This window comes from Gavia stellata, chromosome 21 (assembly GCF_030936135.1).
Source record: "Gavia stellata isolate bGavSte3 chromosome 21, bGavSte3.hap2, whole genome shotgun sequence".
Classification (NCBI taxonomy): domain Eukaryota; kingdom Metazoa; phylum Chordata; class Aves; order Gaviiformes; family Gaviidae; genus Gavia; species Gavia stellata.
In genome coordinates, this window is record NC_082614.1 from 15082657 (window position 1) to 15222328 (window position 139672).

The 139672-nt window shown below is 47.4% G+C and overlaps 7 protein-coding genes across 11 annotated transcripts in view; 4 read left to right on the forward strand and 3 right to left on the reverse strand.

The window, feature by feature from the left end:
- Positions 1-7549: 7549 nt before the first annotated feature.
- On the reverse strand, positions 7550-29873 carry SVOP (SV2 related protein). The gene is made up of 16 exons (XM_009816507.2): positions 29839-29873; positions 25547-25707; positions 23859-23944; positions 22680-22778; positions 20546-20617; positions 20196-20320; positions 17430-17493; positions 16034-16159; positions 14875-15003; positions 13432-13505; positions 13054-13130; positions 11827-11934; positions 10192-10303; positions 8847-8928; positions 8526-8615; positions 7550-7756 (listed from the first exon to the last, which is right to left on the reverse strand). Exons 1-16 carry the CDS (start codon positions 29871-29873, stop codon positions 7550-7552), a joined length of 1647 nt encoding a protein of 548 aa, XP_009814809.2.
- A 3812-nt stretch (positions 29874-33685) lies between these two features.
- Positions 33686-47294, forward strand: USP30 (ubiquitin specific peptidase 30). Of its 3 annotated transcripts, none has more exons than XM_059827507.1 (12): positions 33686-33895; positions 34809-34991; positions 36269-36375; positions 37243-37341; positions 38090-38132; positions 38393-38487; positions 39244-39303; positions 40410-40496; positions 41104-41184; positions 42232-42451; positions 43142-43250; positions 44336-47294. In XM_059827507.1, the coding sequence occupies exons 1-12, from the start codon at positions 33796-33798 to the stop codon at positions 44598-44600; spliced, it is 1449 nt and encodes a 482-aa protein (XP_059683490.1). In that variant the 5' UTR covers positions 33686-33795; the 3' UTR covers positions 44601-47294. The 3 variants fall into 3 exon arrangements, with proteins under 3 accessions (XP_059683490.1, XP_059683491.1, XP_059683489.1); XM_059827508.1 differs by having other exon boundaries at positions 42232-42438; positions 43153-43250; XM_059827506.1 differs by having other exon boundaries at positions 33765-33895; positions 38093-38132.
- A 1279-nt stretch (positions 47295-48573) lies between these two features.
- On the reverse strand, positions 48574-50212 carry ALKBH2 (alkB homolog 2, alpha-ketoglutarate dependent dioxygenase). The gene is made up of 3 exons (XM_059827852.1): positions 50002-50212; positions 49195-49393; positions 48574-49051 (listed from the first exon to the last, which is right to left on the reverse strand). The coding sequence occupies exons 1-3, from the start codon at positions 50210-50212 to the stop codon at positions 48742-48744; spliced, it is 720 nt and encodes a 239-aa protein (XP_059683835.1). The 3' UTR covers positions 48574-48741.
- Positions 50213-50536: 324 nt separating this feature from the next.
- On the forward strand, positions 50537-55696 carry UNG (uracil DNA glycosylase). Its single transcript, XM_059827751.1, has 7 exons — positions 50537-50626; positions 51187-51387; positions 51481-51576; positions 52850-52947; positions 53370-53458; positions 53706-53884; positions 54397-55696. Exons 1-7 carry the CDS (start codon positions 50537-50539, stop codon positions 54535-54537), a joined length of 894 nt encoding a protein of 297 aa, XP_059683734.1. The 3' UTR covers positions 54538-55696.
- Positions 55697-56717: 1021 nt separating this feature from the next.
- ACACB (acetyl-CoA carboxylase beta) lies at positions 56718-82591 on the forward strand. 3 transcript variants are annotated; one of them, XM_059827708.1, is made up of 52 exons: positions 56718-57136; positions 60499-60631; positions 61126-61264; positions 61547-61656; positions 61835-61916; positions 62380-62478; positions 62797-62906; positions 63167-63277; positions 63460-63669; positions 63916-64086; positions 64391-64552; positions 64799-64962; positions 65434-65584; positions 65663-65766; positions 66410-66491; positions 67007-67152; positions 67230-67380; positions 67533-67667; positions 68184-68330; positions 68448-68636; positions 68943-69043; positions 69120-69208; positions 69289-69413; positions 69830-69943; positions 70025-70138; positions 70538-70627; positions 70734-70852; positions 71108-71245; positions 71711-71810; positions 71902-72009; positions 72202-72258; positions 72670-72711; positions 72789-73004; positions 73105-73260; positions 73844-74047; positions 74563-74718; positions 75109-75231; positions 75452-75721; positions 76061-76158; positions 76327-76447; positions 76652-76762; positions 77321-77464; positions 77548-77668; positions 77834-77930; positions 78127-78223; positions 78469-78604; positions 78928-79105; positions 79574-79686; positions 80378-80532; positions 80791-80961; positions 81621-81757; positions 81887-82591. In XM_059827708.1, exons 1-52 carry the CDS (start codon positions 56718-56720, stop codon positions 82011-82013), a joined length of 7143 nt encoding a protein of 2380 aa, XP_059683691.1. In that variant the 3' UTR covers positions 82014-82591. The 3 variants fall into 3 exon arrangements, with proteins under 3 accessions (XP_059683691.1, XP_059683690.1, XP_059683692.1); XM_059827707.1 differs by having other exon boundaries at positions 70734-70851; positions 71086-71245; positions 79541-79686; XM_059827709.1 differs by lacking the exon at positions 56718-57136 and having other exon boundaries at positions 60488-60631; positions 79574-79697; positions 80389-80532.
- Positions 82592-85670: 3079 nt separating this feature from the next.
- On the reverse strand, positions 85671-100754 carry FOXN4 (forkhead box N4). Its single transcript, XM_009807144.2, has 9 exons — positions 100672-100754; positions 90165-90328; positions 89189-89304; positions 88978-89091; positions 88698-88825; positions 88206-88302; positions 87909-88116; positions 86535-86918; positions 85671-85921 (listed from the first exon to the last, which is right to left on the reverse strand). The coding sequence occupies exons 1-9, from the start codon at positions 100752-100754 to the stop codon at positions 85671-85673; spliced, it is 1545 nt and encodes a 514-aa protein (XP_009805446.1).
- Positions 100755-138619: 37865 nt separating this feature from the next.
- MYO1H (myosin IH) overlaps positions 138620-139672 on the forward strand; it is a 23220-nt gene continuing 22167 nt past the window's right edge. Inside the window, exon 1 of the mRNA XM_009818894.2 lies at positions 138620-138760. Coding sequence (XP_009817196.2) covers positions 138635-138760 — 126 coding nt within the window. The 5' untranslated portion in view covers positions 138620-138634. The remainder of the gene's footprint in view (positions 138761-139672) is intronic.

Below are 139672 nucleotides of genomic sequence, written 5' to 3' on the forward strand. Positions count from 1 at the left end.
TTACAATAGCTTTTCTTACGTTCATGCCAGGACAAAGCACGGGTCTACAGCACCTGGTTAGTGTATCTGGCAATAGACAGCAGCAGTTGCCTAAAATGGGCTTTCCAAATGATGTTTTTAGCAACAAAAGCAACATGTTCCATCCCTGTGTACTTGCCAGACTCTATATATAGCAAAGAGCATACACAAAATAGCTGTTCTCGTCCCTAAAACTCCCACGGGCCCTTCGGTTTCTCATTTCCTCCAGCCGTGAGACATGGCTGGAGCAGCAGCTCTGGGAGAGGAGCTGACTCGGGGTGGGTTGTGCCTCCCGAAGGAGTTGGGGACAGCTCCCGGGAGGGTATGGCTTTTTGGGGGTGTTCAGTGCAGCTGCTAGGGACCCAGTGCACTGTGCTTAAAATACAGTTTGGCCGATTCTTCTATGCCACTTGTCTTTCCTGCTCTAAAAAACCAGCACAGACAAGGTCCTGAATGGTCAAGAAGCATTAGCCTCAAATCCAAAGGCTAGCGGATGTCCCCAGCCCGGCACACAGTGCCTGGCTCGCTCTCCTCCGCAGATACGCCAACTGTTTCTTACTCATCCGTGATGCAGCTTCTCTCTCCCTCTGACTCCACGTGCCAGAAATAGCTCAGCAACCTGGTTTGTGATGTGCCAGGCGGCTGCACCTAGTGAACGAGAGATGCTGCAGTGCAGCGGGGCTCGTTTTACCTCCCGGGCACCTGGATTTAAAACAGTCCCATGGAAAGTGCTCATTTCCTGGCTGCAGCCTGGCACCAGAGCTGCTCCGTGTCGAAGGACCCATCTCCTGACACGCCGCTTCGGTTTCACCAAGGAAAAGAGAAATTTGTGAAGGCTTTGTAGGAAACGATGAGCGCTCAGTGCTGCCGGAGATGGTCCGTGCACGTGAGATCTGCTGCCCCGTGGGCATATATGAGACGGGTCTCATTTTCAGCAGTGCTATGGAGGTTACCGTGCCAGCACGGCTGTGGCCCTGGGAGACTTTCCAGCGACCTCATTTTCCACTGAACGCTATGTGACCGTTGTGTACTTCTCCAGCTTACACACCCTGAGCAGCCAGAAAGCTCTGACGAGCTTTGCGGAGTGCATCTGCTCATTTTACAAAAGCAGCAATGGTTACTCTCACCGCGAGGGCCAGAATTTCTCGGCCGCTGCTGCCACCCCCTTCCCTTCCTCTCTTCCTTTTGTAAAGGTGCGGGAGGGTTGTGTTTGCCTCTGCTGTGACACCTGCAGTGCTGGCAAAGTGACATTGCATGGGAATTCTCATGCCTGTGGCACTCGAGGCCAAGTCAAGGACTTGCTGTCGGAGGCACCAACGAGAGCAGGTGCTGAAGTTCCTCTGGCTGCGATTTTGGCCTAACACTGGTGCTCCTCACATCCTTGCAAAGTATAAAACACCTTCCGATAGCCGTGGTCATTTGTGCTTTCTGCTTGTCGCTCAACTGCAGAACACGGTGAGTTAGGCCAGCCCTGCCCGGCTGCCACCGCAGCAGAGGTGACAGGAAACGCTGTGGGCTGCTGCGGAGTTATGGCACAGGTCAGGGCAGCCCAGCGTCCGTCCTCAGAAGGCAGTGGGGTGTGGGCATGCGTTCAAGAGCCTGCTGTTGTCTGGTAGCCGAGGCACCTCTGCAGCGTGCTTGAAAAATAAAGGTAGACATAGGAAAATTAGGAGCCCCTGTCATGTCCAGTCTGTCTGTCAAAAGGGTTTCCCGCTTTATCTGGCAGCTCACCTGATATATTGCAGCCACATTCAAAGGGGTATGATCAAGAAAAGGATAGAAAGACGAAAACAATAGCTGGAGAAAATTTACCATTGATTAACGCTAAACCTAATGGTCTGTGCTACCACTTCAGTAGAAGCCATGCACTGAAATAGCATCCTCTCGATTTCACTTGTTCCAAATACGAGATACTAAGGACCATATTCTTCTCCCATTTGCACTCCTGTAAATCCAAACCCACTCATCCGATCTCAGAAGAGCTACGCTGGATTAGCAGGGGTGTAGCAAATCATTGTATAGGTTGCAATAAAGTTGATTCTTCTGATCTTAGAGCCTGTAGGAGCAGCTGTCCTGTGGTCTGACATGGCCTCTTAGAAAACAAAGAGAAATCATTAGAGGTGTAATTTTATTTGCAGTCTAATTTGGCTTATTTTCTGAAGGGTCACAATTTAATATGTGTGCAAAATAAAGGTAGTGTTCAAATATCTCGTGCCTGATGCTTTCTCTTCTTAATGATGGCATGGATAGGGCCTCCAATGCTAATTCCATAGAAACACCCCAGTAGATCTTCATTCCATGTCTCCCCACACATTTTTCCTGAACACTTCATGCCGCAGGAGGGAGAGCCGCCATTTCAGATTCTGAGTAGACAAATGAACCCGAAATACCACCGTGTGAAATTACGTGGTTGCCTGCGTGTCATCGCTAGTAGCCCCCGGCCCAGGAAGGACTCACGCTCCCGTACAGAAACGTTTGGGATACTCTCACGTAGCTCAGCTGATCACTCTGTTTTGAGACTAGAGCGACAGGAAAGGTATTTTACACCGCTGGCAGCCACAGGTGAAACACTGTGGGACAGGAGAGTCTTGAGACTGAAGTTCACTTTTGTGGCAAGGGTAAGGTAAGGGAGAGCTGTCTGGACAGCTACGGCACACGCTTCCCTGGGAAGCACGAAACGCCGTCTCCAGCGGCCGGCATCAGCACATTTTGTGAACTCGCAGTTCTCAACAACAATTGCCTGTGACACAAAACAAAGCTGGAAATACATCAAGTATCAGTAAAGTTATCCTCTGTAAGCAAACAGCAGCTCTGGCATTTTGGAAAACAGAATGAGCTTTAGAAATGGCTGAGGATGCCAAAATGTTCACAGAAAACACAGAAGAATGAATATTCTCCCTAAGTATTGCTTCCGCCATACAAACCCTTCCGTAGTTACCAACTGTTTCCTTTCCCAGAAATAAGTCTCTTCATCCCAGTGGACTGTCAACGGCTGCACAAGCTGTGAGAAGGAAGATTAATGCACGCTGAGATGAGAACACACTGTATCAGCATGCAAAGTATTTGCAGCTCGTTCGTCATTTTGACTCAGACATGAACAACCTTATGTTTGTAAATTACTGGACATCAAAATAAGAATATAATTTAAAGAGTAGAGTACAGTCCAGGTTATGCACTTAATTCTGTTTTATAAAAACAAGATAGGTAAAAGAAAAGTTGACATTAAAAAGTAAATAAAGAGCAGGAACCCTCCCTGCCCCCAAGTCCGGACAGACGCTAAGCCACCTCCTCCCGACACGCCCGTGTGATCTAAAATCACATATTGCAGCATTAAAGGCATTGCTAGAAATTACCCGTAGGCAAGAAGCAAAACTGACTGGGTTTTATTGTCCAAAAGGAACTAAATGCAAAAAGTAACTAAAAATCTTTTAAGATAATTTTTCAAATATTTAGCTGTAGTTATCTATGAGGTTACTGTGACTGCGAACATGGATCCTGTGACTTTTCTTTATGTCCAAACGCACAAAACACACACACGGAATGAGTCAGATCTGCAAAGCGCTGAGCCCTCGCATATCCAGCTGAGTCCACAGAGCAGCATGTATCTCAAATCTCTGAACATCAAGACAAAAAACCGGTAAAGTTACTGACCCTTCGTAAAAGTCCACAGAACAGCCAAAAGCATTTTTACTGAAAAAACTATTTATTTGTTTAACATAAAATATCTAGTGTGGAATTAAACTATCCAGTGTTGCATCAGTAACATAGGAACGAAAGGAGTATTTTACAACAAGCTCGGTATACACAAAGTTTTTAAACATTAAAATGTATCCAGCTTAGAAACTGTACATTCAAACACAGGAAAACATTCAATGTTCTTTCGGCAAGCATTTAGGAATAATAAATCATTCCACCAAAGCACACTTGGAGAATTATTTTTCCCACAACAGCTTTGCACATTCATGTATTGGACAGTTAGCAAACCTCTGAATGCCACAATTCTGTTTGCTCTCGATTTTAATTCAAAATTATCTCGCTTTATTGTTTTAAATGAACTAGCTATATTCATTCCTTCATCAGTGAAAAATACTCGACAGTGTGTAAAACAATCTTTGGAAGCTTATTATATACATCAATGGTGTTGCCATATTAACAAAATATGACTTGTGATTATTTATAGGCTATTGTGTATCAACCCAAATGTTCTTCAGTTTTTCAGTGAACAATCTAAAATGTCCTTCCGTTATTAACAATATGCAAGGACCTGCAAAACCCGAACTTCCATTCTGTTTCTTCAGTGCCCAACAGGCTCCTACTGATTTCAGTGAGGTGGGATCAGCTGTGGCGGGCTCCTACCTGTCTTCCTCTATTCGGCTGATCCGAAGCCCACAGGTATCTGTGGGAGATTCTCCCAGGCTTCGGTGAGCTTCGGATCATGCCTTAGGCATCGCTGTCTCTAAACTGAAGACCCAGGGTATGAAGATGTCTCAGCAGGAGCAGTCTTGGCATTTGTATCATTATATACATTTTCAATGCAGAAGTCATAAAAAGTGAAAAGCAAAAATGCCTTCAATTTTTTTTTTTTTACTACTGTAAATGTCACAGGTTCAAAGTGAACTACTCAACAGCATCAAAAGGTTTCGCATTACCTATAAAGCTTTACCTGGGAAATATTTTATCTGAAGTATCCATATGTGCAAATTTATGAGAGATACATACTTCACCTAGAACACTCTGAATGCACACTTTGAAGGCCATTGCAATGCAGTCCTTTAAAACTGCTGAATATTGGCTCAAAAAAAGTGAAGTGCTAGGTGAACATTAACACCGGAAAAGCGGAATTTTAACTAAAGGCGCTTAATAACAGACAAACAAACTTAGCAGCCAGGCTGTAAGATGGCATTCCTTCAGGCTGGGGATGTCATGCACTTTATATTCTTTCTCACCTCTAAGGCAGGCTTACACCCCGCTGAATTCTCCTAGAAGCCATCCAGTTTTGGGGTGTACACCCAACTGTAAACGCAGCTAACGGCAAGCCCACGTGTCTCTCGCCACGTAAGCATCTGGATGTGTCCCCGTCAGGTGTGGACTGGCATGCTCTCAAGTGCCTTCACCAGCAGGAGGAAGAAGATGGTAGTCAGAACTGTCATTAAAGGGTGAACAGTCCATACTATGCAAAGGCAAAGCAGGTTTTCTAGCTCGCTGGTCACACGTGCAGTCTAACATCTGATCTAAACCCGTCCGGGAACTGCTTCCTCACTGCCAGGGTCCTGCCCATCCCTCGCACATCGGAGGGACGGTCCAAGGGAAACAAGTCCATCTACCTCTACTTCGAAGCAGCACAGAGCTACCCCAGTTGCATAGTGCATTAGGGAGAATTATCCGACTACAGCCTGACAGAAGGAGGTGCAAACAAATTCTTTGCACTGGTTGTCAGCGCCGTGAGAGCCCTGTCCCTTAACTGGGGATCGACTGGAACTTGAGCTTGCTGGAGATTGAGCACACAGGACACAGAGACAGCAGAGACAGAGATAACCAAACCAGCACATGGCACCAGCCACTGGAACAGACAGTGTGTTTCTACATCATCAGCCACATCTGAAGTGGGATCCCCTGCGAGCTGAACTGCATTTTCATATTACTGTGAAAAGGAAAGTTTGCCTGTTTAGACCAACCTCTGCTGGAGTCTTTCATTGCAGTCACCATCGTCGAGTGGTAAATGAATGGACAGACATTTTGGTGCCTTGTCAAACCTTAACTTGTCTCAGCAGAAGATACCCACACACAGAATATCAATAACCTCTTTGGCCTTTTTTTATTAGTCTGAGTTTCCTCAGTTTCTTTAAGGAATTATCCACTTCTATTTTTCCTTCAGTGCTATAAATGAACAGCCTAACATGTCTTGGAGCACTATACTGCACTACAGTGCTGTAAAACCCTAAGCGAAAGCTGAACCCCAAATGTATTAATTTGTATTGCACCCACACATGGACTCAGTGACCTATTCTTGCCCCACAGAAAAGGGGCCTGGTTCCCAGAATACTTAAAATACTCTACTGTGCAAAAATTTGTTGCACACTTACCTACGTTTACGTGAGACAACTGACCACACATACTATAAAAATGTATTGCTTCCCACAGCCTAGTGATTAGCATTTAGTCCATCTCACTTACATTTGGTTGTGTGTTCCATAGTCTGGAATCCTGAAAATAAACTGAGACATGGATGAGACATGTCGCATCTTTCTTATGCATTTCCTCGCTGCACATCCACAGACCCTGAAATCTGACTTCCTGCATAGTGACAGATTTCTGACAAACAAGACAAACTTATCCTCACCTGAACCCTGTTACATTCTCTGACAAGAGCCCAATCATCGACCTCGAGGAGCGACATCTGAAGGAGTGGAGTTCCTCATCTAAGGATGATCGCAGGTCGGCTCTTCCCGTGATTTGTGTTCGTTTACAACACGATGCCAGCTGCATTCCTTTGTCACCAGCTTGACGTTACAGTCAATGTACAATCAGCAGCTACCGAAAAGTCCTGCCCGGCTGTCAGGAGGCCAGCTTCTGTTGGGAGACACTTGAAAGCAGCTCCATCCAAACCGCTACACGCAGCTGTTCAGACTGAGGCGTTTTTATCAAAGGTTTTGGCTACACCACTGCGAGAACATACTTAGGCAAACTGAGCAGAAACATACCTGGACCCATGCAGAAAACCACAGCGTGCATCTCCACACACAAAGAGACACCAGTACAGCTGAAGCAGTCTTCACCAAGCAACAGACAGAGTGCTCAGTGATTCCGGCAAGGTTAGAAAAGTCAAATTCTGCTCCAAACCATCAGGACTTACATTTCTCATATAAGGTTCCATCTCTGCGATAAATACCACTCCTCACTGACTCAAACTACCTGCCTTGGACGGGAGAAACATTCAGAAAATCGTTTCCAAGCAATCAGTGCCTGTTAATTCTCAAGGAACAGAACCCGTAAGCAAGGGAACTAGAAAGCATTGGTTGGTTTGCTGTTATCACATTTTGTTGTTGATGGCTAAAAAGTGCAAGGCAGGCATCTAGTTCATAAAACCTATTCTGTAGTGTATGGAATCCACCGTGTGCTATGCCAGGTACACAATAAATATTAATCTTTTTTTTTTTTAGGCATCAAGAGTACATTGTTTTAATTACAGCTTATACTGAGTTGCATTCAGTTAGCTATTTGCTTGACACGGGACATTTTAAGCTGAACAGCTGACCATGCAAGCACAACAGACTTAAGAAAAACCCTTCCTGCTAAACTTCAAATGATATCTGGATCAAATGCCTCTCAATACAGAAGTAAAGTTTTTATGAGTGTGAGCAAAGAGCAGCAGAGACACAATTTGCTTAGGTTCAACCCAAAAGTTCCTGCAGTTTGACACATGACATTGGCAGTGGCAGTATGGTCAGCTTTCTATGCTTCAGGGTTGGATTTTTTTGTGAAAGAGGTCTTGCTCGTATCATTCATTCTTTCAGCAGGTTTTCATGTCCCATCATTCCTGTGATCCGGAGTTTGACCTGGTGACTCCTGGGGAATGAGATCCTCTCCCAACCATCTCCTGTCCCCATTCTCTGTGGCTGGACTCCTGTAAGCCACGACCTTTTGTTTCGATGGGCAAGAAGCAGGAAGCCACAGCGGCCAGCAGGCAACATCCACTGTAAACCACCAGTGTTAAATAGACTGAAGATTCCAACATCACCTGCAGAAAAAAAGGCAGAAAACACAAAAGAGTACCCCTGAGCCTTATCACAGAAAGAAATACAAATACTAACATAGTAGTAGAAATTCTAATTAACTGGAAAAATATGTTTAACATGCACTGCTGCATACTTTCTTTCCTCCATGATTACACATAGCTATTAAACACCGATAAAACAGTCTGGCTTACAAGTGCCATGAGGTGCTGCTGCCCTTATGTATTAGACAGGACTTAAGCAAATCACAAGTTTTCTACCTATCCCTCTGCAGAGCCACTGCTACTGACACCGTCTTCTGAGTCCTGTCCCTGCAGAGCCTGGCTCCCCCAACCTCCCTGCCTAGCTCTTTCCACATACCCCGAAGGTTTGTATCCTCCAGGACCCCAGTCTGGGATCTCCAGAGAAAGGTGGCATTGCACCACACACAGACACTCCCTGCCTCTCACAAATCCCATCTCAGAGAAAGGTGGCATTGCACCACGCACAGACACTCCCTGCCTCTCACAAATCCCATCTCCAGGTGGTGGCTTCCAAGGTGTCCTTACTCCCATCCAGCAGCCTGCTTCTTGGTTATCTATCCCCCAACATACGGAGCTCTGCAGCAAGAGGTAAGTTCAGAGATGAGCCTGAACTCTCCTCAAGAAACAGGCAACAACAACCCTCCTTCAACACATCATGCACAAATCGCCCTTGGTTTGGCCCTCAGAGCAGCAAAGCGGGTTCTCCATCACCTTCCTGTGCCTTCAGTCTCAGAAGGAGAAGGGATTTTACCTGCGCAATGAATGGGGTTATGAGGGCTCCCACTCTGGCCATTCCACTGCATGTTCCCAGGCCCAAAGCACGCGTGGCTGTCGGATAAACCTGTGAACAAAGCATCAGCCCATTAACGCTAGTGGGAAGTTCTCTTCCCTCCAGTCTCCTAAATCGATGGAAATTAATAAGTGGTACTACAGCAAGTTCTGTTAGGCAATGACAATGAGATCATCAACTCATATCTGGGGTAAGGTCCATTGTGAAGAGGTCATAAAAATGACTTTCCCACCATGTTCTCACTCCCCTTAAATATTCTCATTACAAAAACAACCTCCTTACCTCAGGAGTGTAAACATAAGCAGCCTGAAATCCTCCTGAAATAAAAGCTCTTGCAATGAAGAGCAGCACAGTAAGAACATTTCTGTGAGAATAAAAAGGAGAGCAGTGTTTGGGATTGTTCTGTACAATCTGTTTGTTTAACTTGGAGGCAAGTGCAATAAAAATGCTCAATTTGCTAGAATGATTCCTTTTGTTTTTTAATGAACCCTTTGTATTTTTTCTGGACCTTTAATATAACAATGATGCCAAACAATCTGCATTCCCACAATCACATCAGTTTTCTAAGTGTATTCATTCCAACTGACAGCTGTGGCCTATTGAAATAAGCAGCGAATGCCTAAGCTTATCTAAATAAGAAAAAGATATTCCACGTTACAAATGGTGCTAACAAAAAAATGGCACACGTGAGAAGGAAATGAGAGTGCAGCTTTCCTGTTTAAAAGACATAAACCTATGTACCACCTGAATATTTGCAACTTCATAAGGTTTCTTATGACAAGGTTTCTGTACTGTAAGGTTTTGTACAGTGCCTGAAAAGATTTAAAATCAGGGAGCTCTCCTCTGGCTGTTAGGTCATTTCCTTGTTCGTCAGCCCCAAGGTACAGACATTGTCGCATGCATGTGGCATGAAGGCCAGATGCAGTCAGAGGCAGACTTTCAGAGCTCGGCTGGAAATTTCGTACCGTTAAGATTCAAGGGCAGAGCTGCCCAGTGACTTGTTCTTTGGAAAATCCGCATGAAGGACAGATACTGAACAATATGAAAACGTGAACCCAAGTTCTTTTGAAAGCCAGGCCCCGCTGCCAGCATCAAGCTCCACCAACCATACTGTACACAACTTCGAGGTTGTGCCAGTCTGTGTCTATTGCTTCTCACGTAATCGTGCCGTAGCGCTTAGACCGCTGAGAGCCTGTGAAGCAGTCAGAGCAGCTGAATGGGAGGCAGAGACTGGGCTTGGTTGTGAAGCGCTGCCCTGGTACACTCAGCCTGGGGAAACATGGGTAATGAATGGCAGAGAGCAGTACCTGAACCAGCTACCGAGGCTCATGACATCAGATCTGATTTAAAAATTGTCCAATGGTTACCTCCTACTCAGACATAAGCTCTTATTTTCCCCTTTGGATTGTTCTGTCCGCAAGATTCTAGTGAAGGATTTCTCCTCTCCTGCTCCTTTTAGTTTCCTTCCAAACTCTGGGGAGAAAACCTAACACCATCCTTATTTCTTTCTCCAGCTGAGCATGGCCATCTCATGGCTTTTCAAACCACCACTTCCAGTTCTCCTGCCATAATCAAGAGAGAGCATGGATGGATCAGATACACCAGTTGTTCATTGTGTTTTACTTACCTTCCAATGCAGAGAAACAGCAGAAGACTGCAAAACGAGAAGACAAAAAAGGACAGGGCCATGGTTTTCTTGCGGCCTATCCGATCAATAATCCATAGTGTTACTAACACACCTGTAGAAGAAGACACGTTGACTGTTGGGAATCGAGCAAAGGTGGAGGCTGCAGCAGCTGGCTTTTTACATAGGCTGGGTTATTTAGATCTGAAATTTTGTTGTCTCTTTCTTTAAAATACTTTGCTGGCAGAGGCATCAGGCAGGGGTGTAGAATGGACAGCTCCAGCCATTGGTGCCACATGAAAACAGAAGCTGTGTCCCAGCTGGTGAGTCTTGCTCCATGTACACAGCCCCATTGGTCCACACACCCACATGCCCACACACCCAGGGGCTACACGCTGACGTAGGAGTGAGCAATCAACTCCGACATCTGTTAACCACTGATTATTGCACTGGTTACCAACATGAATGCTCAAAATGCCTGCCTTATGTCTCATGGGAGGATCTTTTGTTCAACTTCTGACCATTGTTCCCTGCTAATCTTCCTACTGCTAGATTTAAGGGCTCTTTAGAACTTAGTATTTTCTTTCCATTGCATTATTTATGTGCTGCCATCAAACCATTTCTCACCTGCTCTTTGATAAAGGAAATAGATCAAGCTCTGTAAGTCTCACGGTGTGAAGCATTCTCTCTTGTGCAACTTTTCCAGATCCTTTTACAAGCGGACATACAGCATGTGTGGGGATTATTCTAGCATCAGAGTTGCTAGTGTCATATTCAGAGGTATCCCTGCTAGTATTTCTTACTCCTACCTTGGTATGTCTCAGGATCAAATCACTCCTTTCAGCTATAGCATCAGTCCAAGAGTCCATACTCTCTTTTCTGTCCACTGCATGCTGACATCCTTCCCAGAATGACTGTTATGCAGGACAGTCCTCCTATCAGGTAGCGACTACGCCTGTTTATCAGTCATAGACTTACAACTTTTCACCAGTTAAATGGCTTCTCTTTAAGCATTTGTCCCTGAAACTATAAACTAGAGCAGTGAAAATAACCTGACCGTTGCCTCACAGTATTATTTCAAAGAGAGAGATTAATACTGAGACAACACCTTCTACATCTGAAGAAACAATGGCTATTACATCCTAACTATCTTGCGTGTCCTCTGTCAGACTGTTCATTGAAAGTCATTGAAATCGACTGAAAACCATGACTGAGGCTGGGCACAGAGCTGAAGGGAGCAAGTTCTCCATTGATTCACCATAGCCACCACCCTCTTAAAACAGTTCTGGAAAGTCATTTACGGATCAAGTGATTCTGCCCCTTTGATTTAATTGTTACTCTTCCTCTGAATGCCTAATATGTTGGTTGGATAGAATCCATAGTCAGATGAGCCATTATAGCTTCGCAAAGCAATTACTAGTGATTTTATCTGTAGTGATCACATGGGCAGTGAAGAGAGCTACAGCTACTCTAGGCACTGCATATGTCAAGTAGTCCAAGCAAGGAGCTCCAGTGCTGTGGGAAATCCATTAGCATTAGGCCAGACAGACAAGCTCGTTTCATTGCATGTACCAGAGCCCATTCCAACCCCAGTGAGCCACTGGCAGTGAAGAACTGGTGCTGCTTATTGCCACTTACCAGGGAATTCTGACAGGGTTGTCCAGAGCAGATCTGTGTAGTCTTCCTCTGTCAGATACTCACAGGTCAGGCTGCACTTTGCTTTAACTTCTTTCCTTCTACTGGATACTGTGGGAGGAAAAAGAAAAAACCCAAACATTGAATATATTTCAAGTAATCTCTTCTCTGCTTACCTTCCTTTACTCCTGCAATGTCTTTATCACTCTTACCGCTGAAGCTGATAGAAGGGATGTACTGAAAAGACCCTGCTGCACAGCAGGTATGTTCTACCTGGAAGATACAGCTGAAACTGAACAGTTTGTAATCTTATTTGTAGCAGGATGTCTTACCTCTGCAACCATCACTATCAGGATGAAGACTTACACTTCCTTATCAGCTGTACAGGCTTAGTTAATTTTCAGTTCAGGGCTCATGACAGTGAGCAGAATTAACATCAATAATTCAGTTTCTCCCTACATAAATTGGGATACTAACACTTAATCTATACTTTGAGAAGACTGAATAATACCGTGTCTTTGTGAAAACAAGCATTTTTAAAGTATGCATGCTCCTTTGTGGAGGCTAACCAGAGTTAGACCTCTCAAATAGCTAATACACTGTTGCACAAGCTTGGGATCTGTGTCTTCTCCCAATACTACCCATCCTCTTTCTATAATTTTGCAACTATCTGACAGTTTTCACTAATTACAAGTGTTCTGAAGACAATCATGTCTCCCCTAGGGAATCAAACTCTTCAAGCTTCTTCTTAATGCAGCCAAAGCACTTTTTTTTTTTACACAAAAATCTGCAACAAAAAGGGCAACGGTTTCCCACCATTATCTTTTTTCTCAGCAGGTCTTCACAACTTGAGAACCTGGGAGCTCCACAGCAGCAGCAGTTATCTCTGTCTCAGAACTAATTAGGCCTGTCAAATCTGGAAACTTACATTTATTCAATCACTTTTTTCTCAAGAAGAACAGATACTTTTTCTAACAGGTCTCCCTTGAAGGCTGTCTTGCTGTTTTACATTTTGTGCTCAGAGACACCGCAGGACCTCTCTGCATTGTGCAGGAGACGAGGAACAGTCTGTCAAAAATGTTTAAAATAAGTAAGCCTTTAAGTGGATGCCTTAAAATTCAGGCTGGCAGCCACAGTCCTTTCCAAACTAACAGCAGAAGGTGATCTAATAAAAGATATTCCACCACTTAACAAGGTATATTTAAAAAGAAAAGATGGACTAGTACTCACTGCTGCAGACGTCTCCTGCTTGGAAGAACTCTGTAGTTAATAAAACTAACCCATAATATGAAAAAGCATTGGAAAACCTGCGAGGAAGAAAATGAGAGAGGAAGTCTCAGCTGGTCAAACCTATAGTAAACAACATGAATCAAAATTGAACCTACTGTGTGAGGACTTCCACTAAGTGCTACCTCAAAGCTATTTCCTATCAGCATTTAGAAAACGAAAGGGCAATTAGATTGAGAATGCTCGTGGTTGGGCAGTTTAATAAATTACAGATCAATACAGGTGTCGGGTTTTTTTGGTATTTTAGTGATATGGTAAAATACCTCCATTAAAAACCATTTAGAATTGTGCTGGCACTGAGCCATTTCTATTTCCTCTTACCATATAAACCAGAGTAACAATGTGGTCCATCTAAAATGGGGCGTAAAAAGGTCCCTCATTTTTCCTCGGTCTTCCTGTTGAAAACAAGCAGAAGTCAGACGATCAGGGCACTCACTGGTCCTGGACTGGAGGATGCAGAGTGGCAAGGGATAATACAATACACAGTACTATGTACTATATCTCAGGATGAGCGTTTGCTTTCAGCTGAGGGCTCTTCGGGTTGTAGGAGCCACACTGGAGTGAAGAATTCCTCTGCCAAGGGGAATTCTCTAGGAGCATAAGGATATCAAAAACAGTTCACACAGAGGGCACACTACTCCTCCACACGGAAGGTGAGGATCTGTCAGAACAAGGTGGGGCTGGAAAGAGGTAGAGCAGAACTTTGCCAATCCACAGGTGGCATATGACTCACGTGGCCCACAGCCAGCTCCCGTAAATGAGAGCAGCCCCTCAGGCTGATCTCGGGTAAGGTACTGAGGAACTACAAGCAGCCCTCCTGCAAACAGACCCCTTTTAAACCGCGTGGTTCTTAGAGAGAGAGAGTGGAAGGCTCAGCCCATAAACTGTGGTTAAGGAAAAGTACTTTCCCACCCCACCCTGAAAACAAAACCATCCAAAACTTGGAGAGCGTTCCTGCACAGCCCATCAAAATTACCATGACTGAACCAAGCATTTGTGAAACGCACAAGAGCTCAAATCCTCACTGATCCAGACCTTAGAAAATCAAACCTCCACCTCTGATCAGTAAGACAGTGTCGTTACCAACAGGCTCCTGCCTAGCTTTACGATTTTGCTCTTGTTCAAATCTGCAGGTCTCCCTCTGCTGTCCTTCCCTGCTGGCTAACTTTGCAACTTTCTTTCCTTAAAAAAGTTTGCTCTTTGTTCCGTACATGCAGAGCTGCTTTATATGTTGACAAGGGTGCTGAAAAGTTGGCCATGTAAAGCTAAAATGAAAAAGAATCCAATGCAATTCACACAGTAATATGCAGCTCAGAAGTAACAGCCTGAATTACTCCATGCATTAGGACTGAATAGGGGCTTGCAGCTTTCCCACTCCAGAAAATCAGGATTAGATTAAAAATGAGGTACAGCTAAAGAGTCAAATTCCATTTTGTCTCATGAGTTCAGATCTGGGAATTCTGATCTGAGCCCTTCGGTAGCCTCAAGGTTTGATTTTCTTTAATAATAGGGTCTTAGAGTGAGGTTAAATGACATTAATGCCCAGTTTAAAAGTCCTTTTCACTTTCAGGATTTTCATGTAAATAAAAATGAGAAACTAACTCTTCCTCACTGTGAAAGAGGCTTATATGATCATCTCTCATTTTTTTATTACTGGTTGAGACATTAAACTTAACATTGATTATTTGCTTATAAAAATGCATATGAATGTAGCACAGTTTCACTGTATCCCACGTTATTAATGTGCATGTTACCTGTACATACCTGTCTGGAAATAATTAATTTTCCCAAAGGCATTGGAGCTCCATTCTCCGTTGCTATCCGCTTTAAAGTGGCAATTGCTTTTTCTTGATTTCCAGATAATACATCATACCTGGCACTTTCTGGCAGCCACTAAGAGAGCAAAGCAGAGCACATGCACAGCTATGTCAAAAACACAGCAATAAACAAACTGGGGATTTTCTTTGTGGGCTTACAGTGGGAAAGCTCAGTGACTCCAGCAGACTACTGGCATAAGAAAGGATTACAGAATGAATCTTTACCCATTCAGAGAACCATCTTTTCGCCAAATGTCAAATTCCTCATTAGGCTTTAAGAAACTGCAAAACCCCACTTTCACCGGAAAGTCAGAACTCCAGTCTAAAATCTTTCCTTTCTGTTACCTTGGTTTTATTCTTGAGAAATGTTAGGCATTTTTGCAGGTTCTTTACATTATACTTCTCAGTAGGAAAGGCAAAGCATCCAGTGCAGATAACAAGATGCTCTAGGCATTCCAAAATATGCATTTTTAAGCTCCTTTTAAAAGCAAGTGTGTTAGCACCTGTATAACTGGAGGTATATCTGAAAAACAATGTCAGTGACTAAGGAATAATAAGAGCTGCTAAACAACCTGACAAGGACATATGTCTTTGAGATGACTGAGTGATCGGCAAATATATTACCTAATAGCACACTGAAGCTCGGGTTTAACTGATATACGTCTTATTTTAGAATCTGACCTGCGCTATGTAGCTTTTACCTCTGATTTGGGTGGATTTTTTAAGTGGACAGTAATTATAAAAGTTATGATTTTGACAAAATAATTTAAAAATCTAAAGAGCAATCGGGGAAATAGCAACAGCTTTTAATAAAATGCTGATTCCACTGAGCTTAATTGAAACAAAGTCATTAAATCGGAGGAGTTTCCAGGCCTGATTTGGTTTCACAAAATTCCAGCCCACCATTGTCCTCCAGCAATTAGATTCACATAAACACAGCTCTCACTGGAATGTTTTTACTAGCACCCTGCTGTATTTCAGATATTTCAAAGAAGACATCAACAGAGAGCTCAAAACTGTCACGATTTCCTATAATCAGGTTACAGAATTGGGTAGAGAAGTGGTAGATTGATGGAACATACATTTGTCTTTGAAAGAATACCTACAAAACATAGGACAGCGAAGAGCAAAAGTGGGAGGGCAGAAAGAATGAGAAGCCACCGCCAGCCAAGAGTGGGCATCACCAACACCGCTAGAAGAACTTCAAACACAGTCCCAATGGCCCAAAAGACCTGCCAAAGGGAAAAGAAACAGTCACAAATGAGAATAAGAGTGCTCTTAAGGCCGCCTCCTTTGTAACATTCCAAGGCGGGCTCCCTAGGGACAGCTGGAGAGAGAAATGCCAGAGACATTTCAAATATGCACCACTGTATGGAAACAGAGCCCAGACATTTCAAGGGGATTTGTTTAAATGCTGCAGAAGTAAAATGTTCAGTTCTGAAAACCTAGCATTGACTTCCTCTAGACACACATGTTTAACTGTAGGTAGCTTCTCATAAGGAATACACTCATCACATGGTGTTTCTTAAGCCAAATGACTTATTAACGTATCTGTCTATGAGTATGATTCCCAGCTACCACCGTGAGATTTACGGTATCTGTTTTCCTTACCAAAACCAAGCTACCAAAGCCACAGAGTTTGGCCTGTAGATGAAGGAAAGATTTGACACCTTCTTAGCAAATAATGGGGCTGGCATCCTCTTGCATATCCTACCCATGCAGGATTATTCTCCTTTAGATTATGAATCCACTTAGCTCATTATTTAACGCTCAGAATATATTTCTAACCCAGGGTTGCTCAGAGGCAGCCAAACTGTGGCAGAACAAAAGTGACACAGAAAGGAGTAATTCATCTACTGAACTCTATTTATGAAAGATTAATCAACTGAATGTAGGACTAGCCAGCAGATATCTTAGAAGACTGGTTTTGCATTGAGAAGCTGTTGCAGTTTGGTGAGGTTTTCCACAAGGATGCTCCCTCCAAACTGACTGATGCAGACGAGTAATAGTACTGTTCTCTGACCCTTCAACCATCCATTAAAGGGCTGCGCATTTTGCCTTCAAGTATTTATAGGGCAAAATTCTGCTCTCTGTGACTTTGATACATTTGGATTGAATATGGGGAGCTGAATTTAGCCCTGCATTTACTGAACAGATCTCCACTACCCATTACTGACTTGTAGATTAATTTCACCATGAAGTTAGGTGACACCCAAATGGCCCCTGTTGCACTAACAGCAGTAACTCACACAGCGCTGGATGCAAGTTAATTTGCAAAAAGGCAGATTCAACAAAAAGAGTGAGCGTTACACGAATGCTTTATGCTGCCTTTGGACCTGAGCTAGTACTAGTGTATGGGGGTAACCTCAGCTCCCCACTAACTTGGACAATCAAGATTTGACTGCAGCTATGTGTGAGATTTCTAGTCAGTAGGATTGAATGGATGTAACCAACACAGAATTTGTCCCTCTAGGGACCAGTATGCATAGCTACATTGCTCACCTCTATCAATAAAATGCATTTTGCTCTGGCTTTCATTGGAAGGAATTCAGCGTATAAGGTTACCCTGTAAAGAGTGAACATTGAGAAAAATGTCATGTTAGCGCATTGAGAAAAATGCCACGTTAACACAATAAGAGAGGTTCAAACATTGCGTTTGCCTTTTGTTAAAATTGCCAAACCCATAGTAGTAACGCAAACCCCTTCCTAGCCCTCAGAGTCAGCAAGACTGTGGACACTGGTTCAGACTCCCCTTTCTACATCAGAACAAAACCCCTTTAGTTCATCATTGCAATGGAGGACAGAATTTGTTCTGTTCGTGTGATTTTGTAAGCCTACAGTGGTTAGCTAAATGTAGCAGTTCTTGATGCATAAGTTTTCACAACCCTGCTCTGGTCTGGGACTGGCATTATGCCTGTTATTTTCAGTGTGGTCCATCAGCAGTCAACACAAACTCTTGCTGGGTAAAGTATTTCTTCAGGGCTTTACAACTGGCTCAGAGAATTTTACATCAGTCTACTCTGCCAGGTTTCAATTCTCCAAGAGGTGAATACTTTCAAGGTCTGATCCTGCTACAAAATAATTTGCATTCTTTTATTGTGGGAATTCAAAAAGAAATCATCTAACTCTGCAGAGTCTTTGTTTCGTGACTGTGCCAAAGAGTAATGGTACAGCTTCTCTGTGAGTATTTCCTGAGGATGAACACAAGGGCCAGCAGCCAGTCAAGGCTCTCTCGTCTTCTTCAAACTGTCTGGTAAGACTTGTTCTTTGCTCCTACTCTGTTTGCATTCCATTGACTCATCCTGTTTCTGCCTCTAAACTCCTTAGGCTTTCTTTGATGTTTGTGAAAAAACTCCTATTAACTTGACAAATGGTGGATTGATCTCTGAGTAGCTTCCCAGAACTCAGTTCATCGAAGTACAAAGTTGCGCACAATATTATATTAAATCAGTGATTAAGAGGAGAAGGAAGTAAAATCACATAATGAAATGTAGAGCAGTCCCCTATATATCGCAGCAGAAAACAGGAGCTGATTAATGCTGTACAGAACTGTTTTCTTAAGAGAATACTCCATATCTTTGCAGGTCTGGATGTTGGTACTGTGAATGAATAGTCATACTCAGTGTTAGATAATATCTCGCAGAGAATTCCCAGAGGAGGCCACAGCTTCTCAGGTGCAGCTCCTACATACGTATAGATAGAGGGATATCTGCTATAGTCAGTTAATTTATTATGGCTGGATGCTTTCTTTTTAATAGCTCCTTTCATAAAAAAGTCTCTCTCATACCCATTATAGAACATACAATTATAAAGATACCCATGTCATTCCACTGAAATCCAGCCACTCATATCCAAAGTTACATAGCCTACTTAAGGATATTAGAAAGGAGGTACTTTTCCGGCTTCATACATATTTACTCCTCTGTCAAGGGAATCACTATTATAGTTAGAACAAGAAACAGACTCAGCAGCAATGGAATCCACTCTGAGTTCTGTAACCAGCTCTTCATTGTCTCTCATTAAGTCATGTAGCCTTTGTGCATTATCCGCCCCTCTGTAAAACGGCACTAGCTGTGCCGTAGCTGTTCCGCGGGGGCTCTGTGGAACATCATTAATATCTGTTTTCAGTACAAGGCATTATTAAATCTGATGCTTTGTCTTTGTTGTTTTCCTGCCTCATTCCAGTTGTGCTCAGTTGGAACTGCATGGCAGAAACTGCCTCACCGTTGGTCAACACACAGCAGGCTAAGGACCTTCCTATTTTACATACACGTTACGCTTTTGTGCAGCTTCCAAAGGTGGGCAGGAGAGCAGGAAAAGAAAATTAATAATACTGTGATGTTCCATCTCAGCTCTGAATCTTTTATCTGGGAATGGCAATAGAAAAGACAGGATATTGACTTGCCTTGTGAAGAAGTCTATGAGCCATCAATCAAAGTTAGACTCTGACTACTCCGAAATAGCACCTCCATGGGGCAAAATATCAATTATTAATAAGGATAAAAGACTACACAGAGAGAGAATGGCTATACTCTTCCCTTTACATTTATAATTAAAAGCCTAGAGCAGAGTTATTTATTCCAGGCGGAAAATTTAGAGATCTTCCTCTCCAGTGAATGGAATGACACAGTAATAGAGAAATATCCTGATGCTACTTTCTTATTAGAAGCGTGTCTGAGCCATCAAGATCTCTTCAGTGTTCCAGGTTTGGGATGTGTGGTTTTGGAATTCCAACTCAGGTTCTGACACGAAAGGTCAGGCTCTGATTGAACAATAATCCGCAGTTTTACAAACGCCATGACTCAGGGCTCAGCTTTACCTCTAAATGCTAGTGTTTAGGTCATGACCTATCTTGCAGCCAGACCATATCATCCCTTATGGACTCCGCCAATACAATCTGGTAATGCAGTGTTTAGGCACAGCTACAAAATGCCGTCTGTTGTGTTTTACCCACTTTTGGTGGGCTCTTTGGGCCTCCCTTTTTCACCATGGTTTACCTGAAGGACTGAGAGAAGCTTGAAAGGGCTTAAGACATATAACATATTACATTTAGGAACCCAACTTGTTCACATAGAAGTCATTATAAATCTGATTCACCTTAGTGATGTATTAGGTATCTTCAAAGCCATCTCAGAGTTTAATATATTAGTTCCAAAATACTTAGGAAAAAATGGGTTTGGGACAACTGAACAGTCTTCAATTTGACATAAGCATTTTTGAAAAAATAAATAGAGAAGAGAAAGTTTGAACTTGTGAATATTTACTTACGACTGAGGCACTCCTCCAATCCCAAAGCCCACCAGGCCCCTCAGCACCAAGATCCAGCTATACACTGGTGCAAAACCACTGAGGATCCCATAATAGAGCGTCCACAACACGCTGATCTTTAGGCCCTGTATTCAACAAACAAGCACAAGGACAAGAAATTCTTTGCTGTAACACAAATTAACAAAATGTAAAGTAGAGCTTCAAACTCCTTTTATTTCATGGGAGGTCAATTCTGGCTCTGCTTAATTCTGCTTCATACATGTGGACTATGACATTCATGAACATCATGCACTGAAACATCCACACTGTAGAAATATTAGAATATATTCTAGGAGGAGCTGAAGACTTACTGTTTTTCTCCCATACTGGTCTGAAATGTTTCCCCAGAGGGTGGAGCTGGACATCATTCCCACAAACACCACCTGTGAAAGACCAGAAAAAAATCTTCCCCTTAACAACAAGACAAGGGAAAATTTCCATGTGACAGCAAAGAGAACACAACTTCACAGTGAAACTAGAAAATTTCAGCTCTAACAATACAGCAAAATGTCCAGATGTTCTAGGTATAGTTCTTTTGCAGCGGAGACTATTAAAGACAATTATTCATATGGTGGGATTTTTCGGAAGTCACTCAGCATTAGCCTAACTTCACTTCCATTGACTTGAAAGGGAATTTGCTATTGCCCAGGAACAGGGATGAGTGTCAGCAGACTGTTCAAGCCAAGGTCTCTCAGCTTCTTCCAGTGATGGGCCCATTTTCAGCAGTTGCCTTGCTTTTGTTGAGGTCAGGAATCTAAACACAACATGCATAAACCGAACCTCTGCCAGGCTACTTGTCATCACCTCACCCTTATCTTACCTGTTAATTTGTGAACTACTGAATTAGCCCAGTGCTGAATATTTTCGAGCTTTTGACAAATGGAAGAAAATTAATCATAAGAAATGACTGGAGCGCGCAATTTGGCACTAAACGGAAATCATCATCTTGTTTCTGGGTTGGGTTTTTTTTGCTGAAGAGTTTTCATAACCCACAAAAAATTTTTTCATCTCCTTCACAGCAAGGCCGCACTGAGAGTTCCGTGAGCATTACTGAGGGGACAGGCAAGTGGAGACGAGCAAGTGCCTGGGTTGGAGAGGGGAAGCAACTTAGGCACCCCTCAAGTCATCTTTGCAATTAAAAGATCCACCCAGTGACAAACCAGTCTGACACTAGAATGTGCACTCTGGTATTACACACATTGTGAGTCCAGCCCTGGAAGATGCTGAGCTCTCCAGTTCCAATGAACACATTAATGAATAAAAGCTGATCAGTGTTGCTTGAGGTCTGCAAGACAGAGCTGTTCTAGGAGCCCAGTGCTGATGCAGTACTTCTCAGCCAGCTCACCTCCAGTCTCCTATTGCCATTCTCAGCAGGTTGTCTCAGATTTGAATGGAGATAAAATTAGATCTTACAAGTTTAGAAAAGTCTGAAAAAAGACTGAGGTGTCAAAGAAAATATATTGTACCCTTTTCAGAGATGACACCAAAAAGTATAGTTTAGTCTGTAGATGGAGAGAGAAATTAAATCCTGCCCAATGAAGGTAATGGCAAAACCCGAGCATATTTTCCCCATCAGCACATTAAAACCATAGGAATTTTGTCTGAGAAAGAAGTGCATACTCAAGCAATAATGGGGGTAAGAAGCAGTTCTGTTTGTCAAAGCTTTTGTCTCATGTCCACTGACCCCGTCTCCTTCTGATTTTGCTCACCAAGAATAAAATTGTACTGAGCTGAAAGAAGGGACAAGACCCTCCTTCAGATGGGCTGGCTGCATTCAGGTGTGGGAAAGGACATGATCGTAACAGATTTAAATCTACTGAGCATTTTGACCAATTTACACACCACCACAAATGGCATCAAAAGCTAAAGGAAAAAGGAATGTAGGAGTTAAAGTGCATGCCATACAACAGTGGCATACGCTGAGAGAAGGGCCCCAAAACTAGTTTTCTTATTCCTAAAGGCATTGCATGTTTCCAACATCATAGCACTGTACTTAGAGGTGGTATTATAAGAGCTCTGCTTGCAGACATCACTGGATGATCCACCTTGAAAAGCGATTGCTTGCTCTCTCTCACGGCTCCCAATCTCTCTATGTAAGGTGAGCTTAACTGTGGTGAAAGATTTTAAAAACAGACAACCAAAATTTACCAACCTTTTTTTTTTAATTAATCAAATGGTTGGAATTTTAGGATGAGTCTGAGTCAATTAATATATTTTCCTGGAAATTACATGAAACTTTGAATGTGAAACTTGCAAAATTTCCTGAGTTCTGAGCTTCATTTCTTCAAGCTCTGGCTTTCAAAAAGATTCCTATATTCTTCCAAGCCAAAGGCAATCTGCAAAGGCCTTGAATAGATTTAACTCTGGGATATAAAGCATAACGTCTGAATAACAATGAGTGGAAAAACCTTACAGAACAGAGGAGCTGTCAGTTATTTTTCCTACCGATGTGAGCAATGCAACCTGCCAGCTTGGTAATCGCCACTCACAATGAAGCTGAGGAGCTAGGATACTTAAAATCATCATTTCCATAGCATCTGCCATCTAGAAGGGTAAAAAAGAAACAAAAATAAATAACTTCCTGAAGATTAGATTGACATAGCAGTCAATAATACACCTTCCTGAAATTAACCTTGTTTCTGCTCTGTGCCATTCCCACTCTGTAGGTGAAACAGAACAGTTATGTTTGCAAGGTAGAGTGGATGTACACAGTGGAGAGAAAAACAGAAAGAGGTGCACTTTTAAACTAATTTCTGATTGTCATAATGTTTAGCAACACTGGCAGAGAGGATTCAAAGAGCCAAATCAAGGATTTCGAGGAGGCTTGTCTGGTCGGTCAGTCATCCAGGTTCGTTCACTTCCATACTGCATATTACAGAGACGAGCTTTCAACTCCTTTACACACAGATTCAGTCAGAACTGTTTATTACCTTATAACTTACTTCCTTTCTCCCTTATACACTACTTCTGCATTTGTAATAAATATATTGATAGATCATCTGTAGACCAAATTCCACTACTGACTTAGGATCTAAACCATGGCAGATTGTAACCTTATACGTAGACGACAGCTAGTAAATACAGGCTCCAGATACCATTACCCTGAAGTATACCTCAGTAGATGTAACACATAGTGCTTCAGAAATAGTAGAAAAGTGAAAACACAGCCTGTCTTTCTGGTCTTGATATCCAGGTTAAAACTAGAAGTACTGGGTTGCTGTTCACCTGAAACTGAGATTACAATAATACTAATACAGAAAACAGAAATGGTAGCTAATGGGATGAACGTGGTAAAATCACTGCATGAAAACTGAGATCTGCTTCTGTAGAATAGCCTAGTACCCTTTCCATCTGAAACAAGCATTTGAAGTAGAGAATTAAAATGATTTTTCAAACCCTGATTTATAAGAACTTCAGAGACAGAGAAATCAACCAGTTATTCATTACCCCCACTCAACAAGTTTGAGTCCAGCTGTCATTTTAGAGTTTCAAGTAAAATTCCTTCTTTATTGTACAACTATCTGTTTGGAGACTTTTTGTTGACAGAGAATGGCTACGTTATCTGAAATCATCGAGATTCTCTAACTAATGATCATGCAATTGACCTTGACAACAATTACTTGCCCATGCTAATCCAGTAATAACAGAGAGCTTCCACTGGAACTTTCCAAATCCAATGGCTTCCACCGCATCTTCCACCATGAAAGTATCTAGAAAGAAAACAATTCTAGTGCAGAAGTGTATTCCTTTCCTAGTAAGAGCCATCCTTTGAGACAGCATTTTCTGTGAATGCAATTACTTATTAACTGGGTAATCTATTGAGATCTAAAATATATAACAGAGAGCTACTTAGCTTTTATACAGTTCCTACTCAGGAAAATTTCTGTGTTCTTCAGGAATTGTGCTAAAGCCAAAATAATTTTAAATAGTCCTAGAATATTTTATTCACAGAGAAGTAAATCAGCATAGCACCAATGACTCCAGCACATGTTCAGCCTATTACTCCTGGGAATGACTCCACCAGCCACTGAATTGCAGCTTCCTCTGTTGAGAAGTATATGAGCTCTTCAACAGCACAGAGGAATACTATGCAAGAGATGGAAAGTGCAGAAGAATATTTTATTGCATGGAGAGTCAAACTGTAATTATTTGAATCAAGAATTTGTCCAGGACACATACATCTTAAAACATACTTTTGTTTAAAATGCTGCTGGTTCTTGTTTCCCCCACATGGTCATGACCTCTTTATTTTGTTCTACCTGAAGAAGCTGAGATATCTCAAATTCCTTTGCTCAAGTGCAAAATGAAAAATACAGCAAAAATACATTTTGATATTCAAGTTGTTTAAATCAAGTCTCAAAGCTTTAACACTTCCAGCAGTTTAAAAAGTACATTCGCCACAGAAAAGCTTTATCTAGCTAAAAGTTGGCCATCCTCACAAAGCGAAAGACAAAAACACCAACCAAAAGGTAATCAAACAAAATCTAACTGATAAAATGAAGCAGAGGTGTTCATAAGACTTCAGTTTGTGACTTCAACCCAGGCATTTGATGTGATGGCAGTGAAGCTCAGCATATTGGGTTGTTCCATCACTTGCACTTTTTTGGGCGATGTGCCAACTGAAATTCTACATATATCCGCAGTCTTGCACTGATGCACTGAGTCCTTTGAGAAACTCACTGAGCTCACTCCGTGGTATTCTGGCTTCCTATTGCATCAGTATGTTCATAAATAAGTCCCTGGGAAAATAGTCATGCTACGAAATTTTAGTATGCCTTGTGCTAAGACAAAAACACCACTTCTCATATCTTCTGGATTGGTGTTGTCTTCAGAGCAGGCAGCGCTTCTCTGCTAGGCAGAAAGCAGAGGCTGGGATCTACCTTCATCCTGTCCCTCTTGTCCTCTAGGCAAGGAGGAGACAGGAACACTGCAGAGGCTTCATGCTCAGCCTTGAAGGTGAGCCACGTGTAACTGCTCCAGTAAACTTGGCAATGTTTTAGGAGCACTGATCAGTTCTAAAGGAAATTAAGTCAAACCTCCTGTATGAAATAGGTGGTGACAACTGGATACACAACTCCTTAAAAGGGTCTGTTACTGGTAATACAAAGACAAACACATAAAGCATCCCTCAGAGAACAAGGTAGCTAAATCATGATTTTCCGGTGGAACATAATTTGCCTGTGTTACTGTTTCCTTATTCTGTCTGGGGATCTTCAGCTTCTCTAAACCCACTGTATTCAGCCTGGTTGCAACATGACTGAAATGAAGAGGTCACACCTTTCTCCTTACGGGAAAACAAGAAACCTACTCACCATCAGTTGGGTTGGCAAATTCTTTTGGCACTGCAGCTCCATCCTCTAGCTCAATAGGCTCTAGCTCTGTCCGAACACCCTCAATCTGAATTTCGTGTTCTCCTGAAATGACATCCTCATCTGACCTTGAACTTTCCCCAGTGCGGCGAAACTTGACCACCCTAAGGACACAGAAACAAGGATTAATACTTTGGTGGGTCTTTTCCAGGTCAAAGTTGTGTTTGGTTAGTCTTGAAGCCCTGCGTGGTCAAACAGCAGCCAGGTTTCTCCCCACCCTCCTGTCTCTATTTCACATCCACAGAGAATGCGGTGACTTTTATTTGTATCTGCTTTTAGCTATGGTATCCTGTTGGTTGCCACTGGCTTTGGAAAAACTGCAGAGTACATTGCTACGTGATATAGTCATCATCGCATGTTATCGTGCTAACTATAAAGTTATAAAAACATACAGGTTATAAGAATATGAAGAAATGATACATATTTAATGATAACCATGTTTTGTGTGCCTAGACTTCTGTTGCGAATTAGACATAGCTGTGTCATTGAATTTCAGGGGCTTTGTCCTCGTAGGAAAACCCCAAATTCGATCTTCCACATTGTTTTTGTAAGAGTGATTTGCGTCTTAGGAGAGGCGGAAGTCCTGAAATTTGTCAGATTTTTAAACATTCCTTAGTGATGTAGGATTCATAAGATAATTCAGTGAATTGACTGATTTTTTCCATCATGGTGATGATTCTGTGACTATAGATATGCTTGCTTTCATCTCTTGTCTTAACCTGAAGTCTTTAATATTATGTAATTAATTAAACATATGTATTTTAAGAAACTATTTGATTTGCAATACTTGGTTCATCTGTGCATTTTTTGAATCTCTTAGGTAATGAGGTGGGACAGAATAAGAAAGTGAATCGAAGGATACTTCTTTTTTCATTAAGTTCAAGTCAAGACTGGAGAGTGTACCTGCCTGCCAGTTATAGCCCTGGCATAAGAGATGATGATTGTCACACGAGTGCCGTGCTCACAGCTGTCTGTATTTTATATCATTTCTGGCACTAGCCGAGAGATAATGGTCTAATCTCTGCAGCGGGGCCACAGAGAGAGTAAGACACGAAAACAGAACTTTGCTAAATTGACACTACTTTCACGCTTTGATGACAGTGATTTTGTGCAACCCTTCCTCTATATAGAGGAGGTCCGTCTTCCGTGAATTAAGCTTCCTGTGACCACACAAAGATTTTGCAACAGATCTACCATATGCAATGTAATGGATTCCTCAAGCTTCCTTCACTTTACCTGCAACATCAGCGTAACTTTTTCACCTTGGCAACTGACAATTTCTTGGACTTCAGTGAATTAGTTTTTTGGATATAGATTAAATTAGTCTTGCTACTACCTCTTCTGACTTCCAAAACCTGAACATTTTAATTCTACAATAAAGGTTAGCAGAGAGCCTCTCAAACTTCAGTGTAATCCTCTGGTTTAAGGGTCAGCAAAACTAAACTATCAGCATCCTTGCCAACCGCAGCTGCAGCAAACTGACATGCATGTATGACATTTCTAAAGGTGATCCGAAAGACTTTTCATATTTGGCAAGACCTCCACTCTTATTTTCTCTTACAAGTGCTGGTGACACAATCAATATTTAATATAAGGGCAAAGTGATGGGCAATCTACAAAACTCCTGTAAATGGGTTTTGGTCCAACGATGGACAAGAGGATGGAGGAATGGACGTCTCAGTCACCCAAAGGGTTTTTCACGAAGAGAGGAGTCCTGGCCACGACCAGCCATTCAGTCCAGCTTAGGATTTCACTGTGGTAGGAACATAAAGCAGAGGGATGCAAAACATAGGTTTTTTTCTCACTGTCCTGGCACATATATTATTTCCCTGACCACATCCCATCTGGGGAATTGCACGTATTCACCAACGATATTCTGGCAGTAACCTGGAGAGAGAGAGAAGTACAGTGAGCATTTTGTGAGGTTGTCACTCATCTTCAGGACAGTCTGCTTTGCAGGCTGTTGAGATGTTTTGGGATGATTTTTTCAGGTAAACAGGGCATTCCAAGATCTGTATGGGGCAAATATTCCTTGCACTGCTTTAGTAGTGCTCTCGTTTGCAGCAGAAAACGGAAAGCTTTTCTCTGGCCTTTATATCTTGGCAGACAAACAACAGAGTCACAAATTTTGTTTTCTAAGATAACATTTGAAGATGTTAAAGAACACAGAACAAAACCCCAGGCCTCTGCAATGAGCAAGAAAACTACATTGGTTGCAGTGAAACTAGGGTTTATCTCACATTCTGACTTGGGGTATGCAGAGGATCCTGCGTTCAGTTGTAAGACAAGACAAACAAAACAATGAAAAACTCGTCTGAATTCAGGTTCATATTTAGTTCCATTGAGAAACTCAATTTTAAATTCTCTTAATCTGATTGCTTTTTAACCTCAGTACAACTATCTTGGTTTTAATTTTCTTTTGCTGACCCTACAGGACAAACACAAGTAATTATTACTCTCACATTAAAATTGTCCCTGAAGATATAATCCTCACATGACTTACAAAATACATACTCTCAGCAAACAAACGCTGAAATTGTTATGCCCATGAGATGACTTCTTTATTACAAAGGGTAATTGATATTAAAGTACCATTCATCTCTTAATTGCAACAGCTTTACAAGCACCTGGTTTAACTACACAGGAAGTAAACTTTTATATTTGTATTTTTTTAAAGGAGGACTGTTACTATAGCTTCAGCAGTCCCAAAGCCTGGTGCAAAGTTCATTGAAGTATGTGGACACCTTTCCCCCAGATTTTAGGAGGTCTAAAGTGCCGTTACTGCATGGGATTGTGACTGAAAATCATTCATACAACCTATGCTGGTAACTGTTCAGTGTCCTAGTAAGCCACAGGCAAAATAAACACGCCAATAAAAACCTTCCTGGCTTTGAAGTGCCTGACCACAAAACCCCCGTATGACTGTTTCTTATTTTGTAATACTTGTTGAAGTAGACTTTCAGAACTGACCATTTTGGAGATGGTGGTTCCAGGTGCTACAGAAAGGCAGTGACTGATCTGAAAATTGTAAATACTTCAGTGGCAATCTGAGTAGAGAGCTATCTGGCCACATTCCTCATCATAGGAAGTAAAAAAATATGTTTATCACTTAGGAACCTATGAAACAAATTGACACAAATGAAGAAAGAAACCACGCAGTGATATTTAGTGTTCCATACTTGCAAAATTCTTCACAGCTGAGACATCTCAGAGAGCTGCATTTGTTTGCACGATCTCACAGCACCGAGTAAGTCTAATCACACTTACATTGAAAGGGACTTTAGAACATTTTTCTGTGTTTTGTTTTTGTTTTGATTTAAAAAAAAAAATAGGGAAAAATGGCCTAATGAAATCGTGTCTTATTCTTTTTACTGACAAGCTGAATGCATCCGAACTAAGTATTGGAAAATAACTGGAGTTCATATCCATTTTCCCAACTTATTAGAAATGTTATGGGACAGTTTGCTCTGTCATTGACATGAGCTCATTAATATTTAAAATCAACTTTAAGCATTTATTCCCTGCCTTGCGGAGTCAATGATTTATAAATAGGAATATGTTTCAAAGCACCTGATAATGGAGCATTAGCAGAAATGCACTTGGTTTTGAAGGAAACGTTTTGCATTCATGAAATGGAAAGGAAATACTGGTGTTAAAAGGCAGCAATGCTTTTATCACCTTTTTGCACAGATCCAGCAACCACATCCCCGCAGCAAGGAGCTCCTCACAAATAACAGCATTTTCCTTGTGCAGCAATGTTTGCTTCTCCAAAACATCCAGTTTGCAAATATCGGCGATACTCACTGCAAACACACCTTTGCAGAAAAGGTTCTGATCTGCAATCAGCTCGTGGCGTGAAGGAGGAAGCCGAGGAAGATGCCTTCCCCAGCACAACGTTATTTACAGATGCAATCCGCCTTGCAAATGCAATAGTAATGCTTCCTCTCAGAAAAATCTTTTGGCACTTCCACGGTTTTATTCCACCCCTCCTGATTTCTACCACCATCAAGTTCATGCAAAAAATCAAAATTGAGCCAATTTATATAACAAATGGATCCCTGCGTGCCCCCAGGATGCTGAACCCAGGCAGCTACACAAGGAAAACAGCCGGCTTCCCGGGGCCTAAGACACTTCCGAGGAATAATTCCCTTAAAAATCACCAGGATTCACAATATCCCTGCAGCCCGTTTAGAAGGAATCCTGCGCATCCCCGCTCCCCTACGGGTGCTACTCACGGCAGCTGTCTCAGCTGGAATAAATCATCCTCCATTGCCGGGCTGCGTCTGCAGGAGCTGCTCTCATCGCTCTCGCATGGCGGGGACGGCTGGAGCTGCGGGCAGGCGGGCGGCTGGACAGCTCCGGCGGCGGCAGGCAGCCCGCACCGAGCGGCTCGGCTTGGCTCGGCTCGGCTCGGCACGGCACGGCACGGCACGGCACGGCACGGCACGGCTCGGCTCGGCTCGGCACGGCACGGCACGGCACGGCTCAGCTCGGCTCGGCACGGCACGGCTCGGCTCGGCTCGGCTCGGCACGGCACGGCTCGGCTCGGCTCGGCTCGGCTCGGCACGGCACGGCACGGCTCGGCTCGGCCCGGCGGGGCGGGCAGAGGCGGTGGGGCGGCCGCGGCCCGGCGGCCAGCGGCTCCCTCCCCTTCCCGTCCCTGCTCTGGCCTGGCCAGGGCCGGGGCTCGGCTCCCGTGTCACCGCCGGTCCTCGTCCCCTCGGGGATCAGCATCTGACGAGCGGTTGGTCCATCGGCAGGGTGCAGGCTCGGGGAACGTCACGGGCTAGGAGAAAATGAAGCAGAGAGGATGGAGCCATCCCCCAGGAAAGCTGAGCCACATCGGTTTAGGTGCCTCCGCGCCCAGGAGGACAGCAAAGGGTCTGCTGGGGACACCAGCCCGCTGGGCGGCAGAACCGCTGCATTTTGGCGAGGGGCTTCGCAGCAAATTACACGATTACAGGGAACGCTTCAGCAACCCAAGGAGGGTTCCTGAACATGGTCTCCTGCAGCCGCCTGGTAGGGCTTCCCCACACGCGCTCCTCGGGCGCAGAATGAGATTAGTTTGTAAAAAATCTCGATCACTTACCTGAAAAGGTCCACTGTCACCCTGGCACGTTCGTCCCCGTAGGCCTTCTCCTTCAGTTGGAAGAGACAGCTTGTTTGTGCATATGCCTGCATTTACAGAAGAATCCTTTGCAGAGAAAGGCCACAGGAGAAAATGAAGAGGAAATACAGGCTAGGAAGATGACCAGGGGACATTGGACGTGATTAAAATTGAAAATACATTGGACAAGTTGGAGAAATGGCCTGAAATCAACAAAGTGTTGTCAAATGAAGACAGGTGAAAAGCACTACAGTGAGGAAGAAGAATTACGTTGTACAAATTCAGGTCAGGGAACGCCGGGTGATGCAAGGGGCTTGGGCTTAGCTATGACAAACCAAACGCGCTTCAGTTTGTGGACGGGAGTTGGTCAACTATCACACAGATTTAGCTTGTGACACTAAATATTGAAAATGTTAGCAGGTTCTAGTGTTTATAAGAAAGGACTTGCAGCTGACCTAGCTAGGGTTTCAGCTTCCTTAAAAATAAGGAGAATCATCGTTTAATGAAGCACTTGTGGCTAGGAGTGGAATCCAGATGCCTACAGGTAGGCGTCGGCTCCATTTTAGGTAACCGTGTACCTCCTGTGGCCTCCAGCTGTGGATCCTGCCCAGGACTGTGTGGTGGATCACGCAGGACCATGTGGGCATCTCAGCCACCTTAGGGCTCTCTCACCTGGATCAAGATGCCTGTGCTTCAGCAACTGAATACTGCCCTAAAAGCGTGATAAAAAACAGTTTTAATTGCATGAAATGCATGCGTGTTCTGTAATATATTCTCAAAAGCATTTTAAAAAAAGGCGTTTTCAGAGGACAAGTTTTGAGAACATGTTCAGCATGTGTTTGGCATCTCCCTCTGCTCTCCTTTGTCACCTCGCTTGCCATTTTCTGCTTATCCTTCACAGACACACGGATTTCCATAAACAACACGACTTGTCAGTCGTGCACCCTTTTACTTGTCTTTGAACTGGGTGGTGACGCCTTCGGGCAGAAGAATGGCACTGTTCCAGCTATTTGTTACCATAAAGGAGCTCAGTAGTTTATTGGGAATGAAAGGCAGCCTGGCCCATCGCAATTAAAAAATGAAAGGCCTCAGTAGATAAAACTGGTCTCCCAACACCTTCTTGATTTGCAAGATTTATGTTTCCTCTTCAGAAAATATGGGTTAAAGAAACCGTAGTTCAATGCTGTGTGTGATCCAAGAAGTCTGCTCTGTCTCACTGGGTAAGATACTGTAGATGAAGTCAGTACGACGGGAGGAGTTACTGAACTGAAACTTCCAGAGGAAAGCAGTCATTGCGGGCCTTCAGCAGAGCAGCCTGGCTGAGTTCCAGGATGAGATTTATCCACAAAACATGAGTTCACAGAGGCTCTGGGTTGCTTCTCCCCCAAAACCTGCTGAAAAATGGCATTTCTCAAGCAGAGTTTTAGCTTGTACGTTCATTGCATGAGAGACAACTTTATTTTTAGAATGCAGCAGCTGTATTACTTTTTTACTAACTAAGGTCCAATTTTCCAGTAGTTAAGGGTGTGAGGCTTGGCCTCTAAGCATGTGGGTTCCTTTGTCTCCCGTATTTAACGTGCACAAGACAGCAATGAGAACGGCATGTTGCACCCGTACGCTGCAGCTGTGAGGACGACTTTATTTCTTCCCATCCTTCGTCTCTTCTGTCTGTCGCTCCCCTGTTTCTCTCAGCCTCTTGCTGTCCAGTCCCTTACTCTCCGGACCGCTCTCCTCTTACCAACAGCCTTCTGGCACACGTGGAGCGATGGCAGGCGAACAAGGACTCGGCCAGAAAGACACGCGGGGTGTACCAGACACTTCGCTAAGGAAGAATTCATCTGGGGAGGTGCGAAGAGGGAGAGTGTTACCTGCCAGGCCCACAGACACGATCAGCAGCTGCCATCTCGAGGTGCTCTCAAAAGCTGCATGTGTCGGTCATTCTGCCTGCAAGCGCTCCGGATGCCTCCTCTCCTGGCACTGGCCTGAAACACTGCTTTTTCTAAGCAGTCCCCGGAACGGATCAGTGAAAAACTAACAGCACAAGGTGGAGAGCGGGCAGAGCGGGGCCCTCAAATGCCAGGGAGGGAGGGAGAGGGGTGCCAAGGAGTGCGGAGGAGCCTCGGGGCTGGTGTGTGCTGCGCGGTGATGGGGACTGGTCTCTCTCCGGAGGGGTTGGATGGTTTCATAGAATCACAGAATTGTTGAGGTCGGAAAAGACCTTTAAGACCATCGAGTCCAAGCGTAGGCCTAACCCTGCCAAGTCCAGCACTAAACCACCTCCCTAAGCGCCTCATCCACGCGGTTTTCGAACACCTCCGGGGACGGTGACTCCCCACCTCCCTGGGCAGCCTCTTCCAGCGCTTGACAACCCTTTCGGTGAAGAAATTTCTCCTCATTATCCAGCCTAAACCTCCCCCGGCGCGACTGGAGCTTCTGGGATTTAAGTGTCCCAGTTCCCCCCCGCAGCTTGGAGCCGACCCCCCCAAAGCCGCCGTCCCCTCAGGAGGGCCGGGGGGCTGCCAGGGGTTGGGCAGCGCCGGCCGTTACCCCCGCCTTCCCCCGGTTGCCGGGCCGGCCCGGAGCAGGCCGCCGCCCCCCTCCGCCTTAGCGACCAGCCGCCCGTTGCTAGGGGCGGTCCGCGCGCTAACCGGGCACCCCGCGCCACTTCCGGCGCTCCGCCGCCCCGTCCGCCGCGCCGCCTGCCCGCGGGCCCTGGTTCCGGCGGCGGCGGCGGCGGCGGGGGGATGCTGCCCGGCGGCGCCGCGGAGGCGGACGGGGCGGTGCGGCGGCTGCTGCGGGCCGGAGCGGCGGCCAGGTCAGCGGGGGCGGCCCGGGCGGGGGGCGCGGGCGGGGGCCACGGCGCGGCGGGGCCGGCGGCCGGGACCGGCCCTTCCCTTCCCTTCCCCGGGCCGGGCAGCGGGAGTGACAGCGGGAGGAGGACGTTAACGCAGGGGGAGCGGTGAGAGCCTCCCGGGCGTCCTGCCCCCGCGTGCCGGGTAACGCCTCTCTGCGGGCGGAGGTAGCGACTCCCCGGTTGTTCCTTTTTTTCTTGGTTTTGTTTTTTCCCCGTTTCAGGTGTAAAGTGATGAAGAACTGGGGCGTTATCGGGGGGGTCGCCGCCGCCGTGGCGGCGGGGATGTACGTGCTGTGGGGTCCCATCACCGAGAGGAAGAGGCGCAGGAGAGGTAGGCCGGGCCCGGGAGCCGCCCCCCGCTCGGGCACCCGCGACAGCGCCGGAGCCCCTTCCCGGCGCTTCTCGGGCTCCGCTGAGCGCCCCCCGCCTCGTCCTGTCTTTTCTTGTCCGCTTCTCCAAGTCATGTCCTCTCGCGAAAGAGGAATTTTTGGTCACTGTCCTGTTTAGAAACGTAACAAATTAGAAAACGTGTATTGAACAACGGACTTCTGTTACGTAACGTATTAATTGCATCCATCGGCATTTTTTCTAAAACCCTGACTCATTAGACGTCTTTTTGTGCCCTGTGATAAGTTCATCACTGAACTGCTGCAGATAACGCACATTTTGGAATGCAAAATAAATGCCTTCTCAGCGAGCGTTCGTCCGAGAGAAGCGAAAGTCTCTCGCTAAGCGGAGTCGTACAGAAATACCTCTTATTAATCCTTGGCAACCCAGGGGTTTTCGTAACAACGTACTAATCTGAGCAAAAGAGAAAGCTCACCAAACCAAGCTGAGGCGCGCAGCGGGGCGGCAGCGACCTCACGGGCTCCTGAAAGCTTGCGCGATACGGGGCTCCTACTCCGCGTACTGGAACCAAGAATTTTACCGCTTGTACGGTAATTTGCAGACAATCCTGAACCTTAGCGTTGTCGATAGATGCCTGTTCCCATCAGGAAAAAGAAAGAGTATTTTTCAAGAAAAATTTAAAAGATTTTACAGTGGTGTAAGTCCTAGAGACCACCACGTATATAAACACTTCACAGCACGCTGCTGTACATCCCAGCCTCTTCTAGTTTTCATCGGGTGCCAGAACCAAATAAACGGAAATAATTTAATTTTAATACCTAACACTACACTTGCTACTGAAAATAGTAAGGTTTTCCTAGACTTCATGGTGTAAACTCTTACACTTCTATTTGTAGGGCTTGTACCTGGGCTCCTTAACTTAGGAAACACTTGTTTCATGAATTCATTGCTGCAAGGCTTATCCTCCTGTCCGTCCTTCATCAAGTGGCTGGAGGAATTTACAGCACAATACAAGGCAGACCAGAACCGGTCCACTGAGCGTCAATACTTGTCAGTCACTTTGCTGCGTCTCCTAAAAGGTACTTTAACATTTTCACATTGCAATAAACTAAGAAGAAATTATTTAGCATAAACGTTGTCGTTTCGAGCCTCCTTTGCTAAAGAAAGGAAGATCGTGTGGTCTGGTATTCTTCTTTTTAATTTCCCTCTACTAACTTTGAACTCGTTGGCCAAGTTCAACCAAATTTCACAGAGGGGTAGAGGTCCAAAAGGTACCAAGTTACTGTACCGAGCCCGAACAACGCAAGGCCCAGCTGCACGCGTCCCCAAAGCTGTTTGTTTCTTGGCCAACAGCTGAAAGGTTTCAGGTTTTGTTTGACCCGCCTGGCAGTCGAGAAGCAGCGGGCAGCCAACCCAGCATCGGCGTTGCGCCGAAGAAGCCGTTTGCCAGCAGGTTGAACAAACCGAGGTAGAGGGCGACCGGGGTGCTCAAAATGTGGTTACGGAACCTGTTGCCACAGGCTTTAATGCATTTGCTGTTCACAGAGTATTAATGGGTAAAACAATACAAATATGGACTCAGTATAATTGAAGAAATAAGGAAAATATTATCACAATTAGACGGGCACTCGGAATTCTATATAAAAGAAAAAGAATGCATTATAAGATAATTGAAGCATTTTTCTCCAAGCTCACTATTTTACCCCAAATATGGACTATTAAAGGAGATACTTTGTATGATGTTGGACACAAATGTTAAAGCCTCTGAGCCCAGTTTGGTAACCCGTTTCAGACTTGCCCCTGTGCTACATTTGTGCATCAGTTACATCCTATTTAAGCACTGAAAATGTGTAAGCAATTTGTTGGCTCTCCCTGACTGCCCTCACAGGGCTTTGTTTTAAAGGAAATCCATGGGAAGTTTTCCTGTTTCAGGATAGTCTTCATGCTAAAATTGTGTCAGTTGAGCACGTGCATTTAACTGATGTAAGGATGATGGGGCATTAATACTGGGGCTTCTGTGGCACGTAAAGTACCAATTTTTACCCAATCCACTAATAAAGATTTGTATTTTCAGGCAGTGTTTATATTTATTCTCTCTGTACGAGTTAGTTGAGAAACCTTTACATTCGCATAGGTACTAGATGAGGAGAATGTATGCAGTCAGTTAGCCTGCGTCAGAGGAGAATGGTAATTAATACATACTAGTTTGATTGTCATTGTCTATCTGTCTTAATTAAGAATAGCTGCTGTAATTGGTTATATGACGCTTAAGTAACATAAAGTCTAAAATAAACAGATTTGTGTTCTAACTGTTCTTCGTGGCTCCTCCTAACGTTCTTAAATGCAATGTCTCTAGCTTTATCCTGTCAGGAGGTAACAGAAGATGATGATGTCCTGGATGCAAGCTGCCTGTTAGAAGTTTTAAGGATGTACAGGTGGCAGATCTCATCATTTGAAGAGCAGGTGATTACAGAGTTCAAGTTAGACTGCCTGATACGCACCTCACTGCTTTAGATATGGAATAACACAAAATCGAAGCTATGGTACTAACAGCCCCGACTGTCAAATCTGAATCTTTGCTGCAGCGAGAAGTTTGCTTTAAAAAGTGAAGGAAAACAACCATGTGATTGAGGAATGGTGTTTTCAGTTTGCTTAGATATTTGTCATGGAAACCCTGGCTGCTTCAAAACCTCATACTTAATTACCGTCAGATTTGGTACATGGAGCCAGTAACATTAAAATAGAATGGATACAGCCCTAAATTCGCTATAGATAACGGGTAACGTGCCACGCCGCTTCGAGGAATGGACTCTACTTGGCTAACATTTCCAAATTTAGTTACATGTAACATATAAGATTTCTAATTCTTGTTTTCAGTATTTTCAGCCCCTAAGTAAGTGCAGCTGGCTGACAAAGTCGACCAATTATCTCACTCATAAAACATGGTTCTATCTTTTATATTTCAGAGCCAAAGCAAACAGCATAGATTTCAATTACGCTTTTATTGAAATAAAGGAAAGCAGGCATTTGTGCATTCATTTTTCTTTTTTTTTTCTCCAAGTATTTTAGTCTCTTTTGAGTTTATATGGCCCAGAATATTTTTAATAATGTGTGCTGTTACAAAGTTCAGCTTTATAGAAAAAGGTTTTTGGGAAAACTGCAGCAGATGCACAAACGATTACTGTTAATACATAAGGTGGGCTCTAAGCAGTAATTTTTCATTTAATTTCCTACTGTAATGATGTAGTCATATGCGTATCAGTACTCCCGACGAATGTTTTGATGTCTTTTGTTTTCACTTCCTCTAAGTCTTCTGCCTCTGTTTAATAGGATGCTCATGAACTATTTCATGTCCTTACCTCTTCATTAGAAGATGAACGAGATCGTCAGCCACGTGTGACACATCTGTTCGATGTGCATTCGCTGGAGGTGACTTCCTTAGCAACATTATTTCATTATCAGGAGAAGTTTCCGTAGTCTGCCTAGATTCCTAAGTGTGTCAAGTATGAAGTGTCTGTTTAGAAACTGAATATATTTTCGTTATGGCTACAAAGCTGTTCTTTAGTGCTCTGATAGAAATGAATCAAGAGGTCAGGCAATCTAAAGAATGAAAAATGTTTTTCATGAGCAAATGTATTTGAATTTACAGCGATCCCACTTTCATGAGGGCTTTTGCATTCCTAAATCCATTGAATATAGGGATTGAAATACTAGCACAAAACAGGAGTCCATCTAAGCAGTTACTCTTACTTGTCAGAGCTGACATGTGAAAGAGGTTTGAAAACTGCAGAACGGACATTTATGGAATAGTCCATTTGGAGGTCAAATTTCTCTTATCCTCCAGTTTAGTGGCAAACTTCAGGCAAATGGAAAGTTTCTATCTCTTTTTGTCTAAAATATATACAAAAGGTTTATAAAATCTGTTATGTTTTTATTTTAGTCCTCTGAGGCAGAGAATTCTGCAGATTAATTATTCACTTTATTAGAAGTGTTCTTTTTGTCAATTATAAATTTGTTGTGTACCAGGTTTTTTGGCCTTCCTCAAATATAAAGAGACACTAAAACGCCCACAGTTGTTCTAGTGTCAGAAAAGCATATTAGGGCTGAAATAAGAACATATTTAATACTTAATGGCTTCTAAGGTAGGGTTAATGAAATCTTTTATCTTCCTCTGTAGCAGCCAGAAATAACCCAAAAGCAAATAAGCTGCAGAACGAGAGGTATGCTTTTTTCCATTCTGAAATATGAATATTCATAGTGTAGTTGCTTTATTCATTAAGGGGATAATACTAATTGATCTTTGTCCGTATTAGACAGAAATATGTCTCTTCAGCTGTAAAAAACCCATTAATTATTTGTCAGTGGGACAGAACATGCTTTAGAGCAGTTACTTTTGTTACTGTGGGCCAAAAATGTGGAATTGTAGTGATGAACACAGATGTATTGAAAATAAAAGGACAATTTCAACTTTGTGTTTCAGGGTCTCTTCCCCCTGTGTCAAATCACTGGAAATCTCAGCACCCTTTTCATGGAAGGCTGACCAGTAACATGGTTTGCAAACACTGTGAACACCAGGTATAAGAATGTGTGTCTGGTAGTATATATACGTGAAAAAGGATGTCCGACACTCAGAGCGCATTCTGAAACCATCATCCCTTGTTTCTGACGTAGCTGGTTTAAGCTGCAAAGGTTTGCAGGACTGACAGCTTAGACTGTTACTTTTTCAGGTACTTACTATGGCGTTGGTGGTGAACAAGAATGTATCACTAAATATACTGAAGAAAATCAAGCGTGATCCACTTTGTGGGGATAACAGCTGTCTTATCAGACAGAATAATAGCTGTCATTATATTTAGTATTCAATCCCACAGCTATCGTATACTGAAAATCCACTCACGTGGGTATCGTTTTAGGATGAGCTATTCATTCAGCACGCAGTATCGAGATTGCATGTGCAAAGTCAAATTAAGTTGCAGTCCAGTTACTCAGAGTAAGGAGATGAAGATAACCTGGATAAAGAAAAAATACAGGAAGTGAATCGCCTTTGTAGATCAAACCGTAACAGTATGTTTAGTACTTTTACTTTTCAAAACCTTGCAAACAAATTTAAGCGAGCAGGGGCAGCTTCAGCAGAAACAGGCTCAGTGGCACCTTGTGTACCTAGTGTTCCCTAGCACCGGGCTTGGGAAAGCGGGTGGTTTTGACCCTATTCCGCCAGATAATTGTGGGCAGTGGAGGGCACGTATTCATCTTTTGTGAGGTTGGGTGGTTGGTTTTTTTTGGACTGTCATAAATTTTAGCTCACTGGATATGTGAAATATTTTCTTGCAGAGTCCTGTGAGGTACGATACCTTTGACAGTCTCTCACTGAGTATTCCGGCAGCCGTGTGGGTACGTATCCCTCACTGACGCATGATCCAGTCTGCCTATTGCCTTGTCGTCACAGCTTTATCTTCCCTTGTGCCTTTTTAAGATGATACAGCCTAAGTAAATGAGTAGCTACAGTTTATTTTCTTGCCTTTTTATAAACGATCCTGTTGTGCCAATACAGTACCTTATCACTAATGTGTTGGTGCAAATTACCAATTAGTACAACAAGCATGACTTTGTTGACACCGATAGAGCTTTCTGTTTCTCCCGGTGGAGTATTTAGTCCTTTCTGTGTAATTTGAACAGACCAGATCGCATCCCGAGGGCTGTTTCTGGCAGTCTTGGAAGGTGACCTTCAGGTGCTCTGTCCCTGGGGTGATAGCACGCAAGTTACCCAATACAGGCTTTTGGATCGAGTGATTTCAGTTGGAAATTGTTTCCGTTTCTTTTTGACTCTCTGAAACACTTCGAGCGACACAATGTTGTAGATTTTGGGGGCAAAAGGTGCAGGACATTTCTGGACTGTAACGGTTTGTTACTTAATGTCTGCTAGCCATTTGTCTTTCCAGACAAGTGGCAACTACTGGCACTTACGGAAACTCGGACTCGTACCTACAGAATACAGTCCTGGACAGCTAGGATTGGGATTTGGACACATCTTCTGCTATTTGTGTTTTATTTTATATCATCATTGAAGATTATGCCCTTCATACTTGGCAGTATGTAGCACAGTCTACAAGGAAGGAGTGCCTAAATTCAATTAAATGCTGTATTTCTCCTATGTAGAGGGTCAGAGTGCATGAAGTGACCCATGAAGTGCTGGAACTTTAGAGAAAAATCGTAACAGGGCCAGGAATCTGTAGTTTAAAACCCTACTAAAGGAGTCACAGCTATTGTTCTTATCTGCAGGCTGCAACGTTTTCCATGTTTAATCCAGGCTAAGGAAGAATCCCCATAGTTAGTTACATTATCAGTGTTCGATACTCAAAGCCATTTAGTCAGTTTTCTCAAGAAATAAGTCTGCAATTCAGTAGTTTCTATAGAAGAAATAATGAAAAATCTTTTCACAAAACTAAGTGGTACACACTCTAAAATGACTGCAAATAACTTTGTCTTTTCATACTAAGGGTCGTCCTATGACGCTGGACCACTGCCTCCATCATTTCATCTCCTCTGAATCTGTAAAGGATGTTGTGTGTGACAACTGCACTAAAGTATGTCATTTTAATTTAGATAACCTTCTAGCTCAGTTTTAAGGCTGCTGACAGAATTGTGGCTTCAGTTTTCTACTCCTTTCTTCGTGAATTCAGGAAAGCCTCTAGCCTGCCTGTGATTTCTTATATTTAAAATGGAGTTCTTATCTCATGGAATATTTTGAAGCTTTATTTATTACTAATGTGACAAAACTTACAAGTATTTTATTCTGTGATTACCAGGTATTATTTAGGTAATATTTGGGATATTTTTTGTTCTGGTATTTTAAACAGTATTTTGCAGTTGCCTGTGATTTGATGATAGCACAGAGCCAAAGCGGCTTGTTTGAAAAGCAACAGAAATGGCATATGACTACACATAAACCTGGAGACTGGGCTTATTCTGTACACGCTCATTTTAGTTTGATTTTGGTTTAGAATTCTGATCCATTAGGATAGGCCAACAATTCCTAAGAAAGTTCCTAGAAAACTGCAGGTGCAATTAATGTACTGGGCATAGTTCTAGGTAGACAATTGCTTTTCCCTGCAGTGTGCACTACACACTATTATGTGTAATCTGATACAGCAGGTAATCAAATGGCTTTTTTTTTTCCCCCTTTGATTTCAGATTCGGGCAGAAGGGACTCTGAATGGCCAAAGCATAGAAAACCAGAGAACAACATTTGTTAAGCAATTAAAGTTAGGAAAGGTGAGGCAAGCTAACCCCTCCAAATCTATTTTTAAAACCTATTATACAGTAATTTCTTTCTTTGATCTCTTTGCTTGATGTCTGTTTCTTGGTATTAGACTACTTTAATGTTTTACTTAAAAAAAGCAAGCTCCTTTGTCAAATATTTGTAGGCATTGAGGCCTCAATTCAGCAAAATAGCTTAAAGAATGTGAGTATTCTCCTGTTATTCAGCAAACACTTAAACGTGAGTTTGGCTCAGTGGCAGTTCATATGCCTTGCATTAATTCTTGATTTCCTTGGTAAGTGAAGTGATTCATATAGACAATGTTTGTAGGATCTTTATCAATTGCAGGTTTCAAAGAAATTAAAATGTTCTAAATACAGCTGGTTTAAACAAGTGAATATGGTGCTAACATCAGGTGTAGTTTATATTAGCAGCTTTTATTATGTTTTGTTCTGTAATAATATAATGCAGAGGACAACAGGGCACTGGTCTGTAATTAAAAGCCTCAGGTGCCATTAATAATAACAAGTACTTATTGATAGCGGTTAACCCTGGTATGACTTTGAATGTCCGGTATTTATAACTACTTGACCTTTTGTTCCCCCTGGTACTCTCACTGTGCAAAGCCATTACTGATTGAGTATTAGCAAACGTCTTACAACTCGCTCCAACAAATCCCAATCCTCATTTCTACCTCACAGATCAACAAGCTAAATGAGATTGACAGGTGGGCTTTTTAGGAACGTGCATGTATTTTTATTGATTTTTCTTCCATTTGGAGAAAACGATTAACATTAGCTATCTATCCTACTGCCTAGTGAGTGAGCAGTAGTGGCATGAGCAGAAATCTCAACAGAGTTGTGAGTTAGTGTCATGTCTTAGGGATACTATTGCCAATAAGCTTACACGCAGATACAGGAGCACATAAGGGAACAGTTCTGTGATGTATTTCCTTATCCACTAGACTTACCAGTTCGGTTAGTATGCTTTTAACTTGAACAGCTGTTTCTCTTCATTTAAAATGTATTTTGACTCTCCTTTTCTACGGAATATTGCTGAAGCTCCCCCAGTGTTTGTGCATCCATCTGCAAAGACTGAGCTGGTCAAACCAAGGCACTCCTCTGAAACGTCATGAACATGTACAGTTCAATGAGTTCCTGATCATGGACATCTACAAATACCGCGTTCCTATTCATAAATCAAGCCAGAATGAGCTGAATCAGAAAAACTCTGAAGAGACAACACCTGGAACAAAGGATGGGATACCAGTAAAATCTTCAGGTACTTATTTTGAAAATAAAATCTATCAGGTATTTCTACATTTCAGTGATAAAACATTCTAATCTGCAGAGCGAACATAAGAGTGCTGTCTTTATTTGGATCTGTGCAAAGAGGACAGGTAGAAATCCCTTTCCCAGCAAGCATTAGGACACCCTGTTCCACGTTTACAGTTCAGTTTTGATAATTTAATTTGATCCTACTAAATACTAAAAAACCCCAAACTTACAAACAAAAAAAAAAAATCCCAGATAGCATAGAACTCGCATGTTTTGTGTCCAAAGGATGAAGGAATGTTGAACTTGGGAAGTCCTAGGGATTGTCTTGTTAGTGATCTCTTCTAAGGCGTCAGGACAAGCATAGAAAGAATGCTGGGAATGGTGACTTCTTGAAAACCAATTAGAAAATCTAGCTGCAGTAGGTCTGTCCTTTAGGCAGCTCAATATTCTGTTTACTTGGGATTTTGTAAACATGGTCATTTTCATATTTGTGTCATGTAAAAACAATTACCACTCTCTTTGGATATTATACTCCTTTGCATCTCTTAAGGGACTGTGGTCTGTAATGAATTAAAATAAATAAAATACCTTCATATGCTGTGATGAAAGGTAGTGCAGGAACAGAAGCACTGTTATTAGCACTACTAATAGTAGCATTTAAGTTAAATTACTGAATGTCTGCTTTCTCTTGCAGATGCAGAACAGCCATCCGGTACTAAACCGCTCTTTATGAATGGTGCCTGCTCCTCTTCATTTTTAATGTCCTCGGGAACTTTTCCACTTGCTGCATTCCCTGAACGCAGGTAAGTTAGAGATTTGTACCCTGTCTCGTAATTTCTGTCCCTTCAAATTATGTCTTCCTTTATCCTGTCTTTATTATGAGGCTGCATAGTCACAGAATTTAACATCTATCCTAGCTCCTGTGCAGAATTTTTTTGCTTTCCTCTAGGCTGATTTTTAGTGGTTGTCTTTGGCTCCATTTCTCTCCTGGAAAAGGGAGTAGAGCATATTACAAGCAAAACTCAAAGTCTCCTTTCTCTGGTTCATGGTGCACTAAATCAGCCTTCTGAATAGCCATAATCTTATTCTTGCTGTTTTCCTCTACCCCTTCCTTTCATTTTTTCCTCTTACTCTGATTTTAAACTATTGCAAGAAATCCATAGATCTCTTACAGTTTTTTTCCAAACATTGTATTTAACAAGCTTGATTCAGGTTGCAGCTGCCATGATTCTACTTAGTAAATCAGCCTTGATGCTTCTCCTTATAATCTGTTTTCTTTGCCTTTGAGAATGTTCACTTATTGTCATGCTGGTGACCAATGTATAGTATTTCTATACCACTTCTTCTATCTGCCGTTGTCCATTTTCCCCGTGGGGAAGACAATTCCCACAATCTCTGTGTGAAATGAGAAGCCTGGAAGCATTTTGTGCCAAATGTTTGTTATGAAGACAGTTGTAGAGCAAGTCCTTGAAAGTGTGTCCATTGTGACCTGTGGGTTACCTGCTGCAGTTTTACCTCTTTTCAGTTAAAAGCACACTCTTCCAGAGTAGCTTTTCTGTGCAATAACAGGGCTTTAAGAACTACATACTGGCACATTGGTAGGTTTGATGGAAAACGCTGTTGCAAAATTCAATCAGTTATGCTGTTCAAAATGTCGTAGCCCTCTGGAGCACAAACGGTTTGGTTTTCTCGATAATAGAATAAGGCAGCACTGCAGTGAAGACCTGGTATACAGAAGAGTAACTGCAAGGCAGCGTGTCTCTTATGGAGCCATCTATTTGCTCTAAAAAGAAATTGCAACTGAAGACAAAGCAAGCGGGGCTGCTTCTGGTATGTGTGTGATCCACAAGAGCTGCTGACCCTCTCCTTTTTCTCATTTGTCCTTCAGTTCCCCTGTATACCTTTACCGTCTGATGGCAGTTGTAGTTCATCATGGAGACATGCATTCTGGTCACTTTGTGACTTACCGCCGCTCTCCACCTTCTCCCAAGAACCCACTCTCTGTCAGCAGTCAGTGGCTATGGATTTCAGATGACACCGTTCGCAAAGCTAGTCTGCAGGAAGTCCTTTCTTCTAGTGCTTACTTGCTCTTTTATGAGCGTGTTCACTCGAGGGCACAGCACCAAAGCTTGGAGTTGAGGGCTGAAGAGTAATTAAGAGAGCAGAAGAAGGACAAAAACTGACAAAATTCCTCTAATGAGATCTACGTTGCACCTCCTGTCCTCTAATGAGATCTACGTTGCACCTCCTGTCCGTTATGCAAATAACCCACCGCAGGCCCTTTAACTTTCCCCTCCCTCTATGGCAATGGCTGGCTCCTGCTGGGAGTTGTGTTTTGCACCAAAATTACGCTACCCAAAGTTGGTCTGCTAACGTTGTGCAGCCCAAAGCATATCTGTATTAGAGAAGCATTTATTCTGTTAGGCAGTAATTTTGTCAACATCACAGCTCTGAAACAGACATTTCAAACAGACTTCCCAAGGCTGTATTCCATATTCTGACACATATGTAAATTTTCAGAGGGAGATGCTTAATCCTATAAATTTCACTGCAGATGTTTCTGAACAGGGGAGCCCCAGAAGCGGCTGATGGGAAGCTACTGTTATCAAAGGCAATGATTTAAGAAACAAAGTGCCTTGAGCTTTGAATAGCGACATTACCATTGTCTGAGTCCACTGCATGTCAGTTGCATTCTGATTAATGTCTCAAGATGATGGGATGAACTACTAACAGAATCAGATTTTGCTTGATATCCCAGCTAATCAATAAAGTAAGGCGTCTCTACAGAACACGCATGATCCAAAAAATGACTTCCCTGTTCACGTCATTTTCCTAATATTTCAGTTCTTTATACATCATAGAAGTACTTCTGCTGATTCAAACTGCAGTTTCCTTTTTCCAGAAGAGATAAATTTTTTATCTATTAAGAGACGAGACCCTGATTTATTGCTCTGTATCTTTGGACTATAGCTGAAATCAAGAGACAAAAGCGTTTGCTAGCAATCAGTATTGTAATTTCCTTCGTCACTATGAAACTGTTGAATACGGTTGCTTGTCATATCGACTACAACTTTTAATGCTGTGATTTCAAGGCTACTGTAATTGGTGTTCTAGACTGGCTCTTCCTATTTTAATGCTGAAAACTGCCATTTCTCATCAACCATTCAGACACATGTTGTCTGGCTCGCAGCTGAGCTTTAGAGCTCGTACCAGTTGTGATTGTGAGCTGAGATGTATAGCAACCCAAGCCTCCTTGTTAAGTTAGAGTATACACGACTGAATCGGGACTAGTGGGCGCTTATTTGTCTTGTGAAGCAGTACAGCAGTCTGAAAAGACTGGTGTCACTGCGTTAGATACACAGATTGCCATATAAGTAGAAGTAAGGCGTACTTCGCTGCTCTAGATTGTTTGATGTGTCAAAAAAATAAATCCCAAACAAAGCGCGGAGGGAGACGCAGCAAAAATTATCATTTTGACTGCTTTTAAATTACCAGGAATAAAGTATGTAGGCTATTCTTAGCTCTTTTCTACCCTTGTAAGCTTGGAGGAAAATAAAGACTAATTCATCAGACAAGCTTTTTCAGTGAAAACCAGCAATTAAGTTTTCAAATGGTAACAACTGTCTTAATAGTTTTTTAGAGCAACTTTGTACCTCATATATTCTTATTGCTGCCCAAAGCCCATAGGCATTAAGAGTTCCTTAACGGGAGGCTCAAAACCAGCCCAAACAGGAGTGGTAATGAATGGATATGAAAAACTATTTATACAACTCATCATTCCAGAGCATGGATCCCAATTCCTGCTCCAAGTAATGCTCATCGAACATAAAATAGTGTTTATAAATTCATGAACGTACTAGTTCCTGACAAGTCTCCCTGTCTGTACTAGGCTGGCAGTAGCATGGTTTTAACCTTCCTAAGTTACGGAAAAACAAGAAAAACAAAAACCCACCACCTTAAGGGATGCAAACTACCAAAAATGCCCTGGCCGTTGAACTAAGACCTAATGGACTTGCAGAAGGTAAGAGAAGAAAGCCCTCCGTTCTGGGCAGCACGGGTGTGCAGTAGGAGCTCTGTAAAGCAGTGCTGGGTGTCACCTAAGGCAAAACATCACGCAAAGCATCTAGCTCCAGCAGGTCTACCATTTGTACCTCAGAACTTCAAAACATTTCCACTGCCAGCAGTGTATATTCTGTAATACCTATTCCCAATGGAGTCTGTTTAGAGTTTTTAACTCTGAATTTTTGTGAAGTTCATCTGAACAGGTCACTTGGTTTAGAAAACAGAAATGCTGGAGGTGGGTCAGAAGATATGCGCACAATGGACTAAGTCTTAAACTCATCAGCTTGTAACAGGGACATAAAGCCACATATTACTGCAAGCTTGCATGCTCAATGTATTTTTCTTTTCCTTTTGCATAGAGCCACTTTTCAACAGGGGCCAGTTTGATGAGAATGAAAGCACAGTCGCTGTACGACACTGATAAACTGCTGAATTACACTCAGCTGCAGATTTACTCTGAGAGCTTCCTCAAGGCCTATAAAGATGAGGGTTGAGTAGTCAGCCTATGTTCTAGCTTTCACTGTTAGGAAGGAGTAGATGGTCTTGGCTTAGCCCTCAGTGTGAGGAAGGAAGCAAGCATCAGCACCTCGGTCCTGGTCCTCAGCTGTGCTAGATACTCCCAGCCTACTGCAGATGTTTGCCACCCAACCCTCACCTTTCGAAGTCATTGGGCTCTGTGCAGGCACACGAGGCTCATCAAATGCTGTGACCTGTTACTCACAAGCTTCCATGGTGGAGAAGGTGTTAATAAGATGTAAAAGGTTAAAATAAGACCTCCAAGATGACATCTCTGTGTTTGGATTATTCTTGTCTTATTTTGTGCATTATTTAAAAATGTATGATACTATAGTCAAACCACTGCACTGCTGTTTGAAGTTGCGTTTTCACTTCAGGGTATTTTTGTAACTGTACAGTAGCAATAAAAGAACAAACTTATTAGAAAAAGTAGCTGTTCACATGTGGTAATGTCTTGAAAGAAAGACCAAGCTATAAGCCAAACCGTGTTCAGTATGTGTGATAGAAGCAGCACTTCACATTCTCTGGAGAAGCATTCATGCAGGAGCTCTTCACACTACATACAGCATTTTCTGGTAGTGGCAGAGGGTGGGAAGTACCAACTCCAAATTGTCTAAAAAGACATGAATTCCATAGCCCTAACGGACCTACCGCTGAAGGATAGAGTCTGTCACGAATTCAGATGCTCGTAGCCTGATTATGCAGGGATCAGTTCACGTTCTCGTTCCGTACTTACCATTTGTTGACTCCGCAAGACCTGTTGGTGACTTTGGACGGTCCTTCCTCATTTCAGCAGGATTCTGTGTTGGCACGGAAGGTGATGGCTTTCAGGTGGTCTGAGTGGAATCCCTAGGGATAATTATTTAGAAAAACAGACACTCTCAGAAGTTACAGCCTTTCACACTGCATTGGCCACACAAATGGTCCAACCCAGTCTTTCTCCAAAGGGTCATCTTATGCTCCCCGGTTTCCGTACAGACGGAGGACCTAAGGAAGAGGAGACCCTCTCCCTGTGCAGCAGCACCTCGTGCTTCCTCCTGCCCTACCACGCTACTGACCGAAAGAACCCACTCTCCCACATCAGCAGAGGTAGAGCAGCAGAGGAATATAAGCAGACAAAAGTCATAAGTGACTGTAAAACATGCCGCCAGCCATGTTGCACTCAGTATATTAATATCTTGGCGCTCTTCTTTTTCATGTCAAGTCTCATTTGTATTTTATTTTAAAAAACCCAAGCAAGCTATAGCTCATTGACAGAGCATACAAGAGTGTATCACCTGTTGAACAGTATCAGCTTCCAGGTTCACTCTAAATGAGTGATCTTGTACTTTACATCTTGTACTTTATAGTATTTATAAACTATTTCACTGCTATCTGAGGGATATAGAGTATTTTGATCTTTTTGGAAAACTGGCTAGATTAAGATCAGTTGAGAAGAAACTTCCTCCTGAGCAAAACAAGGGTATTACTCATTAAAAATATCTATCAGCAGGACTACAGTAACATTTCATGGAGAGAAAGTATTCATTTAAGATCAGTAGTCACAGTCTTTATTAGCAAGTTACCGAGTACGCTATCTCTTCTCCCAGTTTAATTTGCTCATCCAGTACCTTGGATCATCAAAGACAGTGTTTGAATGAGAAACGGACAGTTATATTGGGGAAGAAAGCTTCTATTTTCAGAGTCAAAAGACCTGGTGCTTGATTGCCGAATATGTCACTTCTTGGCTACAGTCACCACTTTCCGAAATGTGAGATTGATTCTTGGGGCAAGTACTCTCTTGCGGGTGGGCAGGCTGTGGTACCAATACACGTTGGTGGGGTACTTCATCATCAGCAGGCTACCGTGGGCCAGCTGCAGTTTGATGGGCTTAATGTGGCGCGTTGCCTTTTTCCCTCTGGAATCACAGTGCCTGAAAACAAAGTCCCTGCAAGCTCCGAAGGACACAGATGCAATCGGACTGCGTGGAACCAGTTCTCTCTCATCATCTCGATGTTCGCCTATGTGGTCCCCACCATCTTTGTATCTGTACACAGAATAGATTAGTTAGTTCTTCTACCAATCCAATTCAATGAACGTCAAACAACTCGTCAATGATCTGTCAACAGTGTTGCACAAGCAATTTTTCGTTTGAACAAGTTACTTGATGCAATTGGAAATCAGACGCACCTGTTAATAAGAACGAAATTGAAAGTATGTCCTGTGTCCAAAGCGATGCGGTCTCTGATACGGTCGAGAACTGGGATCCACGGCTTAGGAGAGAAGGTAACGCCCGAGTAAGTGTATGTTAACTCAGGGTCTCCATAGGTTACCTGCTTCCTTGGAATGTCATGCCATTTGCCAAACACGTGCAATTTCGTCATTTCACCTGTTTAAACAAGAAGTGAGAAGGATCAAAACCAACTCTGTATTACCTCTGCACGTTTCAACATTCTCCTTGATTTAGAGCTTCTGTGAATCTCCAGTGGGACAAGAGAAACAAGGACGCTTAAGACAACCCAAAAGCTATCGTCTGTGTTCAAGTGTTTCTGTCCCACCGAGGTACTTAACACTCAAGTTTGGCGCTGCCTTACTATGCCCCTTGAGGGGGATGAACGGGACCAGCACCCCCATCATACTCTGTTGTTGAATTAACGTGACCGGGGAGATCTCATCTACTACATCCACCAACAAACTCCTGTCACCCCCTCCAGGACCACCCCGGTTCCTTGGAAACATGAAAACGTGAATGAAACTGCTTGGCACACGCTTCCAGCCGAGCAAACCTAACCCAGCAGGGTCAGCCCTGTGCTCGCGCTTCACATCGCAGGGCCTGACTTGGCGAACACCGGACGCCTGCGGCAAACACCGGGGCCACGGGAACCGGGCCGGGACTCGCCATGGGCGGCCCGGGCCGGGCACCGCTTCACCGGGCGGGGGCACGGGGAGCGTGCGTGGCACCCGCAGCTGGAAGCCGGGTGCCCCCACGGCCGTTACCTTCGAAGTACTCCACCTCCTCTTCCAGCTGCTGGAAGATCTCGTCAGCCTCGGCCTTGCCGAAGAGGAGCCGGTAGTCACAGCTCAGGCCCTCCGCGCGGATCTCCTGCCAGCGGGGCTGCCCCGAGGCGGGCTCCTCCGGCCGGGGCCTCTTCCCGCCGCCGCCCCCCGCCGCCTGCCCGGCGGGGCGTTTAACCACGTATCTGTCCATCGGCGCCCGCCCGGAGGCCCCGACAGCAGCGGAGGGGGGGGGGGGGGGCTGCGGGGACGGCTGTCTCGGCGCGGGCGCCTCCTCCCGGCGACGAGAGCGGGCGGTGGCGGCGGGAACCGCGGCCCCTCAGCGGCCGCTGAAGGAGGCGGAGGGCGAGGCGTGCGCGCATGCGCCAGGGCGGGCCGCGCCCCCTCCCTCCGGCTGGCACCGCCCCCCCCGCGCAGGCGCGCGCTCTTGGCGCCAAATCCCCGTCCCGCTCACCCGCCCGCCGACTCGTGCGGGTGCCGCTGCCGCTCCTCGCCGCTGCCCCGCGCCCGCGCCGCCATGATCGGGCAGAAGACGCTGCACTCCTTCTTCAGCGCCGCGCCGGCGAAGAAGCGCGGCCGCTCCCCAGAGCCGGGCGGCGACGCTGAGGTAGCGAGCGGGGGGCCGGGGGCGCCGGCGGCCCTGGAGGGGGGAGAGCGGGGCGAGGGGGCTGGCGGGGGCCGCGGCGGCGGTGGCCGCTGGGGCGCGCGGCGCTGGCGGCCGTTGGGGCGGTTGGGAGACCACGCGCCGTGCGGCCACTGCCAAAAACCCCGCGCTCCCGGCACGCCTGACTGACCTGCCAATCTCGGGGCCACGCTCCGCCGCTGCCCAATGGGCGCTGAGGGCCGGCTCCGCGTCACGGGTGCTAGGCTGAGCGGCTCGCCACCGGCCGTGGCAAGCCAATAGGGAGGAGCGTCTTCTTTCTCGCTGACCAATGGGAAGCCGGCGTTCGGCATCCCGCTTGTAGGCGGGACCCGCTTGGCGCGGCGGCCAATGGAGACGGGCCCGCCGCTGTTTTGCCGCGAAATAACCGCGTGCGGCGCGGCCGCCCCCGGAGGGCGGGGCGTGGCGGGGCCATGGCGGCCTTTCGGCTCCCGCTGCTCGGCCTGCGGCTGGGCCGCGGCTTCCCTCGCCCGCTCTGCAGCTGCCTCTTCGCTCGCTCTTTGCAGGTGGGTGCCGCGAAGAAGGCGAAGGCGGCGGGAGAGGGGGCGGGCCGGGCCTCGCTGCTGAGCCCGGAGCAGCTGGAGCGGATCCGCAAGAACAAGGAGGCGGCGCTGCGGTTGCTGGCCGAGCGGAACGTGCCCCCGGGCTTCGGGGAGAGCTGGCGGCGGCAGCTGGCCGCGGAGTTCTCGAAGCCCTACTTCATGCAGGTGAGCGAGGCGCCCTCCCCCCCCCCGCCCCGAGCGGCGGGGCTGCGCGGCCGCTCCCCGGGCTGAACCCGCTCCCTCTCCCTCCCCCCGCAGCTGATGGCGTTCGTCGCCGAAGAGAGGAAACGCCACACGGTCTATCCGCCCCCTGACCAGGTCTTCACCTGGACGCAGATGTGTGACATCAAGGATGTGAGTAGGGCTGGGGAGGGGGGGCTGCTCTGGCTGCCGGGGCCTCTGACCGGGGGGAGACGGGGGCTGGGACGCGTAGACGCCTTCACGTGCCGCTCGGGCTCTGGAGCCTCAGCCCTGCGTCGTGTGGATGCTGTTGTTTCTCTCGCCTGACTTGGAAATCCTGCCTTCCCTTCTGTCAACGGAAACGCCCTTTTATTGCCCTCACCGGCCACCGAATTTCCTTTAGAACGTTAGCTGGACTTTTGACCTTATTTGCACTGCTGCCAACTCAAGGAGGTCTTGATTTCTGGATCTCCTACATCTCTTGGGGTTTTTTTAATTGATCTGCAATGAACTCAGCACTGGTGAGGCCACACCTCAAATGCTGTGTTCAGTTTTGGGCCCCTCACTCCAAGGCCATTGAGGTGCTGGAGCGTGTCCAGAGAAGGGCGATGGAGCTGGTGAGGGGTCTGGAGCACAAGTCTGATGAGGAGCGGCTGAGGGAGCTGGGGGTGTTCAGTCTGGAGAAGAGGAGGCTGAGGGGAGACCTCATCGCTCTCTACAACTGCCTGAAAGGGGGTTGTGGTGAGGTGGGTGTTGGTCTCTTCTCCCAAGTGACAAGTGATAGGACAAGAGGAAACGGCCTCAAGTTGCGCCAGGGGAGGTTCAGGCTGGATATTAGGAAAAATGTCTTTATGGAGAGAGTGGTGAAGCACTGGCAGAGGCTGCCCAGGGAGGTGGTGGAGTCACCATCCCTGGAGGTGTTCAAGGGACGTGTGGATGTGGCACTGCAGGACATGTTTTAGTAGGTGTGGTGGGGTTGGGGTGATGGTTGGACTTGATGATCTTACAGGTCTTTTCCAACCTTAGTGATTCTGTGATTCTGAACGGTAATTAAAAAAAATAACAGCATTTAAGGTTATCCTGTTGCTAATAAGCTGTCTCAAAAATATCACAGGAGTGTGGCATCAAACTAAAATGTGAGGAAATGCCTTGGAAAATACCTTAACAAGATGTTTTATTGCGGTTCTTTGAAAACATTGGTCTTTCGCACTCGAAATATCTTCATCGTCTTAGCGGCGAAGCTGTGGTGATGTTAGTCCTTAGTGGTAGGTGGGGACTGTGTTCTTCAACTTGTTTGTAATGAGATGTCGGTGCTTTAACTTCAGTTAAATCTCATTCATAAGAGTTATAAAAAGTCAGTTAAAGCTCATTTATAAGCCTTTTTTCCTTCCCTCTTTTGGGAGATAATACTGATAATAATTCAGTGCTAACTACGGTCTGCTTTCAGGTGAAGGTTGTCATTTTGGGGCAAGATCCATATCACGGACCTAACCAAGCTCACGGGCTCTGTTTCAGTGTCCAGAAGCCTGTTCCGCCTCCCCCCAGGTACGACAGCACTCGATGTGCACAGTCTCTTTTGTTTATAAATTATTTGCAGCTCTGCGTTACTCATGGCTGTGAGCCAGATAATTGCCATGAAGTGCGTCACGACTACTGAAATTTGAGTTGTGCGTTGCCTAGAAAAAAACATCACTAGAAAAATACGGTTAATTCTATATAGTTTGGTGTTCTGAAGAGTGTGCTGGGTGTAAATTTGCATTTTCAGTCGTGCTGGGACCTTGTCATTAAGCTTCTCTCCAGGCACACCAAGGGGAGTCCTTGCTACCCTGCTTCTACAAATGGCTTTATCTTAAAGGACAAGATTAAAATCGATACTCTCTTGCCGAGTGTAAGAGCAGCAAGTGGTGCTGTTTGCTCTTAACTTTAAACACGCATATTAAAAAACTTCTGATGGTTTTTGTTTGCAGTTTGGAAAATATTTACAAAGAACTGTCGACGGATATTGAGGACTTCACTCATCCTGGTCACGGTGATCTAACCGGCTGGGCCAAGCAAGGTGAGTTAATAGGCGCTCCAGTGACGTGTCCACGGCAGGTCACGAAGAAGCCTGGCTAGAAAACGGATCCAGGGTTGGAAACAGTCCTTCTGTAAAAGAGAAAGTCATTTCTGAGTGCCTGCCGCTTTGCGGGCGCCTTAGAATGAAAATTGAATTTATCATTTCTCTGGGGAAGCCGGGAAAAGCAGTTAAGGCTCGATTTTTATTTTGCTTGTTTCACCCTCTGCGTACCCGCTCTGTTTGCTAGGCGTGCTCCTACTCAACGCTGTCCTGACGGTGCGAGCTCACCAGGCCACCTCCCACAAGGAGAGAGGCTGGGAGCAGTTCACGGACGTGGTGGTGTCCTGGCTCAACGAGAACTTGCACGGGGTTGTCTTCATGCTGTGGGGAGCCTACGCGCAGAAGAAAGGCAGCTCCATCGACAGGGTACGGGTCACCCCTCCTCGGCTCTTCCCTCTCGCTCATTTTTCTCCATCAGTTGGGTGGACACTAGAGGGCACTTCCCTTACAGGATTGGGGTTTTCTCCCTGCTTGAGCTCTCAAATTTAGTTGCCCTTCTGTTCCAGCTTAGCCTTTGCCAGAATTAAGCAACAAAAGTGGAGCAAGTGTAACCAACCTTCTGTCGTCAGAAAAGCCCCCAGTTGAGGACAGAACTGGTTTTTTTTCTAGGAAAAGGCTCATAAATAACTGTAAATCTTGCGTTCAGGATTACAGCAATTGAAAAATGGCCAGGGTATTACTGCTGCTTTACGGAGTCCATCCTCTGCTCAGTGGGATAAAAGTCTTGGTCCTCACGGCCGGTTCTTTGGGTCCTCGGGCTGGTGGCCGAGGGGTGTAGAGGGAAATGGCACCTGCGTGGTGGGGCAGAAGCAGCCAGCCTCGTCCAGGGAGCTGAAGGCATGCAAATCTAACGAACCGTTTCCCCTAACGCTTCACAGAAACGCCACCACGTCCTGCAGACGGTTCATCCCTCGCCCCTCTCTGTCAACAGAGGGTTTTTCGGCTGCCGGCATTTCTCGAAGACGAACGAATTGCTCAAGAAATCCGGCAAGAAGCCGATTGACTGGAGAGCCCTCTGAGCTGCACACAGAAGCTTGTGGGGTCTAATGGTTGGAAACGGCCCCTGGTTCAGGGGTTGTCTCGTTTCTAAAAAACTTCCGCTGACCTGAGAATTATTCTTTGGATGTTGATCGAGGAACAGATGACCAAACTTTCAGAAATGTTATGTTTTTTTTCTAAATGTTTTTTAAAGAGCAGGTTGGAGTCTTCCAGGGACGACTTCTCTGCTGTTTGAACAGGTCTCAGCCTAGTTTGAAGCAAAGAAAAAAAGAGTTCTGTATTAATTTGTCTTCCTTGTTGTAATGGGAATATATTTGCAGGCTCTTGGGAAGGGATGTCGATTCTTATGGGTGAAGCTGTTCAGCGTTTGTAAATACCCTGCTGCGCCTCCTCCCACTCCTTTGCCTCCTGCTGTGCAAATCCAGATTTCATATTTGGGGGGCAGGAGAAAAGGCAGATGCTTTTGGTTTTAGCGTTTTGCTACAAGTGATGAGATTTATTAGCAATACGGCCTTTGGGGACTGTACAGACCATGCGCTGTCAGAAGTCTTGCTTGGCGTAGCCGTACTCTCAAGGTTTCGGGGTAGACCCCCCAGCAGCTGAGGGGAGCCTGCGACCGAGGCTCTGGTTGTGCTCTGAGCTTTTTGTTGGCTTTTAGAGAGGAAAATGTAAGTTTTTACATTCTTACTGGGTGTGTTAATCCCTGGGATGACAGGAGAGCTGTGAAGACCGTGAACTTTGTGGTCGATGGCAGCAGCAAAGGTTTGTTCATCAAGACCTGCCAATTGATGGGCTGACGGCTGCAAATTCTTTCAGATCTTAAAAGATCTTAAAACAGAGGGAGTTTTGTGCTTTGCCTTCATAGGAGCAAATCGAGGTTTCTAGCTGCTGTTGAAAATAACTGTTGGGACTTCCAGGATGAAGGCAAGGTTGGACTCGGCAGTTCTGGGTTTCCAGTCCATCTTCAACTTTGTAATTCCTTTAATGGAAGTGAAGTGCCTTGTTTGTTTGGAAATGACATCTGTTTTTATAGAATACCCCTGTAAACCTTTCTTTGCTGTTTGCTCCGATAGGTAACACTAGTGCAGGTGAAGGTTACGCTTCTCTGGCTGTGTTGTGGGTTTTTGTTTGGGGTTTCCCCTCCCCCCCAGTTTGTTTTTTAAATAAAAATGACCTTATGTTGTGATGTGATCGTACCTTGGTAGGAACAGCGCACGGAGGGAGGGAGGGAAGGGTGCCTGAGGTGGGGCCCTGGCTCTGCAATGGGTGCTGGCCGGGGGGGGTCCCTGCTCCCCCCTGGGGAGGTGAAGCCGCAGTTGCCGGAGCTTCTCCCTGTCCCCATGACCGGGCGCGGGGCCAGGGCGCCTTTGTCCCCCAAGGATCAGGTGTCCCCGGCCAGCCGTGCCAAGGCCCCTCCCGGCTTTCCACCCTCGCCTCCGGCAGAAGTTTTCCAGGCGCGTTAGCGGGGAAATATTTCTGCTTGACGTTACCGTCACGTGTGAGAACGCAACAGCAACGCGGCCGCGAGAGTCGGGGGACGCTGGGGGGGCCGGGGCAGGCGCTCCCCCCGGCGCGGCCTGTGCCCCGGGGCCTGGCACCGCGCTGGCCTTCGGCCTGGCGTGGACGGAGCCACCGGCCCGGATAAGTGCTACCGGGAGTCTCGGCGTGGGCAGCGGCACAGCCGGCGTTCGTCCCTGCCGCTGCGGAGCGGAGCACCCGCGGGGTGCGGAGCGGGGGACCCACGGGGCTCGGCAGCCGCGGTGAGTGGCCCCTTTCTCCCCGGGAAGGGGCCGGGGCTGGGGGAGCGTGGCGGGGCTGCGGCGGTTTTCCCTCACGACCATCCCTAGCTTTTACTGCCTGTAGAGATTTGGGGGTTCGGGTTGAGGGGCCGGGAGTTTGGGGGGCGGCCTCACCGCTGCCCTTTGGATGCTGCGAGCAGCTGGGGAGGCGGGGGGCCCACTTCAGCCCCCTTAGTGCCACGTGAAGGCGGAGCGGAGCTGTGCCCCCACCAGCACCGCTCCTGTTCTGGGGAGTAGAATTTGCTCCGGCTGAGCTGGAGGGGGGGTCTGGCTGGGTGCTGGGGGGGCTGCGGTGTGGGAGCGCTGGGGAGGGGGCCTGGGGGGGCTGCTCCCATCCCCCTGGGCTGGCTGATGGGGGCCCTCCCTGACAGCGTCTCCGCGCCTCTCCCCAGGGCAGGTGAATGCTCGTGGCCGCCCTGTTCCTGCTGGTACTGCTGCTGCTCGTCTGGGCCACAATGTCCAGCCCTCAGCCCGGGGAGGAGGAGAAGCCGGAGCAGACCCCGGCGGAGCAGCCGGCGGCTCCCACCATAGCCAAGCCGCCGGTGCAGCCAAGCCCCCCGGCCCCCAACCCGCCGCCGCGGGCCGGCAAGGCTGCGGCAGGGCAGCAGGAGCAGATCGCGGTGTACAACCCAGCCGCTCTCCGCCGGCCGGCCCTGGCCAAATTCGTGCTGGGCTCCTTCGAGGACAGCTCTTCTGATGATGAGCTGGTGGCCGCCGCCTTCAGGGTGGGCAGCCGGCGCAGCAGCCTGGCCGGGGCGGGGGGCACCGGCACCGAGCCCCCCGCTGTGACCGCCCCGCTGGAGCCTGCCACTGGCATGAGGTACGACACGTGGGGTCGGGAGCGGCGGTGGTGCAAAGACGCCCCATTTGGGGCGGGCAGATGCTTTTCATGGGTGAATTTCTCAGGGATCCTGTTGCTAAAATCGGGGTGCGTGTGTGGGTGCTTTTCGGAGCCCCAAATCAATGCCCCCGTCCTTCCCCCTTTGACTTGGTGCTGCATGAAAAACCCTGATAATAAGGTTAACGGCAGGATCCCGGGAAGAGGAGATGTGCCCGAGCACTCTGCGTGAGAGCAGTGCCACGCGCACGAGTGCAGCAAGGACTGGGGCAGGGGTTGCTCCGTTACAGTGACTTTGGATGTCAAAGAACGGGGTGGAAAGTGCTTTCAGTGTGCATGGCGTTCCTTCGAACGCAATCCCCAGCGCTGCAGCCAAATTGCCCAATTGCTCCCGTTTTCTCACAGCTTCCTCTCTGGTTTTGTTGCTTCTCTCTCTCCCTGCACCATCTCCCGGTGCAGGGAAAGGCCGTGACGATGTGCCGGCCACAGCCGTGGTCGGCACAGGATGGGTGTGCATCAGGGATTTTCTAACGTGGCAAGACGAGATTGGGGTTGGTTGAGGGGGGGATCGCGCGGACGAGCAGCAGCGGGTGCTGCTGGCGTTTGCCCTGCGCTCGCTGTCCCTCTGGGTGCACATTTGGTGCGTGAGCGTGGCCGGGGGCATTTCATGGGGGGGTGTCCACCTGCAAGCTGAGCCGAGCCTTTTGACAGCGTATTCGGGCGTGCAAGTGTTGCCCTGTGCCCTCAAGGCTGGATCGCCCAAGGACCCGCTCCTGCTGCAAGGATCGCTCTGCTTCTGCTATGGGGGGGATGCTAACGCGCTCCCGGTATTGCGTGTGGGGAAACACAGCATCCCGGGAGCGTGGGGATATGCAGGGTGCTCCCGTGCCGCTCCTGCCCTTCCTCTGCCCTCACAACTATTGGAGATAAATTATTCAAGGGAGAAAAGTAGCTCTTTGGTGATTTTGCGATGAGTTGATGAAAAGTGGAAGAGCTTTGCTCCGTGGGTAGCTTCACAGCGACTTTTGCCTGGTGCTGGCGGGGCCGCGGGGCAGCTCGCCGCTGGCTTGTGCCGGGCGGCTGCCCCTGCGCGCGCAGCTGACAGCCATTATAAATAACTGGAAACAAAGCGCTGCTGCCCAGCTCCTCCTGGCTGCTCCGCTCCTGGTTAAAAATAAAAGACCTTTGGCTGCGGGGACGTGTTATGAAACTTGACAGCCCAACGGTGTCTTCTTGCCTAGCTGAGGTTTTGGGCGGTTACACGCACCGTGCTGCCGGCGGGGTGTCGTTGCCGCTCATCTGTGCTTTAACACGGGAGGAATTTCCTTATGTCGCTGCCCAAGTCACGTGGTAGACGCAGTTGGTGCAGTTTGCAGGATGGGACGGGTGCGCTGGCACAGGCTTTGCAGCGGGGTTCGGGGCTGCGGGAGGGAAGCGGGCAGCGCGGCTGGCCCCGGCAGAGCAGCGGAGCTGCCGAGCGGTGCGGGGGATGCGCCGGAGTGCGATAAACCCGGCACTGCTCGATGCAGTGCTCCAGCCGCTTGGAAAATACCCTGAATGCATGGAGAGATTGGGACATTTCCCAACCTCCCAGGGGGTTTCAGCACATGTCCCCTTCAAATAAACGCGCCAAGCACTGCTCATGTGAAATTGGCTCATTCGGGGGGGGGGGCTGGTCCTTCTTCCTTTGCTTATTTATAGCGCATCCATGCAATAACAATCAACAGTCCAAGATCTGGCTGAGTTATGAGGGGGGTATGTGAACCTGCTAATTAAAATAGAAAGTTGCTTAAAACTGGGCAGAGCCGCGGGAAAGCACGTGCCTGGCTGCCGGGGAGGTCCCTGCCTGCCCGCGATGGGCTGCCGGCTCTGCCAGACCCTCCTGCGCCGGCCGCCGCCGTGCCAGGGGGTGGGAGGCGCGAGGGCTGCCTTATAGCGCTGCTGGGGCCGGAGCCCTGCGGAGGGGCTGGTCCGGCCGCCAGCGCAGCCCGCTCTGACCTGCCCGCTCCCGGGATGCGCGATGGGCCGTGAAACAGGGAATAGACCCCGGAGAGCACGGAAATGCCTTCAGTGGAAAACCATGGTAAGGGTGAGTCCGGTCGGCAGCGGGGTGAGCCTGGGAAGGTGTTTTGGGGTTGTGGAGCGGGCAGGATGGGGTCTGATCCGGCAAGGAGCCGCGGCTGCTCTCATTGCAGGCTGTGCGAGAGCAAATTCCCGAGGCAGCTGCTGGGAGCGGTGCATCACGCTCTTCGCAAGGTTTCTTGCGGAGCGCTGCCTGCTCTTTGCTCCCCCTTCGGTAACCCTAACGCAGCTCGGGGTGGTCTTGTAGGGGCACCTCCGGCTGTGCCCCTCGGAGACCTGGTGCTTGCGCCATGGGGTTTGGAGGCAGCAGTCCCGCTCGCCTTGCACGGACGCTGGGAAAGGGATGCTCTGTGCTATCCCGTGTACCTGTTGCCCTTCCTACCACCCAGCCGGGCTGCTCCGGGCATCCTCCGGGGATGTGGGGGATAGATACAGCTCTGCAACGGGGCTTGGTGCGAACCGGGAGCTGCGGGGGCTTTGCAGCAGACCTCGGCCGCTGCAAAGGGGCATTCGCCCATGTAACGATCCCAGCAGTGGGAGGGAGGGTCTGCGCTCGGTGATGCGTTTTGGCCCCGTGAGAGTCTCCCTGTTCCTTGTCCCTTGGAGCAGAGCGTGGTGCGTTTCCAGCTGTAACCGGGCTGGGAGCTGTTAGCGGTGCAGAAGCGGGCACGGCCGTGCTGCGGCGGTAGCAGTGCTCTGGACACGCATCTGCTTCCATGCACTGTCCAAAAACCCTGAGCAGCTCTCTGCTCCCTAAAATGCAAACCCCGGGGCTTTTGCCCAGTGCAGCCGGGGTCTTGGGCCAGTCCCTGCAGCTGCAAATCTGCTTGTCACGATATTTGAATGAATGTGGAGCCACAGCTGCTGGGGGGGTGTGTGTTTTAATCACGGAACATTCTCTGTTCACCCCGAATTGCTTGCCCCATATAACTCAGCCAAAACCAGTTTTCCTCTGCGGTGTTGCAGTGGGTGCTACACGTCCCTGGAGAGATTCCGGTGCGTGACAGGGAGCTGGTAGCGAGGGAGGTGAATCCCAGTGTTCCCTGCATGTGTCAGCAGGGTGAAGGGTTTTATTGCTTTCCTTGGAAGAAACCGCGGAGGGGGCACAGTCTGGTCCCCAGAGCCCGCGGCTGCAGGCTGCCGGGCTCTCTGCAGACCCGAATCCCCAGGGAAGCCCGAGCCAGCGGCAGCACACGTCGCATCTGGCGAGGGTTTGCTCACGCGTCTGCGAGCTCGCTGACGGCCATCGCGTCCCGTCGCAGGCCTAGCATGTCCGGACTGCACCTGGCAAAGAAGGGCCGCGAGCACAGGAAGATGGATCTGCAACGGGACTTCACCGTCGCCTCGCCGGCAGAGTTTGTCACCCGCTTCGGGGGCAACCGCGTCATCAAGAAGGTCTTTTCCCCACATGCCCCTGCCTTTGCCTGGGTGGTGGGTCGTTGCTTTTCACGGCGGCATCCTTGAGTGTTGCCCAAGTCTTCCACGTTCACCAGGCTCAGACCGATGACAGTCTGGGGCAGCCCAGGGCTGTTTGTCCCCCGGCTTCACCCGCCCTCGTGGGCTGGGAGAGGGAAACCCTTCCAGCACTGCCCTGGCACAGAGGCTGCTTGCAGTGGCTTTGCATGGCGGCACCAACAAAGGGCAAAGACCCGTCCTTCGTTAGCCCTAGTGCCAGGCATCAAAGCTGCTGTTAAGGAGCCTCCTGCTCCACCGGCACGTACAACCGGCTGTTGCAAAGCACCCGTGTTAGCATGGCAGCCCTGCTTCGCTCACGGCCTGCGCCCAGCCCTCGCCGCCGCGCTGCCGTCCCTCGGGGCCTCGCGCCCAGCCCCGTGCCCCAGCAGCAAGGAGAGGTTTCGGCCTGACGCCCCACGGCCCCGTCCCCCCAGGTCCTCATCGCCAACAACGGCATTGCCGCTGTGAAGTGCATGCGCTCCATCCGCCGGTGGGCCTACGAGATGTTCCGAAATGAGCGTGCCATTCGGTTCGTGGTCATGGTGACCCCTGAAGACCTCAAGGCTAACGCGGGTAATTCCTAAAAGCGTCCCAGCAAGGGAAATTCCCCACCCTGGGGCTGAGCCGGGGCAGCCCTTTCCTTCTCCCCACGCTGCTGCCTGGGGTGTGGGGGGCTCTGTGCAGCCTGGGGTCGCGCGCTTTCCTCCTGCACAGCCAGATCCCGGGGTACATAATTTTTTCTCCCCTCCAGCCTCCCTGAGATGGAGGGTTTGGGAAGGGGGTGCAAGGGGCAGCTTGCGAGCGGGGTCGGGCTCGGGGGACTGGCTCCCCCCGCTATCACGTGCTCTCTTTCAGAGTACATCAAAATGGCAGATCACTACGTGCCCGTCCCCGGCGGGGCCAACAACAACAACTACGCCAACGTGGAGCTGATTGTGGACATTTCCAAACGGATCCCGGTCCAGGTAGCAGCCGCTCACAAGCCTCCCACCTCTTTGACGAGGGAAGCAGACGGGGAGGAAGGGGCACTCAGAAACAGGGTGACGTCCCTCTGTGCAGAAGAGCCGGGCGCGATGCTGTGGGCGATGGGAGGACGCCAGTGCAGGGAGGTAACCGCTCGCGCTGCTCCTTCTCTTGTGCCAGGCGGTGTGGGCTGGCTGGGGACATGCCTCCGAAAACCCCAAGCTGCCAGAGCTGCTGCAGAAAAATGGGATAGCTTTCCTAGGTAAGGTCTCACTGCCTTCCCTGTGCTGGAAGGAGCAGCGGGCATCAGGCTGGCGTGTGCGTGCAGGCTCGCTCCCCAGGGACACCGCGCTGGGCAATGCCCGTTTTGCGTGTCTGGTGTGTCCGCCCTGCGGCGTGGCAGAGTCCCCAGGCCGGTTTCCTGCAGCTGTCCCAGCAATCCCACTGTTTTCTGGGTTTTCCCTGTAACACTCATGCTGATGCAGCGTTCATGGAGGAATGTTGGGTGGGAGCAGACCTCGTGGGCTGCCCAGCTAGGGGCTTCCCCCTGGAGAAGGGTCGAGCTCCGTCCTGAACCAGGCAGTGGGTTTGGGGGGGTTTCCCAGACCCCCACTCTTTGCAGAAGGGCTGATGGTGCTGGCTGAGCGGGCAGCAGTTTTCTGCAGCGTCCGTGCGATGGGGACGGGCCGGCTGGCCCAGCTGACCCCTTCCCTCCCTGTTCAAAGGTCCCCCCAGCGATGCCATGTGGGCCCTGGGGGACAAAGTCGCCTCCACCATCGTGGCTCAGACGGTCCAGATCCCCACGCTGCCATGGAGCGGGAGTGGTAAGCGCCTCCTCCCCAGCCCCGCACACCCTCCCCGCTCCCCCATTTCTCTCCACCCCGCCTCTCCTTCTCCCCCAAAGCAAGAGCCAGGGCCGGGGTCCCCAGCCCGGCTGGCCGCAGAGTGGCTGCAGATATCGGGGACGCCACTGCAGCCGAGGAGCTGCTGGTTCAGGCAGAGAGGTTTTTGGAGATGGGGTGCATGGAAACAGGGGAAATGGCATGTGCCAACGTGGGGTCCCCAGCTCCCTGGGCAGAGCCAGAATGCCACCCCAGCCATGCCAACCCCGGTGGTGACTGTAGCCCTGGCTGTGCCCGCAGGTCTGGTGGCCCAGTGGTCCGAGGAGGACCAGAAGCATCAGCAGACGATCAGCATTCCCCTCGAGACGTATGCACAGGGCTGCGTGAAGGACGTGGAGGAAGGCCTGGAGGTAAAGCCGAGCCCACAGTCAGCTGCTTGTCTCCCATCCACCATTATTTCTCCTTGGAACCTGCATGCCCTGGCCCGTTTGGCCTCCCAGCACGCGTGACAGCAATGCAAGGATGTTTCAGCAGCAGTTTGTCCGTCTTCACGGATGCGGCTTGGGGCAATCCTGCTTGGGGATGCGTGGGGCTGGGGCAGGGTGGGCTCTTGGGGTGATGGATTGGGGTCCAGAGCACTTCAGTCACCCCAGTCCTTGTCCCCCCTCAGGTGGCCAAAAGGATCGGCTACCCCCTGATGATCAAGGCAGCAGAAGGTGGGGGGGGCAAAGGCATCCGAAAAGTGGAGGCACCAGAGGAATTTGGCACCTGCTTCCGGCAGGTGAGAGGTGCCCGGACCCCCCATCCCCGTCCCCATCCCTGTCCCACCCTGGGACACGCAGCAGGGTCCTGCTCCCACTCCGGGGGTCTCGTGCTTCCCACCTGGGCTCGCCGCAGGACCTGCCTCTGTCCGGGGATGAATTTGGAGTGTGATGCCAGAGCATGACCCCTCCCTCACCGCAGGTGCAGGCAGAGGCGCCTGGGTCCTCCGTCTTCCTCATGAAGCTGGCGCAGCACGCGCGGCACCTGGAGGTGCAGGTGCTGGCCGATGAGTACGGCAACGCCATCTCCCTCTTCGGCCGCGACTGCTCCATCCAGCGCAGGCACCAGAAGATCATCGAGGAGGCACCCACCACCATCGCGGCACCCTCCGTCATCGAGGTGATGGAGCAGGTGGGTGGCCCTGGTCTTAGGGCAGCGTGACGTTTTAGTGAGAAAGTGGTCTGATCCTTGCTGGGTTTATTGTGGTTTTTGGCACCTGAGGCTCCTAAGGAAGGGAGGGACCCCCGAGGCGAGAAGGGAGCCCCAGCCCTGCTTGTCTCCTTGGGTCCATGCAAGAACATTGCTGGCCTTTTGCTCGGGGCACCCCGACTCTGCTGCAGTCATTACTCCCCACGGCGGCTTCGCCCTCTCCTGCAGTGCGCGGTCCGCCTGGCCCAGATGGTGGGCTACGTGAGCACGGGCACCGTCGAGTACCTCTACAGCGAGGACGGGAGCTTCCACTTCCTCGAGCTGAACCCGCGCCTGCAGGTGGAACACCCTTGCACAGAGATGATCGCGGATGTGAACCTCCCTGCTGCCCAGCTGCAGGTACCTGAGCGCGCACGGGCGACTTTGCGAGGTGTGTTAGATGAAGCGATTTTGTGATTTAGGGAGAAGTACTGGGCTGGAGCCCGGTAGAGGGAAGCTGTCGCATATACCAGCATGTAGGGTGCAGGCAGAAGCAATGTAGCATCCTTCCTTCGCCTCTGGCTCCCCGCCAGGAGCAGCTGCCACCTGCGTGGTGCCTCTTTGCCTCGCTTTCCGTTCAGACCATCTATCGATGTCTCCCAGTTGTAATTTTGATGGTAAAGTCTTGTTCCAGCAGCTAAAGTCCTCCTTGTTTCTCGTGCAGATTGCAATGGGCATCCCCTTGCACAGGATCAAAGACATCCGGGTGCTGTACGGGGAGAGCCCCTGGGGCGATACGCCCATCTGCTTCCACAGCCCCACCAACACCCCTGTGCCCAGGGGCCACGTCATCGCCGCCCGGATCACCAGTGAGAACCCCGAGGAGGTGAGCCGGGGGGACGGGCTCCCATGCACTGGCCCCACGCGTGCGGACGGGAGGACCCTGCCGCTCGCGGGGTTGAACTGAGCACGGTCCTCCCCAGCCGGACAATGTCCATGGGCATTGAATCCGGGGGATCGGTGAGATCTGTGTGCAGACTGATAAATGGCACAGGGATTCCCCTTCCCCGTTGACTCTGCGTGAGTCTCAAGCCTGGTTTCTCCACGTCTTCTGTCTTCCATCTTCGCTCAGGGTTTCAAGCCCAGCTCGGGCACGGTGCAGGAGCTGAACTTCCGCAGCAGCAAGAATGTCTGGGGGTACTTCAGCGTGGCTGCGGCCGGGGGGCTGCACGAATTTGCCGATTCCCAGTTCGGGCACTGCTTCTCGTGGGGAGAGAATCGGGAGGAGGCCATCTCGTGAGTGTGGCGGGACGGGGTGGAGAGCGGGTGTCCTTGGGAAGACTCATGATCAGTATGTGAGCTGGGAAAAGTGGCTTTTATCTGAGAGGATGAGAATGGTGCTGCTGCGCTGAGCGGCTTGTTTGTGCTGCAGAGGCTGTCTGGCCAAAGCCAAAGTTTTCAGACTGCACTGGTGATATGGCCCCGGTTTATCAACCTGAGCCTTAAAGACACGTTGTAGTGATCCGCTAAACACATGCTTAGCGCCAGCGAGCAGCATTAAGTAATTGAAAAACAGGTACCGAGTCTGCCTTATGTATTTAAGTGTTTTATTAAGTCAGTGCGAACTGTGGGGCTGTTTCATCCAGGCACGAGGGCACTCAGGGCTCGGGAGCTCATCGCCCCAGTCCCTGTGGTTCCCTGGTTTCCTCTGCTGAAAGGCAAGCGCTGCCTTTTCGGTCGTTAATGGAGGGTTTTGCTTGCTAAAAGGAACATGGTGGTCGCCCTGAAAGAGCTGTCTATCCGTGGGGATTTCCGGACCACAGTGGAGTATCTGATTAAGCTGCTGGAGACAGAGAGCTTCCAGAACAACGAGATAGACACGGGCTGGCTGGACCATCTGATCGCCGAGAAAGTGCAGGTGGGGCAGACTGGCCCCCCCGGGGTCGCTGCTCCCCTTCTGTAAGACCCAAACCCTGTTATTTTTGCCTCCCTACAGGCAGAGAAGCCGGACACAATGCTGGGTGTCGTCTGCGGTGCCCTGAACGTCGCGGATGCAGCCTTCAGGACGTGCATGACCGACTTCCTGCACTCGCTGGAGAGGTGCGGAGCGGTGGCTGCCCCACCGGGGCTCGGCCGTGCTGTGGGCGCAGGGAGTGCCTGTCCTAAAGGGCTGCTCCCGGCAGCCCGTGTGGTTCCTGCAAGCACGGAGACCTGACTTTTTCTCTCCCTGGGCCATCTTCCTTCCCACTTCTGCTGCAAAAGCTTTGCAAATCCGGAGGCAATAGCACTGCAGCAGCCGGGAAATGGGGATCTGTTGTGACTCGCAGCTCTGGCTTCTCGGCTATCGCTTTATCGGGAGAGGGGAAAAAGTTTCACACGGTTGGGAAAACAGCTTTCAAGGGAAAGCGGCTTGGCTGAATGCAGCTTGCTTTTGTTTTTGCACTTGAATGTCAAGGTTATTCCTCCGGCCTTGGAGGACGCCTGGGTCTCTCCCCCGCGCCCTTATCTGAGCGTGTTTTGCCAGTGTCTGGCCTGCCTCCGGATGCATTTTTACAAGGCGCTCACATGGGTCATTTAAAACAGATGCTTGTCCCCTCCGGTCACCTTCGTGCCCTCCCGCAGTCAGCTCGGAGCCCGCACGGCCCGACGCCAGCAGCACCGCTGACACCTTGCACACTTGGCTCGCCGTCGGCGCGCAAGGCAAGCAACGCTTGCGATGCCTGACCCGTCCGTTGTGTTTCAGGGGGCAGGTTCTGCCAGCAGCCTCCTTGCTGAATATCGTTGATGTGGAGCTCATCTACGAGGGCGTGAAGTATGTTCTCCAGGTGAGGGCTGGGCTGTGCTCCTCCTGAACTGGCTGCAGCGCTTCTCATGGGGAAAGGGACATGTGCTCCTGTCCTGAACGAGAAAAGTGCAATAAATATGAGGTTGTCCTTTAAAAATGTGCAATGTAAAAATGAGGTTATAACCTCATTTTAACTAGACAGACATTTTCATACGTCCTGTTGCCCTGAGTTGAATCAGGGATATCCGTTTCTTGCTTTTAAATGCAATTAGTTGAACTTCATGCAAAAACTGCCTGCTCACAATGAAAGCAGCAGGTGAGCCATGAGTTAAACCAGCTCCGGGCTGCGAGGTCTTCGGTGCAGCCTGAGATTGCTGCCTCCTGCCCTCCCCGGCACAGCCCCGTCCCGTGGCAGCATGCTGCTCCTGCACCGGCCCTTGCCCGGAGCGCGGGGAGATGCTCCTCACCCCCCGCCATTCCCACCAGCCCCCAGAAAGGCCGTTGCACGCGTTTCAGGGGGTTGCACTGAGGGCTCTCCCCGGCCGCTGCCCGCAGGTTGCCCGCCAGTCCCTGACGACGTATGTCATCATCATGAACCGCACTCACATAGAGATAGACGTGCACCGGCTGAACGACGGCGGGCTGCTGCTCTCCTATGATGGCAACAGCTACACCACCTACATGAAGGAGGAGATTGACAGGTACCTCCCCACTGGGCCCCCAACGGCCCTCCTTGCTGACCGGCAGCTGGTTGTTGAGACCTTTCCTTCTCCTTAAGATACCGGATCACCATCGGCAACAAAACGTGCGACTTCGAGAAGGAGAAGGACCCGACGGTGCTACGCTCGCCCTCCGCAGGGAAGCTGCTGCAGTACACGGTGGACGATGGTGGCCATGTGGCCGAGGGGAACGTTTTTGCGGAGATCGAGGTGAGTTTTGCAGAAGAGCCTGGAGGAGCTCCATTTCTGCAACGCTGGTGGACGGCAAAGATGAAATCCAACAATGCTGCCGCGATGCTCGAGGCGCTCTGCAGCATGCGGGTGCTGCTCACTCGGTGACCGTTTCACCCATCCTCGCCCAGGTGATGAAGATCATCATGACGCTGGCCGTGGAGGAGTCTGGGCGGGTGCACTATGTCAAGCGGCCGGGCGCGCTGCTGGAGGCGGGCTGCGTCATAGCCCGGCTCGAGCTGGATGATCCCACCAAAGTGAAGCCGGTGAGTCTGCCGGGGGCTGGCCACACTGCTGTCCCCTCCTGTCAACTCCCAAGTGGCATCCCGCAGGGCATCGGGGACACTCGCTGGGGGACAAAACGGAGGAGCTGCCTTGACGGGGCATCAGCAGGGATGTGTCCCCGTGCTGGCACAGGGTGACACTCACATGGCCATGCCATGTCCCCCAGCTGGCTGAGCTGGGGCTCGAGTGGCTGCTCCGTGTGCCGTGGCATTGCTCTGCGTAAGCATCCGTGCACGGTTACTTCGTGTGCAGAAGCCCACATGCAAGTTTTTAGCGTATCTACAGCACTCTGTCTACATCTCCAGTTTTCCTGCGTTGTTTTCGCGATGGGATGCTGGTAGAGACATGAAGCTGAATGTTGGGTCTTTCCTCTGTATCTAACCAAAAGCAGACGCTGGAGGGGTTGTGCTGGTTTCTGTGGGGCAGCTGCAGCTCTCGGGGGCCTCTGTCCCATGTCAGCAAGGACCCGAGCCAGCCCACCTCTCTGCTCTCTCCAGGCTCAGCCGTTCACGGGGGGGCTCCCAGCCCAGCAGACCCTCCCCATCACCGGCGAGAAGCAGCACCAGGTTCTCCGCAACGTGCTGGACAATCTCACCAACATCATGAGTGGGTACTGCCTGCCCGAGCCCTACTTCAGCACCAAGGTGGGTGCCGGGGGCAAAGGCGGTCCAGGGGTCCTGCCGTGTTGCCTTGTGTTTGCCATGATGGCAAGACAGGCAGCGCCGGTGGGTGCGGGCAGCACCAGCTTCTGCTCCCCACAGGTGAAGGAGTGGGTGGCACAGCTGATGAAGACCCTGCGGGACCCGTCTCTTCCCCTCCTGGAGCTGCAGGAGATCATGACAAGCATTTCGGGAAGAATCCCCCTGTCCGTGGAGAAGTCGATCCGGAAGGTGATGGCGCAGTACGCCAGCAACATCACCTCCGTGCTCTGCCGCTTCCCCAGCCAGCAGGTGAGCGGCATGGGGGCTGCACTCCCCAGCTTGGCCTTCGCTTCCTTTTTAGCTAGTTAGGAGTTTCTGCCTGAATTTGTCCTGCCGAGAGATATCATAAAAAATTATATGAGTGAGGGAAACGTTTGTGCTTTTATGCTTGTGCTCTTATATTTATTTGTCACTTTGCATTTTTCACTTGGGGAAAAAAAAACAAATTAAAGTCTCTGCGTGCGGCAGCGCTGTCCTGAGGTGAGCCGGGGAGCTGGCAGCCCTGCGGTCGCGCTGGCCCCGAGCTGCACCGGACCCTGTGACCTCTCCCTGCAGATCGCCAATGTGCTGGACACCCACGCGGCCACGCTGCAGAGGAAGGCCGAGCGAGAGGTCTTCTTCATGAACACGCAGAGCGTGGTGCAGCTGGTGCAGAGGTGAGCCCCGCACTGTCCGTGACCCTCCCTGGTCCCCGCCACCTCCTCGCAGCATGCTGGGCTCTCTGCTCCCCAGGTACCGCAGCGGCATCCGGGGCTACATGAAGGCGGTGGTGCTGGACCTGCTAAGACGCTACCTGCAAGTGGAGACACAGTTCCAGCACGGTGAGGGCTCGGGGGCTCTCTGGAGGGGTCTGCAGGGCTCTCTGGGGGGTCTGCAGGGCTCACCGTGGTCTGCCTCGCAGCTCACTACGACAAGTGTGTCATCAGCCTGCGGGAGCAGTGCAAACCCGACATGACCCCCGTGCTGGAGAGCATCTTCTCCCACGCCCAGGTGGCGAAGAAGAACCTGCTGGTGACCATGTTAATCGTGAGTACAGTCCGTGCCCTGAGACACCAGGAGTAAAGGCTGGCGGCAGGGAAAACCTGTAAGCCGAGGCAAGCTCTGCATCGCTGCGGGACAGGACGTGGCTGCGGGTCGCCGTCACAGCCCTGTGCTTTGCCCTTGAAAGTGGGCGGACACCTGAGAAACAGCTTTTCTGTTCTTCTATTTAATGCATCCCTAGGGTTTGGGTTTTGCATTCAAGCGTCTGTTCCTGCCTTGTTAGGGTGACTTTATCTCCATTCTGCAGCATTGAATTGCTGCGCGTGGTTCAAAGAGCAGCATTTTGCCTATTTTAGGGCCTCGGGTCTTGTCCCCGTTGCCCTTGCAGGGCTGGGGGTGCGGGATGAAGCCATCCCACAGCGAGGGGCCTGAGCCGAGCCGTGGTGGTGTGTGCATTGCAGGACCAGCTGTGCGGCCGTGACCCCACGCTGACGGACGAGCTGACGGCCATCCTCCACGAGCTGACGCAGCTCAGCAAGACCGAGCATTCCAAAGTGGCGCTGAGAGCCCGGCAGGTCAGCAAGCGCCGTGCCGTGCCGTCCCATCCCCATCCCTGTCCCCGTCCCCCACGCTCCCAGCCGCCTCTCCCCTTGCAGGTGCTTATCGCCTCTCACCTGCCCTCCTACGAGCTGCGGCACAACCAGGTGGAGTCCATCTTCCTCTCCGCTATCGATGTGTATGGACACGAGTACTGCCCTGAAAACCTGAAGGTTGGGAATTGCGTGATTTTCCGCAGAGGGAATGTGGCTTTCGGGTGGCTTTGGTGAGCAGGTCTGGCTGCAAGTGGCTTAGCCTTAAATATAGCCAAAAAAGCAATCAAAGCCTTTCGGCAGTGTTGGTGCTTGTGCGGAGCAGAGGAGGGGGTGCACCCCATTTCTGCCAGTCCCCATCCCCTGCTCCTCATCCCATTTGGTGGGGGACTGACATGTGGATCCATGTCTGGGTCTGTCGGTGTCCCCATGGTGGGCTGGCTGTCCCATGGCATGCCGGTGGCCAGTCCTGCACAGCCCCACATTGAGGGACCCCTCTGGAATGTGCCTCCCCCATCCTGCGGTGGGGCAAGGGGGTCCCACTTCATCCTTGCCTGAAATCTTGCTTTCTTCTCCCAGAAACTGATCCTCTCAGAAACCACCATCTTCGACGTGCTTCCCATCTTTTTCTACCACACCAACCAGGTGGTGCGCATGGCAGCACTGGAGGTGAGGGCTGGGGGGGCCATGGGGGGCACGTGAGCCCTGGGGGGTGGCATGGATGTGTGCGGTGGGAGCAGGGGCACGGCGGTACCTCCTGCCGCTCCCCTCCCAGGTGTATGTGCGGCGCGGGTACATCGCCTACGAGCTGAACAGCCTGCAGCACCGGCAGCTCTCGGATGGCACCTGCCTGGTGGAGTTCCAGTTCATGCTGCCCTCCTCCCACCCAAACAGGTATGGGGGCCCCCGCTCGCCTGTCCTGCTTCCCTGGACACCGTCCTTTTTGCAAAGCTGTTGGGTTTGTATTGTCTCCTCCCTGCAAAACGCAGGGACCCTCAGAGGGAGCTGCCTGCCACGCTCTCCCTTTGCCAGTGGAGCAGGATGAGCCCTCTCTGGGTCAGGGTCCCGTGTAGGACCTGCGTGGTCCCCGTTGGACCCAGGATTGGTGCCTCCACCCATGGCTGATGGCTGCCTTGTTCCCCCACACAGGATGTCCGTCCCCATCAGCATCTCCAACCCTGACCTGGCCCGGCACAGCACCGAGCTCTTCATGGACAGTGGCTTTTCTCCCCTGAGCCAGAGGATGGGAGCTATGGTGGCCTTTGACAGATTTGAGGACTTCACAAGGTGGGGGTGCTGGGACATGCCTGGCTGGTCATGCACGTCCGTTTTGGGTGCTGCTGCAGTCGTTAGAGAGCAAAAGGGGGTGGAAGAGCCAAAGCTGGCGGCAGCTGAGCAGCGCTCGGGGCAGCTCCTGTTCCTCCCGCAGCTGGAGGTTGGGGCTGGGTGTTTTCAGTATGACGGTTACCTGGCGGGGACATGACATGTCTTTTGGGGATGTGTGGAGCCTGGGGGAAGCTTGCCTGGCGCAGGTTAAGCATCTCCACACATTAACCCAGCAGCGCTCAGAGCTGCGTTTCATGAGCCGTGGCTTTGCCGTGGGCTGGTGGAGCCTGGCTGAGCTGGCGCGTGCCCCCGGGGAGCTGTGCTGGTACCCAGGTCCCTGCCGCAGCGGGTCCCTGGCGCTGTCCCCTCGGGCAGGGGGTGGGCACAATGTGCTGACTTGTCACCCCATCCCCACCATTTGGGCAGGAATTTTGATGAAGTGATCTCGTGCTTCGCTGATCCGCCTTCGGAGAGCGCGCTCTTCAGCGAGACACGAGCCACCATCTATGAGGATGAGGATGCCAAGGTGGGCACGATGCTATTGCTGTCCCCCCCAGGTGGTGCTGGGATGGCAGTGGAGCCGCTGGTCGGGGTTGACTGGGGGGTTTTGTTGCCAGAACGTCCACGAGGAGCCGATCCACATCCTCAACATCGCACTCCGCTGGGCTGACCACGTGGAAGACGAGAAGCTGGTGCCCATCTTCAGAGCCTTTGCCCAGTCCAAGGTCTGTCACTGGGGCCGGACCCCCTTTCTGCAGACCCTGAAAGCCGGGGTACCGCACCCCAAGGCGCTGCCTCATCTCCACGCGGCGCTTCCCAAAATGCTGCGCCCCGCAGCAGCCGCTTGGGTTTTGTTTGCTCCCTCGGTGGAGACGTTTAAGCTTTTGTGACTGGTGGAGTCTTCTGTTTCTGTGTAGAAAAACGTCCTCGTTGACTGCGGTCTCCGGAGAATCACCTTTCTCATTGCCCAGCAGGTGAGTGCAGACTGAGCTGCCGACAGGCAGAGTGACTTTAGAAACATCATGCTTCTGCCTCCCTAAAACACCTACAAATGTCTATAAGTACCTTATAGATGTAGCACTGAGTGATGGATGTACCTACTGTGCATCAGGAGCTGGGAGTTAATTAATGAGGGATTCAGTGAGCGATTTATTTCCTGTATTATCCTTTATGCTGCTAATGTCTCCAGTAACAAGTGGTTTCTGCGTGGCTGCTCCATAGCTTTAAGCTGCCTTTAAAAGGCATCGATTACTCTCAGCTCTTTTCCCTTTGGGGGAGGAGAAAGCCTGCAAGGTTTTTTCTTTTTAATGAATTCACTGAAAATCGGAAAAATCCTCTGCGTGTCAGGATTATTCATGTTGTTCTCTCTCTCCCCTTTGCTCTAGAGAGAATTCCCAAAGTTTTTCACGTTCAGAGCCAGGGACGAGGTAAGAGCTGCCGTTAGAGCAGAGCCCATCCGGCGCTGGCTGACCGGCCGCTCACTCACCCCTCCGTGCTGTGCCAGTTTGCAGAGGACCGCATCTACCGGCACCTGGAGCCGGCGCTGGCCTTCCAGCTGGAGCTGAGCCGCATGCGCAACTTCGACCTGATGGCCATTCCCTGCGCCAACCACAAGATGCACCTCTACCTGGGGGCCGCCAAGGTGCAGGCGGGCACCGAGGCCACCGACTACCGCTTCTTCATCCGCGCCATCGTGCGCCACTCGGACCTCATCACCAAGGCAAGGCGGCGCTGGGTCCCCCGGGTTCGCGGGCAGAGGTGGGTGCGTTTCAGGTGCAGGGGTTGCTCTGGCCGCCCCTGAGCCGCCCGGCGCACCGCAGGAGGCTTCCTTCGAGTACCTGCAGAACGAGGGTGAGCGGCTGCTCCTGGAGGCCATGGATGAGCTGGAGGTGGCCTTCAGCAACACCACCGTCCGCACCGACTGCAACCACATCTTCCTCAACTTTGTCCCTACGGTCGTCATGGACCCTTCCAAGGTGTGTTTCTCCGTGTCCTGCTTCCTGCTGTCAGCGTGGTGCTGATCTGGGGATGGAGGCTGCGTCGTCCCTCATGCTCAGTACTGCTGCATGGATGTGCAGCCCCCCCCCCCCCACTGGCTGCCAGACCCGGTCCCATCCAGTGCCCACCCGACCTTGGATGGGGGTTGGATTCGGCAGCCTAATTTCTGTGTTAGACCTTCGCTTGGGCTGTTTGCTGGGGAGGTGCTGAGATTGCGTGCTTCGCAATGATCAGGGCTTTGTGTACAGACTTGGACAAGCAGGCAGTTCACTGGAGGCCGTCAGGGTGGGTGGCAGGCTCTTCCTCCGGGCAGCGTGCGGTCTGAAGGAGTGGGGCTGTGTCCGTTCGGGAGGATGTGGGGCACTGTTTTCCCCTCTCCCCCGTGGAGAGGCTGGATGGCAGCACCAGCCCCCAGGGATGGAGAGAGGGAAGGGGCTTGCCCAAAGCAAATCCGAAACGGCTGTTTAGGGTGGAGATGCAACAGGGCTGCTCTAGCCGTGGCATTGGGGACAGTGGTGTCCCCGGGGCCACAGACCCATCCGTGTGCTGTCCCGTGCCCAGATCGAGGAGTCAGTGCGGTCCATGGTGATGCGCTACGGCAGCCGTCTCTGGAAGCTGCGGGTCCTGCAGGCCGAGGTGAAGATCAACATCCGCCTGACACCCACTGCCACCGCCATCCCCATCCGCCTCTTCCTGACCAACGAGTCCGGCTACTACCTGGATATCAGCCTCTACAAGGAAGTGAGGGACCCCGGCACCGGCAGCGTGAGTAACTGCAGGCAGCGGCTGCAAACGGGAACCCAACCACGACTGCTTGAGCAGCTATCAGCTACAGCGAAGCTTTGGGGTGATTTCTGCAAAAGTCCTCGTGCACCTGCAGTGCTGGTCTGTCCCAGAGCCCCCAGGACTGTGCAGCAGCATTCCCAGGGCTGGCCCGGTTTCACTCCCTTCTGTGCTGCATCCAGTTGGGCACCTTGGGGTGACGTTTTGTTCCAAAATGGTGCTGAGCCCCAGGGGCGTTGCTGGTGCATAGTCAGGCAGTTTTTGGTCTGGGAGGTGAAGGTCAGTGTTAGGGCATTACTGGTACTTGCAGGACAGCAGCGTTGCACTCTGTCCTCTCAATAGCAAAGAGCGGGGTGGAAAATCATGCTGTTTGGTCGAGTAGAGCCACAGGCACATCTTGGCCAGGCAAAGATGCAGGGCTCTTGCACCTTAGCATTGCAGAGAGGACTCACTGCACGCTGAGGGAAGGCAGCCAATGGCTCTGCCCTTCTCTCCAGATCATGTTTCAGTCGTATGGGGACAAGCAAGGGCCACAGCACGGGATGCTCATCAACACCCCCTACGTCACCAAGGACCTGCTTCAGGCCAAGCGGTTCCAGGCGCAGTCCTTGGGCACCACCTATGTGTATGACTTCCCTGAGATGATCAGGCAGGTGAGTCCGGCTGAGCAGAAAGAGGCTCTAAGTTATTGCATTTGCTTTTCTTCCCCACCCTCCCCGATATTCCCATCTGGGGAAAAGATTCCTCTCACCTCGGCTGGCAAATGAGAAAACTAAAGAGCCCGAGCCCCAACATTTTCAGTGATATGAAGCATTTCGAAACTGATTCCTAGCTCTTGCAAATTGCCGTAGTTGCGCTCATGGAGGGTGTGAACCAGAAAGCCCCATGCAAGGAGGTCTGCAACAGGGTGGGGGCTCTAACACAAAGTTTTGCTGACCCCAAGTCCCAGCCTGCTGCAGGAGTGTGCGTCTGCGCTCGGCAATAGCCTCGGAGCTGCTGCAGCCCCGTGCTTTCAGCTCGTCCTGTGCACCGTGTCTCTGCAGGCTCTCTTCAAGCTGTGGGGCTCCTCGGAGCTGTACCCCAAGGACATCCTGACGTACACCGAGCTGGTGCTGGACTCGCAGGGGCACCTCGTGCAGATGAACAGGGTCCCTGGAGGGAACGAGGTAGTGGGGGATGACCTGGGAATGGGGCGAGAGAGCGGGGCGGGGGGAAGCTGTGCTGCAGCAGGCGGGAATGGTGGGTGGCTTCCCCGGTCGGTCTGTGTTTAAAGCCTGGGAGATGCTCCTCAAGCAAGCATTTTGTCTGTTGGTTAATGCGGTCTGCAGCTCAGACCCCATTTCTCTGGAGGAGCCTGCCCTGGGACCTTGTGCTGTTTTGGGGCAGGTGGGGATGGTTGCTTTCAAAATGAAGCTGAAGACCCCCGAGTATCCGAAAGGCCGGGACATCGTGCTCATCTGCAATGACATTACGCACAAGATCGGCTCCTTCGGGCCGGAGGAGGACCTGGTCTTCCTGCGGGCCTCGGAGCTGGCGCGGGCCGAAGGCATCCCCCGCATCTACATCGCCGCCAACAGCGGTGCCCGCATCGGCTTTGCTGATGAGATAAAGCACATGTTCCAGGTGGCCTGGGTGGACTCTGCGGACCCCTACAAGGTGTGTGGGCACCTCCTCTTCTGCCATCACAGAAAACAACAGAGGACTTATTTGGGGAGGGAAGGACCAGAGCTAAACTGGGACATAAAACTGTAGGATCAGTGCTGGGAGGTGAGCACCCGCGTGCACCCACTGCTATGGGGATGGTTCCCTCCGCTTTCCCCAGCGGGGTGGTGGTAACGGTGCCAGTGCTGGCATGGCTGCTCTGTCCAGCCCTGGTCCCTGAGCCACTGGTGATGCACAAGGCGGGTTTGGGTTGGGTTTGGGGAGGGGCCGTGTCCCATCTGAGCATGTGCATGGGGGAGCCCCACAACTCATCCTCCTCCTCTTTATTTTCAGGGGTTCAGGTACCTGTACCTGACTCCCCAGGACTACACGAGGATCAGTGCCATGAACTCGGTGCACTGTGAGCATGTGGAGGAGGGGGGCGAGTCCAGGTGAGCCCTGCTATCCCATGGAGCACACAGAGCCACCCCAAACCTTGCCTTGCATCCCTGCCGAAATGCAGTTCCCACGTCCTGGCTCAGCATCCTGCCAGATGCATCACACCAGTGAGTGCTTCTCCCTGTCCTGGCCATGCCACCATCGCTCTGCTTTCCCTGCAGGTACATCCTCCTGGACATCATCGGGAAGGACAATGGATTTGGGGTGGAAAACCTGAGAGCTGCCGGTACTATCGCCGGGGAGTCCTCTCGCGCTTACGATGAAATAGTGACCATCAGCATGGTACAGCCGTGGGCTCTTCCCCTGCTCCGCTCCTCTCCTCTCTCCTACTTGCTTTCAAGGTCACCCTGGGGGGAATAACAGGATGCAACAAGCAACCTGGTGTGAATCCTGCAGAGCCTAGGAGCATCATTCTCCTGGTGCTCGTGGACTCTGCTGCAGTCCTTTCTCCCCAGTAACCCCGTGTGTCCTTGTGTGTGTGCCCAGGTGACCTGCCGTGCCATCGGGATCGGCGCATACCTGGTGAGGCTGGGCCAGCGCGTCATCCAGGTGGAGAACTCCCACATCATCCTCACTGGCGTCACAGCTCTCAACAAGGTACCGTGCTCCAGCCGCGTGTCCTCCCCGGCACTATCCCTCACGCCTCTACATGCGTGGGCTGCTTCCCTGTCCCATGGGAAGAGGTGGCAGTTCCCTGAGCATCACCTCATGGGATCTGTCTGGAGGAGACACAGGGGAACCGCAACTGGGCTCGTCTCACTCAGAATCGAGAGAATGCCACCCTGCAGCTATTTGGTATTGCTTTAGGGGCCAGTTCAGGGTGCATCGCTCCTGGAGCAGGGCCGGATGGCAGAGCTGCCATGGTGACTGTTGGGCTCCGGTGCCAGGGGCAGGACCTATCTCTGGGCAGAATCGCACGGATTTGAGCTGATTCGAAACCTGCTTAGCTAAACCAATGCACTTGTGGGTCCCTTCAGGTGTCTAAAGCAGAGTCCTTTTGTTTTAACATCGCCCTGCTAGGCAGAGGTGGAAATTCAGCCTCAAACCAGAGGGAATGTTGCCCGTACAGAGGTTTGACTTAACAAACGGAGCAAGGAGGGGTAGTTCCGGTGCCGGTAGAGACCGACCTGTGTTTCTGTTAATAATTCTGGCCAGGTGTTGGGACGTGAAGTTTACACATCCAATAACCAGCTGGGAGGCGTGCAGATCATGCACAATAACGGCGTTTCCCATGTCACCGTCCCGGATGACTTTGAGGGGGTCTACACCATCCTGCAGTGGCTCTCATACATACCCAAGGTAGGAGGGTGCTGCAGGATGGCGGTGTGGGGTGTTACCCCATACTTGGCTGGTGACCTGCCCTTCGGGGCTCTCCCTTGCAGGATAACCGGAGCCCGGTGCCTGTCACTGCCATAAGCGACCCCATCGAAAGAGAAATCGATTTTGTCCCTTCCAAAGTCCCCTACGACCCTAGGTGGATGCTGGCAGGAAGACCCCATCCCAGTACGTGAGGGCAATCCGAGACCTCTGCAGCAATGCTCCCAAACGTATCTTGCAGCAGCAAACCCCCCGTCCTGGTGCAGAAGGTGCTTTTTGCTGCGAGTTGGTGCACGGGCAGCCCTTCAGTGCTCACCATTGCGCCGCCCCGCTTTTTCCTGTGCTCTGCAGCTCTCAAGGGGACCTGGCAGAGCGGCTTCTTCGATCAGGGCAGCTTCCTGGAGATCATGAGGCCATGGGCTCAGACAGTGGTGGTTGGCAGAGCAAGGTACTGCTGGGAGCATGGGATGGAGTTCCGGGGCAGAGCACGATGCGGGGAGGCTGCATGCTGCTCGGTCAAGCACACTCAAGCCTTGGCCGTGGCGCTGCTTTTGGGATGGCGATGGGGGAAACCTCTCTGGTGGGGCTGGGGTGCAGCGTGGAGAGGAGCTGGCCTCTGCTGAGGCCACCCTGCCTCACTGCAGGCTGGGAGGTCTCCCAGTGGGTGTCATCGCTGTTGAGACACGCACCGTGGAGGTGACGATACCTGCGGACCCTGCTAACCCAGACTCGGAGGCAAAGGTGTGTGGGGAGACCTTAGTGGGGCCGAGCGGCAGCTGGGAGGAGGCTGGAGGGGAGAGCAGGGAAAAAGCTTAGTGTAATCTTTTGGCATATCTCGATTTTCCTTAAAGACTGGTGAAATTGCAGGTGCTTGGTCAGTTTGTTGTCTTCCAGCTCTTACACACCACATGCCACCAACCTGCCAGCGTGGTGTGCCAGGAAGCACCGGCACTGGTCTCAGCACTGCTACTTGCCATCTTTTGCAGATAATCCAGCAGGCCGGGCAGGTCTGGTTTCCAGATTCTGCTTTTAAAACGGCCCAGGCTATTCGAGACTTCAATCGGGAGCATCTCCCGCTGATGATCTTTGCCAACTGGCGAGGCTTCTCCAGCGGCATGAAAGGTACACGTGCTTGGGGTGCCTGGATCCCCGTGCCGTGACATACTGTCGGCACTCCTGCCACCCCACGGGGTCCTGGGATGACCCAGCCTACCAGGGTCCTGCCCGCACCACTCTGGGCTGTGGGGTTGGCCTGGGGAGTTGATGGGGCATTGCTAGGACCCAGGTCCCAGGGCTTGGTGGCTTCCTGCTGGGCTGTTTTTGGGGTGCTTGGTTGGCATCTCTAATGGAGAAGGTGGCTTTGGGCAGCTAGGAGGAGGCAGGGGGCAATAGCCTGGCCCACAGCAGTCGGGGCGCCCAGCCACTGAGTCTCCTGTGGCTTTCAGACATGTACGACCAAATGTTGAAGTTCGGCGCCTTCATTGTCGATAGCCTCCGGGATTTTAAGCAGCCTGTCCTGGTCTACATCCCACCACACGCAGAGCTGCGGGGAGGCTCCTGGGTGGTCATTGACTCTACCATCAACCCCCTGCACGTGGAGCTCTATGCGGACAAGGAGAGCAGGTCAGCATCCAAAATACATGCGCATCCTCCGCAGCCCACGTGCAGAGAAATGAGAGCCGGTGCATGGGGTCTGCAGAGTCATAGCCCCACTGGCAGAGACCTCTGGTCACATGAGATATGTATTTTTTACCCTTGAGTTAATCAAAGCCATCAGCTGAAAGTTCCAGGGCTCTTACAGAGCAGCATGGCAAGTATCTCCTTGGGGATATCCTCCTGAGTCTGGCGAAGGCTGCAGGCGAGTAAAACATGGTCCTGAGGGTCAGGAGGCCTTTTCTTTAACCTGAATTAATGCACATTGGAGCAAGCTGTAAGGAGTGGGAGGATAGACAAGAATCCCAGACTGGAAACAAAAGCCTTTTAGGTTTTCTCTCTCCCTAATTCTTAGAAGAGAGAGTTGCCTGGTCCTCTTGTCACAGGATTTATTCTCCTGTGCAGACCAGTCCCTGCCTTACTTAACTTTCCTTCCAGGGGAGGCATTTTGGAGCCTGGAGGAACAGTGGAGATCAAGTTCAGAAAGAAAGATTTGGTGAAGACCATGAGAAGGATCGATACGGTCTATGCCAAGCTCGTTGAGCAGCTGGGTAAGGGAAGGGCATTTTGGCTTGTGGGCATTGGTAGTGGTAAGTTAAAACATGAGGCTCAAATACCATGGTGGCAACCATCAGGAAATCCTTTAGTGTTCCTCTGTGAAAACTCTTTATGGCTTTTCTGATGGTGGAGCCTGCCAAGGGGGATGTGGTGGTACTTTAAAACACCTGTGTCTCCTGGGGGCTCCGTAAATGGTGCTGGACTTTTCTCCCGTGCTTTGAGATGAAGAATGGCAATGGCCATGCTGAATCAGCACCTAATGAGATGACACATAGTCATTACAGAGCGGCACAGAGGCTGCCTTTAATGCATCGGGTCTCCTTTCACCCTGTGATCGGCTCCTGCCTGCAGCAGACGGTGGGGCTGCGCTGGGAGGCCCTTGCCCCCGTGCCACTCCACCCTGCTAAAACACGGTCCCACAAAGTCCTTGCAAATGCCACCTCCCACCTCTCTTGCGGCAGGCACTGGACACGCTGCAGCCCCTTTGTGGCCATGGTCTTCTGTGGCTGGGCTCTGGGCAGGGGTGTAAACGTGCCAATGCAAAGGGACGTGCCGCTGGGTGCCCTGTTTCCTGGCGGGGGGTGGCTGAGGGAGGAGCACAGAGCGGAGCCCAGACCCCGCAGTGGCCTGTGGACCCCGTCACAGGGGCGGCGGGTGGGCTGCTCAGCACGGCGTGTCCCGCAGGGACCCCCGAGCTGTCCGAGGCGCAGCGCAGGGAGCTGGAGAAGCAGCTGAAGGCCCGGGAGGAGCTCCTCCTGCCCATGTACTACCAGGTGGCCGTTCACTTCGCTGACCTGCACGACACTCCGGGCCGCATGCAGGAGAAAGGCGTCATCACGGTGAGCCAGGGCATCGGTGGGAAGGGGCTTGGCGCAGGCAGTTTTGCGGTGGTGGCACGAAGGTGGGAGGCAAAGTCCCCTCCCAGGGGTCTGGGCTGCAGCTCAATGTGCCGTTCCTGCCCTGGGTGCTGCTCTCTGCTCCAGCCCAGCGGAGCTGCCTTCAAACCCGTCGGTGCAAGCTGTGAGCGAGCAGTCGCTGCACATCAGCTCCTCTTCTTTCTGCAAAGACGAACCTGGGCTCTGCTCCTGTTTCTGCAGGACATCCTGGAGTGGAAGAACGCCCGCTCCTTCCTCTACTGGCGGCTGCGACGGCTGCTGCTGGAGGAGATGGTCAAGTTGGAGGTCCTGAAGGCGAACAGTGAGCTGAGCCACATCCATATCCAGTCCATGCTGCGACGCTGGTTCATGGAGACGGAAGGAGCTGCGAAGGTACCCCCAGCCCCGGCTTCCGGGGACATCCCTGCAGCCACAGGGGTCCTGAGGGCTGTCACCTTGCTCTCCTGTTGCTCGGCCATTTCGTTGGTGCCTCCCTGAGGGTTTAAACATGCAATGGGAATTGCCATTCTGCAGCCTGTGCCAGGGTGGGTGGCCGAGCAGCCCTGAGCCTGGGGCTGTCTCTCCAAAGCAGGTGACCTCAGTTGGGTGCTGGTGCTCAGCAGTAGCAAGGTGGCCCCCAAATAAACACGGGCCTCCTCATTTTCTACCATCAGGCAGGGCTTCCCAGGGCAGAAGAGAGCTGCTCTCAAGTGCAAGTGCCGTGACACACACATCGCCATGTCAGTCCTGTGTTTGCTGCGCTGGGAAGTGAGGGCGTGCAAAGGAAATGTATTTTATCTTAACTTTTTGCATTTTAAACAGTCGACGAAGCTTTCCCCAGTTTCGATTTCCAGACCGAACCTTTTCCCCAGGGGCTGTTACATGGGAGTGGGGGAGTGTGCCGTGCTGTGCCGTATATGCAGGACTGAGAAGACAAATCCCATTGCCTGGTTGTGTCATGGGAGGAAAAAGCCCAAGGACGCAGCAGAAAAGCGGGGGGCTGAGGCTGTGCAGGCAGCAGGACCCCCTGCCCACGCTGCTGCTCTCCCCAGGGCTACCTCTGGGACAACAACCAGGTGGTAGTGGAGTGGCTGGAGAAGCACATGCAAGAGGACGACGGCACCCAGTCGGCCATCCGGGAGAACATCAAGTACTTGAAGCGGGACTACGTGCTCAAGCACATCCGGAGGTGAGGGGCCGCGGGAGCCGGGATGCGAAGGGCAATACTGTCCCCTGGGTTGGGGACAGCGGGTGGTGGAGATGAGCTGGTTCTTGCTTCAGCCCCTGAGGCAGCTGCCCTTTCCCATCTGCCTTGCAGCTTGGTCCAAGCCAACCCCGAGGTGGCCATGGACTGCATCATGCAGATGGCTCAGCACATCACCCGTGCGCAGAAGGCCCAGGTCGCCCGTCTCCTGTCGACGGTGGATAATGACGGCCCATCTTGAGCCGGTGGCCAGCGGTGTGCAGGGCAATCGCCGTGGGGCAGGAGGGGCACCGGGACACGCTGCTGCTCAGGGGCCAGACCTCACCTTCCCACCTGGTTCGTCAGCCCTCAAACTGAAGCCTGGGACTCTTACTCGTGTGCCTGAATAAAGGATGCCAGTGTTTGTATTTTAAGCCATGAAGATGGTCTCTCCATCCATGCAAAGTTCCCTCTGGTGCTGGGGCTGTTCATCAGAGGGACAGCTTGGCAGAAGATAAACTTGGCCCAAGCCAAGTCTGGAGTCTGGACCTGGTGCAGAAGTTGGTTTTAAAAAGAATCTAAAATCTTTTACTGTGTTCTAGTTGCAAGCCCTGGCCTTAGTCTTTAAAACAAGCACCAGTGTCAGACATGTCTCATGAGACTGGACGGAGCTGGAAGTACAAACCGACGGGGCCAGGCACCACAGGGGAGCGGGACGAAGGAGGAGATCTCCGCATGCCAGTGTTGAAGCTGACCAGGCACCGGCACAAGGAAATGTAAACCCTGCTTAAGAAGCAGTCTCAAACTGATGTTTTATAATAAACTCAGGAACTGTGAGGAGCAATTTGTCTCATCCTTTCCCTTGTTGGGGAGCGATCAGTAGACGTGACTACGAGTAGCTGATGGCCCAGAAAAGACATCAGTGAGCTATGCTGGGAGCTGTTGGAGCGGGAACATCAACGGATCCACCATGGTCTGCCTGACCCGACTGTTCCTCTCACCCGTCCTGTGTCCTTTCTGGCTCCTACCACAGCTCCTTTGGGTGTTTTCAGCCTGTGGCTCCTGCGGAGGACAGAGAGGCAGGAGGACACGGCTCCGGGTGCTCCTGCCCCAGCGAGCCGGTTCCTCCACTGAAGCACAGGCACCAGGGTGAGCTCTCCATCTGCTTGTCCCTGTACCTTGCTTCTCGGGTGGCCTTTAATCACCTTGGTTCATGGAAGGGAAACGTGAATATGTGCTTTCCAGTGCCTCTGGCTGTGCGGGTGCGTCATTTCACCAGCACAAGTTTAGCAAAGGGGGTTTTAGCTCACCAAGGGGGAGGCAGGATGGGAATGGAAGGTGGGACACCTGGTTCAAGCGCAGTGCTTGGCATTGCCATAGTGTGGAGGTGTTGGACACCTCCCTGGTCATGGCTGGGCTGGGGGGTCTGCAGGGACGTCTCCCTGTCCTGGGCTGGGGGGGAAAGGGCCTTAGGAGATGCTTGCTGGTTTGAAAGGTGTCACTGCACTTTGTCAGGGGAGGGGGTTGCTGACACTCACCGTACAGGAGCCAAACCACCGCCAATAAAGTGAGCACAGTTCTCAAGGAAGTTTTCCTGAGCTGTCTTTCTTTTGCCCTTGTATAAACGCAGTGGATCTGAGCAGGGGCCGGTGCCGCTGCCGCTGTGCAGCCCCCTCCCTGCAGCGCAGAAACTGCTTTAGTACAGGGCAGCTCATAGCAGCCCTCCTGCAAACGCCTGTCCCTAAACCAGAGCTCTTCCGCAGATTTAGGCACAGAGATTTTCAGGAATAGGGTGACAGAATGGAGAAAGAGTTCATACAGTAAATACCCGTAAACTCTTATTGTCCTGGAGGATTTGAGCCAGGGACGACGACTTGGAGATAGTATTATGTCCGTAAAGGCAATGAAGCCTGAGCGAAGCTGCTCTTTCAGAGATAAGCCCTCACTTCCATTTGCAGGTGGGCGCTACAAATGCTTTGTGCACGGATGAGATGCTTTTCTGTTAGTGGTGGCACAGAAACACACAAGTCTCAGTTTCAAGAGAAGGGCCTGCTCCTCAGCACGCTCGGACACCGCGGCTGGAGTCAAACACGGCTGAGCTTTGTCCATTTGTCACCATCCCTAAGTTGCGTAAAACCATTTCCTGGCTGCGTTGGATTTCCAGTAGCAGATGCCTCGGAATTACTGTTTAACACCAAGCTGCAGCATGCCGTGTGGCAGGGGCGTGCCTGACACCAGCATAGGCGTAAGGCAGCACATCTAGAATGACCCAGGCATAGTGCTAAGAAATATTTATTTTAAAAAAATGAAGACATTTGCTGTGACTGGCATCATCTACAATGATCGTTAATCACATTTGTTCTTGAACAATAAATTATGACGTGGAGCATCGTGCCCTTTTGGACGAGGTTGCCGTGGACATGTGCACCAGGGAAGATACAGGCACTGACATTTTCTAGCCCCTGATTTTCACAGCCATGATTTTCAAGCGAGAAGGTGCCCCGCGGGGGTGGCTCCAGCGTCCTGCACCCACCGGGTTTTTAGTACGTGGACCAGCGCGGGCGAGAGGAGCCTGTGAGCACGTGGATGCAATACTGGGAACTGACAGGCTGGGAAATTCTATTAATGCACAGGAACAGACAAAACACGAGATATAAATATTACTTCATGGTCACAGAGGTATAAGTAAACTAAACGCTAAATTCCAACATACAGTTTGCTTTTTATATTTTCACATGTTTCATCACATTTTTTGCAGCGTATGTTACAGAGTATAAAGCAGGGTTCAAAAATTTAAAAAACTACATTAGAATCAATTTCACTTGGTTAATTGGGAAAGAAAGGCTGTTCTGAATCGGTGTGGTACAGTTACAATATTTGGTCTCTGATTTTTTTTTAAAAAAACATGAGTTTCACAGTATAAAAAGTGCTTATTTAAAAGAAACGTAGTGTAACAACAGTGACTGAAATTGTTGCATTTTTGATCATGAATAATTTAGTGGATGTAAAACAGGTTACTGCAGCATTTAAAATTGAACAGTGCTCAGTTTACATAATTTCTTTTCTCTTCATAACAATAAATATAAATAAATTTACAAATAGTAATACTGCCTAGCACAAGAATAGACAGAAGCACAATACACAAGACTATGAAGAGACCTAATCTTTTTTTTAAAAATCCTAAAAATAGCCATAATTCCTAAAATCTTCTAGCCAGCGATCAGTTTAATAGTTCAGTAGTAGCACTTCCTTCACGGGGTAAGGACTTTGTTTTTAAACCTAGGTATAACAGTTGCCTGCTACGGGTTTGATTTTTCATTTTTAGTATTTTCACTCCTTTTTTCCTACCTCAAAACAATAAATTAACAACAGTGCCGTCAGAAAACTGTTAGTGGTGCAAGTGTCTCCAGAAACTGTGCAGGGTCTTTGTTCGATGGCAACAGTTATTTGGCAATTTAACAAAAAACATATACATGGTACATGATCAACCATTTTGGACTCCAGCTTGGTGCTGACCAGCCCGTGACTTGTGTTGGCTTCTGCGTGGGTGGTGACCAAACAGCATCTGCATCTAAGTCCAGATCACAGTGTCCATTAAATGTATTTATCCTAACTGGACTATTTTTTAGCTCAGTTACATTCTAGTGAAAGTTCCTGCTAACGGATGCCTTCCAGGTCCTTCTTGAGAGCTCACCAGTCCTGCAACACAAGTGTCTGTGCCCCTTCCTCAGTCTTGCCACCGGTAAAAGTGGTTCTACTAGTTAGTTTGATGTATTTCAGTGTCACATGCTGTCCCCCAGTAAATAGCCAACGCGTTCCAAGCGTCTGCAGGAAGAGCTCTTTTATTGCTTTCAGGTCGGATTTTAATGGTTGGGAGAAACTGGCCCCTGGGTCAGAGATCTGTGGAATGCTGCAAAACTCAGAGCAGAGCGATGGGTTTGTTGCCTTGGGGGTTCATGTACTGAGCTGCCGCGACGTTGTCCAGTGTCGTGTAAGTGGTATAAAGGCCGGTGACCTGCAAGTCTGAGAAGGAGTGGTCGCTGCCGCTGGAGACGGGGGTGAGGCCAGGGGTGCCCAGGTCACAGTCTGACAGGTGGAGCGGGGAGTTGCTGAAGGCGCCCAGGGTATCAAGGCTGAAGCTGTCGTCTTTCATTTCCTCCCATATGTTACCTTTAAAAGATCAAATTCTGGTCACCGCAACACATCCAACCCACCCAGGCGCTGTGTTTAGGGGTCAGTCCGTAACTAAAGGGCTTTACCCACTGCTTAGGACCAGTGCTGCTTGCAGATGTTACCATTTTAGCGCAAAGGCAGCAAGAGTGTTCCCCCCAAATCCCCTGGTTCCAGCAGGAGTCCAGACCTTTCCAGGCAGTGTCTATCAACCACATGCTAACCAGAAACCCAGAGGCCACGCTAGGCATTGTCATGAGCCGGGGAAGTTCTCCTTTTACAGAAGGGACAAACGAAGGCACAAGTAGAGCTATGGTTTTCAATGGGCAGAGGTGTGTGTCCCAAATCCAGCTAGCTGGACATCCCTGCCTACATCTACTGCAGTGCCTGCACTTGAACCATGAAGGCGGTTTGCTGTCCCATCTAGCACAGGGCAGAAATGCACGGAGGAAGGCCAGGGAAGTCACGCTGCAGAGGCCAGCACCCGCTGCAAGTTTTTAGCTCAGTTACATCCCACCCCAGAGCATCCTGCTGAGGACGCTGGTTATATGTTTGGGGACTATATAACCACATAAATCATGCCCTCCCCTACTCCAGCTTCCTTCTGCCATACCTTGCAATGCAAAATCCATAATGCTTGGGTCAAGAGCATCCACCTCCGTGTTCATGTCTGCTGGCATGTTCAGGAAGTCCGGAGGCGCGCGTCCCATGGGATGGTGGGGAAGAGGGCTGTGGCTCATGTCAGGCAGAGTATGGAGAGGAGGCGTTTGTGCAGGTGCTGGTGAGTCTGGGGTGATGCGAGCCTGGGTCTGGATCTGGTGATGCAGGGGGATGGACTGTAGCGAGAGCGTCATGATCGGCTGAGGCTGTAGCTGGGAGATGGAGATTCGGCCTTGGGCTGCTGCCATATGGTTCAGGGCGGAGACCTCAGGCTCTGACTGCTTGCTGGGCCGCCTGCAGTTCTCAGGTCTGTCAGTGATCAGCTTGTCTAGCTCCTCTGCGCAAGCAATACGCGTTCCCAAGGAAGAAAAGAGACAGTTTAACCCGTTTGTTCAAGCAGGGCCCGGCCAACGCATTTCACAAGTGAGCACAGCCCCACGCTTTCACCATAAAACTGAACAGGCAGTGTCTGTCACTGTACGAGATGCAGCACAGAAGGTAGGCTTTGACTGCGCAGAGCACAAAGAAATGCCCTTACCCTAGTCAACTTCCATGGTTACCCCTAACTGAGCTAAAGAAATGATCACACGAGACTTACACAGAGCAACCGATGGCAGCTGACCCGCAGTTGCAGAACTAAGCATCCTCAGTAGTCTCCTGCTCATAGCGATACTCTGAATTCTGCTTGTATCTCAAATGAGATTTGTCCGAAAGACTCCTGACAGTTTCAATAGCACTTTTGTTTTTAAGCAAAGGAGAATGTAATTTATCATTGATTGTATGTTAACAGATTTTGCAACAAAAACTCCAGCTGATTTTGCAAATATTGAGCTCCTGAAAGCTTCAAAAACATTTGTCTTTATCAATAAGAGTGAGAAACTCTTAGGAAAGGGAGAGTTTTGCAGAGGAGCAAGCAAAAAACTGCATTAAAATGTGACACTATAAATAGTAACACTGGAGGCAGCATAACTCCTCAGAAGGCCTTGGATGTGCTAGGCAGGTTAGCATGGGGGAAAAGGACAATCCATTTTGAAGCTGGGGACCAATTTGCACTGAGGGCCTCCAAAAATAACTGTCAGTTCAGTTACCTCCTCCTGCTGCAGTGTATCGCCCTGTCATACAGCCTCGGGGCAGCAGCGATGACTTCATTCCGCGCAGAGCACGGGGTATTTCAGCTGAGCGGCGCAGAGGAGGAGGCCGTTGCAAGGCGTGAGAGCTCTGCACTAGCCAGCTCTGTTCCATATAACTTATTTCTTAAGATTCATGCATTCCTGGCCAAATAGCCATTTTTTCCCCCTCATACACATAGCGAAAGCGTAAGTCCTACCTGGGTTAGCCATGCTCCTGTGAATAGCAGCTAAGTCCTTCCGCTTCCACTTCTGCATCTCCTCTTCCATCTTGTCGATCTTGGCAGGATTGAGAGCCCACAGGCACCCTTTGCGAGAGGTGCCACTCATCTTGTTCTCCACCTTCTCAAAACACTTATTCAGAGACAGGTTGTGGCGCACAGAGTTCTTCCAGCCATCAGGGGCTGTCTGAAAGATGCAGGAGGATGTTAGTGAAAAAAGCCATGAACAAGGTATTTGTGATGTTCTACTTCCACCCTTCAGGGGTGGAAGCGTACCTTGAAGTAGGGAAAATGCTCCTTCATGAAGCTGTAGATCTCGCTCACTGGGAGACTGCCTGTTTTGCTGTTCTTCAGCGCCATCGCAATCAAACAACTACGGGACAGAGAAATACAAAAAATAACAGATTGCGTATAATTAGCCATCATGCCTTCTTCTGGTCTAGCAACCTTGGACCCATCTCTTAAGACACAAACAGCTGGCTGATCACGGGATTACCGTTCTCAAGCGCTCAGAAGCCACCCTGTGATCCTGCAGATTTTACTCCTCTCTGCTGTTACTCTACTCTACCTTTACACTGATGTCCAGGAACTAGTTTGCTTCTTCGTTCTTGCTGCCCCTCAGAGGCAGCTTCCACAGAACTCCGGGGCAGATGATGGGGTTTTTGTTCCCTTCAAAAGGAATCAAAAACTCTAGTGCTATCACACCTACAGCGTTACAGTCATCCCAATGCAGGCTGCAGGCAGCACACTATTCTGCTCTCTACTCACCTATATGAATAGATCGGCTTGGGATAATGCTTTGGATGGAGTTCCTGCGCAGAGTGAGGAGCCAGGCGTGGCTGAGAATAGTGTGGCTGAGTCCCATAGGATGTGTTGTAGATTGCTGCTGGGTTACACTGTGAGCAGAAGGAAAAGAAGGAAAACATCGGATGCAAAGTGTCCTTGAGTATGTAGGTTTAGGGATATTTTATTGATTTTCTATTAAAAGAGTTCTAGATATGATCTTGGCAGGTACTTCAAAACATAGGCAATGAGAAAATAACAGTACCTGTTGTGTGTTCTGTGCTAGGGCAAACACTTGCTGTGAATGAGGAGGAGGAAAGAGTTGTTGCTGTGTTTGTAAACTAGGAGATGGTTGCCCACCTACAGCATACTGGCTCATCTGCTGAGATAAAGACAGCAGACATGTCAGTCTTGAAATTAGCAACATCTTTTCCTAAGACGTGTTGCAATAATGAGCCATCGAGGCCTGCTCTTACATTTGCTCCGTGTGTTGAAATAGAATTCAGTCCCAGGATTCCCTGTGGCAGGCTGGCCTGGACATGAATCATTGCTCCAGGTGCTCCTGTCGAGTGCATGTTGCTTGCTACAGGACCTATTTTGGAGAAAGCAAAGGCAATGAATGTTTGCATGAAAGTACACTTCAGAAAAGAGAGCTGACATTTATTTTTAACAGACGCAGTTGAACACAGCTAAGCTCTGGAGTGGATAATCACACCTCTGTGACTTTCCATCCCAAAAGAACCCAGAGCATTTCACAAATTGCAAAGATGACATCAGCTGCTTCTAAAACTTGTTATGCAGGGAATGAAAGATGACAGCTGTTTAACAGTCCACAGTGGTGTTACAGACACAGTATCTTACAAAAGAAAAAAAAACATATTCAGCATTATCTGTACTCCAGAAGGATTTCTGCTCTAAAGCAAGCAAGATGATACGCTGAGCTCTCTCAGCAGAATGCCTTAGGGAACAAGTGTGTTTACCTAAAGGATGTTCACAAAGGAAAGGCAGGCGTTCAATGAACATATGCTGTAAGTCTCTATGAAGCAAACAGGTATGGGGTAAATAAGATACTCTTAATTTTATCAATGTTGAAACAAACAAGAAAGACTAATTACCTAATTTCAAAGCTGTTGAAAACCTCTGAAATGCAAGTCTTAAATACCTTGGCCCAAGTTCACGCAACAAGGCACCAGCAACTACACTGAGCAGAGAAGCCAATCGGATCCCAAGATCTCCGTTGACTGCTAGGGCTCTCTGCCTCTTGAAATGAAGGAAATGTATCAGCAAGAGCCTTATCAGAAGACAACAGGCTCCAGACCTTTTGACAGCACGTGAAATGTAATGCATTTAAAAGGAATCTACTAATAGGAAAGCTAGCCTGTGTGGCGGAAAGAAAGGAGGCAGTAGGCTGTGTCATTTAAATAGCAGTTATTTAACATCCTAACAGTTTACCTGTCTGTTGTAGCATTGCATTCTGGGCACCAAGGCTAAAATCCATTCTTCCACTGGCCATCTGTTGTAACCGCGGAACATCAACAGATGTCAGCCACGACAAGGACTGTAAGTCACTGGGGAGGTCATCTTCACTCAGCTGGGAGGGGTCAGAAGGTAAGAGTCTGCAAAACAGCATGGACGGTTAGCAGAGAGCAGAGATGCTGCTACACTGTCCCTGGTAAGAGGGGAGAGGACCGGAATGCCGAAGCTCACGTAGGTCAGCGGGGAAAACACATCAGGCTGGAATTCCATTTGCAGAATTCAGATGCGACCTTTGGTTTCACAGCTGGCTGGTTACTGCTGCCCTTTACCTAATCACGTGTTCCTTCGTACAATTTGAAACATTTCGGTTAAGAAAACTTCTTGTGCAGTGTTTGTAGGGGAAGAAGGCATAAGAACCCGGAAGAGAAACTGCCTAGAAACAAAACCAGAGCTGATTGATTATTTTCACATTTGTCAGAAATTTGCCTTGATGTAGAAGAAACCTGTCAGGACTTTTAACCCGACAATTTTGCATTAACCTTGAAACCCAGTGGCCAGCCAGCCTTGGGAGAAGTTCCTGTGCCTAGCTCCTCAAGCACCTGTGTATGCTGCTGGCTTGGACACCCGGAGAGGGCTTTTCCCAGCCACTGCATCCCGTCGGTGAGGACGGATCAGCAGACAGTTGCTACATAAACAAAACTTTACAGAATGAAGTGGTGATCTCTTCCATTCAGATACATGAAGTTACCGATACTTAACAAGGAACTGTGAAGCATATGAAACAATTTCTTAGGCAGTTTTTGACATACTAAAGGGTCAGAATGAAAAGCTACTGACAGAATGCACAGTAACACCAAGCCTGCCTTTAGCAACAAAACTGAGGCATAACGATGACAGGCTGCTTTTGGTTTAAAGCTCCAGTTTTGATACATTCTGCATGATCCATCCCACCAGTTTTGTTTTGCTTCTGATAGAGTGCATGGTACAAAACTGAAATATTGGAATGTATTTACAGTACTCAAAAATTCCTGTGTGGTCAAAACTCTCATTAAAGTCAATAAAAGGACTATTGCAAATGAAGGGCTAAACTACTTTTACTTCTGTTAAACAGTATTACAGAAGTCATGGGTATCTTGAGGAGTAAAGCGGTAATTAGAACATGTCAGGAAGTTATCATTAGATATCTAGGGTAAACCCAAAGGGATTCGGGTCAAGGAAAACATCTTTCTCTTTCAGAAGAACATAGTTTAGTTGGATGTAGTTGATTTTGCTTTCAAAACAAAGGCTTTAAAGAGCTCTCTCATAGATGTGTTAAAGCCAGCTGCGTGGTACTAATGCATGTTCGTTGCCAAATGACGATGCAGAAGGCTTAAATAAATCTGGTCTCTTGCTGAAGCATCTTTTATGTTTTACACGATTCTAAATCAGCTTAAAAGAACAAGGCAGAACTCTAGTGCCTGGCTGCCCAGGAGCTTTCAGCTCCTCTATTCATGATTTTCAGAAACACGCATCAAAGTTCCCTAAACTATTATCTGGGAGATCTTAAAAGCAGAATGTAATTTATTTGTTCGTAAAAAGATTTTGAAAATAAGAAAAGGAAAAGAAACACCCAACACCTGACCAGGAGCCAAAAGCTCAAATCCTGGCCAACAAACATCTTCAAATCTCTCTCCCAGCCTACCCTGTTTTCTTTCTCCTACTGTAGTTATAGTGCAATAATTAGCATTGCCATGGTTACCGCTGTTCAGTTATTTTGTGAGGCCTGGGACTTAAATACATAAAAAGACTATCAGGTGACGGCTCTCCCGGCTTGGAGATTGGCTGGATTGGAAGTAAACAAGAGCATTAAATGATTTGAAAACTGGGCAGGCTCATGTCGTTTGCAACAGTTGGGCCCATTCATGGGAAGCCGATAACCCATTGTGCCGCCAACGACTGCTGCCCCGTGGCACGTGGCCTCGATTGTTTTTGGGATTCTTGCTTAATTGTTTCCCCCCCCCTCCTCCTCCTTTTTACAAACTTCACATTAATCTGGCTGAATGACAGCCGACACACAACACACATCCACATGCCATCTGGCACCCCGGTCCCTGCCAGTCCTCCCAGACAAGTCAGCTCCTTCAACAAATAACGGGGTCAGATGGGCGGCGAGGGTCAGCACCCACTGCACACGCCTCCTGTCAGGCAATGAATCCGCCACATGCCCTCGCCGCTCCTCCGCGTGGGACGAGCACCTCCGCACCGGAGGAGCGCGGGAGTCGCGGTGGCGCTCAGCAGCCTTCCCGGCTTCAGCTTTTCGGGAAACAAAGGCCTCTGCTTGACACTCACCCTAGGTGCACTCATCCTGGTGCTCTTTCTAGACGTGGAAATGACTGGCGATACCCTGGGCACAGTCGGATGCCATCAGAAGCTTGAACTACAACTCTCCTACTTGCCAGTTAGCATCGCGCAGCATACCCCTATCAGCATCCTCATGATGCAGAACCACGCGGCTCCCCCCGCCTCGCACTAACACTGTGGATCCAAATGGAATGGGCAAGGAAGGTGACTGAACTTTTAAGTTGTTCTAACAGTCATTAGGGTCTATTTCAAACAGATATGAAGATGCAATAATATATAATAGCTAGACAAGTGTGCGAGCCAGCTCTTTTTCCAAGACAAAGATGTTTCCTTCCCGTCCCCATCCTAGCATGGCATGGCTGTTTGACTTTGAGTTTACAGTTCTTTTAAAATCACCTCTGGCTGTTCACTTAGACTTTTTTTTTACGGATTTGTTAGTTGTCAGGATAACTGTTTTCAATAATAATAGGGAAAAAAGTATATTTAGTCAGAAGAAACTATTTCACATTGAAGGATTATTCTTCAGGTTGTCTTCAAAACCAATGTTGAAATTTCATATGTCTTAAAGAAGGTGAAACTGCTTAAAGCATGCCCATCGCTGTCTGACTGAAGTGTTTTAAATGCCCAAATATATTCTGCAGCATAAAACCAGCTTATCTCACAGTACACAGGCTCAGTGTGTATCCTGCTTTTAGTGAAAAAATGCTAATCTAACTGCCCCTGAGAAGACAGCTATGCACAGCAACACCTAACATTTTAATCTCACAGGGTTCAATCTTTCTGAGCTGAAAAACTGCCTGTGCCGAGCCAACTACAAATATGTAAGTACATACTGTAATATCGTGTGTACTTTGACTCTGTTCCTCTCCACCACACTTTTGGTCTCAAGTTTGAGGGTAAACTTCAGGAGTCAGAGCTCCTGTCTTTAGATGGGTGTTCACAGCCCCTGGCACAATGGGGCACTGTAGTAAAAGCAGCCATTTCCTTTCAATGCATGTAAATGAGATAAATAGTGATACGCTATAATTAATGCACACTACTGAAAACGTCCCCAGCTGCACATTCCCCAGGGCTGTCTGGTATATACACTGAACTACCAAACCCCTCTGAAGAAAAGGTTACAGTCACACCAAATGTGTTGCAAACATGATATTATTTTTAAAGGTGTGGTGAAGTTACGCAACTCCATTTTTACCCCTCTCCTTCCAAATCTCTGCAGGAAAACACCCTTCTCTTTGTATGTGTTTCTATCCTAGAAAGGCACCTGCATTAGCAAGAATCCACATGATGCTGAGGATTCAAGCCCAGTTCTCCTCTGTGTATCAGAGGATGCTGGCCTCCTGTGAAAAGTGCCCTGAGAGCTGCAATAGGTATGATACAGAAATGCTCAGTGGTAGCACTAGTCTTTGCTATCTGCTCTATCGTGCACTGCCCAAAATACTTATCTACTCAGGACAATAGATCTTCGCCACCAGCCAGCCCGCACAAAGTTTACTTTTCCGAAATGAGGAAAAATACACCTTGGAATGAAACCCCTTTCCAGATCTCCCGCTACTGAGCTCCAGACCTTCCTGCCTGCAGTCACGGAGAAATCGGACTCCTGCATTGGTTGCACATCTGACAAAGCTCACTAGAGCCTGTCAGCAGTGCAAAATCATCGATTAGATGTACCTAAAGATATCTCTACTTTTTTCCCCCCATCAAGTACATCCCTTTGGCACAGCAGCTAGCTAGATGGAATGAAATTCATTCCTGGCATAACACTGTGGGAGTCTGCAACCAACATCAGAGTTGAATTGGAATCTATAGTCATAGATCTAACTTTACCGTCTTTCCTCACATTGAGCTGTTCTAATGAGCTGGATCTAAGGTAGTTCATCACAACAGAAACCGCTGTCAGGGTTAACTATCCACTTCTACATTTGCAAATGCTATAGTATGGAGACTATAGGGACTGTGTCTTCAACAGCATCCTAGAACAGTCTGCCAAACGAGTTTGTTAAGACTAAAGGAAAGCTCAGCAATGACAAGCATACCTTAAGATATTTTATCTCCAGATAGTTTAGCCAATAACTGCGTGTTTCAGTCTATGATATGGTGTGCAGAGGTACGTATTTCTATGTGTATTGCACCACTCACACTTCAGAGGACTGCGTCTGCTTGTTGGCTCTGGAGTCTGTCCCTAAAAGATACAAAGCACTCAAACTGGTTGATGTTGTAGGGTGAATCTAATGCTACAGATTGTCTCAAAGGGATTACTGCATGGTAGCAACTCATCATTGCTTCTGTTCTAAACAAAGTCAGACCAAAACATTGTGGTTGCATTTGGCATATTCAACTTCAATCATAGTTTTAAGATGTCTCTCACTCAATGGACAATTTTTATTACCATTGCCAGCACTGACGTCCGAGCTTTTTGCCTACACTTAAGTAATACAACTATTCAACAAGTAGGAGCAATCAAGGGTGATAGGTTCTTAATTAGCTGTTTGCAATGGTTTATCCAGTGTGAGTAACAATTGAACAGGAAGACTCCTAAGAAAACATCTTCTTGAAGTGGTGATGAGAAACTGTTTTCTTTTGTCTGGGATTACGTAATGTCCTCAGAACAAGCACTGTGACTTCTCATATGTAAAACAACACAAGGAAAATATTTATGTTTTGTGACTCTTTAGCTGTCTCCATGGTGAGAAGTATTCTCCGTCTTATTGAAGGAGTCGCTTCGCCATCTCCATTTGCTCCTCGCTCCATCTGCTCCGCTCCTTCCCTCTATGCACCAGCTATGTCCTATCTTCCTCCCTTGCAGGTGCTTTTCCCCGCACTAGGTTCTGTCTTCCATGCTCATAACCACCTGCCTCTTCCCTCCCTGTTTCTGCACCAGCTCCTCTCCTGCTTCAGCCAGCAGCTCTCACTGCTGCTTTCAGTCTGCGGTTCCTCTTTGCCTCTTGAAGGCACACCACCCATGCAATCCCAAACCACCAGCCCGCCTTTCTCCTCCCAGTCTTCAAGTTCTTTGAGTAATTTCTGGCCTTGCTGGAAATAAGAACACAAATTAGGCAGCTTTCCAGAGACAACCAGAAAGTCCCTCCTCAGCTACAGCTCAAGTAACTTCAGATTATAGGAACCAAAACTAGTGAGGAAAAAGCAAATAACATGATTACCCTCTCAGGTGTTGCTGTTCTCCTTTTCTTACACCATACTTCAGAAGAGAAGATGATTCTCCAAAAACCTTCTGCAAAGGTACTTAGCGCTAACAGAACAGGCTATAGATGTGCTCCTGGAGACTTTTATACATTTCAGCTCTGAGTTTCACAACCCTTCATTACATCATTTTGGTATGGGATGAAGGGAGACTGAATTACAAGTGACCTACATGATTTGCTTAAGCCTAAGAGGAAGTTAGCCGCAATGTCAGCACTGAACTCCCAGCCACTCGCTCCCTGCTGTGCTTTACCCACATAACCATCCCTAGGTTCGGATTTGCCAAATGCAGCCGGTATCTGACTCTGCAATCTGTTTTGTTAAAAAACAAAACAAAACAAAAAACAAACCTGTGACTAATGTCACTCCTCAGTGCAAACTTGTGTTGCAGTACCAGGCACTACAGGAGTGTTTTCTATTAAAACCAGGAGCATTGTCTATCTGGGAAGCTAGTTTTTCCTTTAACATAGCTTCAGCTGCTGTTTATTAGCACTGAACTCTCTATCTGCCTGGGATCTTGTGTAGTTATTTGGTCCAGTATAAAGGGAATATAAAATAGACTATCCTCCATTTTGCACTGTTGTAAGAACACATCTTGCTTGCATCAGTTGCTGCTGCAGTCGTGCAGCAATTCTGCCTTCCACACATACGAGATTTTTAAAATGGGTAAAATAAGAGCGGTGTGCCATGAGCATCAGAGATCTCACAGGAATTCTGAAAAAGTCTGAATTCCTTTTCTGTTTCCTTGTTTTGAACTGGAAGTCAAGCACTGTTTATGAGGTAAGATACGAACTCCGTTCTGGTTTCACTGGAGGCAGACGAGCCTGAGAAGCCTGCAAGATATTGCCTGGGTACAAACCAGTCCTTCCCATCTCTGCCTGTAACTGCAAGACAATTTGAGGAGCAAGGGCCACAATTTTTTATTAGTACTGATTAGCACATTTCAGGAACTGCATAGGAAACAGTTGAGCTAATCCACTTAAATCAATCCACAGTGGCCTGAGTTTGACTGATTCCTAGGAGGTTTCTCACATTTTTTTGAAAGAATGAAGCAACTACTGTGATGAAATTCCTCCGACACATCGAGTCATTATCTCACTCCCTGTCAGACACACATGGTGTCAAGGGAATGGACACTGACATTTTCTTCAGGAACAATCACGGTTTCGTTAGTTATGCATTTGTAACCTTTTGTCTGCAGAAATTTCCTTCATGCAAACTCCCAGACTCCATCCATCCCCAGTGGTGACAGTCAGGAGTCCTGAGCTGTAGCTTGCTCTCCAGAAACCAAAGTGCAAAACCAGATACGACAGTACCACTTAGGAGAGCTAAAATGTACTGTGTGTCAAAAAGATAAGGACTTTTCACCTTTTTCGCCACTGCAATGCAGTCACGTCCGGAATGTATGGAATACAGCGGTTGCGTGTTTATGTATCTATGCTTCTTAATATGATTTTATGCTGAGCTATGCTAGCACAAAGTAATTATTACAACAAAAATTTAATCAGACTATCTACTGAGCTAATGAATATAGACCAATCTTTTAAGAACCAAAGGGGCAATTAAAATGGGGTGAAGGAGGGTATAGTCTACTAATATGTTGAATGATTAACGATTGAGTAACAACTTTTGATCAGAAATATATCTATTTAAAACTGAATTCCTGTTTAACATGTATAGAAAATGCATTGCAAGGCCTTCAAAATACAACATGAGGCTTCTATCAACTGGAAATGCATGGTAATATAAAAAAGTAGAAACGTGATCCTTACACAAAATACTGAGCTGCAAAACATGAAATTAATTTATCTTGTTGATCTAGGGTTAGCTTTAGATCTTAAGTAATGTTATTTCTTCAAATAGAATTATATATTTTAGTTATTTCTTACAAAATATAGATGCCACATTGTTACCTAGAGTGATGATTTGGATCTTCACATATTCCAAATAATCCATAGCAAGTTAATCTTTGTCTCCCTTCTAACGGCCTGTTTATCATGTCATAATTTATTATATGATATGTAATAAACCACACATAACTGTACCTAGTTTGGGAATGGGATAGTCCCTGAGAAAAATAAGTGTGCTGCTGCATTTGAAAACCAAAAACATTGAATTAGGGTAATATTGAGCCTTCTTTGGTAGACAACTTACAGGTCTGTAAGTGTTTTTGCAGCCGTAGTCCAGGCCCACCTTAGCCTCGCATCTGGGGCTTCTGTTGCTCAAGCTCTGCATATTAAATCTCATTCTGCACTTGTGTACATCACAGTAGACCTTTTACTTCTCTTGCACTGGTTATGTATGTTAAATCAAATTAGACTGCAAAAGGATAGATGGCAGATTTCAATTAAAAATACTGCTTGAAGACCACAGCGTTCACAAGCTGAAGAACCTTGTTTCTCAGAGACCAGCTCCAAGCCCACTGAAGACCGTGGGAGCTCTCTACTAATTTAGTAGCCTTTGAGTTGGCTCCTATAATTTACATAGCTTCATGCTGAAATAACTACAAGCGCGCCACTGCTTAGTAAACTTGCAATCTGCCTGTTGCTTTGATTTAAGCATCAAAATATTTACACTAAAACATAACGTTAGATTATTAATTAACAAGAATAAAGTGTTAAGGGTTAAAAAATCCCAGTGTGTTATTCTCTACTTCGATTTCCTGAAATGTAAAACGAAATCATTAGAAATATTTGTCACTACTACAATTATGAAAATATTGAAGGTAGCGGTATTTTCTCTGGGAGACTAAGAGAGGCATCTGCTAATATGAAGTATTACTTTGCATTGGTAGCCAGGCCGGGACAGCACCATAAAAACATAGGCAGGATGGCCCTTAATCATTCCTGGACAGCACTGCGGTTTATATCCCACAGCTGCATTGGTGGAAGAGTTATTTGTCTAAAATCATTTTACTATGGTGAAAATAGTCCCTGAATTTTGCATAGCAGTCTAATCCTCATCACTACTCTATGTGCTACATCAAATTTACTATAGATGCTTTGGATCCACGGAATTCAAAGATCTGCTAGAATCCGGGATTTATTTTCCTCATCCAATTATTAAAAAAAAAAGAAAAAGAAAAAGAAAACAGTCCCGTCGTTTCAGACTGTAAGCATAAGCTGCATGAAAACTTATTGGTATTTGCTGATCTGATCCCCTGCTTACCCGCCCACGCACTCCCTCCCTTTTCAGTGTTTCCTCCTGCGCACTCGCAGGAAAGCCTGGTCTCCTCCAAGTCCGACTGTCCCATTGAAAGATTCCAAGTGAGACAGAAGAGTATTCTCAGCACAGCCCCAGCCTCCCACTCACTAATTGGAGGCCATTCCCCATTTTGTGGAGCCTTGATGCTCCCCCATGGAGAACTCGGGACTGTGGGTTCCAGTCTTGGACTGTGGTGACAGCAGGAGAGTAAACAGAGCTGATAGAATTTGACAGGTCTATTCTTTTCTTAAAATCATTCAGTCTAAAAGATTTTCTTTTACATAATCCAAAGTGTTTTCTCATGAAGTAGGACAAATACTGCTCTGCATTTATGGTGCAGTTCAGATTTTTTGCATTTTTATCAGAATTTGCCACTACTAAACGAGGTCAAATAATTCGTTTTAAAGCTGTATTAAAGAAATCACAAGTGGGTTAAAAACTTCAGAGAACTGGGATCTTAGAGTTCAAAATGTTTAACACAGAATTGAAAGTAGTTTTAAAAAGCAGCTGACTTCTGAATAAAAGAAGAAACTCTTACAATTCCTTCACTGGCAGTAAGATAAATCCTATCTTTCTCAAAAGAAGTGTGGTTTTCTGCAGCTATGAGTTAAAGAATAGTTCTCTCCGTAAAAGGGTCTTTGTTAAGGTGGTATGTTCTTCAGGACACTGAAGATACAGACTTAAATATAAGTACCCAGAAGTCTCTCTCATACACACCCTTCATTAAATACTGAATAATTTCTTTACAAATATTTACATAGCCAACAAAAATGCCTAGAGCATACAGTGCTTTAATAAACAGCAAAACAGAGTTCCACAAACCTTTTTCCACAGTGGCTTCAGAGAGTATAACAAATCACTTGTTGAGCTGCAAGAGGCTGCAGTGCAGTGTTTGCATTTTGAATAGAGGGAGGCTGATAGAAGAATACCTGCGGCTGACCACTTTTGCCCATAGAAATGGGTGAAAACACCCTCAGCCTGGGAGGAAGGCGATAGTCTCTGGCTCCTCATTTTAAAACAAGGAAATGTTTTTTTGTTTTTTTACTGTGCAAACTGGATCGTGTTCTGCTATTCTGTATTTCTTGGAACTTTGCATCATGTGACAAGATGTAACCTAACTTAACCCAGTGCACTGTAATTCATGCAGAACTATCCCGTGACTTCTAACAATACTTTTAAATGATAAACCGATGCATAGTGGTGTAAGTAAATTATCAAAGGCTGTTGAGAAATCCAGCTTTGTTCCCACTGATATTAGAAGAGCTTTGACAGAAGTCAGTGTACATAAGTACTTGTTTTAATGAAAAACTCTTCTAGTGTCTATGGCACCTGATTTAGTCTCTCCATGACTGCTTCATAACAATGCAATATGTGATCTGAAAGGGAACTTTCAAATAATTATTAATTAACAAGAATATCCTTCTCTGGCAACACTCATACAGTAGAGAGAGTTTACTAGAAGGTCAGCCCGAGGCTTTGAGGGTGTATTTATCAAATATAGTTTAGTATCAAAATACTTTAAACAGGAATGCTTCTAAGTAAGTAATGCATTGTAACCGGTCACCAGCTTAGAAATCTAGTTTAGAGTGGAGACATAATGCATTTAACTTTTTTTTTTTTTTTAAAAAAGAGGATTTCTATATGCTAAGGGATTTTTGTAGGAAATAATGAGAAAACAACGTCAGTTAGCAGGCTGTGACAGCGCAGTGCATATGTTTGAAATCGATAAATGCCTCACCTGTACTCCTGTGAAGGGTGGTGATTTTGCCCTGAATTCCTAATGATTCCTGACATGATGGACGGGATATCGCTTTCTATCATCTCCTTGGCGAAAGACAAGAAAACAGAAAGAGGCCGTTCAGGCAGGAGTAGCTATCCAGCACTTCAGCAGCGGGCAGGGGCAACAAAATCCCAACTGAAACCCAGGACGACAGCAAAATAAAGCCCATATTACCTTTACCTCCGGGTGCGCTGGTTCTGTTTGGGCCAGGCAATGGAGTAGAATGTTTTAGGGGGCGGGGGGGGGAGCTCGGAAGGGGAACCTTGCCCCTGATGGAGGGAGCAGCTACCGACTGCGGGCACGGCGGGGCAGTCCGGGTGTCGGGAGGCTGTCGGTGCCGGGAGCACCGGCGTCAGCCGGGCAACGCTCCCGCCCCGGGGCTGCTCTTAAACTGCCACCAAAGCACCCGCCCAGCATTTAGGAAAAGCAAGCTGCGGCGGCGTGAAACGGTCCCGGGGAAGAGCGGGGCCCGGGGGAACCGAGCCCCCCCTGCCCGCGGAGCTGCCCGAGGGCGCTCCCCAGCCCTTCAGCGGCGGCGGCCCGGCAGCCGGCCGGCAGCGAAGGAGGCTCCCCGCGGCCCGCCGCCCCGCACCCCGGCCTGCCCGCACCTCCCGGCCGAGCGCTGCTTGCTCCTTCCACAAACCTGGCGGGCCGGGGCCCGGGGCCCGGCCGGAGCTCCGCGGCTGCGGCCCGGCGCGGCGGGGTCTGCCTCCGAGGAGGGGGGGGGGGGGGCGAGGGGGTGGGGGGGCTGGAGCCGGCCCTGAGGGGGATGGAGCCGGCGGCGGCGGCGGCTCGGAGCCGCGGCGAGTCGGCGGCGGGGCCGGGCTCCAGCCCGGTTTTAAATTTCCCTCTCAGGAGCTGTCCAGCCTGGAGCATGCGCGGCCGGGGGCCGCCCGCAGGGTCAGGGCCGGGGCAGGGCCGGGGGAGCGCGGCGTTTCCCGGCAGCCGCCGCAGCGCTGCGCGCCCCCCGGGCCCCCCCCCCCAGGCCCGCCCCGCCAGCGCCCGCGCCCGGGGGACCTGGCCACGGCGGGGGCGAAGGGGCTGGGCAGGGGACTTCAAAAAGAAGAAAAAAGAACAAGAAAAAAAAAGGGCAAAAAAACCCACCCGCCCAACCAACCCAACTTCGTGCAACTTTCCAGAGGCGCTGACGGGAAGGGGGAGGGGGACCCACCCAGCGCGTTCACACGGGCACCGGCGGTTTGAGCGGGGGGGTAAACGTGTGCGGGGGAGCGAGGCGGGGGCCGCCGCGGCCCCGGCGGAGAGCAGCCCGCCCGCCCGCCGGAGCTGGCGCAGCGCCGCGGCGGGAGCTTGCGTCCGTCCCCGCTCAGCGGCCGGTACCCGCAGAGCCGCTGCCCCGCTCGGCCGCGGCGGGAAGGGGTGGGGAGGCAGCGCCCGGGTCCGCCTCTCCCCGCCCGCCGCCGGCGCTCGCCTTCCCCGCCGCTGGGCCCGCCGTGCCTGGGCCCGGCCTCCGCCCCGCTGCTCCCCCGCGGGAAGGTGCCCGGGAGCGGCCGGCAGCCCTCCCTCAGGCGGGCCCGGCGGCGGGCAGCGCCCGGGAGGGGGAGCCGGGGCAGCCCGCGGTGGACGCGGGGAGGCGCCGCGCCGCCCGTCCCGCCGCCGCCTCAGCGGTGAGGGGCTGCGGCGCTGGGGCGTGAGGAAACCGGCCCAGCGCTGGCTGCCGGGGGGGGAAGATGGCTTCCCGGGCGGGGAGCGGGGAGCTGCAGGCGGGCGAGGAGGAAGCGCGGCCCTGCCGCCGTGCAGAGGGGACGGCTGGCAGCCGGGGAAGGGAGAGGGGCCTTCCCCGTTGTGGGGTGGGCAGAGGCGAGGGAAAGCGCTCCTCTCCCGGGCGGGGCGGGAAGGTGCCCGGGGGACGGAGGGTGCTGGGGCTGGGGGAGCCGGGAGGGCCCTGGGCGGGCTGGGGGTGGGCGTGGGCACCTTTATTTAGCTAAGGTAATACATAAAAAATAAACAGATGGAAGAATTCGTTCTGACAGACGTACTTTTACTTCCTCTTTCACCAGAGGCTTGTTAGTGTGGTGCACCCGTCAGATAGTGAGGTCTGACAGTAAAGGCGTGAGGTCAGGACAGCGTTCCCTCCAAGTGCCAGAGAGATGGGAGGGAAACAGCCGAACCAAGGTCAAACCCTGTGCCGGCGGAGGGAAAGTCCCAGAAACTATTGGCCTGGACTTGCCGGGTCTTTTCTTGAGATGGTTTACCACAGTGTTCTTCCTATATGCCCTTCATCAAAACAGGTACCAACCTTACTTGTCGTGGAAGGTGGTCTTTATATAGAAGCAGTTTGAAATCAGTGATGAAACTAGGTCATTTGGACTCTGCGTAGCAAAGCATAGATGTGGAAATACTTTAAATATACTTGCAGAATGAAAACCCAGAAGTTCTCATGATAAATTTATTTTCTTGTGCTTGACAGTGTACCGCATGGTATAGAGGGAATGAAATGTGAAGACAGGAGAGATCTTTTCTTCTGCTCTTAATGAGAATCTGTTCACTTTGATGAGCATCAAATCTCTCTCCGTTAATTACTGTCAATAGAAATGGAGAGCAATCAATATTTCTCAGCATCAAGGCCTATACCAGGCACATCTGAAGAACCAAAAAGCAGAATAAAAGAAAACAGCATAGTACTGCTAGAGCCTAAGGCATAGAGTTTGCACAGTTGCAAATGTTCCCTTAATTACGGTGATACGTTGTGCCATTTTGTAACTTACTACAAGGCCCACTTATAGTTGTTAAATACTCTACCTTGTAATGTAAAAAATGCGCTTTTTTTAATGCATTCCTGTAGCTTAATATTTGCAGGAGGGGTAAAGATAATACATGCCATTTCTTTTAGACTTTCTTGGAATCGGCTTGAGCCATTGTGTTGAACTTTTCGCTTGACTGGTTTCCTTGTAGCAATACATTCAGTGCACAGATTCGTTTCTCTCATTCAGGTGATTTGCATACCTCCTGCTTGGAAGGGCCAGATTATAACAGGTAAGGAGTACAAGGGTGGCTTATACCCGTCTTGCTCACTAGGGGAGCTTAAACCGAAATGTGAAGGGATAAAGAGCTTAGTTCTCCAAACACATAGAAGAGTACATCATAGCAAGTTGCAACAAGGAAAGTTCTAGTTAAATATTACGAAGAAAGTTTTCACAATGAGGGTAGTCCAACGTTGCAGCAGGGCACAGAGGGGTGGTGAGTCTGCCCTTGGAGATACTCAGAATTTGGCCCTGCTTTGAGCAGAGGTTTGGAGTAGGGACCTCCGGAGGTCCCTTCCAACCTAAATTGCTCCGTGACTCCATAACAGTGGCATGTAGTCCTCCTTGGGAAACACACACGTGAATATTTGCAGGCCGGGGTTTTCACGACTGTTAAGCAGAGCCTGGAGGAGTCTGGCAGTTGCCAGCTACAACACTGTTAAAATTATCAAACTGTTTTAGAAGTGGAGTTCCCTCAATAAGCAGCTGGCCTTAGAAGTTATCGTGCATGCTTCTGTTGTTACTTCCATACATTTTTTTCAGAAATTCTTTAACTGTTCTGTGTTATGTCATGTCAGCTCAAAGTTTGAATGCAGGTAAACTGCAAATTGATGATAGGATTTAGAGAGATTGACTGTGGCCAGTTTTTCCTTGTTTTAGGTGTTTTCTCACCCGGCTAATTTTACACTGGCGACATTATGCTGTCCAAGAGAATAGCATGAAAACAGCGTGAAAAGGAATATTGGTGTGTATTGTTTTCTTACATACTGGGTTCCTTCATGTGATTTAAAAGGAGAGAATATAAAATGTGGACAATTGATGTTTTAATTTATACTCTTGTCTAAGTTAGGGAACAGGGGAAGTTCACTTGACACAACTGAAGTTATTTTTACAGTGAATATTAGCAAAGAAATGTGTATTAGGTATTTCTTTTCATCCAATTTCTATCTAATTTATGTCGGCAGCATGTGAAATCACATCTAGCCTTTAAAATAATGTAATGTTGAGCAATTAAATTCTTCCTTTCTTTGGAGTAACTAGTTTGTAGCAAATAAATGATGCAATAAAACAACAGAGGCAAAAGAGGGATTTGCTTTGTAAAGGCATTGGCTTCCTTGTGTGTGAATTTCTCCTAAAATGAGCTCAAATTTCTGTAGACTATCATTTAAACTGTAGTAGCTTCCTTTGGATGTTGAACTGAATTCATTTTGCTACCAGCTGAGGTCATCATAAAACAACTTTGGTTTATTTTCTCCGCTCTCAAGTGTGCTTTAGGAGATAAGTAAAAAAAAAAAAAAAAAAAAAAAAAGAAAGAGAGAGTTGAGGAACCCTCAAAACCAGCGATCTATGAGAGGAGAGCTCTGTGAAGACTTTGACCTCTCTGTGTTCCATCCACTCAGGCTGTAAAATCAAAATATTTCCCCCACCTCAGACCAATGTGGACTGGGACTCATGGTTTCTATGTTGAACCCAGCGTGGCTGAAAAGCAGCTTCATGTTTACTCATCGTTTTTGTAAAAGGATATTAGTGTGTCCTGACCCTTGATCTTCTTACTCCTCGCTTGGCATGTTTTCTGATTTTAGTTTTCATCCTTCTTTGGCCGAGTATCTAAAATGTGTGGAGAAAATAATGATGTGAATTAAGATCAGTGCCCTCTATTTAGTGAAATGGGGCGCTTCTTAAAAGCAGTTAGTGCTTCTTAAAAAGGAATAATTTCCTTGCACACTTCAAGCCAGCTTTGTTTTATGTGAAAGAGTGGATTCTTTAGCTCCTCCTTTATTTACCCAATGCCCTTACAATTCATCCCACCATTCCCTTCAGTACAAAAGCAAAATATTCTATTTACATTTTAAACTGCAACTTCATCAAGCAAATTCTCAGTCCCTGAACAAGATGGGAAGTACGTTATACTTCACCCCCCCTACCAGTGCACGGATTCTAAGTTTGTGTTTGTATTCTTTCCCTCAGAAATAAAAAGCAGCTATTTCAGTTACCCAAAGGTTCTTTCCCCGAGACATGTGCATTCATATCTGAATGAAACCAACGTGCAGGTGGATTCCGTACAACCCATTTTAAATACAGGAAACTTTACAAGCTTCCTCCTTTTATTACAATGCAAAAGCACTGACCGTTTTTTTATTTTAGAATACTGTATCGTAACAAATTATACTTAAAAATCATTAAGTGTGAAATTGCAGATTAATCCCATAGGGATGGGGTTTTAGCACTCGTCTAGCCACTTGGGAGCATACAGATGGTGAATCTGAGTTTTACAAAAGGCACAATCACTGATTACATGCATGGATGTAACGGACAAAAAGGCCTTCCTCACAGCTAAGGTAAGGGAAATACACTGGAGGTCCTAGTGCCTGGCCTGTTCAGAAAAAGCTACATTTTAAAATGCCTTTACTGTTGAAAAGTTTCATAATATGTATCACAAACAAAGGGAAACCTGCTTTTTACTCCCTTTAGGATCCTGGTTTTACTTTCCAAGGCAATTACTACTTTTCTTGTTCTTTTGTTCTTGTTTTGTTTTATCGCACCTTTAGGCAACAAACAAAGGCAGCTTCTAACTATCACTGTCCTTGTTACTAAAACTAATGCCTGCTCTTCTCTATTCAGCAGCGAGAAGGTTGTCTTGCTCTGTGGGAAGTGCTGGCAGTCTGGCCTGTGAGAAATTAATCTTCGTCCTCGGGAAGATGATGTTGGTGCCCTATATAGCCATGAAGTTAAAACTGCCATCTGACCTACTCACTGATTTTGATGTGAAATTGTTAATACTGAGGAACAAAATCCATCACACTGTGTAATCCACCATAGTGTGCCCAGTTTCATTAGGGTAAGGTGTGTCATCAGAAGGAGAAGCTTCTTTGCTGGTATCCCAACTTAATTTTTCTTTGGGTTAAGATGTAGTTTGCAGAATGCAGTGTTACTGAATAATTCTGAAGTTTAGAAAAAAAACTCAGTTGGGGATAGCTGCTCTCTTTACCTCAACTGTTCTTATTATATGTGTCTTTAGAATTTCTCTAAAATACTAAACAAAACTATGCATTTGATATGTAATTTCCTCTGAGGCTGAAACCATCTCACTACTGTACATTTGCAGAGTGCCTGCAAAAATGGGCCTGGGGCTTCTAAGAGCCCCGTAACAGAAATAACACAGAGCCATTATTATATGCGCTTTGAGCTGGCAGAACCACAAAAACAGACCCACTAGGACACACGAAGCCTGACAATCTGTTTATAATTTAGCCACTTAAACCTAAGCATAGCACAATTTTATCTTTGTGAGTAGACTACAAGAATATTTTGCCTTGATACATGTCTGTTTTGGGGCAAAACATAGTTTATAGATAGTGTAATTGTGCAGTGCAATGGTTATTATATACTGTATTATGAAGCAAGTGTTGTGACAAGAGAATTCTGGTTGGCTGGCATGTTTTCTACCACTTCAAATGTCCAACATAATTGCTCTTATCACAGGCTGTTAGCAGATTTTAACCTCAAAATTTCATTAATGAGAAAGTGATCTCTGAGAAATGTAGTTTTAGTGTATTTTTACTTAGCCTCCAGCAAAATGGTTACTTTCAGAAGTACAGTGCCTAATACAAGATTGTGGAAATGAGAAAAATTGGGACTGTAGCTAAAATTGCTTCCTTGAATCATTCTGTTGTCTGTAGATATTGTGTCGTGTATCACAATTAGTATCAGCATGTGCAGAAGGTAATATTCTCTTCTTAAAACATGTAGGTGTAAAAGATTGGAATAAAATCTTATCGTCACCCTGAATTTTTAATATCCTAAATTTAGACAGTGAGGTTAGAACAAATCCTTGTACTATGTAAGCATAGTATTACTGCTTTTATTTTGCATTTTGGGGATAAAAAGTATACTTTCAAAATTACCTTTTTTTCAAATACAGAGGAAATCAATATGCTGCTGGTGGATAGATACAATTTACAATATAGTCTGTCATTGAAAGAGACTACTTCAGCAACAGAGCGCGCTGCAGACAAAATTGTCAGTTTTGATATCTTTATCGCTCTTTTGTAGGCTGTGGTTTATTTACAGCTGAAGAACGCTGCAGGGAATCACGTGTAGGTCTCACCTATTTCTTCACCATAGTAATGATCTTTTCCTAAAATAATATTCCTGATTGTTTTCAGCAAATCTCCATGGATTGTGTTGTGCAGATAATGACAATGAATGCTTTTATCTATACCTATGCTCACATAAAGTTTTTCCTCTTTGTAGACAAAAAGTTAGGAAAGAAGAAAAAAGGAAAGTTTTACAGGTACCTGCTTTCAGCTTTGGAACTTTTTGTCATCGATGCAATGAATGTTGACTCCCTAAGTACTTTGGGAAGTTTGTCTCTGAAGGGCTATTCGTTGCCTCGGTTGGAGGCACAGCTGAATCTTCAGCCCTTGAAAGACTGAATCAGTTGCCTCACACAGCAATGGACACCTGGAGCATAACTGATTAGCGTCAGAGAGAGCCCAGTCTGGTCCACCTTGCTTTCCAGCAAGGCCGCTGTAACGTCTAACCTTGACAGAGGGGAATTAAGTTTGCCCAGTATGTTACTCACTGAGCCGCACAGAGGGACAGGCATCACCTGAAGATCACAATCTGGACACTTTCAAACTGATATTTCTTACATGGAAATGCAGTGACAAGACAACAGCTAGAGAAAGGGCAAAGTCGAGCTTGGGATTTAAAATTTTGCAGAACTCAAATCTTCTTGGTTGAGTTAAGCTTATTACCTGTGACTAGAAATACTCAGAGTATTCTTCAAGGTTTCTGGAGAAAAACGTTAGTAACAAATACACAGTTTTTTCTTGGTTTTTATTTCTGCAATGTTTTCAGCATATACACTGACACATTTTCTTTCAAATAAAAAATAACACCCAGAGGATGTCAGGGTAATACTCTAAATGTGTAAAGCCCAAACACAGCACGATAAAGGACTTTCATAATCTGTAATGGAACGATTGATTTCCATTTTCTTCCTAGCTTCTGTAAATCTTAGGTGAATATGTAACTAGTTTTATGCATGTATTGTACCTCATAAAAGCAAATCTACTTTCCTGCCAGTCGTTCAAGAACGTCGGGTGTTTTCTGGGATTCCTGGTTCTGAGTATGCGAGTATTTGCATAACTGTAACTTCACAGGTGGAAGTATCCTGCAGAAACCAACACTGTGATAATTCCTTTAAAGGCAGCGAGACTATCCACATGAGCGAAGATAAGCATGTACATATTTTTCTAAGGATCTAAGACTGAAAATTTAAGATCCCATCTCTTAATAAGGCCATCATCAAATTAACATAATCAAGAAGTAGTCAGTTCTATTATGACCAGCTTCTCTAGCAGGTATCCTGCTACCTCAGCATCTCTGTTCTAAACAATATCAGAATTTAGATGAGTGTTGTTTCATGTTTACATGACACAGAAATATAATTAAACCATTTCTGCACCTTCCCTGACCAAAATTCTTAATTTCAGTAATTAGAAGACACCATGGTACAGACACGCTGTTTCATCAGATTTTAGGCTACGAGACTTAAAACTAACATTTTCAAAAGCATTTCATGGTTTGAAAGAATGGTCAATTAACCTTCAGTTTCCTGTGGGGAACCCTGCAAAGAACTGTCAACAGTTCAGTTTAGAGAGATTTGTCCAGTGACCTACAAGGCCGCGAAGTTCACGAATGCATGTAACAGTGTCATCATAGATTTGTTTCCTGGGTTACTATCACAAGAGAATAAACCAATTGTTTGGCAGTTTCTGCTACAGTACATAGGTGACCAACTGAATGATGGGAAGTGCCCCGGTGCTACGATGCGCTCCAGTATACCCTGTTCAAAACTAGAGCCACTCAACAGGAAAAAAGAAAATCTCCGGTATCTTCAAGATGAATTATGTGTTTCTTTCTCTTCCTTACATAAGGGCTTTTTTTTTAAGATGGGGCCAGGGGGAATTCGTCGACTGCCTGCTGAGTTTCTTTGTATTTCGAAATCTCTTCAAATGGCAGTGTAAGATAAACGTCTGATTATTCTAGTGGTGACAGTCTTCAGATTTAAGTGATAGCAACATCTCACTTTTATTCCAAATTAAGGGCATTCTGTGGAGCAATAGAAATCGATGCAGGAGATGCACCTGCTGAAGAAAGGCAGGCATACCCATTCTGAGCCCTTCAAGAAAGATTACACCGTCAAGCTACAGTGAGCTGATTTTATTGTGAAATTGAAAAGAAACCAAGGGTCTAGTCCTGGCCATTGAAGTCAAAAGAACCTCTGGTTTCATGAGGGAGGCAGAACTAGCCGCAAATAACATTATCTTCTATGTAGGATTTGATATGTGGAAATTGAAATCTAGCAGCTGGCATTTGGCTTTGCTTTTACTTCAGTGCAACAAAAAACACAGGATTGTAGCACCATTTTGCAAGCTGCATGGAGAAGTGAATTTTATTTTTTTTCTTTTTCTCAGCATCAGAATGTGATGCCTGGCCAACTTGGCAAGTGGAAGTTTGATGTATTCATTCTTGTCTTTACTGGCTGCCAGTTGTGTCGACTATTTCAGCGCTTTCCTACGCATGGCTTTGAATGCCATGTATCCTGTGAAGCTAAGTATCTAATTTAAAATACCAGGCAATTCGAAGTTATGGCACTGTGCCATTGGGTGAAATGAAAATAGTTCAGTGTCATGTGAACATGGAGTTCCTACATTAAATCTGATTTTCCTGGCTTTTGTCATTTTGTCACACCCGTAGCACTTTCACAAGTGTCATCAGGGTTGTTGCTTCATGATTGTAACTGTCTATAGTACAGTTTAAAACACTTCGACTGATCCTGTGTCATGCTCCAAACTTAAAGTGTTAATATATGAAGTAATCAGGAAGGTTTGCTTAAGCATTCTTTTGAATGCACATCTGTATCTTTGGTTACAATTTCATTCGCCATAGTGTGCACTATTGTCTGAAGTAGTTCAGTTTATTACAGGGCTCTGGTTAGAATATATATTGTCATATTTCACCCATTAACGTAGGAACGTAGCAAAAAAAATTACTTCTTTGAACTGAAAATTATTTACATTTTAGTATTCCCTAAAAACTAAGCAATTTCACAATGTTTACAGAATGTCTTTTAGTGGGTAATATTAGGGTTTCATTACCTTCCTTTCAAGTTATGATTTAAAGAAAAAAATCTAGTCCAAATGCCTTTTCTCATAATCTTTTTCATTTTTTTCATTGTTTCTCTTGAATATTGAGAACTGATGCCAAAGGTTCTTCTTATTGCCTCCAAGTACGTATAGCAGAGGGTCATTTTTGAGCAACTGATGGAATCGGATAATTTGTTCTTTCTCATGGTTTTTATCTTCTGTATGGAAAAAGCAGTTTTGAAGAATTGGGGCTACGGTCATGCTCTGCTCTGCGGGGATCAGACTCTCCTCAGCCTGCCTGCGTTGCCCGCTCCGATCCCTGTTGCTTGCTCTAGGCTGCTGCACTGCACCCCTCCTGTGGGAAGCGAGGGGAGCTCTGGAGAGCTGGGGGAAGCTGGGCAGTGGGAAAGGAAATGAGCTGTTGAATAAAGAGCAAAAACAGAGCTGGAAAGAAAAGTAAAATCCTTATTTAAATGATTGCAAGTAATGTAGCAAAGCGTACAGAACACCAGTCGTGGGTCTAGACTGGTGGTTGGGAAATAATACCTCTTTTCCTACCACTATCATAGACCATGTTTATGGTCTCTCATAGTACAGATTTACACATCTTCCGAAGCGTTTACTAATACTGGATGTCTTTGCTAAGTAGGTTAGTAACTAATTTTTTCAGCATGTTGCAAGAACTGCTGAATACCAAGCCCTGAATTGAGCTGGACGTACAAACTAGAAACAACAAAACTAGAAGCAACAAAACTAGAAACAACAAAATTTACTGCATGGTGTTGAAAAAGTAAAGTTCAGTTCCTCAGAAATTTGTTATTTGGAATTAACCACTGAAATGTCTAATCGGGTGAGTTCTGCTAAACAGATGGTGCCATAATAGGGTTATCTGTGCCTTGGTTAATTCTTCTGGAAAACAGATAATGCCCCTTTCTGTTACTATGCTAGGGCTTCATTCATTAGTTTTTAGAAAACTTTCGGATACTTTGATGGAAGAGGCTGTAGAAATGCAAAAATATCATCATCATTTGCTATTGCAATGAAGGAAAAAAAATTAAATTTCCTCACAGAAAAAGATGTAATTATAGGAATTCAGCTTGGCCCAGTTCCACAAATCCCGATGATCACAGTTTAGGAAAATAGGCTCTGACTTTGAGAAGTTGCAGAAATGGAACTGTAAGCAACCTCTTCCAGATCAATTGTCTAGGAAATGCGGCATCTTTTTGTTATGAGTGCCTTGAACTCCCTTCAAAGTTGTGAATTTAATTCAACCATAGTTTAAATCTTCGTACTTCCATATGCTAACCCACTTTAGATTTCTGACATGAGGAAGTGAATTTCATTGTTAAGAGGTTTTCATCATGCTTACATTTGTCTTTCAAAGGTGCCACATACCTATGAGACTCACCGGATGAGATCAAGACAGAGGGATATGAACATTTCACAGAATATACCTCTTGGCATTGACCAAAGTCACAGGGCTCAAATGAGGATGAAGTTAGCAAAACATTTGATTCTTCCAGCTGAAGGGTGCAAAAAGTAATGTATTCAATAATGCTTTTTGGGGGTTAATACACATATGTGTTTGTGTATATATATATACACACACAGGTGTATAAGTACAAGGCCACAGATATCCCTCTGTAGGTTATTATTTATTTTCTGCAGTCCCAAGAGCCAGTTTTGTACGGAGTGCAGGTAACACCTGCTACAAATAACAGAATTCTCCAAAACCTCAGTGCTCTTCTCCCAAGTGCTGTGTGACATGAGCTGATATACTTCAGCCTAGAGGAAATATATGCATTTTTACATTAGTTTTTTAAAACTGGATCATTTCTAAGGATTGTAATCAAAATCTATGCCCTGTTCTGAGCGTTGTACAGATGCAGAGACCGTCACAGCTCAGGTTCCAGAGATCTTCCTGCCCGTATTGATTCCCATCTGAGTACAGCCGCTGAGTAGAGAACAGATGTATGGGTCAAGTCAAGTAGGTTGTCACCCAGAGCCGCGGGTGACTGCCTCTCAGTGCTTTCAGCCAAGAAGAGACACTGGAGGAAGGGAACAACATTGGTCCTTTGTATTGCCAGTAACCCCACACTGTATTTTAGCAATGCCATGTTTGTGGTGTTCTAATGTAGCCATGGAGAGTCCCCTCGTGAGGTTCTTGGTGTACAAGAAGGGAAGCATGAAGAAAAGTAACGGGTCAAATTATAAATTCGCACATTCTTTCAGAATAAGTCACGCTGGGGAGAAGCTCAAATGCTCAACTGTTCTTTCTGTCCTCAGAAGTCAGAGAGAACAGATTTAAAATGCAAAGCGTGACTTTGCAGGCCTGTACGTGTAAGGGGGGAGGGGAGCAGAGGATAAAATGCCATTGGCGGCACGTTGCACGAGCATCGTTAGACATTGAGAAAGATATCATTAGATTAAAAAAGTGTCTTCACAGAGAAACAAAAGGCGAGCCAAGGCACGGCATGTCAGGATTGCCCAACGCGAACTTCAGAGTCATTGCTGTTGACAATAGATGCACAGGCAAGCTTTGCCGGGGAGAGGTTACCGATTCCAGGCAGGGTCCAACTGGTGCTAACAGACACTGGCTGTCATTCTAGCCGAATAAACAGTCAACAGGGCTCCACATCTCCCTCTCAGTTCAAGATTAATTACTCATCTAAAATGACAGCTACTGTCTAGTGCCGAAAAGTTGTCAGGCGCCGCATCGCCCATTCATGTTTCTTCAAGGGCAAATGGTTTCATTTCTCTCGGGCGCGTCTCTGAATTTGTCTGACTGTTCGATTGCATCTTTGGAAGTGCTTAGCAAAAGCTGACAAATTTTTCCTATTTTTATTGCTGAGGCTGAATAGGAAGTAATCTGTTCATCATATATAACGTCTATCAAGACAGCTAGGTTTCTTAATACATTCAAATTATCTTTCCTGGATTTATTTTTTATAATGCTTACATAAAATAAAAGCTCAGTGATTTTGCTACAGTCTTTGGAGCATTACCTGAGAAAAATATTGATCCTGCTAAACTCCTGAAAATTGGCACTGGAATATCAAGTTGGGCACTTACTTTTCTAGTTTTTCTTTTGTCTTCTCAGATAGGTTTAACCTTTATGCGTTGCATATTTTGTTGGTTTAGAATGGGCAGTTTAATGGTTAGATGAATTGCAGTATATGGGTATGTAACAGAAAAAAGAATCTGTTGGGGTTATTCATGTGCTTTTGGATTTGATTTACTTCCTACTTCCTTATTTAATAACTAGGTTCCTTAAGACTCCTTAAGCTTGAATGACCCATGTTTTGTTGCCGGGTCTATTCCAATGACCCCTGCCAAGACCCCTGCCCCAGTTCGTCTATCAGACAAAAATGAATCTATTCCAGGAGCTATCAGTTCCCATTATCTCTAATTGAGCCTGACAGTTGGAGACAGGCCTCATTATTTTTAATTGGGCCCTATAGTTCTAGAGTTAAATTAAACACAATTTAATGCAGATAGCTCATATACATTGGTATGACAGAGTCAAATTGTATTTTAAGTTTAATGAAACAACAGTTTTTGTTTCCAGGCTTTGCTTTTACATAGTTTTACTGCTTTGAGCTCTGCATTATTTAAAACTTGCCTATTGCGTGATGACACATACAGTAATTAGAACCTGACCTGATCATGCACCTGTTGAACCTTTTCACTACACACACTTTTATCCTGAAAATCATAATGTAGGCATAAGGTGGTGACGAACAACCCTTTGTTCTCTAATAAGCTCAGACTGTCTGTGATAGATTCATACGCAATGGTTAAGATAGTTTTAAACAGATTTGCAGTCACTAGTCATGGAAATATAAGAAACTCCTGAAAGTTTTCCCGAAACTCCTGAAAGTTTTCCCGAAACTCCTGAGTGGAAGTTTTATTCAGAATTTAAAAATGAAGATACCTCTGTGTACCTCAACAAGGGCATTTTTACTGCTTCGTAGCAGAGCATCTGGCCTTTTTCTGTCATGAAGCAAACATTTTTCTCACTATCAGTGGTGCTTTTCTGTAAAGACACCCCTGAATAAAGAAGGAATTGAAGCATCCTGTTAGCCCAGTTACATGTTGCTCTAAATATTATAAATGCTCATGTACTGAATTTTCATTGGGAAGGAACATACCAGTCCGTGCTGGTGAAGGAGCCTGTCTCACCATCCTTACCCCAGTAGTCTTCAGCCATACAAGAGTTTATAAAATCATTCTCTGTCCCCTTTATTTGCAGCGTGTAGTGAGTCAGCAGTGGGCTGCAGGACAAAGTCAATTTTTATAGAATCTTTAGCTTTGCCAGAGTTATTGAAGCAGGTAATCCATCAATGATACTCCTCTTTGGATTAAAGATCGTGGAACCAAGTATCCTAATTACAGAAGGCTTTGATTAAATATTGGATTTTCAGATGCAAGTTTCCCTTTATACAGGTGAGGTTAATAGATACTTCTTTCAAAGGACATTTCCTTTCATATATTTGCATTTGCTGTAGCTCCCTCTTCAGCTTTGCTGGAAGGTCAAATAAATAAACTACACCACTTCCCTAATGAGATGTGACACACATAATCAAACTGGACATTTTTTCACAAAACGTGTGTTTAGGAACCCAAGACGAGTATTCTTCTGTTTGGAACAGCAGGAACTCTAGCTTTCTTAAGAGCTCAAACAGCTTGCATTTAGTAATTATATATTCTGTGTTTAACAGATACTTAATGATGGAAATTATATGTCATCAAGCCCATAGGCTAGGATTGTCCTGGAGAAGAAGAACAAGGATTACCCAATGTTTATATAGTCACTGTACCTTTCTAACTGCTTTCCTTGGCCTGTGCATAGGCATCCTTTCCAAACCAAAAGTCAGTTAAGCCTCACTTCTCCTAGCTGCCCCTAAAGTTTCTTCTGAAGCATGGTACACATGCAGCATGGAGCAGAATCTGAATGAGTACTTTGTTGCCTGTTATACTGGACTGGATCTGTAGCTTTCTTTCCCTGCATTGCTTTTGTTGAACAAAGGTGCCATCACAGATGAAAGGTCTGCTCTACCTTCGTTCTTCTATGAGGAGTGACGATCACTTTCAGCTGGTAGATGCCATTTGACATTTTAATTTTTTTTCAATTTATTAATATGCAGGGATGCACTTTATATTTTAGAGCAACAGTAGGGAATATTTTCCATGCTGAAAGTCTAATAGGAATCTCAGGTAACATTGGTGTGACATACTGTCGCACACTTCTCCCATCTGCTGCTCTCCAGGGAATGCTCCTCCACACCAGTGCCACACACTGCATTCCCAAACCCCAGCGTCCCGTGTGTCCTAATGTCCCATCACCCTCATACGCATTTCCAGCATGTTCAGGTCATCCTCTCCCAGGACAGGGCAGAGCTTCTCTAACTCACTGCATCCTTCTCGAGATCTGCAGCCACATTGCACAGAGCTCCTCAAACCACCCCATCTTCCTCCCCCTGCGAATTCAGTGGGGTCAGTGTTGGGAAGCTGGAGGGGAAATAGCTCAGATGGGTGGGAAACTGTGGTATGGGTGAGAGGGGTGGAGGTTAGCAGGGAGAGAAACCAGTGCTAGAGAGAGGAAGGGAAGAGGCAGACCAGAAGCTTGCAGGCGACAAGTCAGTGGCAGCGTTCAGGCTGTAGGGCAGAATTCCCTTTCCCCTGTTCTAGAGAGAAAATGGGGGGGTGGGGGGTCGTATAGTTTCTCCCCCAAATATTTTTAATTGAAGTAAAAATAGTTACTCAAAACAGTATTTTTTTAGTCCAACCAGTCACTCGAAGGTATAGCCGATAGCATCTCTGGAATTAATGCCCATTTTCAGTACGCACATGCGACTTTAGACATATCTAAATGCATGAGCTTCTCAGCTCTTCTACTCATTAGGTATTTTTGTTAGCTTTAGCTTGGCCAGCAGAAAAAACCCTCTTTTCCTAGCCCTGCAGGAGGTCCCTGCCGTGACAGGCTAAAATACCAAAAGATACAAGGGGTCTGTCATATGCTGTTGTCCTTTTGATTGAACCTGGAGAGAAAAGGCTTTTGTATAGCTACTGGCCAGTTAGCCAGCACACTCCTAATATTATAGGCACAGATTTAGTGACCTGCATGAGAAGTGCGATTGAAATAGATTTATTACAGCTTTACATGCCCCTAGAAAAACTGTGTATCTATCTTTGGGATTTTTAATGGGTTCCTCATACATTAGCATTTGGGCACTGCACAACAATTTATGTCTGAATGTTCACAGCAACTGTGCAAGGCAGAGGAAGTGTTCTTCATTGTATTTTACAGATGGGGAAGCGAAGCTTTGAGGGTGTATTTATGTGCTAGAGTATGCTGCTATGGAAAGATCGAGATGAGGCAGGCCTAAGTGGCTCAGATCCTGGTTAGCAGGCTAGTTTCTAGGGTTTTTATACACATGCTTGCTTTGTACAGCATTATCATGTGTGCAGTGGGCATTTTCTGGGTAAATTCACACTAGAGGCTTGTGGCCAAGCACAGAGCTGCAGCCAGATATCACAAATCCTGACCCATTGTCTCAGTCCTCTTTCTGTGCAGACATAAGCTCCCTAGATCATTTATTACTACATCATAAATAGAGTTATCATTCCCAGTTATTATCGGAACATGTTTGAAAATCAAATCTTGCTGATCTGTTTAAGCCACCTGGTTTTGTTTCTGTCATCACGAAACTATGTCTTGCATGCTGAGCCCTTCTGAGGATGCCAGGCGGGAGTGCTTGCGCACAGCAGTTCAGGCTGGAGCTGCTGGCTCCCGAGCTGACATGCGTGGAGCCGGCAGAAAGCTTCCAAGGACAGAAGACACGTTCTCTGGGAGCATAATGACCCCTTTCAGCTACAGAGCTAAAATGCTTCACGCGTCACCCCCGCTATTGTTAGCAGAAGAACAAAGTTATCAAAAATATTACTTCCATATTTGTTGTACTAATTAACTGCTGTATGTTCCAGTACTCCACTCAACTCACAACATTGCTTGCTCGGTAAATTTCTGTCTGAATGCTTTCCAGTTTAGGGTGAAACTTGAAATCCTTCTTCTAAGAAATTCCTCCTAATTTCAAGTGCAAACAGGAGGATATGTTCTTTTTAAAAGAAGTGAGAAGAGCAAGGGTTTATTGCATTGCATGGCATGATGAAAAAGGTGTAGACAGCAATGTGTCAGACACGATTTTTTCTGTTTTTTTTCCAGAGTGCCAAATCCACAAGACGACCATGAGACCCAGGCTGTGAGAAGGTCAATTTTCATGTTTTTTAAAGCTTCCCAATACCATTCTGAGGGATGCCAGCAAAAGTTACAATGTAAACCAAGTCCCATTTTACAAGTAGGAACACTGAGGCATTCAGTGACTTGTTCAGTGGGATGTATCACATTTGCATGATTTCTTATTTGCCTTGTGAAGATGAACTTTTTAATGGGATGCGTTCACGATTCCATTGCTTGCACAACAACCACCACCTTGTTGCTTTGTAAGGTTCATGGATTGTCATGGCCATGCCAGTTTGATATTAAAGAATTCTAAGGAAAAAAGGCTTCTGTTTGTAACAGTCTCTTTTCAGCAGGGTTTTAAAGCTTAAGGCGTGCTCAGCTATCAGAGGGGCTGCCCCAGCTCTGCCAAGTCGTGATGTGTATAGATGGCACATCTCCTGCTCAGCAGTGTCTGGGCCTTAGATGCAACGTGAAAATAATGTGTTCTAATCTTGCAGTGACAGAAGAAGAGTCTTTGCATCTTGAAATATTTGATCTTGTGTGACTGTACGGTTACTGAAGAGCAGCGTGGTTTGGAGAGCCTCACAGAGAGCAGGTTGCAGTTTTGCTGTATTTTACGAGGATCAAATTATCTCCTCTTCCCTCTGGGGTTTTTTGTCTGCTTTGTTTGTTTCCTCTCAACTGGCTTGAGAAAGAATGTGGGTTATAAACAAAAGATGTGGAGGATTTAATTTAGCTAGTCAAAAAATACTCTTTTCAAATGTTAAAACTGAGGCTGAAAGAGAGGTCTGAGCTGCTGGTTTGAAAGGAGAGGACTTTTTCTCAGTGCTGTTTAGCCATCGCCGGCCCCAGCAGTGATGGGAGAGACTCGGGTCCTAAGCTGATGAATCTGCCCCATGCTACCTTCTGACACAGCACCGCTATTGTACCTTGTCTGCTAGCCTTTAAATAATATATACAGGAAAGCCATATAATTCACTGGCTAGCTTGCAGCTATGTGGAGAACGGATTAAAAAGGAAAACAAAAGTATTTTGGAATTTTTAACAGAGCAGTAGAGCAGTCCTATTTGTTACTTGGGATGTTTGGAATTAATGAGCTCAGGGGTGAATAATTGATAACCGTTTTAATACAAGCAAGAATTCAATTAAATATGAACAAGAGGAGGCTGGGCATGCGGTAAAGAATTTCTCTTTCCCTTTTGACTGCAAACAATCCTTTCGGATCTGGTCACTGAAGACAACTGGCAATGAAATGGGTGTGTGAAAGAGGAGGAAACCAGATATTATGTTACTTAAAAGTCATTCATCATGTCACAGGAAGGCAGGAATCTGAACTCCTGCAATAAATAATCGCTGAAGGGGATCTCTCTACACAAAGGTACTGCGGCATGAAGCCACTTCCAACCGCTAAAAAATTCCTTCTGTAATTAGGCCAGGTACCCAAGTGCTGTGCTTGCAGTATGTCCGGGGAAGAACAGAGCACATTAAAATGTTTTCCTGAGTGAGACACCTCCATGAACCGTCTGTAGAAATGAACTTAGTGCTCGGTTGTGCAGATGGGAATGCAATGCAGTATTCTCATCTCTGCTTTTACCAACGTGGGCGCTGGAGTAAAGCAGGATTCTGGGTTAAATTCTCAAGCCTAAGTTGCCAAGACTGTTTGAAGAGCCCCATTCGTATCTGCCCATCGTAGCACCTTGACTCCAAGTACAAAATGAATGGTCATTTTGCATTTGTCAGCAAAGGATATTATTTCCTTCTGTCTTTTAATTCCATGCTTGTGTTTTCCTACTCCGTGTGAAACAATTCCTCAGCATTCCCTCCTGAGAATGGATGGCATGAAAAGATCTGTTCGGTATTTTACCCAGTGGCAACTTCAAAGTTGTAACTGTCTGAAAGAGTAACAGTGCTTTTGTTGGTGGTCAAGGTAACAGCACCATAGCGCATCAAACAGTCCTGTCCAGTTTACCGAAAATATACCGCCTTGTCTGTGTAAAAAGACACTGACTTTGGGATGAGGATGGGCACAAAAGCTTCTGTCAGCAAAAGAAGTGATTGCAAGGGACCAATATAGCGCTTACTTCCAAGAGTTTGGGCATGAGCATGCTTTGGTTTGCCATCTCTTATAACACTCAGTGATACACTCAACTCCACTCCGATGGCTAGCCCTATATAAGCGGCTGAATTTTCCTCAGCGTTTCTGCCCTGGAGTCAATAATACATGTTCATATGCTTTTCATCTATGTATTATACTGTCTCAATTATATTAATTTTTTTATTTTCTTCTCCCTTTCCTGGAAGGTGCCTGAAGATCTAAACTGAGTGGCTTTGCAGCATTTATCAGCATTTCCTGTGATGCAAGTGTACACAGAAGCTACAGAAGTTAATCAATAGAACTGTTAGCCTGAACCTTTGCCGCTGCCCAGTTTTCTGAATTTAGTACTCATGGCTCTTTGTTCTGCATAGCTATGCACTCTGCTGCTTTGTTGTGGTTCATAGACACCTACATAAATATGCACACGCACTTTAGATGCACCACACGATATGTGATGGGGAATGACTTGCTAGATAAACCTGAAAGAATTTAATACCTGTTCTCTCTCTCTTTTTCTCTTTATTTAAGCAGCTGTAGAAATCACTTGAAGCTCAAGGTCTAATTTTTCATCAGCTAATGTGCGTGGGACTGCATGTGAGGACAGTGCAGCCAGGATGCCAGCAGCAGTAGGACTGCCTCTCCTTAGATCTGGTTACAACACGTCAGGACCCTGTAGAAAAAAAAGGGAGAATACAATATGTGGAGGTGAGAGTTGAGTACTCGTTCATTATAACCCTGGTTTGAGTCTGTTTTCTTTAGGGTAAGTCTGTATCCACACCTGTGCCCTACCGCAGTGAACGGCACATTGCACAGTGAGGTGAAGAGATCGCGGAGGTTGCAGCACTGCAGGGGAGTTGGTAAAATTTAGTATGTGAGTTGGAATGACATGAAAGATTAATGTGTAGTCTTAGCATCTGTTCCTCCTTTGTAGGATATCTGCACTTTTAATTTTTAAGCATGTCTTAGCCTCAGCCTGGGAAGAGAGATACTATAACCAAGAGAATATACATTATTAACCTTAAAGCTTCCAGCTCGAGTCAGCTCCTGCAGCCTCTAACATTCCAGTTTCTGAACAAGCAGATGAGCACCCACCAGCCGATCTGCAACACTGGCACGGTCCTGGATTGGGCTGACTCCAGGGGCAATTTTAAAACAGCAGATGGATGCACTCACTTATTTCGGTAGTTTGTAATTAACATATAACGCTTCTACCGACTCATCAAAGATCACCCATGCCTGCAATGTAATCTTGAGGAAGATACAGTTTCTAGTTCTTATCTTGGAAAAGCAGCCACTAAGTGTATGCAAGTACCATAGGACAAAGTCCCTGACTCACACAGTAAATTATTAATGGTACTCTATTCGGGTGAGAACGTAGTCTCCTAGCTAGTTGCACAGTGTTACGAAGGACCTTAAACAAGTTCAAAGCACCTTTTGAATGGTTTAGCTGGAATAATTGTTAACAGCTGACTTTAACAGCATTCAAGATGGATACCCAGGTAACTTTAATCATTAGTGGCTATAGTGATAGATGTATTAGCAGCTCGAGATGTAGTTCCATATGACATTTCTATTAACTGCGTTAGTGAATATTTGAGTGGTGCATTTCCATAGGCTAGATGATGGTATAATGATTTTAAAATAATGTTTTTATAAAGCACACAACTGATATAATTCAGTCACAAATATCTAGACTCATTTCAAAAACTTCATGGTGCAAAAGCGTGTGTTGCGTTTAGCTTGGACAATACGCCTTCTGCAGTAAGAACGACTTTTATCCTTGATACCTGTGTATTCATAAATGCTCACTTTCCCTCTCTGCTAGCTAATTTAATTTAGTGGACTTTGACAAAGAAATTTCTTGGAAGCTGTGACTGGGTGACATCTCACTTGCACACTAATGAACTCTTGACAGAGGAGATGACAGATGGAACTCCAGGATCAAACCAGCTACTTTTTTCCAACAAGATATTAAAATTCAAAGGTTTATAACAGCTCTTGCAATTAAGGTGCAGGTTTCTGGGTGTCTGCTGATCACTTTCTCTTGCCATAGACTGTAGCAAAACTTCCAGGGAAAATACTGTTAGACCTCTGTAGCAGTACTGTGTCACTAACACAGACTCTTTTCTTAAGTAGTCCAGTTTAGTCTTTCTAAATGCTTAGGAAGTTCTGAAGCTGGCCTGTTTGGGCAGTGGTCGCAGTCTTGGTGTGGCACTCTGCCTCTGGCAATCTCCGTCAAATCTCATGACAAAACCTGGTGACGCTTTTTTTGGGGACAGACATCCAGGTAATCTTGGCATTCTTGGTCCAGAGCTGACTCACAGGCAAATGAATGACATGATGAAATTCTGCGAGCTACTTGATCTACTTGGCAAACATTCCACTTGCTGCAAAATAACTTGGTTAATCCTCCATTTATTTGTTGAGTATCAGTGCGTTGAGACCTGCTCAAAGAAAAAGTGGTTCCTTTGCACCTCCTTTTCTCCTCCTCCCCACAGAAAGTTGTTGTCTGCGCTTGGCAGGGACAGTAGACTTGACACTCACGATGCATTTCACGAAGGTCAGTTGTGCAGCAGAGGTGGTGTCCTCGGAGGAACCGCAGTTGAAAAGCTTCACGGAGAGCCGCTCCATCAAGTGACTGGGCTGGAGAGAGTCAGCTCGGCACAGAAGGAGAGGGAGGCCCTTGCAGGCTGGGGGGGGTTTGAAGCAAGGAGTGACGCTGAGTCGCTGGGGAGAGGTGCTGAAGCAAGGGTGGTCAGCTGTGAGCAGCCGCGGCACGGAGCAGAGGTGGGAGCCGGACTGGAGCTCTGCAGCTGGCACCGCCAAGACCAAATGACAGAGTTTGATGCTGAAGCCGAAGAGAAGTAAGCAAATTATTCCCAAATAAAAGGTGACAGAGGCAGAGCATTTGAGCTGCATATTCTGAGTCAGAGAGAAAAATACAGTGACCAAAGGCAAGAGAGGATTTAATTTTTAATTAGCCATAATTAATTCCTTCCACATCTTATGTCTGGTGAGAACACGGAGTGAAAGGAAGTAATAGTGGTTTTGCTTTGATGTGTTGTAGTACCAGAGAGGGAGATAAAAGGATCTATTTTAGTGAGTTGACGTACTGACGGCTGAACTCGGATATGGTGTGGGTGTCTGCCTGCGCAACGACCCTGTTAAATCTGGTGGAGTTTTGCTTATTGCAACACTGGAGGTTTTTTTACTTTGCATGCGATTTTCAGCATTGCTACTTGATAGTGCGTGGTCTAGCTGAATCAGAGACAGAGGAGCCCCCCATTCAGTGATCCGAACTTAAGCATAAATATAAGAATAGTCCATGGGATGTGACAGGTACTTTGCCACTGAGGCTTTAAACTGCTATAGGAATGAGGGAATTTCTTTTTAGTAATAGTTGTAGAAGGCTTGAAAAGAATTCCTCCTCAGGGAAAAAAAAAGTATTCTATTTAAAAGAAAAAAATAATTCTTATCTTTCCCTTTTAATGTATATTTGTTTGACAGATCCAGACTTGTTAACAGCTTTTAGTAGCTGGGGGCTTTTGCAACTTTATTGTGAAAGTTTTCCTTCCCACTGTTATACTACTTGACAGATATTTGACATAAATTACAGTTATCAGACAAAAAAACCCTAAATGCTCAAAGAAAAACTCATTTGCTCTTGTCAGATAACCCTGTGCAGCTTCTTTGGCCCTCCTGATGTTAAACCTGCTCCTTCTTTATTCATCCTCCCAGGAAAAACCAGGCAGGACCTGCATTTCTCATTTCAAAAAACCCAAAGCAGCATTACCCCGCTCCTTCTTCTCAATTTGTCCTTTTGAAGGTCAGCTTTAAAGACCATAAAATCAGCACAGTAATCCTAATAGGATCCGTGAGTAATTCCTCGGGCAATAGCCTTTGTGTATCCTCACCCCGTGTTTCACCAACTCCGGAGCCCTGGTGTTGTGACAGCGCTCGGGTGTCCCGGAGCCCCTTGGCACACCACCAGCTCCTCGTTCCCGGAACAGTTTATTAACCGGCCGTAATCTGCCGGGGACAAGAGCAACATCCTCCTATTTGCTAAGCATTGAATTCTGGATTTGCAGAAGAGCTGCAAGGCGTGGAGGAATTTCTCCTATTGAAAATCAAGCTTTCTTTCCTCCCTGCCTGGTATCAATGAGCGCTGGGCTCGCCGCTCCGGCTGGGCTGGGGCAGCGTGGGGCTCGTCGGGAAGCAGGGGGGGACGTGGCCACCTGCCATGGAGATGGAGATTGTACAAACATAATGAAAGGCAAAACAAAGAAAACATTATCTACAACATGAGCTGCTGAGAAGCAAACAGCAACTTACATATGGTTTGGGTTTGGCATGGCCTTTATTTTTACCCTTAAACAGGACTCCCCATCCAGTTATTTACTGTATTAATGACACGAGAAAGAATTACAGCAAACGGGCCAAGCACATTCATTACTGCGATAATTGTTGTTTCCTCCGAGGCCGGGACAACCGAGCGCTGCACAGAGCCCCGAATGTGAACAGAGCCACGGCTGCAGGTGGAATGCAAGAGCGGTTCCTGGCTTCTCCTTTCTCCCCGCTCACGCCGCTTTTATTCTGTGTCCTCTCTCTGCTCACCACCTAGCAGAAAGGAAATACTCAGTTTGATTGCCCGGATAATTTTCATTCACTGTAAATAGTCCTCTGTGAGAAGAGGAGTTCTCACAGGAAAGACTTAGGGGTTCATGAAGATGACACATTCTTTTCCTCCAAACCTCCCTCTGTTTTATTTTTTTATATGCAAGCATTTACTTCTAAATCACTGTAGTCATTTCTACTTCCTCAAATAACATTCAGCTCTAAGTATAAAAAACAGGACAAATAATGTACAAAGTTACTTATGCCCTTGTATGAAACTAAAAGAAAGTTGTTACTTCTAGAGAGAGTTAATTTTCAAGATGGGGAATATAAACTTTAATAGTAACACTTTCTGATTCAAACATGCACCTAAATCCAAGAATTTCATATCATCTCCTAATATGCAATATAGTAAAATACAAAAACATCTGCTGATATATTGGTATGGTATTTGTTAGCCTGCAATTATGTTACCATCTAACTTTTGACAGCAGTTCCTATACTATGTGGTGGGGGGTTATTTTTTAAAAGTTCAAGCATTATATACAAAAATTTGCTTGCAGCAGGGTATACATTTCTGTACATTCTTTCTTCTTTTATCCTTGTTAAGCACAAATAAAATTATTTCATATAGAAAACATCATCTTTATTCTTAAATCCTGCTAGTATATTAAACCAAAACTTCCTTTCTTCTTTCCCAGGAGAGGAAAGCGGTTTTACAGCAGCTGCACCACGGCCGTCATTTTGTTACGGATTAAGGCCAAGAAGTGATTAACACTGTGTTGCTCCTTTAAAACATGCCTCTTCACTTAGCTATTTTACCTATTTTAACAGGTTTTCCCTGGATCAGTCGATTACATTTCCAGGTGTCAGCCATTCGGTAGCCTTTTAACCATAAGAGCAAACAGCTGGGCCACCTCTGCCTCCAGCCTGCTCTGCTGTGGCAGTCCGTCGTACACGGAGTGGGTAGTTCTGTGTTTCAGAAGGTGGGGGGGGTTTATTTTTTTCTCTTTCCTACTTGCCTTGCTTTAGGCTATCTTTTTGTAGCGATATGGAAGAAGTGGGGGTAAGTTTAGAGCTCTTTGAGAGGTTTTTATGCTTTACAATGAGAATTTCTGGCTAAATGAGGAGGGATAACTGTCTTGGCAAGCTGGTGCCTGTTGTGCTGTGTGTAGGGAGTGATGATTTTCTTCCTTCTCAATGGATGAGCGGTAGAACTGTTTCTGGGGTGTTTTGGAGAGAATGGTGTGAGCAAAGGAGGAGGGAAGGAGCTGACTTTCACCTGCTCGGAGAAGAGAGGGACGTTTCTCTCATCAGTGGAGAAGGGGGCTTGCACACCAGAGTGCCTGGTAACTTGGCTGTGACTGCTTGAGGAGCCTTCAGCTTCAGTTACAAAGCAAAACCAGGACAACCGCCCTTTGGCGGCCCCCATCAGCGGGTCCTGCTGCATGCAGAATGCTGGAGACCCCCCCACCCCGCTTTTGTACTTGGCTGCGGAGTAAGAATAACGAGTGCTCTAAGGGGGATTGCTGTGCTTCTTCCTTTGCCTTCTTCTCTGCCCTGTCTCTGTGACGCGTCAGACTGCTCGCATTTGCTCTCGCTTGGTTTCTGAGCTGCAAGCTGGGGTGCGAGTTCCTCACAGGTACCGTGACCAGACTCTTCCTACCTTCAAAAATAGCTTTCATGCACTGTAAAGTATCATGAGGGGTAGTAAAGGGATGTCTCCTGAAGATAACACCCTCTCTTTCCTTTGCATAGATGTCTCCTGTATTAAATCTCACCACGCTCTTTGCTGCTTAATGCTACAGGCAAAGCAAATCCAGCCTGCTGACCCCGCTGCCAGGCTGGTGGGGTGCAGGAGGCTCTCCGGAGGCTTCGGGTGGTGGTTGCCGGAATGAAGCCTTTCTGTGACCTATTGATAACGTCTTTGTGCTTGACTTCTGAATTTAAATGCTTGTTAGCCAAGTGCTTTGTGTGCAAAGGGGGTCCAGGAAAACTAAACCGATAAGGAAGCTCTGATAAAGATGTTTTCTGCATCAATTTGAAAAGACGTTTGCTATTTATTCCCGAGACTGTTCCCTGCTCTGTTGTGGCTGCCTCTCCAGGCTCTGTTCAAATATTACGCTTGCAAGTAAATTTGCAACTAGGTAATGAGTCTGTGCTCGCAGCCTCTTCAGATGCACGCTCGGAGTTCCTCCTACCTGCGTGCAGACCTGCAGCCTTGGCATCCGATGCTACTTCATGCCTGACAAACCAGGCCCAGAGCAAGTGCACAGTCTAAATTAACGTGAGCGTTTGGGTGACCTTTGCTGTAATTCATGTGACTTAGACCTTGAGTTGCAGCCTCTGCAAGTTACTGCTTTGTAGTTGTTTTCAAAGCAGCCCTTGATTTTTTTGGGGAGGGCTCTGGTGCAGAGATAAAGACTGTCTTTTGCTATGGGAACTTGAGTGGTAATCTTATTTTAGACAGCAATTTGTTGTCCCAGGCGTCATTCATCTTCTCTGCTTTCAGTTTCGGCATTGGCTTGTCGCCTCCCTCGAGAGGAGTGGTTACACAGGCCAGCTTCTCTTTGCTTTCTGATGCCCAAAGGATTTTATTGTCGGGGTTTGTGTTGGAATGCTTCTATGGGAGATGTGATACCGATACTTATCTGTGGCCTCCTTGCTGTGTCCAGAAGCATGTGTTTGGGTGCAATTTTCCTCTAGTTCTCTCTTCTGTCTGTCTCAAAGACTTTCTCCTATAATGTTGTGCCCGCTTTGTAAATGCCATGACAGAGTGTTCACTTCTGTTTCAATAAAACCTAGCACTGCACTGAGGGGTCTTGAGTTTTTGCATTTTCTTTTCTAGCTGGAATTCTAGCTTAAGAATTAAGATTTTTGATTGTGAAAACCAGAGTGTTCAAACTGTGAAAGGGGGAGAAGGTGCCTTCAGTTTTCTAGATTTCTGTGTGGCTGCCGGAGGGCTGGAACCCGGCCGGAGGGCTGGACCTCCCGGCGGCAATGCCACGCAGCTGGGAGAGGCTGCTCTATCTCCCTTTCTCATGCCAAGTAGGAATAACGGTGTGCTTGCTCTGAGCAGCCCAAGTCCTGGTTGAGAGCAAGAACATGATAATTGTAAACAGGGAGGGACTGCAGCCCAATCCAGGTGGACGAAATGCCTCTTACATCTTCCCTGTAGCTTGGTTGGGGTTTTCTTGAAAATTTTCCAGAGGTGGCCCTGTCCTGCTGCGTGTCCTGTGTAGTTATCGGAGGAAAATCAAGGTCTGAGCTGTGCTCTGACCAACACAGAAGACATCTTAGCAAGGTGCCTCTTTCTGTTCATCTGCAAGACTCTTGAATACATGAACTTACTGTTGTTCAATGCTACTCTAACGTATGGACTGTCAGATACTCAAGGATTGTCCTCTTTCCTAGAAGTTGAATAAATCTACTCTCCCTGATTTCCAGACGCTTTAACTCTGACCGTTAGCTTTCTAGCTGGAAATCCTGTGCTCTGAATACATTTGATGAAGCTTATCAGCAATTTATGCTTTCTAATAAGGTGTCATGTTCTGCAATGAATAAAGAGTCAGGATTCATTAAGGAGCTGCCTCTGGTCCAGCAGCATGTCGGTGCTGAAGAAAACTCTGGCATTTAGATCTAAAAAGCAATGACTGAGAGCAAGAGCATGCAGTGAGTGTCTCTGTTCTGGCTGGAGAGGATTTGTAGCTTGATTTTTTTTTTTTATTTTTTTAAATAGTCTCAAATTTCCCAGGTGAGGTGCAATGGCTGTTGCTTTCCTCGCTTACCAAGCTAGCGTGTCTGGGGTGTGGGGCAAAAGTGGAGTTTCAGGCAGTGTCTCTGCTGTGTGCAAAACATGCTGATTAAGCAAAAGGATCTTTCCTCATGGTTGTTACGGGTTTTTCAATTAAAAGGTTCTAAAGCAGGTTCCTGAACACATTGATGCCTGCTGACAGTGCTGTAACCTGGGAGCACTGGTGCAAACTGGAATCCTGGAGGTGAACTGGGAATTCTGGGGCGAGAAGGGCTGTTTTGGCTAACCTGGCCCAGAAGAGCAGGCTTGCTGGCACTAACCCAAAATCTGAGCTGCTCATATTAACCTGACAGGCAATTGTTTTATTAAAGCTGATGTGCTGAATGGGACTCTTTTTAATGATATTCTTTACCTGTCTCGTTGTGTTAAAGTGGGGAAAGGGGAAGGGGGGGAGAGGAGCGAGCGGGGCGAGCAATGGCAGGTGGAACCGAACATCAGCACCGGTTTCATGCCTTGAACCGCCCGGCGCAGCCGATGTAGACCCCGCGTAACAAGAAAGAGTTGCTAAGAACAAATCTCTATTGTTCCCCGTCATCTTTAAATGAGTGTCAAAGTAGGCAGGGGGGCTTTGACCGTTAACCGCACAATTTAGCCTGCCCGTTGTGTCCGGCAGCCCCCACCGCCTTGGAGTTTCTCGGATGAGAAAAGGCGGCCTCAGCCCCTTATAAATGGGCCAACTCTTCTCCTTTGTGTGCAGACTGCCCAGTGTGAAATCTGCAGTGACGTTAAATGTTTTCTAATGAATAATTACTGAAAGGAAATGTAGGAATATATGTGTAATGGATTGTAGCGCATTAAAATGTTTTATTTTGGGCACAAAAATGTTGTCCTTCACCAGTGCCGCGATTGTTTCAGGAAGCCTTTTGTGGGGGTTTGATTCTCAATGGATTATCTGTGAGCGCTCGCATTTCAAATAGAAATCAAAAGGGTCCTTTGGCAAACTAATGTTTTTCAAAATGGCAGCCATGAAGCCCATTTAGTATTTAAAGTTTGGGTTTTAAAGAAATGTTTGAACTCTGGAGATTTTCTCACTTTTTTCTTTCTTTTGATTTATGAAAGTGAAGTGGTTCACCTCGACCTCTCCTCTATTGAGAAAGACAGACAGTCACCCTTTAACAAGTCTATAGCAGACTATGCCCCGGAGACAGACAAGAGGCCTTAAGAACTGTTGGCGTTTCCCTAGGCTGTTGATTAACCTTAAAACCCTCTTATTCTGTATTCTTTTGAAAAGAAATTAGGTTACAATGTGTAAATTTTTCCGCAGTATAATTGTATTTATGAATTCTTCTGCCTTGAAAAGTGTGTACAGTAGTGCAAGACAGCCCAAGTTCCTCGTTACAGACCCAAGACCCCACTTTTCCGTGGTGCTGCCGCTGCGTTTCCGAGCACAGCCAATGTATAGCATTTCATTATAAATGTGGAAGAAGCTTCCAGAGATATAGGGGCCGCTCTCCCTGAAATGGCTAAAAATCATCTCGTCTTTTTGCTGTGATGGGATGACACTTGGTGGAGATCTGGTCTGCTTTAATACGTTTTACCTGCAGTTCTTGTTTATCCGAAAACTACCCTGAACAGATTAATTCTTACGAGCCATGGCAGTGTTTCCACAGTAGGAGGAAAGTATTTCCCTGTCGCCCTGGGCTCGCCGTTATTCTTGGGCAGTGACATATTGCTCCAAGTCCTATTGCCGAGCATATGGCAGTACCAGCTCTTTGATGGTCACTGCACCCGAGTTGTCTTTGGGGATGAGGGGATGGGGTCCCGGCTCCTCCTGGAGCAGAAGCTGTGCAGGCAGCTGCCTGTAGCCCCTGCCAGCAGCCCTGCGGCATGCTGTAATCTTGACCTCGAGGTCGCTGCCAGAGTTGAAGGAAGAGACATGATTGTTGGGACCTGCCCGTGCTCTCCTGCCGACCTGGCCAAGCAGGCTCTTGCAGAACATCGTTCTTGACCGCTTTTGATGGTCCAGCGCTGTCGCTGCCCTTTTGGGCAACTTCTTTTGAGAGCCTTCGGTGGAGCAGAGCCCAAGGGGTTTCCCTGTTGTAGTCCTTGCATGCCGCCGTCCAGTTTTCAGGACTCTTAATGAGCAAATTCCTGTTGCGCAGAAGGGGTGCAGGACTGGGTCAGGGAGCACTGCCTCTTGCAGTAAATGAGTATTTCCAAAACAGAGCTCTGACGTTTCTAAAGGAATCTATATTAGCAGTGTTGCTCCAAGTTCATCTGTCCTGAGCAGGCCTGAGACTCTCATGTCTATTTGAAATCGGATGGCTCCAGAGATGTCTGCTTACTGCGCTACGTTCCTGTGGCATGAGTTTTATTTGCTTACATCTCGGGGGTGTAACAACAGAAGAACAGGCAAAAAGGTCATAAATGTTTGGTATCACAACAGATTTCCTAGGACGCCAGCGGGAGACGGAGCTGAACAAATAGACTGAACTGTGCTTTAGGGTCGCTGTGTCCAGCGTTAGATAAGGCTCTGAGTTTTGGAGGGGGTGGGAGTGGGAAGCTTTTTTGCAGAGATCCTAACCCAAGTGTGCTCTTGTTAGTAAGAATTATCTTTCTGTTACCAAAACCCAATTCTGTTGGGAAACGGATGGTTCTAAATAACCTGTCTGTTAAGCAGGTATTTCTTTCCACTTCTCTATGGAAATATAAATCATTGGGGCTTTTTCATTTTTAATTTTTCGATGTTCTTGTTCATAATGTTGCACCTCGAATCCTGTGTTCAGTTTTGGGCTCCTCACTCCAAGAAGGACATTGAGGTGCTGGAGCATGTCCAGAGAAGGGCGACGGAGCTGGTGAGGGGTCTGGAGCACAAGTCTGATGAGGAGCGGCTGAGGGAGCTGGGGGTGTTCAGTCTGGAGAAGAGGGGGCTGAGGGGAGACCTCATCGCTCTCTACAACTGCCTGAAAGGGGGTTGTGGGGAGGTGGGTGTTGGTCTCTTCTCCCAAGTGACAAACGACAGGACAAGAGAAAACGGCCTCAAGTTGCGCCAGGGGAGGTTCAGGCTGGATATTAGGAGAAATGTCTTTATGAAGAGAGTGGTGAAGCACTGGCAGAGGCTGCCCAGGGAGGTGGTGGAGTCACCATCCCTGGAGGTGTTCAAGGGACGTGTGGACGTGGCACTGTGGGACATGGTTTAGTGGGTGTGGTGGGGTTGGGGTGATGGTTGGACTTGATGATCTTACAGGTCTTTTCCAACCTTAGTGATTCTGTGATTCTGTAATCAGTATTTATTAGCTGAGGGTAAGTCAGAAATGCCTTTGCCCGAATCAGCTTCCTGGATCGTACAGCTTGCCCATTTTCCTCAGAGACTCTGAGCCACGAGGTAAGATACCTTAACTTCTAAGTGTTTCTGTAAGACCAGGCAAAGACATCTTGTGGTGCCAGAAGGGTTCTTCCACTTCTGATCTTGTTGTGAGTCCTTTGGGAGGACATCTTCGTTATTCGGTGAGGCTGGACTTGGATGTGAAGCTTCTTAAATCCAGAGCTCTTCATGAGATTGAAAGCATCATCTGGAGGATGGTTGATCAGAACTGAGAGGTCACTGCTGCTGGCGGATCACTGGCTACCCGAATGGAGGGGTTTTATTCTGTTGCCGATTGTTTATGCAGAGAAGCAATCATGGGAAAACATTTTTTGTTGTTGACTTTTGACAGCTGTGTGGATGGGGAGAAAGCACCGGCATCATGTGGGAGTTGGTGGCAGTTGGAGTCCAACCGGAGAAGTAATTTTTGGGGGGTAGAAACTGTCTGTTGCATATGAAAAAAGGGATAACGGGTGAGAACATCAATCTGCAAATTAAAATGGGTTTTGCAGTGACCTCTAGTGGGAGCCCAGCCGGGAGCTGTGGAAGGGGGTGAGGAGCCTGCTCAGGGGTGATGTATTTTGTGCCTGGATTTGCTCAAATTACCCATCAGAAAGGTTAGGGTCTGTCGCTGTGTCTTCAGTCTTTCGGTGAGCTCTTAAAACCTCATCAAGCGGTGCTGTTGGCATGAACCTCATGGCAGCTTGAGCACTGACAGCATGTTAGATAATTCATTAAAGAAGGAGGATGTGAGCATCCCTGCCCAAGGAGGGAGGCGAGCAAACAGCCCGACACATGATACTTGGTGTCAGTGGGCCTTAACTTCAGCCCTGTTAACTCTTCATGGCAGAAGCGCAGGTTGGAGAAGGCGTTGAGGGGAGTTGGCACGCTGTGGCGGGGGAATGCAGGTAAAGGGGGAGGCACGTGCGAAATAAAAACATTTCTGAATTTGTAGGCTGGTGGTAAGGAAATCCAGTGTCTCTGGCGGCTTGGGGTGGTTTGGGGGGGTGTGGAGGAGCCCTGAGGAGACTTTTTTTTTTCCTGCTGTTCTCCTGGGAATTGATGGACCCAATACATCTGGCGTCTGGTGGCATACATAGCATTTTGCTACAGATACGGGTGCTTGCCTGACAGGGTGGGTAAGAGGCTACTTGAAAGATGTTGGGTGAGATGGTGCCCACCTGCAGCTCTCACCTCATGATTGTATTCGCATGGGTAGCATGGTTTGCTTTGCGTTTTTTCTAGCGCTTCCGAAATAGCAGTGCCATCGTAACTGATCCTCTTCTTCCCCTATACATTAATCTCTTCTGTTCTATGGCGTTAAACCAAAGAAACAGCAACAATCAACTTTGGAGCCTGTTGAAAAATGAAGTTCTGAGCCTCTGGCAAAGATAAGTAATAATTTTGCAAAGTTTCTTTTTTTAAAAAAAAGAATTGTTTTCTCACTGTTCCTTACTGAGTCTGGTTTGTTACAAACTGGTATGAACTCTGTCAAAGAAACTAGTCTGTTTCTTCTGACCTTAATTTAGGCCTTTTTCAAGAGCTGCACATCTCATGAACTTGGGTTGTGATCCACTGCAGTTCCTGGTAGTTTCAGTGCTAATAGACAAATCCCTGTAGGAAAAGAAAAAGCCCTCATCGTAGCAAGGGAGACATTTTCTGATAGAGCTTGCATCTCAGTAGGCAAGAAAGAAATCTCCTGACTCTTAAGTGGTGAGGAAAGAAAAATAATTCTTTAAAAAGAGCAGTGTCTTGCTGGGGTAATGTGCACTGGCGAGTCCTGGGGGTATCTCTTACTGACGGTGACACCAGGTAAGCACAAAACTTCCAGTAAACTTCCAGAAATGGGGTAGGGGACAGGGCGGTCAATGGTACTGCAATAATAAAATTGCCTGACCTCAGCAACAGCAAAATACTGACAAAATCTGAGCACAAAGTAGCCCAGAAAAGAGTCTGGGATTTCTGTCTAACAGGGAACAGTGTCACTTATCAATTAACATACGAGTGAGAGAATCGGGTTAAGGAAACCTGATCAGGTCGATGGCCACTGTGGTTTCAGGCTTATTCTTTCATGCTTCCCAGCTTGGAGAGGCGGTGAAAGTCTCTTGTCCCGAGTGCTTTCTCAGAAGGACAAATCCACCTTAAGGTGTTTATAGTCTGTCTTTCTGGTGAAATGACAAACCCTAACCTTGTCACTACTCACTGTGCCACGACCAAACCAGAGTGAAAAAAATGACTATCAACTGTTTGGGGGAAAAATAAGGGGAAACAGTTCAGACTGTGATATGGCTTGAGTCCTGTACTGCCTTAGGTCAATCTCAGTTTAAAGTTTTCAGTGTAAATTCTGTGTTTGGCCTGGTCCAAGGTATCTGTAGAGCAAGGTGGGTTTCAGGACGTTATTATTTTGATTAATACTGCGTGTATATTTTGAAAGTGAAGCTGTTCACGTATTCTCCTTGCTTGTAGTAGTTCTGCCAAAAAACTGCTTTACCCTGGGGGAAAAATCAGGTGATTTCTTACTCAGACTGTCAAAAATAACTTGAAATAACTGGCAGCTGAAAGAAAACAACAGTCAAGAAAGACAGGAGGCTTCATATGCCATAAGCCCTAAAAGAGGTGGTACGGGATGCTCCAGGCGAGATTGCTCCTCCTGCATGGCACATTAACATGGGGTGGTTAGACACCACGGGTGTATGCATGCTATCTGGTAGAAATGTCTAGATGGGTCTAATTAGGATGTAATAGCTTTGGTGTGTTGATGGCAGTCTGGTACTGGAGGCTGCTGCCTCTGAGCGGTTGCCACATGTGCTGGGGTAGGTGTCTTGATGGTTCGCTAGAGAGAAGCATTGTCTGTGCGTGGAGCAGAGGGTGTATCAGGAGGTCGTGTTCCTGCAGCCAGGGCAAAGCCTCTGCTTTAAAAATGAATCTGCCGTTAAATTTAAAGGCATCTCTTACCTGGTAAGCCATGGTTAAGTTTGAGAACTCATTCAACAGCCCTGGCGTCATAGGTCTGATTGCTTTTAGTCCTCTGTCACTGGATACTGATTTACTACAGCCTGAACATGCCTGATTTGAGAGATGTGCCTCTTTACTGGTCTGGGGTGATGGTAAATTTCTTCTGGTCTTGACCCAGAGCTATCTGTTAGGTCTGATTAAACCCTTGTCCAGCTTGGTCAGGCCTTAAGAAGGTAGTGTGCCCTCCCAGCCCGGGCAGGTCAGCCCTACTGCTGGGGGCTGGCCTCCAAGCTCAGCTGCCCTTGTAGCAAGATCAAGAAAGTCAAGATGATTAAGACAAAGGTTTTCCTGCTAAATGGTGAAGAGAGCATTAGGGCAAAAGAAATAATAAATACCGATATCTAAATACATATCTAGCTCTTGTTTATGAAATGTATACTTGTGTTTGTTACATAACCTGCTGCAAGGTTGATAGTTTTATGTGGCGTAGATAAAGTGTTTTTAGAGGAAAAAAACCACCTATCTCTTGGTAACAAAATCTGTAGACTGCACTGCCAAATAATACTGAATACTACTCGTATGAGAGAGACGCTTAACAAAAACTATTATCTGGTAATTTGCACTATATCTGCCCGTTTGGCTCATTTGCAATACAGTGAAGTTACACGATTGCTAAAGATGTTTGCAGAATAGATTTTTTCATTTGGATATTAGCATGGCAACTATGCTCAGTACAAAAGCAGGTATGACGATGTTGTGTCATCTGCTTTAGTCCAGAACAGAGAGACTGAAATGATTACTATTCCCCCACTTAATGCTGCACGTGGAGAAGCCATTCTGTCAAGTCTTCCAATGATTTTGCAAAGCTGTAATAATCTTTTGGGGAGGTGTCACGACTACTGGGGTGACTGGTGGTGTGGGAACACCAGCACTAGCAGGTATTGAACAGGCTACTTGTTTAGAGGCAAGTGTTCAGGATGAAAGTGGTATTGACCATGACTAGTGCTTTGAATATCTCTTGGGTTTCTTGAAGGACATTGAGGTGCTGGAGCGTGTCCAGAGAAGGGCGATGGAGCTGGTGAGGGGTCTGGAGCACAAGTCTGATGAAGAGCAGCTGAGGGAGCTGGGGTGTTCAGTCTGGAGAAGAGGGGGCTGAGGGGAGACCTCATCGCTCTCTACAACTGCCTGAAAGGGGGTTGTGGGGAGGTGGGTGTTGGTCTCTTCTCCCAAGTGACAAACGACAGGACAAGAGAAAACGGCCTCAAGTTGTGCCAGGGGAGGTTCAGGCTGGATATTAGGAAAAATGTCTTTACGGAGAGAGCGGTGAAGCACTGGAAGAGGCTGCCCAGGGAGGTGGTGGAGTCACCATCCCTGGAGGTGTTCAAGGGACGTGTGGACGTGGCACTGCGGGACATGGTTTAGTGGGCATGGTGGTGTTGGGGTGATGGTTGGACTTGATGGTCTTACAGGTCTTTTCCAACCTTAGTGATTCTGTGAAGTTTGTGGAGTCAAATTAAATGTTTAATAGGACAATGAATAGGAGATTTTTTTGACTCTTCCCCCCCCCCCCCGCCATGTTCCTCCCTACATAGGTAGTGGGGTCTGTACAGGTATTGGTTTGAGAAGCTAAGTCATCTTTCATATTGTCTTCCAAACCGATGGTACCTGAGCTAAGGGCAAGCACAACAAATAGATAAAATGTCATGTGCAAAGGAGAAAAAAAAAGGCTATTCATATTAAAAGGAAAAAAATGTAGGTGTCTTTCTGGCAGTAGAAAGAAGTGATCACAGTCACATTATGCCGTGGCTCAGGAGAAATGAGGAGTACTACCTCCTGCCAGCCCGGAGCTGGTAACAGTCAGCTGGAGGCAGTGGATGTAAAAGGCAAGAAAGTAATTACTTGTTAGTGCAGGTATGATTTATTTAAACTGCGATAGGATTTAAATAGTATGCTTTCAGAATATCTTTCTCTTGGGAGCATTGTGGTAACGTTACTGCCGAATATAAATCTCAAAGCTCAGATCCCTCTTTCAATGCGATAAACAGACGAATGTAAAGAACGGGCTGTGCTAAAAATAAGACTAACATTAAAATTCCTGTTTAACAGGTGACTCTTCTGAGCTTCCTGCAGTCATAAAGAATATTGCACGGTTGGGTCCTTTGCTCTTCATTTTAGTGAAACCCTGCTTTTAAATCCACCAAGCCCTAGTCTCCAAAGTGCTGTCATCTTCCACCAGTGCTGTGCAGGCTCGTCCCAAAAGCCTACCTCGAGTCAGCGTTTGCCAAAGCTTAGCAGAAAGATTTAATATCGTGCCTATTTACAATTTATAAATCTTCTGCTTTAAAAAAAGAAAGGGGGGGCGGGGAGTGATGTGGCACTGCAGAAACAGGCCATCGCCGTCCTTTTAATGCTTATTCAAAATCTTACACACAACCACACAATCTTCTGGAGCAGTGGAGCAGCAAAACGTAAAAAGCCAAGTCGTGAAGGGCGGTATGAGAATAGCGAAAGTGCTGGGCTTGTGTGCACATCCCTGAGCCGGAGGAGCTGCTCCCCGCGCTCAGCTGGTGGCTGCTCAGCCAGTTTCTCTCCCCTAATTTGCAAAGCCTGGGAACCCGAAGAGGTAAGCTGCTCCAAAGCTTCATTTCTGTCTAAAGGAAGCATTTTATGCATGAGGGTAGGAATTTTTCTCTGAACTGTGTAATTCTGGTGTCTTTTTAAAAAGACAAACAAAAATGAAGCTCTGAGAACACTATGGCACACTTATTGCTATAGAATAAAGAATATCCTGTTTGTCTATTTGCTAGCATGAAATTATCAGCTTGATTTAATTAAATAAAAAGCATACAGCTTATAGCTTGGGAAACAAGAGCCTGATGCTCGGCAGTGAGTATTTTCAACATAAGGTCAACTTCCACAATAAAGAATCGGCAGTGGCGTGCGCAAAAGAACTGCGTTTTATCAGTGATGTTCTTTTTGCGTCTTTCGGGTTCTTGAGAAAGAGGTGGTGTGTGCGCCAGTAAAGGTTTAACTGTTTCTCCAAATCGCCGTTCGATTAGTTTTATCAGCTTGGTGGCCTCGCCGCTCCCTGCCCGGGTCTCTCGCTGGCGTGCGGAGACATCTGCTGCCCAACCCTGAAAGCTGACTTCCATCTGCTCGCAGAAGGCACTAGGAATAACGAAGCGATTGTGCGCAGAGTAGTGCTGTGAGACTAATCTTTTTTTTTCCCTAAAGGTCAACTCAAATGCAGCCTCTTCCAGAGACTCTCCATTTTCGTAGTTTTATCTGTATAGAGTAGTTGCAGGTGATGTTAGAAACTAACAATTTGTCTGGTGTCTTCCACCGTTAACTTCCAGCTTTGTGCTTGCAACTGCTTTGTCTAGACTGAGTTAATGGAGTGTCCCAGATTGTCACTGCGTATTCGGAGCTAGGTTTGTCTCAAACAACTGTTATCTTAGCGAGGGCTGCCTGGAAACCTTGGTCTTCCTCACTGATCACATTAATGAGCCTCAGACATCTTGACTGTAAAAAATCTGGAGTGCAAACTCGCATGGTACAAAATTGCCATCTTTGGGGAAGGAGTTAATAACAGCTTGAGTGATCATCTTTTGGCATTACCCATGCAAGGCTGACTTGGCTCTGAGGCATGGGGAAGGACTTAGCTGACCCTTAGGGTCCCTATCTGCTCTCTCCTAAATCTGTTCCATACACCCTTTGTGTTGTAGAAAGAAGAAGTGGAAGATAACACTGACGCAAACATGGAAGGGGCTCTGATAGCCCGGGACAGAGTCGGGGTGCAGGACTTTGTGCTTCTGGACTCCCACACCAGTGAGACTGCTTTCCTGAACAACCTTCGCAAGCGATACCAAGAGAACCTCATCTACGTAAGTGCTGGTCATGTGGATTCGTGTAGCCTATAGCAGGTGAAATGTCTCGAAGTGTAGTGCATATTTTATATATATAAAAAATAAAAAAATGTTGCCCGGCTAGATGGGATGCAAACTAAAACTGCAGGGGCGGGAGGTGCTATCAATACAGAGAATACTCTCCCAGCTTTCGTTTCATTGTGCTTTGAGACACATGGCTAGATGTTAGTAGTACCCAGCAGAGTGATCACCCAGTCATAGTCTGTCCGCTTTAGTTAATGTGAATAATACAGTCTCAGCCTGCTCTGAGTTGCCTTGCAAAGATCCAAACAATATGCAGGAGATAGCATTTCACTTTCCTATTCCGTTACTACCTTTGAAGGCAAGGCAGCGCTGAGCGTGGTCTCTGACTTGCATGAGAAGTGCTGAGTACTTCATGGTGCAAACCAAGATGACTTCACAGCCATGTCCATTTTCTCAGCAGCCCCAAGGTTATACGTTGGCTTCCAGCAGTGGCAAGTAGTATCCAAACATGTCCTTTGTCAAATGAGGACTGATATTTGTATAACACGAATGGGAAGAATTGAAAAGAAGGTAGAACAGGGCATTTTGATGTGCTAAAAATATATGCAAATAAGGGAAAATGTGATGGGTCCTGAAATGTGTTATTTGATCACCTGTCACAGTCAAGAAGGAATTTTCTCTGTTGAACAGCTAGCGATGAAGTAGAGGTCCTACTTGGCTTTCCTCCATGGCATTAGTTATTAGTCAACTCCAGAGATTTTTGTGAAACAGAGCAGGGATAGTAAATGCATTATTATGTTAATTTGGGGGGGAGAGGGGGGAATCCTATAAGCATCATGAGGTATCAAGACCTTGTATATGAAATGTAAGGTTCTAGGCTTCTGTCATTGTTCAACTCCACTCTTA

Coding starts and splice junctions, on each gene's coding strand:
- USP30 (XM_059827507.1), top strand. CDS start 33,796: ATGAAGAACTGGGGCGTTATCGGGGGGGTCGCCGCCGCCGTGGCGGCG. Junction 40,497..41,103: donor TGTGTGACAACTGCACTAAA/GTATGTCATTTT, acceptor CTTTGATTTCAG/ATTCGGGCAGAAGGGACTCT. Junction 43,251..44,335: donor GCTGCATTCCCTGAACGCAG/GTAAGTTAGAGA, acceptor TTTGTCCTTCAG/TTCCCCTGTATACCTTTACC.
- ALKBH2 (XM_059827852.1), bottom strand. CDS start 50,212: ATGGACAGATACGTGGTTAAACGCCCCGCCGGGCAGGCGGCGGGGGGC. Junction 49,394..50,001: donor GGAGGTGGAGTACTTCGAAG/GTAACGGCCGTG, acceptor TTGTTTAAACAG/GTGAAATGACGAAATTGCAC. Junction 49,052..49,194: donor AATTTCGTTCTTATTAACAG/GTGCGTCTGATT, acceptor TTCTGTGTACAG/ATACAAAGATGGTGGGGACC.
- ACACB (XM_059827707.1), top strand. CDS start 56,718: ATGCTCGTGGCCGCCCTGTTCCTGCTGGTACTGCTGCTGCTCGTCTGG. Junction 60,632..61,125: donor GCAACCGCGTCATCAAGAAG/GTCTTTTCCCCA, acceptor CCGTCCCCCCAG/GTCCTCATCGCCAACAACGG. Junction 64,087..64,390: donor TCCCTGCTGCCCAGCTGCAG/GTACCTGAGCGC, acceptor TTTCTCGTGCAG/ATTGCAATGGGCATCCCCTT.
- FOXN4 (XM_009807144.2), bottom strand. CDS start 100,754: ATGATAGAAAGCGATATCCCGTCCATCATGTCAGGAATCATTAGGAAT. Junction 89,305..90,164: donor TGCAATGCTACAACAGACAG/GTAAACTGTTAG, acceptor TCTCCAAAATAG/GTCCTGTAGCAAGCAACATG. Junction 89,092..89,188: donor TTTCAACACACGGAGCAAAT/GTAAGAGCAGGC, acceptor TTATCTCAGCAG/ATGAGCCAGTATGCTGTAGG.
- SVOP (XM_009816507.2), bottom strand. CDS start 29,873: ATGGAGGATGATTTATTCCAGCTGAGACAGCTGCC. Junction 25,708..29,838: donor TTCCAGCTGAGACAGCTGCC/GTGAGTAGCACC, acceptor CTGTGTCCTTAG/GGTGGTCAAGTTTCGCCGCA. Junction 13,131..13,431: donor TTGTTACTCTGGTTTATATG/GTAAGAGGAAAT, acceptor TCTTCCTCGCAG/GTTTTCCAATGCTTTTTCAT.
- UNG (XM_059827751.1), top strand. CDS start 50,537: ATGATCGGGCAGAAGACGCTGCACTCCTTCTTCAGCGCCGCGCCGGCG. Junction 50,627..51,186: donor AGCCGGGCGGCGACGCTGAG/GTAGCGAGCGGG, acceptor CGCTCTTTGCAG/GTGGGTGCCGCGAAGAAGGC. Junction 51,577..52,849: donor AGATGTGTGACATCAAGGAT/GTGAGTAGGGCT, acceptor GTCTGCTTTCAG/GTGAAGGTTGTCATTTTGGG.